We start from the raw sequence: 144179 nt of genomic DNA, 5'->3' as shown, positions 1-144179 counted from the left end.
ATTAATTAATCAAGAACAAGAGAATGTGAGCTCATAGCATAATATGTGTGTATTTCCCCTCAAATATATTCTGCTGACTGTATAAATCATTTCACAGCGATATAATAAAAGTTTTAAATAAAAATCCTAATAATTAAATGGAAATAAAACAATAAAGAAGCTGTATAATAAAGGTTTTAAAATAAAATTCTAATAATTAAATGTAAATAAAAACAATCAATAAAGAAGTTGTATAATAAAAGTTTTAAATAAAAATCCTTACAAATTAAATGGAAATAAAACAATAAAGAAGCTGTATAATAAAGGTTTTAAAATAAAATCCTAATAATTAAATGGAAATAAAACAACCAATAAAGAAACTGTATAATGAAGGTTTTAAATAAAACTCTAATAATAAGTTTCCTCTTAGTACTAGATTAATATTGCACAGTTGAAACCTCTAAAACATGCCCCTCTCTTTCACCCCTATCTTGGACTCTCTCTGTCTCTGTCCGTGTGTGTGTGTGTCTGTCTGTCTGTCTGTCTGTCTGTCTGTCTGTCTGTGTGTGTGTGTGTGTGTGTGTGTGGGTCTTAGACACAGCCGCTCATGTCAATTTGTGAGATTCAATACCCATTACACTATACCTTTGTGCTAAAAAAAAATCTGAGCACTCCATACGACGTGACCATTGGCATTTTCCCAGGGTATTGATCGGTGATTCATCAATATTATGGTCTCTCCTTTAAATCCTCTCTCACGCCGTAGACGCATCTATGGACCATGTGCTCGGGTATTCCGTTGCATTCATGTATCTCTTTTCATCCCCCCTCGCCCCCGTCTTAGTCTCAGTCTCTGTCTCTATGTGAGCGTGCGTGTACACATTCAATTTTCCCCAAGTCTTATTTTTTATTTTAAATGAAAATAAATAAATTATGGGATCACACACAATATAAAACAAAACATTAACAGTAGTTTTAGTCATCACTAAAAATATAAAAACCTTGTATATTTTACCAGGATCATGGAAAAAAAAAAAAAAATATATATATATATATATATATATGTATGTATATTAACAAGGTGAACGATAAGGCTCAATTCAATTCAATTCACATTATTTATTTTACTTTTGCACAAAACCAATTGTCACAACATCATATCACAGAAAATTTAAGTTTCTACATTATATTTGGAAACTTATTATTAAACATATTCATATTTACAGTATATGAATTATTTTTATACAGTATCATCCCCTAAACCTACATCACAGTAAACTTTCTAAATTTTTTATATTTCCATAAAGATCATGTAGTATAACTGATCATTTTAAAAAAAACTGTATAATTATTTATTTTTTATTGTACACCTCCCATCACACAATAAAATTCTGCACATGCTACCATTTTTAATTACATTTAGTTTTTAAGCGATCTGAATTATGACTACTCAAGAAATTTAATCATAAACCGCATTTACATTGTTATATCAGTGCAATATCCATGCCACCATACAAATTTGTATTCCGATAAATTATATAAACAAGCACGCACATGAACATATAAAGTTAAAAAGAGACTTAGCTCTATTTTAAAGAATATGAAAATAAATAAATAAAATATATAATTATATATGACAGCATGTTACTAAAGCATGCTCCCTCCCACCTACAACTCCTGCCAGCACCGAGACTCGAACCAGTAACCTTCTGGTAACTACTCCAACTCTCTAACCATTAGGCCAGAACTGCCCCTAAACTGAATTTCTGATGATAAATATAAAAAAATTATGCCTTACATTTGTTAGACTGGTAAGAGATAGACAGAGTTACGCTAAGTATGTCCAAACATGAATGAAATGTCCCCAAAATAAAATAATAATAATAATAAAAAAAAAAATTTTTTTAAGTTAAATCATAAACAAAATCTCACAGGTCCTTGTAGGGGTATTCTCCTGTATGTGAAACTGAGGGGCTACTTCACAGACCCCTCGCAGTGAGGGTGGAGTTCCAGACCGCATGATCTAAGTAAATGGGGTACATTATTTCGAAGCATGACATTAATGTAAAGTTTAAATAAACAGTAACCCTACTCCTCTGATGTCCGGTGATTCTTAAATTTCAACAAAATGATAATTTATATTACGTATAATATTTATATTTTATATAATATTATATAATATATATATTATGATTATATTATATTAGATGTATTACGCATTAAACACTTTAGATTCTTTAAAGTTCTTATTTTAAGCATGATCTTCAAAGTTTTAATACCATCCCTCTCTCTCTCTCTCTCTCTCCCTCTCTCTCTCTCTCACACACACACACACACACACACACACAAAATGAAACATGTTGCCAATGTCTTTCTGTATGTTTAAAAATAAAACTAAAAATATGTATTTTGCTTTAAACGTATGCGAAGGAGCTTGTTTGTTTGTCACAGCACAGACACGGCTGTGAAGTTTATGAAGTTAATGTATCTTTTAGAAAAATATTTTCAGGGAAAGACCCTCGATTGTATTCAGTCATTAAAGATGGTTCGGGCAGATGCCTCTGCGGACCCATGCATCTGTAAGGATCCACCCGCCAGCCCAAAAAGCGGAATCCAGCGGCCTGGCAGAAGGTTTATGCATATTCGGTCTTTTATTTGCGCTTCTGAATTTATCAGGATTTAGTTTGAATTTTAGTCGAGCTCCATGTTTAATCTGACTCCAATTTCACGTGATCATTACATTTAGGCAATATTTCTATCAAAAGCTGATCACAGATATCGATTATTTTATTAATTTAGATATTTGAGTATTCTGAAAATCCCATACTTTCAATTATTCGTTCACTGCAGACCCGGTATCGCTTTAGAAGTAACATTTCGGCCGATTGAATGCTCTTCCCGGACACAAACTCGTCAGTCTGATCTTAAACATTGGATGCAGGGTAAATATCTACCTTTAAGTCGGTCGCGCCCTGCTACCCGTACAAAAAGCATAGTTTTTATATATTTACGAAAACTGCAACTTATTTAAGACAGTGATAGTCAGAAATCGAAATGGACTCAATTGATGTGCACCGTGCTCCATCTATTAAACCTTTCGTATGAACAATCCTGAACACAGATTTGAGGTAATACCTTCACTTTAATCTACTAGTAATAATGAATTAAGAATAATGCAGAATAAATCAAATATAACAATTTATTATCAGTCAGGTAAAATTGTATCATGCCAATTACATAATGAAAATAATTAGAAGCCAATTTAGAAAGGATAGTGTAATTGTAAATCACATTGTAGTTGTGTTGCAACTTTGCTCCTGCACAAAGACACTGTAGCCATATTGGGAACGGCCAAGTGATCCATGCAGGAGGCACACAAATTTAACATAGTCACACATGTAACAGTTCTCCTAATTTAAGAAACATGGTCTAAAATGCATAGCAAAGCACTCAGGTGTTTTAGAGAATAAACTTAACTAGCCAATGTGCACATGTAGTAGCACAAACAACTATACAGTGTGCTCTGTAGGCACAATGTGTTTAACACAATTACATAATAGTATACCTGACTTCAGGAAGATACATATTATGGAGCATATGAAATACACTCCACACTACGGGCTTTCTGGCTACAGAAATCGCCCAGTAGTGTTTTGTCACTTCCCTTAAATACTCAGACCAGACAACAAACAATCTTCAAATCAGCTGTAAAAACATAAAAGACCTTTTGGTTTTTTTAGGTTTTCGTGGTCACATCAGGGTCACACCTGGCTGGAGATAAACATTCTCAAAGACCCCTAAAGGGGGACACACACCCTTCTCAGCAGAACACAATTCTACAAAAGTTTTCAATCTTTCTTATAATACAAGTGACTACTGTGAAACTGAGACCAATTTATCAATCGCACAAAGACCTTTAAAATGCTACCAAACATGACAAGTTTACAAGCATGAATCCTGAAGATATAGTAAATGTTTTATGTGAGCGTAACAACTTTTAGATACCTGGACCATGTGCCCTGGGGGGAAGGAGGGGTGAAGGTACCAAAGAAATGCAAAGGTCTTTCTTCCAGATCTTCCTATCTGTTTGTTTGGCTCCACGAGGAGATCAAAACCCATTGTTTTGGTGCATCTGCATTTGCATTGCGAGAGTTCCTGAAAATCTGGCTTCACAAATAATTCATTTTATAAGGAAATAATTTCACTCCTTACACATCCTAGAGATGTAATTCGAGAACTGTGCCTTGGCATTAGGATATGTTATGCTTCATTTAAAAAAAGTGTGTGTGAACACAAATGGTGTTTTCACATATAGAGCAAATCTAGCCGTGAAATAGTAATTATTTGACTTTGCTATGGTCGGAAACCTTACACATATCTATGCTATTTTCAGACACAGAACAGAAAAGACATTTTGCAGGGCCTCTTTTCAGCTGTTCCAAAATACCTCTATTTAAAAGCAAAAAAGTTTAAAATGACCACATTTACATCTAATGGCTGTAATTCTATTTTATATATTTTATGTTAAAAGTGTCTTTACTATTCATATCATCTATCATTTAAATATTTCAAAAACCATATTATATTCTTTATTTAAAACAATATATTTAACTGACAGTATACCCCAACATGTGTTTACCGTATATTCAGTTGTTTGGTCTTTTAACTTTTCTCTTCTAGTGCTTTTTACGTAGTGCTTTTCATTTACTGTAAGACTGCTTTACACTAGTGTAATGAAAGTAAACTTTTCTTAAAGTGTATTGCTGTATTTTACTGTATCTGCATCCTTCTATTTATATCGTATACTGTTATAGTCATTGACTAGCAAAAGGATTCCTATTTCCCAAAAGGAGGTTTTCGTAACAGTGTTTTGAATTGATCTCACAAGTATTTGGCAGGTTTGTGTATCATCTGCGAAAAAAGTTTGAGTCTGACAAAAGAGAATTTTGACTAAATGTATTTGACTAAACTGTTTGATTTTGACCTGGAAGTTTGAAGTTTGCACAAGTCGGTGTGTAGTTTTGAGGTTGTGTTTATTGTTGTGAGAAAATTGTGAATTGTGTGTTAGTAATCAATACAAACTTTAGTGCATTTTTTATGCCACAGAACATTGTAAAACTCACACATGCAAGTCAAAAAGCATACAACACCACACATTACATACACAGCACTCAAACACACACGCAAACAACACCTCAAACATTGTGTAAACAACATACAGTATTACGCTTTATACCACACACACACATACAACACCACAAATATAAAAAAGCATGTTGATACTTACTGTTCAGTAATCTGTATTTTACTGTATCTGTGTTGTCATTTTTAAAAATGTTTTAAGAGATTTTAAGTTGCATTTGTAAAAAATAAAGTCATTTAATATTCACCAGTTGTCTGTCATGTCTTCCACTCACTTGTAATATATAACTAATTTAAGTATTGAGCAGTACCTAGGTATTTTAAAATACAAAAACTTAAAATTATCAATCTAAATGAGTTTAAATTTTATAATGGTGTAAGCAAGACTTTTATTGTAGAAATAACTTAAATTTATTATTAAAATCTACTTAAAATATTGTGTTACACCAACTAATAAATTTGTTCATTGGGATACTCAAATATTTAAGTATTGTCGACTACAGATTTTAAGGTAACACTGCTTAAAATTCCATGTTAAATTTACTTAAGAAAAGGGATGCAAAAATGATGTACTATATTTTTAAGTAAATAGCATATTATTTTTTTCAGTGTGGGTTACTGTCGTGCTACCATAACTGGTGTGTGTATCTGAATGTTTCCTTGCCAAAATCCAACATTGACAATATCTTTTAGTCTGTAAATCAGTTTTCTGATGCGATTTGAAGGACGATCAGGATGGCTGTCACTGGTACTTTGATGACTGGAAGTCCAGCTAGCAGTGTTGCTGTGGGAGACGTTTGCTGTTAACCAACAAAACACCTGTTCTGGGCACACCGTGTCTCAACATTGCGTCCTTAAAGGGCCAATGACCATGTGGCTTTGGAGCGTTGGTCCTCTGTATGGAGGCACATCTCTGTGATCACTTTCCAGGTTCTGCTGTGACTGGAGAATCACTGGATGGTTCAGGAAGTGCAGAGCAGGCTCTTTTTGTCATCTGAATAGTTTGTGCTCTGGCGGGAGCAGTGTTTTGCTGAAGTGGGCACTACCTTTAGTTCTAGACCAACACCAAGGCAGTAGTTGGTGAATCCAGCTGTCAGATGAAACTCCTTGGGATGAGGGTAAATCAGGTATGGCAAAGAATGCAGATGCCACTTGAGTTTGAAGTTAGGTGGTTTTGAGTCAGTCCACATAGTTAGCTTTAGCTATGCATCATTGTCTCTTGTGAAGAGCAGCTTTAGCACTGGCAGTTGTCTCTTCAGAAAAGGGGGTGTTGCTCAAAGTGGGGCTGGGTTCCCTCCATTCCCTTGAAGGTGTGTGGTTGAGGGTTTGGCCACACTGTCTGTTGAGCTGAACAGCGACCCCTTTTTGTATATGCTGGGACTGCAGTCTTATATGTTCACAAGAGTAAATGTCTGGTAAGGTCTTGGCAGAAAGTTCTCGCACTTGACAGGGCTTCTCAAGGGGGTTGCGATGTCTGCAAGAAACAGGAAGTAGCAGGTTGATCTTCAGTTATTTAACTTCAGGTTAAAACGCAGGTGTCCTTGACAGTCACCATGTTTGACAACAAGACCTCATAGGGAAGCTCATGCACTTGCTTGTGAAGGCAGGTCTGGTGTGAGGCTCAAGGCCATATTCTCATGGCTGGCTGTGAGATTTTCTCGTGACCTTGGTGACCTGACAGTCTGTCTGGGTGAACTGACTGAAGTGGCAGGGGTTTTGCACTTCAGCCTTGAGTTTCGGCTGTCTCAAGTTCACCAAAGGGTCAATGTGATCCAGCAGCTCTTTATCAATGAGAAGGTGGTATACATGTATGACTGCATGTTCGATGCACACCTTTGGGGCATTAAAAGTTCAGTTCTGTTTCTGAGCTTCAACGTGGGGTCTATCAAAGAGTTAGAGGTGACCTAAAAGTTGGGTTTACTTCAGTGTCACCGGAGCTCCAAGTCTCACCTTGTTTTCCAACATTCTGTTTCCTGGTTGCCCCCCTTTTCAATGGGGTTTCCTCAGGAGTCTTGATACCAGGTTTGTGTGGTGACCGGTATGCTGACAGGTGTTGGATCATCCTGGATGTGCAGCCATCAGCTGAAGTGGCTGGGTGATGCCATTACTTGGTGATGGAATGGCTGGCCCTGTGGTCAGTGGCTGGTTAGCAAGGATCTGAGTCGTGGGCTGGTCTGAGACCAGCTGAGATGTCAAGGGTGATCTTTGTAACCTGGCAGTGCTCTTTAGACGAGTTGGGTGGCTGGAAAGGTGACATTCCCACACTTGAGCCCAATTCTATGAATGCTCCAAGTCCAGTTGTGTTGTGTACATGGGGTGTACAGTCTCATGGAGCTGATGGTCAGATGCAGTGGAGTTGGCCATGCGTGTATTTTGGCCTGTAGTGGGTGGTCAGCCATCTGCTGATGTGCTGTCTGGCTTTAGGATGGATGTGGCGAGAGACTGTTGGCTGAGACTTGGGCATTTCTCTTAGTAGGAGGGCATTCTGGTAGGTTGTTTGTTTCTCATGCCGCTCATAGTTAAAAGGACTGCTGGTCTGATCATGTTTGTCCTGCTGGTGAGGCCACTCTCAGGATCAGTTCCTTTAATGTGCTCAGGATCTTTTCATGCTGGCTCATGTGCTCTCCAGAGTCAGTACTGGTACTGTGCAGAGATAGGCAGGATATTAACAGTCTCTATGGAGGCAGCACTGTGTTCTCTGTAGGCCAACGTACTGCAGACTTCGGGTGGAGGTAAGGTTCTGGAGTTGAAACCTTCCTCCCTTGTTGCCTGTTCTGTCATCTGCCGTAGACTCGTTGTAGTAGACTCGTAGTTGTAGTTTTTGTAATACGCTTTGACAGTTTCAGTCTGCTGGTACAGGATGCTGTGTGCCTCGAGGCTGGGGGTGATCCTGAGCAGATAGTCTGTCTTGTGTGGTCACATTGGCAGAGTTCAAACATAAAAGTCCCCGTTTTGCAAGTAGGCAAGTGTTGTGGCCTTTTGCAGTATTTAGGTCGACAGTTGTAATGTCTCTGGCCAGCTTGTTGGGGTATGCGGGTCCACGTGGTGTGTGTGTCTGCAGTGATCCTCTGGAAGGGACCCTGCCCCACCCCCCCCCTGTGGTTGCTGGCTGGGGATGTGTGAAGTGTGAACAGTGGGCTCCCCCCCCCCTCGCAGGTTTGGACTCTTGGCTGGGGGGCCTGGGCCTGCTTTGTCAGGGAAAATTTTGTGTAGTGTTTTTCCCGTCTGTTCACCTTGTGGTCTGCAAGCATATTTCAGTTCATTCGTGACACTGAGGTCACCTTGGCTTTGTTTGACTTTACCCGATTGGTGATTGGGTTGTCTTGTTGCTGAGCCAAGGACTTGGGTTTCAGCTTGGGATGCTTGCAGGTGGCATTCACAGGCGTTGTTTCGATTCGCCTGGAGCTCATTACTTAAGAGAGCTTCAGCCTGTTGGAGCCTCTCTGGATTCTATCCCAGCTGCTTTCTATGCTCAGTGTCTGTGCAGGTTTTGTAAAGGCCTCTTGAAGCTTTCCACTTCCTCCTGTAGCTCCTTGTCCTCTTCATCCGCTGTCACTTGCTGATCCAGTTGGTCTGGCAGTTCTGCGCATGCTTCCAGTCCTCTGGCCTCCTTGTGGGCATTTTCCATTTTCTTTAACTGGATGAAGCGGCTGTGAGCAAAAGTTCAGGTTGTCGTCCAGCCGTTTCGCTCAGGTGCCACAGATCAGGAGCAGTCCCGGACCAGGGGTGGCATCCGTTGCAGCGCTCAGTCAGAGGTTGCTGGCTGATGAGGTGGGTGGCAGGGCTGGATGATCTGGACACAGGTGTAAGACAGGTGGAGCGGGAAAAACACAGAAAGCCAATGCAAGTATGCACAGATTTAGTGAGCTAAAATGTTTGGCTATGTGTTGCATGGTTAACTAGTGTTATCAGTTAGTGATGCACACTAAATGCGTAGATATCGTGGCTGATAAAACAGGAGCGGATGATTGGTCTGAGTGAGCACCTGAAAATTATGAGTAACACAGTTGATGGGTGAGAACCTAGGGGGTCATTTAATGACTTAGACCAGTGGTTCCCAAAGTCGGGGTCGCGGGACCCCGGCGCAGGGGTTGCAAGATGATTTCTATAAAAAAAGTGGAAAAAATATATAGGCCCTATATATTTATATATATAGGCCCTATAGCAATTAATTTAACCCTTTCGCACGTACGATCACAGGATTATTATTGCCTCGTCCTTTGACATCAGTGTGTATTTTACAAACTCTAAATGTATTGTTTTTTTTAGTACGTATATGTCTGAAACCTAAAATAAACATTATGTGGTTGAAAACACTGAAAAGTTCTGATGACAGCTCTGAGCGCGCCTGTCTCTGGCTCAGCGCCAGCCAACGCGCAAGAGCACATTTGAATTTCACGTCATACACTGACCGGTGTGATCGTACACTCCAGGGACCAGCCTAGACTGCGGTGACCGGTCAGTGTATGACGTGAAATTCAAATGTGCTCTCGCGCGTTGGCTGGCGCTGAGCCAGAGACAGGCGCGCTCAGAGCTGTCATCAGAACTTTTCAGTGTTTTCAACCACATAATGTTTATTTTAGGTTTCAGACATATACGTACTAAAAAAAAACAATACATTTAGAGTTTGTAAAATACACACTGATGTCAAAGGACGAGGCAATAATAATCCTTTCCATTATAATTAGACACGTTTTATGCATATCAGATACACATTGTGTAAGTAACTTTAAAGTTTACTCTATTATTCTCCCAGTTCACCATCCACTTACTTTTATGTATTTCGGGAGAAGTGGATGAATTCACGTGTTGTAAATCCAACAGATCCGATTCTCTGAACTGCGTCTGCGGCACAAACTAAGATGGCGGCGCCCATCGCGCATACAGCTCAACTAACGCGATCGTTATAAAGGTGTTTAAACAACAAAACACTTCCACTTGCATATATTTGAAAATCGGAATATCAGATATTTCATGCCATATCTAACAAATTTGTGAATATTTTGAATAAAAAAGGAAAAATGACATAAAAGCAGATCATCATTCATTCAGCTCTGTTGTTTCTGTGGTGTGTCACGTGACAAGCAATGACGCGTCACCATGGAAACCATAAAGTGACACATCTAAATAACGATCGCCTTGAAAAACTCACGCTGGGGGGTCAGCCAGAATATTTTAAACTTACGTGTGAAAGGGTTAATTCAATAATTGTTAAATGGTGTTTGCAGAAAAGTCTGATACAAATAAAAAATATATAATATATATATATATTTTAATTCAATTTGTAATTTTGTCCCAGACATTATGAGATTACATCAGCGTCAATCACAATCAAGTTACGTACGTACATCACGCGCAGCAACACAACGTATCCCGCTGTTTGCTAAAGTTAAAGGCTCCAAAAAAAGGGGTTGTTGAGGTGGTGGTGTTGGGGGGGCTGGTGGTGGTGGGGATGGGGACTGGGGGGGGGGTGCGGGGGTGTCACTGGGCAGCAGCGCATTTATCATGGGGGTCGCGGGCTTAAAAGTTTGGGAACCCCTGACTTAGACTATTCAGTTTATCAACATTATTCCCAGATATTCTCTGATGGTTCAGACAGGTTCAGTCACTATGAAGGTATCAACTAAACAAACTGAAATAAAATCAGGAAGAGACAGAGGGAGGGCTTTCCTTATTTAGTTTAGGAGATATGATTAAGCAGTTATCACTTGTTAAAGTAATGCAGCATGGTCATAAAACCTAGGGAGACTGTAAGCTGTGCTAGCAGGGACACATCAAACACCTCAAGGTAATAAACCGAAACAATAAGAAGTGTTTCTAGTCGACTCAGGGGCCTGGTGTAAGGAAGGTAATAGACAGGAAATTAGGCTACTAAAACCTGTACCACTCATTAAGAGGACAACAGTTGCTAGAACTGCTCTAACCTACAACGAGAGGGAAGATGGTGATGGTCAAATAACTAAAAATAAGGTAAAGTTAAAATTAAAATGAATTAAAATGTCCTAATAGCTCTAGGAGAATAAAAGATCAGATGTTGCTAAGAGACCGATGCAAGCTTACAACACTTGCAAGTGGAGCAGAACTTGCACTGTTGTAAATCTGCATGGGAAACTCACGCACCGTCAGTTATGACGTATCGCATATAACAATTCACAAATCAAAACAGCACATTCACTTCACAGACAATGGCAAGTTACTAGTTAGCTAGACTAGAATTAAACCATTTCTTTGCTATTCAATTGCATCACTTCAATGACTACAATGATATGCGATGGTTAAAGGAAAGCTTTAATTTAGGGAGATGAGGAACATCACTCAAATCACTAATAAAAGCAAATATACTGCAGCGAGATTTCTTCGTCGCCCAGTTTTAATATCACTGCCAGTGGGATTTCTTCGCCATCCAGTTCAATTCATGCAGCTAATCTGAGGTTTCTTCATCAGACTTAAGACTTATGCATTTAAAACTGAAAGTGGGGGTTTCTTCACCCAATATCAGATAAATTTAGTATAAAACTATTTATACATGCTGCCTCTGGGATTTCTTCGCCAGATAAATGGGACTTATGCAGTTGTTGCAACAATTCTGATTGAGATTTTAAGACTCCCCGTTATCATTAATCCAACACTGACCTGCAGTAATCTAAGATTAATTTTGCTCCGTGAACGGGCGAGAGGGCACACATTAGTTAGCTATGCTAATGGTTTAACCCACGGGAGTAATAGTCTAGTTGTATGGCATTAATCTAGCTATACATAACTTAAGGCCTTAATTTTTAAGATACGCAAGGAACATCGTTCACTATCTTCTTCACGCTAAAAGAGGGTTTCTTCGCTCAATTTAGGCGGTTAAAATTGCATTGAGACACACTATAAAAGGTTTAGCCGTTTTACAGGGTCAAATTTGATAAACTGCAGTTAACTTAAGTCATTAACAGTGGCTGGTTTCTCAGTGAGGAACTCAGGAACTGTTAAGGCTCGGAACGTGGGCGTGTATAGCCTACACATTCATTCACAAAAACACGCGTTTGGATAGTAGTCTTGTTTTGAATGAAAATGCATAAGAAACACACCACGGTTACTGAGTCTGCTCACAGAACTAGGTTTAAAACGTTGCCCTAAATTCTCCACCAATAATGTAACAAATTAGCTCAAACTGAGATGTACATAATTAATCATAACGGGTTATTATTAACTACATTCATCTTCAGGAATTACTTGCAGCATTATATCATTAATAGTACAATAAAATGATTTATTCGTCCGCAGTGTTAATCGTTTATTGACTCTAAGTAAAATAATTTCTCTGGCCACGAAAAATAATTTTACTACTAATACATTGCTCTCAGAGCATGTAACGAAACCGGAACGTTAAAGTGACCTCGTCCTGTGAGCACCAAACACAGACAACCAAGTTTGAATACATATGGATGTTTATTAAACTACACTACAGGGGAACATGCAACATCTGACTAGACACAAATTTACACACATTAAACATAGATGCCAACACAAGAAAGGCATGGATAGAGAGAGAGAGAGAGAGAGAGAGAGAGAGAGAGAGAGAGAGAGAGCGAGCGCTCACACGCAAGAGAGTGGAGAGTCATGGCAGTATTTACTCATAAACTAAATCACAACCTGTTAAGTCAAGTCAAGTCAACTCATATTTATTTATATAGCGCTTTAAACAAAAAAGATTGCGTCAAAGCAACTGAACATTAATTAGGAAAACAGTGTGTCAATAATGCAAAATGACAGTTAAAGGCAGTTCATCATTGAATTCAGTGATGTCATCATGCAGCTCAGTTCAGTTTAAATAGTATCTGTGCAATAATTTGCAATCAAGTCAACGATATCGCTGTAAATGAAGTGTCCCCAACTAAGCAAGCCAGAGGCGACAGCGGCAAGGAACCAAAACTCCATCAGTTAGAGAATGGAGAAAAAAACCTTGGGAGAAACCAGGCTCAGTTGGGGGGCCAGTTCTCCTCTGACCAGACGAAACCAGCAGTTCAATTCCAGGCTGCAGCAAAGTCAGATTGTGCAGAAGAATCATCTGTTTCCTGTGGTCTTGTCCCGGTGGTCGTTTGAGACAAGGTCTTTACAGGGGATCCGTCTCTGGGGCTCTAGTCCTGGTCTCCGCTGTCTTTCAGGGCTGTAGAGGTCCTTTCTAGGTGCTGATCCACCATCTGGGCTGGATACTTACTGGATCCGGGTGACTGCAGTGACCATCTGACTTGGATACAGACTGGATCTGGTGGGCACGGTGACCTCGGAATAAGAGAGAAACAGACTAATATGAGCGTAGATGCCATTCTTCTAACGATGTAGCAAGTACATCGGGTGTTATGGGAAGTGTTCCCGGTTCCGGTTTACCTAATTAATGCAGCCTAAAAATCCTTTAACGGATTTGGATATTAGAAGTGTATTAGTATGTTATGTGTAACCAGGTTAAAGAGATGGGTCTTTAATCTAGATTTAAACTGCAAGAGTGTGTCTGCCTCCCGAACAATGTTAGGTAGGTTATTCCAGAGTTTGGGCGCTAAATAGGAGAAGGATCTGCCGCCCACAGTTGACTTTGATATTCTAGGTATTATCAAATTGCCAGAGTTTTTGAGAACGGAGCGGACGTGGAGGACTATAATGTAACAAGAGCTCGTTCAAATACTGAGGTGCTAAACCATTCAGGGCTTTATAAGTAATAAGCAAGATTTTAAAATCTATACGATGTTTGATAGGGAGCCAGTGCAGTGTTGACAGGACCGGGCTAATATGAAGAACCATCAAAGAATCTCATCACCTTAATTAAAAGGGGTCAAAGCCTAGAAGCGCATCTAAATAGTTAACAAGCGGTTACTTGCATTGGTTCTGTAGTTGCTGAGTAAATTGTCCCGTTGCATGTATAATGCGTAGATTCCTGTTGAATCCTGTTAGGGGTGAAACCTTCGTCATTTCATCCATGGGTTGACTGCTCTGAAGTGAATCAACAAAGTTGCTGAAAACTGCCAGAAGATCTGACTCCCCGGAAGGGGAGTCACGAGGTGTCTAAGGTGAGGGGTGTCTCCAGGGAACCGCAAGTTAAGAAGAGTTAAGAGAGACGCCTTTTGGGTGTGGAAGAGGTTTTATCTGGTTTCCCAGTAACACCCCTTTTGGTTGGATTGACCAATAACAAGGCATGTCGTTTCAGCGGGAAAGTGATTCTCTGTCTCAATGACACCTGATTTGCATATTTTATTAATGGAGTGATTAACTGGTTATCTGGTAACTCAAACTATGGTACAAATAGTATGATGCATTTTAGGCTCACATAGTAGAGATATTTAGCTAAGGCAAACCGAGAGGTTTAATTAGGTACCAAGAAAGATATGCAAGACAGATAGAAACATAAAGATACATTCTTATGCTTGAATATAGGCACTATGAGGTCAACTAATATGACTAGAGAATCATAACTATGCTAATATGAGCTGGGAAACATACAAACACACAGGAATATATCGTACACATTTATAACTCCTTACATCCTGAGTTAAATGCAAGAAGGTTTGAGTGTGAATGTGTGTGTGTGTGTGAGAGAGAGATAGAGAGAGCTGGCTGCTCAGCCGGGCCCCAGGGCCCGAGGCAGGGGGGGGGGGGGGGGGGCTTAGAAGTCAGTTTTCTATACATACATATACATGCACTAACATTTGTATAGCATTTATGTACAAATAAAAAAATTCCTGTGCAAAACTAAACTTGTAGTTAGGCACTGGTTTGGTATAAAAAAAAAAAAAAGTAATTTTCATGCTGTGCAGGGCCCCACCACCCCTCTCGAATCAATGTAAATGGTACGACCCGCAGGTCAGGTGCTTCTGCTGCGGACCTGCGGTGAAATTGAATCAGTTAATGAGACAGGAGCTGGAGTCAGCCGTGATATGAACTAGGAAGACAGGGGAAGAGTCATGTCTTTCCTTAAGAAAGGAAAATCGGGGCTCAAAAACGAAAAGAAAAGAAGATTAAAGAGAGAAAGGCAAATGAGGGCAAGCAGTTGCTCACTCAGATTTTTGAAAAGAAAGGTGAGCTCCAAATGCATCATCGAGCATTGACATTGTTTTAACATAAATATCTACTCCAGGTAGAATAGCATACATTTATGTTCGTACTCTATTTGAATAATATACCAATAATTTATAGTATCACATCCTTCATAGCGAGCAAACAATATTTCTGGGTAAATAACAGGGAGTGAGAAGACGGAGGCGGAGCTGGGAGCTCAACACACTGCCACTCCAGGCAGCTGCGCAGCTGGTCTCCTCTTCTGCTGCAGTTCTCCCCAGAGTCAGAAGTTTACATGAAAACACTGTATATTTCCCTCCATTGTCAAAATCTAACACCCGCGAAAACACAGATCGTTAGCGCCTATTTTACCGCATTGTTATGCAAATAATTTCGCGCACGCTCTTACATTAAGTACAGGATTGTTCTCAGTTTAATGCACATCTTAATGATTGAAAATGACTTACAGTATTTTAAAACGTAATTCAAAGACTGAATGTCTAGATTGGCGGTTAGTGTACCCTGTGATTCTATAGTCTGCATTTATTTTAAACAGACAAATAATCAGCAATTAACTTGTACTTAGCCTACACTTTAAAAAAGGTATTGTGACAATAAAGGATATTTTAGCCACCATTTGAAGCCATATATTTCAGTTTCAGACCCTGCAGCAGCAGGCCCCTCATCATGGCCTGGTGAAAGCAGTGACAGTGAGACAAGGTGAGCTTAAATGTTAAGAGGAAATAAGGCAAAATAGGTACATTGTTATTGTACACATTTAAACTCTAAAGGGATAGTTCACCCAAAAATGAAAATTCTGTCATCATTTACTCTCCCTCAAGTTGTTCCAAACCTGTATGATTTTCCTTTCTTCTGCTAAACACAAAAGAAGATATTTTAAAGAAGGTTGGTAATTAAACAGTTGCATCAGTCGTTTGGTTACCGACTTTCTTCAAAATATCTTCTTTTGTGTTCAGCAGAAGAAAGAAAGTCATACAGGTTTGGAACAACTTGAGGGAGAGTAAATGATGACAGAATGATGACTATCCCTTTAAACTGTAATTACTAATTAGTTTAAATGTGTACAATAACAATGTACCCATTTTGCTTATTTCCTCTTGTAGCAGAGGCAGAAATAGAAGATGAGGTTGATATTCATATAAGTGATGAGAGGGAAAGTGAAGAATGTGATGAAGGTAGTCAGGAGCAGGAGGACAGAGCTGAAGAGGAAAGAGAAGAAAATGAGAGACTTAGGCCATTGGTATCACTATGGTATTTGGTACGGGGGCCCAGCAAGATGGTTTGTACCCAGGGCCCAAAATTTGGTGCTACGCCCCTGACAGCCACCTCACGCGCCATCACCCGGAGCTCTGTGAGAAAGCCGTGGTTGGTGCTGGCTCAAAGCCGACACACCCCGGCGTAAACACCCTTTTCCAGGCAAAGCTACCACCTTGTTCTGCTAGGGCAAAGTCAATCACTAATGGGGTCGCTGTTTACATAAAGGTGTAAAGGGCTCCGTCCGTACAGCGAGGTGGAGAACGAAGGGTTCTGCTTTTTAATGAATAACTTAGAGCCACGCTTTGATATTCCCTCTCGGAAATATTTTGCTGAAAAAATGATTCCTGCACTTTATGACCAGACCAGGGCTAAAGTTGAGTCGGCACTCGAGTCGGCAGAAAGAGTGGGGCTCACGTGTGACGGATGGACATCGAGAGCCACAGAGTCCTACATAACGGTCACTGTACATTTTATAAACGAAGACTGGGAAATTAAGTAATATGTCCTGCCAACCCGAGCAATGCACGAAACGCACACTGGGACACACATTGCCGATGTACTGAAAGACGCAGTGGGGGAGTGGAATCTTGACGCTAAGAAGCCAGTGGTTGTCACCGACAATGCATCAAACATGCGTGTAGCAATGGACGTAACAGGATACCAACATGTTAGAGGTTTTGCTCATGTTTTAAATCTTGCATCCCAATGTGTGCTGAAAATAGCTGCTGTTACCAAGGTACTTGTCAAAGTTAGGAGGATCTCAACATTCTTTCATCGAAGCACAACTGGAGCAGAAGCACTGAAAAGAAACCAGGAACTCCATGGCCTCCCCCTTCACAAGCTCATCACGGACATGCCTGTTCGTTGGAATAGTGCCTATGAGATGATCTGCAGGTTTCTTGAGCAACAGCCAGCTGTCTGTGCTGCCCTCTTATCACCAGAGGTAAGAAAAGTTTGCAATGTAGAAGTTGTAATCTATAGGTGTAATAAATGTAAATAATTTATCGTATACAATTAATAAGTTTGTAAATAAATACTAATTCATATGATATAAACTTGCTTGATACAATGAATAAACAATGAATAAATACTTTATACATATTAAAAAGGTATATACTGTATATATAAACTCCAAATAAAAACATTAGATTACATCATACAGTTCATGCTTTATTTGCTTTAAAATAAAGAACAATAATTATATACATTTTATTAATAAATTGTATTTTGCCTTTTTTCTTTTCTTTTTTTTTTCTTAAGGTGAGAAAGAATGTGACTGACTGTGCTCTGACAGAGAATGACATCTCAAGTGCTGAAGAGATGGTGGAAGCATTTAGACCAATGCTTGTGGCAACAAATATCATGTGTGAGGAAAAGAATCCCACCATTTCAGCGGTTGCTCCTCTTCATGCCCAACTGCTGCGAGACACAACCAGCACTGAAGAAGATTCCCCTCTGGTTCGAGAGATTAAGGGAGCCATCAATCAAGACCTTTCAAAGAGATATCAATCAGAGGTGGAAAAAGATCTCCTACGCATGTCCTCAGCCCTGGACCCTAGATTTAAATCCCTTTTATTTCTGTCACCTGAAGAAGTGCAAGACACTTATGCAAAACTACAGTCAAAAGCTGCAGCTTTAAAAGAGGATGATCCAGTGCCTTGTGGTGATGTTCAGGGGGATTTAGAGGAAGAGGAGACCTGCACAGAAAAGAAAAGAAAGTACTTGCACTTGTTGATCTTCTTGGTCAGACCTTCAAGAAGACCTCTTATGTCTCTACATCAGCAACCTCAATTGCAGAGAAGGAGATAAAACAATATCAAGATGCTCCTTCTCTGCCTCTCAATGAAGATCCACTGCTGTGGTAGAAATCTCAGCAACATGTGTTCCCTCTCCTTTCCAAGCTGGCCCATATGCATTTGTGTATTCCTGGGACCAGTGTAGCAGCTGAGAGGGTCTTTTCAACTGCAGGAGATATCATCAGTGCCCAAAGAAGTTCACTCACTCCTGAACATGCTGACCAACTCCTCTTTCTCAAGAAAAATATGAACATATAAAACACATCACATGAAGCTGTTTTCTATTTTGTTCTAAAAAATGTTTATTTTTGGATGCACTTTAAGTTAGGTACATTTTAGATGTACTTTATCCCTGATATATTTATTTTATTTTTTATTTGAAAGCAGTAGCCCAAAGGTTTATGTTTCTTGCACTTAATAGTGTCAATGTTTATGTTTATGAAGGACAATCATATAGTATTGTTTACACTGAATCTGTCCTCAGCCTTACAGCTATTTTGCACCCAAATGGTGTCACCGTTTGTCGAAGACATAGTATTACTACTGATTGCAGCAATGTTACACTAAAATAGTGTCTGTGACTGTTTTGTTGCAACTAAGTCACAAGTTGTTTTTGTTATTGTTTCATCCAAAAATAAATAAATGGAGACTCATTTTACTAATAAAAAAAAAAAAAACTTTTTATTTCTTAAAACATGATATATTGTGAGTTATTACTGATAATATATTGATTATCGCCATATTGTGATATTATCGTATCGTGAGCAATGTATCGTATCTTATCGTGAAGTACCCAGTGATTCCCAGCCCTATTCATTACATTAGTTCAAAACAGTACATTGCAAAGGTCATAAAAAGATCATACGAAATGTGTATACACACACACACACACACACAGTTGTTTGGAAACATTAAGGTTTTTTTTTATGTTTTTTGACAAATTTTTCTGCTTATCAAAGCTGCAGTAAAACAGTATTATTGTGAAATATTACCATAACTGTTTTCTATTTGAATACATGTTAAAAATGTAACTTATTCCTGTGATCAAAGCTGCATTTTCAGCATCATTACTCCAGTCTTCAATATCACATGATCACTAAGAAAGCATTCTAATATGCTGATTTGTTGCTCAAAAAATATTTATTATTGTCAATGTTGAAATTTTTTTTGGGGGGGATTCTTTGATGAATAGAAATTTATCTGGAGTAAAAACTGTTTATAACAGTATAAATGTCTTTACTGTCCTTTTTGATCAATTTAATGCATCCTTGCTGAATAAAAATATTATTTGATTTCTTTCCCCCCCCAAAAAAGTCTTACCTACCCCAAACATTTGAACAGTAGTGTATATTATTACAAATTCTTTCTATTTCAGATAAATGATGTTCATTTGAACTTTCTATTCATCAAACTGTTTTCAACATCAATAATAATGCTTGTTGATCAAAAAAAAAAGCATATTGTTGTATTGTGACACTTAAGACTGGAGTAATAATGCTGAAAATTTAGCTTTATTGTTTTTATATACATGTATATGATTTTATTTATTTATTTTTACAGTGAGGAGGATGTGATTCGTCATGCAGCAGCACAGATAAACACCACAAAGTGAATAATTAAGTAAATAAAAAAAAATAATAATTAAGTTGACTTGTCACTGAGTTTAAGATGTAAAGTTAGTTATCTTACCCAGTACACAACCTCGCTCGCTCTTCTGCAGACTGCAGCGCCAGTGCAGCGAATTCCGGGCAGTGTTGCCACATCTCGCGAGACAAATAAGCAACCAGGCCTGTGAAAACAAGCCTAAAACAAGCGACTTTTTCTACAGAGCCCCCCTAGGTTCCGGGAAGAGAAAAATAAATAAACTGTGTGCACGGTTTTACAATCCGTGGGGACGGATTTTAAACTGTGGGTACAGATTGTCAGTTTACATCCATGTGGACAGATTGGTAAACTGTGCACAGTTTTACAAAACTGCAGACACGGTACAGTTTATTTATTTTATCCCCCCGAGCTTCAGGACAATGACCACAAGAGGGAGTTAAACTACCTTTTAACATTATTTAACATTAGACAACTGATGGGATATCAAATATAGACTGATGTATCAAGTACATTATATACACAGTAAACATCTGATAATTAAAATTTGCACACACAAATAAATATAATCCTGAATTCACAAATTCTTTATTTATTATTGCAAGGATGTAAGCCTCATTGAGGAGAAGGGTGCTGCATTTTTTTTATGTTTCTCTGTGCATGTTGTACGAGGTCCGCATGGTGTGCACGTATTTCACACTTACATACTCTGCACAGTGCTTTTGAGTCGTCCCCCACGACGGGTTGAATCCATTCTTTTACTCCTTTTTCTTTCTCCCAGTCTTCGTTATATTTCTTCCCGTATTTCGCCCACTTTGTCCCAGGCATTTGTTCCTCCAAAAAACTCTCCTACAGTCCAGTCAGTCACCATCAGTCGCGCATTCATTTAAAATTTACGTCACTCACTGATGACGTTTTCCTAACCAGAAAAAAAAAAACAGATTGCCCTGCTCTGCCAATTGACTAGTACTCGTTGCCATCTGGGTCAGATCCAATTATTTTTATTTTTTTAATTGAATTAACGAAGCAAATACAAACAAATCAGGTACAATGTGAAAATCTTACTACGAATCTACAGTGCACATCTTAGAAAATAAATACATAAAAGAACAGAAGAACATGGGGCATGTTATAAATGACAAAGATGGCATTTACATAATCAAAAGAAAATGAATCAAAAGGGCAATTATTCAATAAGATTGTTTATAAAAGAAGCTAGTTTCACTGCATTCTTGTTATTAATCCATAATAAAGAGTTATAATAAAGTTTAAACTCATTCCTCCAATGAGTAATGTTAGGAATTGTCTTGATAAAACGACATTTCTGTATAAAATGTTTACTTAACAAAATTACATTGTTAATGCCAAAATCAATGTGATCATTTCGAAAAATACCAAATTTTATATCATTAATTGTTAGATTCATCATCTGAATTCCTTTGGAGATGAACAATTGTTGAAGGTCCAGCCAGAACCTTTGTACAACTTCACACAAACAGAAAAGACGATCCAAATCTTCGGGTTCATTTTCACAGAAGTTACAGTTTCCTACATCTATTTTAAATCTCTGTTTTAAGAAATCATTGGATAAATCCTATTTTTAATTTTAAACTGCATTTCTTTCGTCTTTGGCGGGACTGGGAATTTTAAGTAATTACCTCTAATCTTTTTTATTATCTCCTTACTAATGTCTTTGAGAATAAAAACTCTTTTGAGAGAGCTTGTTTGGCAGTTAAGTAAACAGTTCCTTATAAACTTGTTGTTACATTTGTAATTCTGCAAACTAATACCATTATTGTTAAGTTGTCTTATTATTATATATAATATATTATATCCTACTTAATTATAGCTACAAGTGATATTGGGAGAGCTTTCACAATCTGTTTAAACTTCTTTTGGGTACATCTAATTTGAAATTTGTCACAGAAATCAACATGTTGTAAAACATTTCCTTCCATATCCATGAAGTGGGCAATAGCCCAGACACCTTTAGAGAACCATTCTGGAATAAAAAGAGATTTTCTGTTTACCAATATATACCTATTATTCCAAATTGGTGTATTGTGTGGTGTGAAATTATGCTTGAATATTAGTTTCCAATACAGAAGGACCTGTTGGTGGAAATCTGAAAGTTTCATAGGAAGTTTCTCAAAATCACATTTTAGAAGAAAACTAATGCCGCCTACTTTTTCAAAAATCTGATTGGGAATATAATACCACAATGAATTTTGGTTTTGAATATAGTTTTCCAACCATCTAATTTTCAACATGCCATTCATACAATCAAAATCTATTGCATTACCACCTCCATCCTCATAAGTTCTAATTAAATCCTGCTTGGCTATATAATGACATTTATTCCACCATATTGTAAGGGAAACAGGTCAATTTAGCTCAAAGGGAATCATTTAAGATTTTAAAGGGAATTTGAACAGAATCACTGTTTCACGGCTGATCACTGAAACGGCCAGCGATTCACTGAACGAGCCGTTTAACATCAAATCTGCGCTGGATATTAATATCCAAAGTATAGTGAAAACACTATTAATTAGCACAGTAACAAGATCGGCAGTTTAAGACATTAACTTGTGAACACAAAACACAAGATACTTCTCTTTTCAATATAAATAAGGCTTTATTAGATAAATCTAAGACATATAAACTAATCTAACACATAAGCACACGCACTCACACATTCACACAAGTTGCAGGAGGATAGAACGTTAGGAAAGAGTGAGTTTAAGAGAATGAAAATGTGAAATCCCAAGTTTACAGCAATACGTGAAATTGCATAGACATTAACAACCATCAATCACTTATTTAACCCTCGCACTGAGTTCCTCAATGAGGTTAAAATTATATTAGATAACACCAGTACAGATGTGAGTCTGGAGGTTACTTGCGTTGCCTGTTTAACGGGGTTCCCTTTGTTGTCGCTGAAAAGGGGGTTTCCCGAGGTTGCTGATTGGCTGGAAGTTCAGTAGTCGTTGAAGTGACATCTTGGGAAGCCCATGGTTGGGCGTTGGCTGACGATGCAGAGTTGTGGGCTGGTTGAAGTTTCAGACGGGCACTCGAGGTCAGACTCAGAGACACGGCGTTACAAAACTTAACTCAGAACACGAAACTCTCAAACGGAAAAGAAAAGAAACCAAAGGAAAAGAACAGAAGTAAAGTTTGACGAGACTAGGTGGTGTTTCTTCTCATCGTGGCTAAGTAGCAGCAGGCGTGCAGGCCGAAGCACGCTGTAACGGCGCTCGAAGAACGCTAAAAGTGATGACAAAGCATGACTTAAAGCAGGCTAAAAGCCGGCATGACTGATAGCAAAAGCTAAACGCAAGCTCAAAGCTAAAAGCATGACTAAAAGCTTAAACTACAAGCAAAGCTAAAAGCAAAATTTGATGGTGTCCTGAGTATTTAAACTGCCCTTTTGGCCACACCTCAAATGTTGTCTTGACCAATTAGATATTGTCTTTTCTCAGGGTGTTCCGATGTTTGTCCCACCCATTCATAAATCATATGTTATCTTATCAAGCTCGTGGTCCGAATTTTCCCGCTCTTGCAGGGTATAATTTGGACATGATTCCTATAACAAAAATATGATACATTTGACAAATAACTGATGGTCAGAAACGTTTCAAGCAAGAATATTCGAACACACACATACTAAACATGAATATGATTCCTTAAGTTATTCAAGAGTTATTTAAAAAGACATACACAATAAGTGATTAGAAACATTATAATCAAATGTGGGGGTTACATGTATGATATGGAGTTGAGCAATGGACTGATATCCATTTAGAAGTCTTTTTTGAGTTCATTTTGGTGCATATATGCATTGGAAGGCATTCTCTGTGCCATTCTGGGGAGTAAGGATATGTCCTGTGGAGACCAGAGGGGTTAACAGGTCTCCTTAGGAATTTCAGTCTGGTTTTGCTAGGTGGGGGGAAGTCAATCCAACGATCTTGTTTAATCTCATGGCTTTACATGTGAGGCTCAGACTGTCCATCTCTTCGATTACTTGCCCCAAATTAGACAATCTATTCTTCGAATTGAAATTGTCAATAATTGTTCTAATGGTGTTAATGTTGAAAGCTGTTCTGTGAAAGAGTTGGTTACCAGACTGTGGTGCTGGGAGTTGATTTACAACATCCTGCCTTTCTGTGGAATTCGGCTCATGTTTCAACCAGGCTCCCGATCGAATCTTTAATTTGTCTGGTTCACGCTACAATATGAAATCAAAACTTAGTTTGTTGATAGTTTTAACTATATGGGGTGCTATTAAAAGGGAGTAAGCTGGGTATATTAATCTAAATAAACTGTCCATTTTAGTTAACAATATTCTGCCAAAAAATGGAAAGATCTCTTTGTAACCATCTATTTAGAACTGATTTGCAGTTATCAACATTTTCTTCTATGTTTTGTTTTTCAGAGATCGTTTTGTCTTTAGTCACCACAATACCCAAGTATTTGACTTCTTTTTTTTACCTTTATGTTATATAATGATTGCATGGATTGGTCTTTTAATGGCAATAATTCACATTTATTTTAGTTTAACTGAAGTCCAGAGGCTTTTAAGAAAATATTGATAGCTTGTAATGCTATGGGAATTTGGAATTAATTTTTAAGAAACAAAGTTGTATCGTCAGCCAACTGATTTATAATTATTTGTTTGCCCATCAAATTCAGACCTTCTATCATGCTGTTCTTAATTAAGAATAAAAATGTAATTAAATAAAAATTTCTGCAACCATTATAAACAACAAGGGAGAGCTTCCACATCCTTGCCTTATTCCTCTTCCAATATTAAATCTTTTACAAGACCCATGTCCCAAAGACACACAACTATTTATATCAGAATAAAGCATATGTATAATATCTTTGAATTTGTCGCCAAAACCAAAATAATGAAGTGTTTTTAAAATAAATTCAGACTGAGGATAACTTCACAACGACTAATGCACACTCTCTGTCCTCCTTCTCTCCACTCTCAGAGATGGACGTTTCCAAACTCATCCTGTCTAGTCATCCTACTACTTGTCCACTTGATCCGATCCCCACTCACCTCCTTCAAGCGATTTCTTCTTCAGTCATAACTTCACTTACTCACATTATCAACTCCTCTCTTCACTCTGGAACATTCCCATCAGCATTTAAGCAGGCTCGGGTAAGCCCATTGCTGAAGAAACCATCTCTAAATCCAGCACTTCTAGAAAACTACAGACCGGTATCCCTTCTTCCATTCATTGCAAAGACACTTGAACGAGCTGTGTTCAACCAGCTCTCTATGTTTCTTGTACAGAACAACCTCCTGGACAGCAACCAATCTGGCTTCAAAAGCTGTCACTCAACTGAGACTGCCCTGCGACTGGAAAGAGCAACTTCAAAATTCTCAGTACTCATTTTGCACACGCTGATGAAATTCAACTCTATTTCTCATTCCAACCAGATGACCCAACGGTAGTTGCTCGCATTTCAGCCTGTCTGAGTGACATTTCTATCTGGATAAATGACTATCACCTTCAGCTCAACCTTACTAAGACAGAACTGCTGGTGGTTCCAGCTTACCCATTGTTTCATCACAACTTCTCTATACAGCTGGGTTCGTCAACCATAACTCCTTCCAGGACAGTGAGAAACTAAGGAGTTGTGATGGATCATCAGTTAAGCTTCACAGACCATATTGCTACAATGACCCGTTCCTAAAGATTTGCCTTATAAAACATTAGGAAGATTAGACCCTTCCTGTCAGAGCAAGCCACCTTCTTGTCCAAGCTCTTGTTCTCTCCAGACTGGACTATTGTAATGCTCTCCTGGTGGGCCTTCCTGCATGTACTATCAAGCCTCTGCATCTGATCCAGAATGCAGCAGTGAGAGTTGTCTTCAATGAGTCAAAAACAGCTCACGTTACTCCTCTCCTCATCAGGTTACACTGGCTACCAGTAGCCGCTCGCATCAAATTCAAGGTACTGATGCTTGCCTACAAGACGACCACTGGCACGGCACCAACATACCTCATTAGTTCAATCTTATGAGCCCTCCAGAAGTTTCCGCTCTGCAAGTGAACGACGCCTTGTGGTGCCATCCCAAAGAGGTTCAAAATCACTCTCACTGACCTTTTCCTGGACTGTGCCCAGCTGGTGGAATGACCTCCCGATCTCAATTCGAACAGCTGAGTCTTTACTCATTTTCAAAAAACATCTAAAGACTCATCTTTTTCACCAGCACTTAACCAACTAATACTAGGTACTTACCTTTTCTTTTCTTGTCTATCATAATCTTAAAAAAAAAAAAAAAACCAGGCTAGTACGTGTTCTGTACTAGACTAACTGAGACTTGTCATGGCACTTGTATACCATCGTTGCTCTCTTGTTGATCTGATTGCTTCTATTGTTCTCATTTGTAAGTCGCTTTGGATAAAAGCGTCTGCTAAATGATTTAATATAAATTTAAATGTTATTATGTCTGCTATCCCTTTTTTAAGTCTAGTTGCAATGGATCCTGAAAATATTTTATAATCTGTGTTTAGTAGAGTAATTGGTCTTAACTTGTCTAATTGCTGTTTGTCTTTCCCCGGCTTTGGAATCAGAGTAATTACACCCTGTTTCATACTAGTCATCAATTCTTTCCTAACTATACATTCTTTTAGCGCTTCATATAATATGATTCTCAAATCTTCCCATAAATATTTATAGGAATTAACTGTGAAGCCATCTGATCCCGGGGATTTATTTGAAGCAATTTTCTTAAGAACTGCGTCCAGTTAATCTATTCTAAGTTCATATAATTTAGAATAAAACATGTAGACTTCATTTTCTATGATTTTAGAGTCTTTCCTTACCTCACCATTTACTAAAACACTAGAGATGCAATTTTTTTGTTGTCTGCTTTTTTCTAGATTGAAAAAATAAGAGGAATTCTTTTCACCTGATTCAATCCACCTTGCTCGCGATATCACGAAAGCTCCCTGTGCTTTATCAAGATAATGTTGATCTAACTTGTTCTGCAATTCGACTAGTCTGTTTTTTTCTTCAGAGGTTAAATTGGTGTTGTTTCAGCATATATGTATTTCTTGTAATAATTTGCTTTCCAACTCTTTATTATTTTTTCGGCCAATAACTTCACTAAAATTAATAATTACATCAATTATTCCTAATATTATAAAATAACATTCTTTACTATGACCAATAATTGCGTTATCATTTTGGATTTCAGTAATTATTCCTCGGATTTTACTAGAATATTCTTCATTTTGTAATAATTTACTATTAAATTTCCAAAAGCCTTTCCTATATTCAATTCAATTCAATTCAAGTTTATTTGTATAGTGCTTTTTACGATACAAATCATTGCAAACCAACTTTACAGAAAATTAAGTTTCTACAATATTTAGTAGTAGCTTATCAGTGGTGACTGTCAGTTCATGTGCATATGGCAGAAATGTTCCGAAAAATCAATAAAAGACGTAAACAAACAGACGATTAACACTGTTAACAGCAATTATGCAAACTTATAGCAAAATGTGGTAGTTCTGTATGTTGTCTCTGGGTTAGCATCATCTGAGGTCCTCTGAGGGGCTGGCATCATCTCTTCTCAGGTGTTCTGGATCCAGACTGGAGCTTGTGTAAATCCTAGTTACCACGGGATGTAAATCCCGCGGCAAAACAGAGAAACAAATAGAGACATAATTAGCGTAGCTGCTGTTCCAGCCAAGTAAAATTAATTAGTTTAACCCAAGCTAAAGAATAATAATGCGCATTTGATCAGATATAACTGCAGTCCAAAATTATGAGATGCATTATTTGAATGCTTGGCCAAAGAGGTGTGTTTTTAATCTAGATTTAAACAGAGGAAGTGTGTTTGAACCCCGAACATTATCAGGAAGGCTATTACATAATTTAGCATTGAAATGCGAAAAAGCTCTACCTCCTTTAGTGGACTTTGCTATCCTAGGTACTATCAAAAGTCCAGCGTTTTGTGACCTTAGGGAGCGTGATGGGTTGTAGCATTGGTAGAAGACTAGTTAGGTACACAGGAGCTAAGCCATTAAGGGCCCTATAAGTAAGTAATAATATTTTGTAACTGATACGGAACTTAATAGGTAGCCAGTGCAGAGACTGTAAAATTGGGGAAATATGATCATATTTTCTTGACCTGGTAAGGACTCTAGCCGCTGCATTTTGGACTACTTGTAGCTTGTTTATTGAGGATGCAAGACAACCACCTAGCAGTACATTACAATAGTCCAGTCTAGAGGTCATGAATGCATGAACTAGCTTTTCTGCATCAGGAACAGGTAACATGTTTCGTAGCTTGGCAATGTTTCTAAGATGGAAGAATGCAGTTTTTGTAACATGGGAAATATGATTTTCAAAAGACAAGTTACTGTCTAATATAACACCCAGATTTTTGACAGTAGAGGAAGTAACAGTACATCCGTTTAATTGCAAATTGTAATCTACAAGATTCTGTGTAATGTTTTCTGGTCCAATAAGTAATATCTCTGTCTTATCTGAATTTAACAGGAGAAAATTATTGGTCATCCAATCTTTTACATTTTTAACACACTCTGTTAGCTTAGATAATTTTGAAGTTTCACCTGGTCTTGTTGAGATATATAGTTGAGTATCATCAGCATAACAGTGGAAACTAATCCCTTATTTTCTAATGATATTACCAAGGGGCAACATTGTATATTGAAAATAGCAGAGGACCTAGGACAGATCCTTGTGGCACTCCATATTTTACTGGTGATAAATGAGATGACTCCCCATTTAGATAAACAAAGTGGTAGCGACCGGACAGGTAGGATCTAAACCATCTTAAAGCCTGCCCTTGGATACCTGTATAGTTTTGTAATCTATCTATGAGTATGTCGTGATCTATGGTGTCGAACGCAGCACTAAGATCAAGTAAAACTAGCAATGAGATGCAGCCTTGGTCTGACGCAAGAAGCAAGTAATTTGTAATTTTAACAAGTGTAGTTTCTGTGCTATGATGGGGCCTGAAACCTGACTATGAAATTCTTCATAGAGATCATTTTTTTGCAGGTAGGAGCACAATTGAGCAGACACAACTTTTTCTAAAATTTTAGACATATATGGAAGATTTAAAATGGGTCTGTAATTTGCCAGTTCACTAGGATCTAGTAGTGGTTTCTTAATAAGAGGCTTAATAACCGCCAGCTTGAATGGTTTTGGGACGTGACCTAAAGATAACGATGAGTTAATAATATTGAGAAGCGTTTTTTTTCTGCTACAGGTAACAACTCTTTCAGTAATTTAGTGGGTACAGGATCTAATAAACATGTTGTTGGGTTTAGATGCAGTGATAAGTTTATTTAGCTCTTCCTGTCCTATAGTTGTAAAGCACTGCAGTTTATCTTTGGGTGCGATGGATAAAACTAAAGTATTAGACGCTGCAGATTCTACATTTGTTATTGTATTTCTGATGTTATCTATTTTATCAGTGAAGAAATTCATAAAGTCATTACTATTTAACTGTGAGGGAATATTTAGATTGGGTGGCGTCTGGTTATTTGTTAATCTAGCCACTGTGCTAAATGTTGATTTATTTGTAGGTTCTAAGACTAGTTCTATGAAACAGTGATCTGATAAAGGTGCATTTGACATAGTTATCTTTGTAACATGACTCATTATATTGTCAGTACCCAACCAAATGCTACATGTTAGAGCTCTAGGGCATAGGGCCCCCTGAAAAAGTCTCGTTTCCCCGCCTTTCTTACTTGTTCAACCAACGGCCACAAACGCTCTCGTGCCTCCAAATCCTCTTTGGGTAACATCTCCGCAAAGCTAATACCTTCCATACTGCATATTGGCGAGTCTTTGGTTTTCAGCCATACTTCATGCTTCACATGTCTCAGTGCGAACAAGATAATGACTTGCCTGGTGCGGTTATCCTCTCGTTTGCCAAGTCTATGAACAACATCCACCGCGCGCTCCATGTCTCCCGCATATTCTGGGGCAATTTTCTTCAGTATGGGGATGATGGTCGCTCTGAGGTTTTCATCTTTCTTCTCCTTTAGTCCCCTCACTCGGAGACACGGCCTCATGCTATATTGTTTCTGTTCCATCACTTTCTTCTTCAATTCTTTGTTTTCCTCCAGTAAATGGTCATTAGCCCTCTCCAATTCCAACACTTTCTTTTTAATCTCATTTTCCTCTTCCGAGTTGAACTGCACAGTCTTGGTTAAACTAGCAATCATGGCGGTGTTCTGGCGGTTTTGCTCTTTAATGTCTTCTAACTGCGACTCAATTCCAGTCACACGTTTTCCCAACTCCAATATTGCTTCCAAAATATTGTTATTTGAAGCTTCGGGATGACCATTCTCAATGTTTGGCTTAGCTTTCTTTTCTTTTAAAGTCTTACATAGAGTTGGCGGCATCGAGTTTGGCCACTTTTAATTATTGGGGGGAGGGGGGGGACTTGTCCCCCTCAATGTCTATCGTAGTTACGGCCCTGATATCATATATAATAACAGTCCCATGAACAGTCTATATTTATGTAGAATGATGAAATTAAAATTACAAATATAAAAAAAACATTATAAATGACTTCTGTTTCGAGAAAAAATAAAGCCTATATTTAATTTTCTTTCTATAACTGATACTCAGGTTTTGTATGTGGACAGGCTGTAATCTGCAGCAGTATTTAGGGATTGGGGCTATTGTGAATATTTTTAGGTCATGTTCGTGACTGTGACATATGTGGTAGTTTTAATATGTCTATGATTTATTTTTCAATAGGATCAAAAAATATTGAAATGACCTGAAAGTTGAGTCCGACTCCATCCGTTAGTAAGCGCCTGCTCACTTTTGCCCAGCCCCACCCAAAAATAAAATTCTAGCTTTTTTTTTTTTGCTTCTGTTAATTGTATAATAAAGCCCCAAATTAAAAATGAAAACAAATAGAATACAAAAGATTAGAGAAGCTAGTGTTAAAGCTGTTAGCTGTTAGTAAATAAATAGAGTGCAAGTCTAAAAGGGGCATGTTGATTTTAAAGAATAGAATTAGAAAAGAGAGTGCTAGAGTTAGAGGGTCAACTAAAGATTGAGTTGGGCAAGTCATTCCACCAGCAGAAAACATTTAATTTAAAAGTCTGTGAAAGTGATTTTGTGCCTCTTTGGGATGGCACAATAAAGTGACGTTCACTTGCACAAGCTTCTATAGGGCTTATAAAATCTGTAGCAATGAATGTAGGTAAAGGGGTGCAGAGCCAGTGGTGGTTTTTGTAGGCAAACATTAATGCCTTGAATTTTATGCAAGCAGCTATTGGTAGCCAGTGCAAATTGATAAACAGAGGCGTGACGTGAATTCTTGTCAACACGTTAAAAATTAATCTTGCTGCTGCGTTCTGGATTAATTGTAAAGGTTTAATAGAACTGGCTGGAAGACATGCCAAGAGAGCATTGCAGTAGTCCAGCCTGGACAGAACAAGAGCTTGAACAAGGAGTTTCCAAAAGAAAGGGCCTGATCTTCTTGATGTTGAATAAGGCAAATCTGCAGGACCAGGCAGTTTTAGCAATGTGGTCTGAGAAAGTCAACTGATCATTAATCATAACTCCAAGGTTTCTGGCTGTTTTTGAAGGAGTTATGGTTGATGTGCCTAACTGGATGGTGAAATTGTGATGAAACGATGGGTTTGATGGAACCAAAAGCAGTTCTGTCTTGGCATATAAACACACACACACACACACACAGACACACACAAGACAATAGGACAAGCGCAATGTCAAAATGCAGAGAAAGCTTAAAACAGATTTATTAACGGGTTACACAGTTTGATTATACACAAAGCATAAAGAAAAGTAAAGGTGAAAATGCATTTCCTTTGTAAAGCAGTATCAAGAAACAAAAGAGCTGCAAGTAACGATGAACTTCAAGAAGACAGAAAAAGGTACACCAGTTACACCAGAAATACTGTAGCATGGCTTCCTTGCTCATATCAAAAACCACTGCTCACATCATTATTGCTTATGAGCAGTTGACCACCTTCTGATTGGTCCATAAAAATTATGCATTGCCATGCCATTGGTCCAGGTGTTAGCCAAATTGAGGTCTCTCTCCCATATTTACACACAAACGCAGGTCTTCCGAGATGTGATGTGAAGCTTGACGAATCTAAAGACAAGGAGGGGCAGGCGTCAGTCAATACAGCATTCTACTTTTCAAATGAGACTTATTTTTTGTTTTGTTTTCCCCATAACTAGGCACACATGGTTGAGAGAAGCATACGTCTTAGCATTTATTACATCTTCATTCTCTGATAGGACAATTCCAATGGTTCCAAGTTTTACAGGTCATTCTCTTGTATTGAGAGATTTATCTAAAAAAATAGATCAGTGACCAAAATTACTATAGATCTTCATCTGCATATAATATTCATGCACACAATCATCAGAATCCTCATAGTAATCAATTTATCAGTACAAGAAGAGAAATGCAGGCACAGACCATGTCATTTTCTTAAATCAAATTAGTAAAAATATTTCAGTATTTTTGTTGGAAGGTAAACTTTCAAAGTACTATATATTCTAAAACAAATACTGTTTCCTTTGCACCCTATTTATAATATTGAAAATTCAGCAGTATTTAAGCTTTTCCTCTGTATAAATGCACTGCACAGTGTTGCGCAGAGCTGCATATGCTACTGCAAAACAGCACATCTGTGGGGCTATACAGTGTCATCTGACCAATCCAGACAGCCATCAGCAGACGTTTCTAAAGATCACTGGTCTGTTTGACTCCCAAATATGCCTGTAAGTGTTTATCATTTATTCTTGCAAAGCTATCAAACGTTAATCAGTTTAAAAGTGCAACGGAGACTGATGTGATGAAAATCGTTTCTTTGCCATTTAGAACTGTTTAAGAAGATTTCATCCAAGAAAACCAAAATCATGCTTCCCTGTAGAATACCAGTAAAAAGTAATTTATCCATTAGAAATCTTTCCGTTTTGTAGCTTATATCGTAAAGACTTTTCAAATATTTAGATAAAATTAAAATGTAGACTATGCAAAATGTGGAGCATTAAATTAAAAGTGGAATACTGAATCATTCTCTTACGCTTACGCTCTTTTCGCTTACATATCATTAAGAGAGTCGATACACACAAATCAGAGTGTGTGCAGTTAGTGCACAAGTGGCGAGTTATTTTTAATCCCGATATTTGTATGGGAAATGTTTTGTGTAGTTTTTAAAGCCTATTTTGTGCACACAACGATTATAAATCAGGCACCAAAAGTTTCAAGAATTGTGTATTCTTCAGTGAAACAACAATTGAGGGGATAGTAAGAGATACTGTATGTAAATGCACATGCGATACATTTTATATTTCTAGCATTTTCTTTTCTTTTTTTACTATAACTCATTTTAAATCATGCAAGTTAACTTATGGCTCAACTGGAAGTTTGCTGAGGACCCCTAGCGGCTCAGGCCTTCTGGATGAGAACGAACAAAATAGACTAAATTATGAAACAGAGTATAAATAAACGGAAGAATATTACTATAGCACTTCAAAACACAATATTAATTGTTCGCGAATAGTTAGTTATGCTGACTTTTCATAACATGGCTTTGATTTATATAACTGCTTTCCAATAATAATGAAAAATCACCATTATAGTCAATCAATACATACTCCACTCTAATCCTGAACATTTACAAATCAAACTGAAGTAGATGAACCTCATTTCTATATAGCATTTTAGAAAAGATACGTTTCTTCGGAATTCATCCCTGTGAGCTAAGAGCAACTTCTTGATCCATCATGTGATACCAAAGAAGGACTCAGAAAGCAACACAACTGCACAGAAAGGAAAGTCAGCGCAAGTCAAGAAGCACAACTGCCCCTGCCCGGTGAAAGACACCTTCTCCATGGTAATGGATATCCCGCTCTCACCATTTCTTGTTCCGAGGCTTCAGTTCCTCAGCTGCATTCCTCAAGAAGATGTAATTCTTTTTCTGGGGATTGTAATATTCATGTCCCTGTGACACAAACAGAAGTAATAAAAGTGAGAAGAGATCAAAATGATTGTCAGTTCACGAAAAATAAAGTTACAATAAGGATGAAAACATTAGAACTTCAGTCAGTTCTAATTAACCAAAAAAAAGCAAAACATTCCAATTTTAATGACAGTAACAAGATCACCGATTCACTTTCAGAAGGATTTTTTTTCCAGCTGAATAATAAAAATCATTGACAACCAATGAGAGTGTGCCAAGTCCAACTTGAACCAACACTGTTCAAGACCACTGGATTCAGTTTAATTGTGCTGCACTGTTTGGCTATTTTTGAACACAAGAACACATTTTATGTAAGCTCTCCCTAGGAAAGCGTCCGACTTGTTTCTGCTGGACCTGAATCCAGTATAATAAACAGGCCTTCTGTCATAATTAGTCAAGTAGTCAATCATGCAACCCATAGACTAGTGTGTTTTGAATGTACACTCAAAAGTTTGCTACCAGTAAGATTTTTTATATTTTTTACTGAAGTTTCTTGTGCTCTTCAAGGCTGTATTTATTTGACCAAAAATACATTAAAAAAAACTGTTATTCTGTGAAGCTGAAATTTCAGCATCATTACTCTAGTCTTCAGTGTCACATGATCCTTCAGAAATCATTCTAATATGCTGATTTATTATCAATGTTGGAAACAATTGTGCTGCTTCATGTTTTTTGGAACCTGTGATACTTTTTTAGGATTCTTTTAAGAGAAAAAAAATAAGCATTTATTCAAAATGGAAATCTTGTGTTAAAATATACACTACCGTTCAAAAGTTTGGAGTCAGTAAATTTTTTTTTTTTTTTTTTTTTTGAAAAAGTAATGAATACTTTGATTCCACAAGGATGTGTTAAATGGATAAAAAGTGATAGTAAAGACTCATATTATTAGAAAAGATTTTATTAAATTTTAAATAAATGCTGTTTTTTTTTTAACTTTTTATTCATAAAAGAATCCAGAAAAAAGTATGTTTACCAAAAAATTATATATATAGTGTAGTGCAGTGTAGTTATTCACATCCCTAAAATCTATTTTTAAATGCATCTTCAAAAGCGTAAGTATCATTTAAATGTATATTTTCATATTTTAAATATACTTATATAAAATTGGCCATAGGAGCTTAAGTGAAGCTTAATCTATGAAATATCCTAACTGACTATAATATATACTATACCATAACCAACACACAAAACTAAAATCTAATCTATATAGACAACTGTTGGAACATAGAAATGATCAGCAAGTGAATTTATTTTCTTGGACAGTCAAAAAAATTGAAATTTGTTAAGTTAACAATGACAATTCATCAAATGATACAGGTGTATTGAGACTGTACCTTAGACCAGTCATAGCTGGAAGCATAGGCAAAAATGTTTCCATTGTTATTGAAGCAACAAGCTGTTATTGGTTGATCTAATTGTTCAGAGGTCTTCAGCTTAGTGCGGGCATCTTTATCCCAGAAACTAAAGCGCCCATCAGAGCCTACTGTCGCCAGAGTGCCATGGACAGGGTGAAAGGAGATAGCATTCACCTACAACAGATAAACAGTTTCTGTTTATTTTACAAGTACTATTTATTACTGAATATTGTCTTTAATAACCTCAGACTAGACTAATTGCCCAAGCAATCCACATCATTTCAAAAATACACAAAACCTAGAACACTCACAGCATAAATATCTTGGGGTGTGGCAGTATTGGTTCCGTTGGACCTGTGGCACTTAAAGGTGAAATTGTCCTTGGCTCTGGGTTAAAAGATAGAAAGATACATATTCAAAAAAATTGTGGCTTGTTCAAGTTCCTTGTTACAATGAGTTGAAGTAATTTTGGAAAATTTGTCAACTTAAATTTATAATGTTTATAACGTACTTAATTTTGTAACATTTAGGTTTATGATGTTTTGTTGGGACTACATTAATCATTTCTGTTGAAATACCTGGGCAGTAGATCTGTGGTTACTGGCATACTTTAAATGGAACTGCATCAGAAGAGTAAACTGAAATGTAATTTTATGTTTTTCAGAGACTCCCTTTACTGAATGTGATTGATTTTAACATGCTAACATGCTATTCTTAGTAGTTATCTAACACAATAACTTTGATTCCTAAACTAAATCTAAACTAACTGGTGTGGAAAATTTTCCTTAAAGGTGCAGTAGGAGATCTCGGAAAACGCTAACTTTAGCCTGATAGCACTAAAAGCAAACGTCCCACCCTCCCGGCAAATCACACTAGACGGTCAGACACAACATTACTACAATACATTGTATGTTATTCACCGGTGAGAAAACTATATATAAACACATTAGTAAAAGTATTACAACACCAGGATGGAAGATAAGATTGTGGATGTTTGCCTATCATTCTCGCTCTGTCTGCACAGTGTATGTGAACGCAATGATGACGTATCGTGTCTGTGCGAACAGGGTGTGCAGAGGTATGCAAATACATATTTGAAAGGCAGGTAGGAAAGCAAATTAAAATGCTCGGACCGAACATTTCTTGGTCCTATGCCTTCCACAGAATATATAAATACATTTAGACCACTTAACTTAATGATTGCTATCGGGATGTGAAGAGACTTTCAACCAGCATAACAAAAAATGTTTCTGAAGACAATCACCTACTGAACCTCTAATTTAAGTTGATTAAACTTTTTTTTTTTTTTTTTTTTTTTTTTTTTTAAGTATACTGGATAAGCTGTTAAATTTCTAAACCAGCAATGAATTATTTGTGGATTGGAAAGGAAATCAGATACAGACTCACGGGTTAGGTGGGTTTATGTAATGAATGGCAACTCGTCCCTCGATGCTGCCCAGCGCAAAACCAGTAGGTTTACTCTGCTTGTCCTTAAAGATAGCCACACAACGGTGCTAAGATAAAAATAAACAAATTATGAAAATAATCAACAAATCAACAAAAAACATCAACAAAAAACAGGGTTGAGAAATTACACAGGGCAATTATGGAGATGTTAGTGATCTAAAGGTTCAGTGTAGGGGAGTAATGAGTCACTCTTTTTCAATGAGAAAATCACTTAAAATTCCTGCCTGATTCATAAATAACTAATAAAGTGATATTTTCATGAGTTTGTGTGGCCTAATAATCTATTCAGAATGGTAAATATTGAACTAATTGCAATTTGTTAATGTATGTATAATAGCCCAAAGCAAAAATATAAATTTTAAATTTGCCATTGCTTAAAGAGTTTCTGGTTTTCCAAAAATCAATGGTGAAATGAGCTCCTCCATCAAAAAAAAAAAAAAAAAAAAAAAAAAAAAAGATTACTATAGTTTGACTACAAAAAGAACTGGATTACTAAATTATATGATTTGCACAATTTCACATACATAGCAAGTTCTTCTATTTGCATTGAGCTTAATAATAAATATATTATAAATATATACTATAGTCACTGGTAAAATTCCCACACTTGTCATGAGTAAACCACTTTTGACAATACTTGTGTATTTGATTCATAATTCAAGTACCGTATTTTCCGGACTATAAGTCGCACTTTTTTTCATAGTTTGGCTGGTCCTGCGACTTATAGTCAGGTGCGACTTATCAAAATTAATTTGACATGAACCAAGACAAAACATTACCGTCTACAGCCGCGAGAGGGTGCTCTATGCTGCTCAGTGCTCCTGTAGCATACCCCTGAAAACATTAAACTGAAAACTGTTTACTGAAATATTAACTTAAATACAACTGAGAAAGACTGAATGCAAACAAAATGCCCAAAAAGAACAAAAAGAAAATCCTATTCTGCAGATTAAAAACTGCAGGTAGTAAAATATGCAGCACATCATAAAGAGGAAGATGTGACAAAGAAGACCTAAGACAGTTGAGCAACTAGAAGCCTGCATTAGACAAGAATGGGACAACATTCCTAAACTTGAGCAACTTGTTACCTCAGTCCCCAGACGTTTGCAGACTGTTATAAAAAGAAGAGGGGATGCCACACAGTGGTAAACATGGCCTTGTCCCAACTTTTGTGAGATGTGTTGATGCCATGAAATTTAAAATCAACTTATTATTATATAATACATGTTCTCATTTTAAACATTTGATATGTCATCTATGTTGTATTCTGAATAAAATATTGAAATTTGAAACTTCGACATAATTGCATTCTTTTTTTATTCACAATTTGTACAGTGTCCCAACTTTTTTGGAATCGGGTTTGTACTATATATACAAATACCCTGACATCTACAACTATTTGTGTCCTTAAACTCATCTTTGGAGTTGACAGCTTATAAAAACATTTTTTATATAGTTGTATAGTTTTGGGTTTTTTAGCTTGTTTATTGTACACCTTGTCACACAGCAGCTTTTAGGCATTGTTCTGTTTTTTGTTACGAAGTCAGAAATGACAAGGGGACAGCTTCCTGCAATACAAAGTCAATGGAGAGTAGGGGTGGAACTGTTCAACTTACTCCCGGTCGGTTTGTATCACGGTTAGAGAGTCATGGTTTCGTTATGTGCTATGTTTAAGGAAAAACTATACTGTCAAATAAGAATAAAGAAAATAAGAATAATCCAACTACAAGCAACAGCACAATTAAATACAATAAAGTAAAGATACAAATAAAATAAACTGTGATTTTCAGTTTTTTTTAGGTAGGTCTAACTAGTTTTTAGGTACAGAAATTGAATAAAGTAATGAAATGTAAAACAGCATTACATATTTGACTGTATAAATTAAAGATTAATCTTTTTTAAAGTTACAAAAGCTATTCAATCAAGAGCGATTTATTTGTTGTTGCTGTTTGATTAATATTAAGAAAGTTCTGTCACATTAATAGAATGCACTGATTCAGTGCACTGATACAGTACGTTCAGCCGGCTATGTCTGCTATAGGATACTTACCAAGACGGACATTTTGACATAATTTTGTGTGAATTTGTCCATTTAAACAAAACTTCAGAGAGAGCTTAATATATGTGCGCGTTCCGAGGAGGGGGTTTGCGTGCTTTGGATGAGCGCACACACAAATCTTTTCACTGCATGCGAGTTTGTGTCCTCTGGCTTTTATATGTTTAAACTGGCAAAGCTTACATGAGTTTAGTCTAAACAGATATCAACGTGTGCTGTTCAGGTCTCACCTGTGCACGTGAGCTATCAGCATAAATGACTCCTCATATTCCAGCACACGGCATATTCGCATTGGACAAGAGTGAATGGTTTGTCCAAGTTTTTTTTTTTCCCCCATCGCTGTGAAAAGCCAGAATTCTCATCCATCAACAGAAACATACATTAGCCTATCCCTGTTTGTTTTACGTGTTATTTATATTAAACCATTTTACAGATGCTGTAGCATATCAGACCCGAACAAGACAAATTAAAGATTTGATCGTGAGCATGGTTGAAACATGAGGAGCCGAATTCCACAGAAAGGCAACAGGATGTTGTAAATCAACTCCTAGCACCACAGTCTGAAGCAAGATAACCAACCAACTCTTTCAGAGAACAGCTTTCAACATTAACACCATTAGAACAATTATTGACAATTTCAATTCAGAGAAAAGATTGTCAAATTTGGGGAGAGGGATCAAGATTGCTGGCCAAAGAGATGCACAGCCTGACCATCACATGTAAACTCATGAGAGTAAACAAGATTGTTGGATTGACTTCCCCCACCTAGCAGAACCAGACTGAAATTCCTAAGGGGACCTTTTAACCTCTGGTCTCCAAACACGAACATCATTATGTCAGAGAATGGCACAGGAAGTGTCTCTTATAGATGTAGTTGCACCAGGATGAACTCAAAAAGACTTATAAATGAATATCAGTCCATTGCTTAACTCCATATTCATTTATGTGTAACCCACACATTTGACTATCATGTTTCTAATCACTTATTGTGTATGTCTTTTTAATAACTATTGATTAGATAAGGACTCATATTCATGTTTAGTATGTGTGTGTTCGAATCTTCTTGCTTGAAACATTTCTGACCATCAGTTATTTGTCAAATGTGTCATATTCTTATCATAGGAATCATGTCCAAAATTATACTCTGCAAGAGCGGGGAAATTCGGACCACGTGATTGATAAGATAACATATGATTTATGAATGGGTAGGACAAACATCGCAACACCCCGAGCAAAGACAATATCTAATTGGTCAAGACAACATTTGAGGTGTGGCCGAAAGGCCAGTTTAAATACTCAGGACACCATCAAATTTTGCTTTTAGCTTTGGCTTTTCAGCTGCTGCTTTTAGTCATCACTTTTAGCATTCTTTGAGCGCTGTTCCAGCGTGCTTCGGCCTGCACGCCTGCTGCTGCTTAGCCACGATGAGAAGAAACACCACCTAGTCTCGTCAAACTTAACTTCTATTCTTTTACTTTAGTTTCTTTTCCGTTTGAGAGTTTCGTGTTCTGAGTTAAGTTTTGTAACGCTGTGTCTCCGAGTCTGACCATGAGTGCCCGTTCAACTTCAACCAGCCCACAACTCTGCATCGTCAGCCAACGCCCAACCATTGGCTTCCCAAGACATTACTTCAACGACTACTGAAAGTCCAGCCAATCAGCAACCTCGGGAAACCCCCTTTTCAACGACAACAAAGGGAACCCCCGTTACACAGGCAACGCAAGTAACGTACCTCCAGACTCTGATCTGTACTGCTATATCTAATATAATTTTAACCTCATTGAGGAACTCAATGCAAGGGTTAATTAAGTGACTGATGGTTGTTCATGTCTATGCAATTTCACGTATTGCTGTAAACTTGGGATTTCACATTTTCATTCTCTTAAACTCATTCTTTCCTAACTTTCTATCCTCCTGCAACTTGTGTGAATGTGTGTTAGATTAGTGTATATGTCTTAGATTTATCTAATAAAGGCTCATTCATATTGAAAAGAGAAGTATCTTGTGTTTTATGCTTACAAGCTACTGTCTTAAACTGCCGATCTTGTTACTGTGCTAATTAATAGTGTTTTCACTATATTTTGGATATTAATATCCAGTGCAGATTTGATGTTATACGGCTCGTTCAACGAATCGCTGGCCGCTTCAGTGATCAGCCGTGAAACAGTGATTCTGTTCAAATGCCCTTTAAAATCTTAAATGATTCCCTTTAAGCTAAATTGACCCGTTTCCCTTACAATGCGTTGTCAGATTTAAGTTGAACCACGGTCCTCCAACATGCAAAACTCCGCCCAGACACCCTACCTAAGCCCCACCTCTACCATGCCCCGCCCCCGCCGAGACAACATTGCTGACAAGCACCATAAACACACACCATGTTCAGTTTAATCTTGATTATTGCCACATTAAAGTTCAGTTTTACTTTTCTTAGTTTGTGCTTAATCTAACAGAAAACATTAGCTTTGCTGTTATATTGGTGTTGCTAATAATTTTCACTCCGTTCTTATCAAATTTGTGTTTGAAATTAATTTTGTTTTGTTAGGAGAACTGTTGAGGAAAAATAACAGAACCCAATTTTAAGGTAATCATGGTGATTGTAAGAATGGTAAATGCATGTTGATGTCATATAATAATGTCTTGAATAAAATATGCCTATTTTCTGATGTTTCTCTTTCTTTTTGGCATTATCGCGTGTGTAGACATTTCATGATGGTAAGTTCAATTTCCTTGATTATAACAATTGTAGCATTGTTTTTAAACTTGTAGTCAAGCTATAACGTAGGCTATTTGATAATTATACATGACTAAAATCATGCAGGGATTAAAAACTAATTCGGAGCAAAAATGTTAAGGTTTTTTTTCCTTTCTGGTAGCCTATACTAGTTCAGAGGTCTCTTTTGGCTCATTCTTAACAAAATAAAAATAACTGCTTTATTTATTTAGAAGTTGTATTGTAATTTTTATTTTATGATTCCGTTTGCAACAAAATGTTATAGTTTTGTTGCAAATGAATTAAGAATTTATAGTGCTATATCTCAGCTTGATTAAACAATTACATTGTATATACGATTGAAAAAAAATCTGTAAAAAAATATTGCACTGAAATGTGCGCTGAAGGAATTTGCGTATTTTAATTATACCTGTCATGTTTGTTGTTTTTCATCATTATACATTCTGTTTAAATTAATATTCAGAAACACATGGAGTGCTACTTTTTTCATCTTTTTCTGTTTAACTTTTATTAAGCTGCAGATCAAAACTGAATAGGCCTATACCCTAAATAGGGATAAATTATATTGGAACACATCTACAAAATAATCACATTCACAGATGCACGTTGCCATTACAGTAGTCAGTGCCGAACAACGGGCAAATAAAATATAAACTGAGGTTACAAAAGTGATTCACTAAAGATCAGCAAGGGATTTTGTTTTCTTTTGTTCTTTGATTAACATTAATGACTGGCCACAGCGGCTGCTGTCAATGCACAGATCCAATACACCCTTGTTTTCTTTCTCAGCACTTTGCGTTCACTTAAGACATAACCGATTGTATTTATGGGATATTTTGATATGATTCTGTGTGTATTTGTCCATTAGAATGTGTAAGAAATAAGAATGCGAGAAAGAGAGCTCAGTCCAGTGTTCGCATATATAAGAGGCGGCTTTTATGTGTGCGCTTTGTGTGTGCTTGTTCCGCAGCACAGAAAACAGCGCGTGAGTGCAGAAGTGAGTTTTATTTCGTCTTCTTGCAGTTTAATCTTTTGAAATTACAATAAATGCACATACAGGAATCAAGAAGCAGAATAGAAATTCTATTTTATAACAAGTAATTCGATTCCTGACCTTATGCATCTGATCTGATTTCCAAAATAGGAATAGCTTTTCGATTCCCAGCTCTCCCTCTAAATTGTTTCATTCTTGCATGCAAAAAGACCTGTATGGTGACTATGGATTTATGTAAAATATTTTTTTGCAACTTACTAGGTTTATCATTTGTAATTTTTATCTGATAATAGTCTGTTACCTGACTGTTGACATCGACATCGCGATACTTAAGAGACATCGTCGATATACAATAATATTGTCATATCACCCAGCCCTAGTGTGATGTGCTAGAACAGACCTCACTGGTTCTCGCATGTCACGCGTGCACATTTCTTTTTTTTAATTTTTTTTTATGGGTTTTAAATTTTAAAAAATCAATCACTAAAAAATTCATCAATCAATATTTCATTAATCATAATTTCATAAATCTTGGCAAATCTACTGGAAGATGAATCCCACCACCTACTGCACGTCACCAGCATGACGGCTGACATAAAATAAGGATCGGGCTTCGGGAGCCAAATACTTATCAGTTGAGATCAGCTCAGGACATCCCTAGCTGCTTTAGAAGTGTTTTTCCAATATTAGTTTATGTTAACTAATGTAGTTAACTAATGTTAACACCTTGTTAAACCTTACTGTAAAGTGTTACCACATAAATATTGTGACAATACACAATTAAATAAAAAACACTATTCTTCTAAGTTGTATGCTACAGTAATAATACCATATTTTATATAAAATGCTAATTTATAGCCAATATTTATTATCCCCCTAAACCAATTTATTATTTGATTAAGTCTTTAAATTGCCATTTAATTACTTATAAAATTGAGTATTTGACCAACACTGACCTGATGCTTCAGAGGTGACTCTATACGTCGAAACTCTGAAGGCTGATTTTCCAGCTGGTAAACAATAAGACCACGTTCTGCAGTGGCTACAACGGCCATAGGATATACCTATAAAAGAACAAGAAGATATCCATAAATGCTTTCAGAATATAAGTTGTACTACACTTAGAAAATGTCAGAGCTCAGACGTTCACTTTGCTAATCTGCACACACACACACAATCAAAACCAGTGATCAGCTACACTGCAAGAGTGAGGCGTATAAGAGCTGCCCAAACTGATACTACAACAAATTCAGCTTACTTCAAATCACACCCCCTTACCACATCTGCACAGTAACACCTCTCTGGCATCTGCAGGGACATCATGGGGTTGGGGGAACGTGTATCCCAAAACTGTCAAAAATAAGAGGCAGAGAAACAGTTGTTAATCTACTCAAGGCTGCAATATATGGTCATATAAAATATTTTGTTAATTCTTGAATAATTATTTTATCAAATACTGCAGAATGAACTGTGACATAATATTAAAGACTAATAAACATGAATACTAGGCCATATCAGGATTTATATTTTAGTTCCACTGTGCTGCCCTAAGTATGGTAAAGATGGGTTCCAGTACCTTCAGTGTTTTGTCCCAGCTGCCAGTCATAACACAGCTGTAGTTTGGTGCTTTAATCCAGTGAATTGTCCTGATTGGGCCTTCATGCTGGTCAAAGGAAAAGATTGTAGGACCTGTTAATCATACTGTAAACCAACACAACACAACACAATGCATATACTAAAAGTAGGAGCATAAGAATATATTAGGAACAAAAATTAACCACTTACTTGTGCTATCTGAATGGTCTGATTGCTGTTCAGATCCCACATCTTGGCAGTTTTGTCACAGGAGGCTGTAAAGACTTTACTGCCATCCTGTCAACAAAAGAAGCAAAATCAGGTAAGAGGATGCCTCATGTCAGGAAGCAGTAGTCATTCAAAAAGAATACAGTACACAGAGATATTTGGTTCTACTACTGTGTGTGTAGAACAAAAATTCTGACCAGAATACCCACGTGCAACCATGCAAAAAAAATAAAAATAAATAATTATATATATATATATATATATATATATATATATATATATATATATATATATATATATATATATATATATATATATATATATATATATTTGAAATAGTGGGACGTAGGAAGAGGAAGGCAGAGAGAGCAGAGTTGTTGCCATTGTGTGTGTTGCGAATTAAGTCTCGTTGTTATATAGCGTGGAAACTTTTTCTTTGTGTTGAAAATGTTGTTGTGTATATCCCCGATTACTTAGACCTTTATTACTTTAACATTTGTTTTTTTGTTTAAGCCATTTAGTTAATTTTCTTTTCTTTTTATTCCCATTAAGTTAAGTACCTGGCGAGTGTGGCGATATTCTTTTGTATTCTACTGTAAATATTATGAATTGAGCGTCTCCCCACCATGAAGGCTGTAGGGGTTGGATGCCGGTTGTCTTTATTGTAAATATGGTTTTCTCCTGTTTTTTGTTTTAGATAGAAAGTCAGAGAAGAATGCTGTCATTTGTTTCTTTTTCTTTTACATAGGCTATTTAGACTCCCTGGGTATATATAGCATTTATAAAATCACAACCGTTACAATAAATCTCATGTATCTCTCATGATTTTCAGCAACAGTGAAGAGCTGGGGTCCTCAAAGAGCAGACCAGCTTGGTTCCAGCTGGACCCTGAGACATAAATCACAATGATAGCACCATTTTACTGTTTAAAGTGAGCAGAACGTAACAGAACAGTACATACTAAACTCTCAGGGTTGTTTATTGTAATGACCCTTTGATGCTATATTCTTTAATATTTGTATCTAGAGCCAAACACGCTTCAAGCCCTCCATGCACGTCGCTTCTCTCCCAAATTGATAGATTTCCCAAGCCGTACCACACGGATATGCAGTTTTTGTTTAAATCAAAGCGTAAATAAACATAGAAAACGTATCCGTGTGGTGCGGCTGATGGAGAACAGCATACGCAGTTTGTGTTCAGTGGATGCTCTCCAAAATGGCACTACGGTGATGCGGAGGAGACAAGTTGTTGAATAAAGTCGTTATTTTTTTTTCTCTGCATTCAAAAAGTATTCTCGTCGCTTCATAAAATTCAGATTGAACCACTGATGGCAGATGAACTATTTTGATGATTTCTTTCATACTTTTCTGTGCCTTGACAGTGTAATTTATTGGCAGTCAATGGAACAGTCACAAGCCTCCTGGTTTTCATCCAAAATAGCTTAAATTTTGTTCTGAAGATGAACGAAGCTTTTACGGGTTTGGAACAACATGGGGGTAAGTGATTAATGACAAGATTTTCATTTTGGGGTGGAGTAACCCTTTAAAATAAACCTACCACAAAAATTATTTATTTCTTTGTAAGTGGGCAAACTTACAAAATCAGCAGGGGGTCAAAAAAACATTTTTCTACTGTAGGTATCTAAACATAAAAATAATAATAGCCTGATAAAAAAATCTGATGTTAACTCTTTACATTCATATCCAATTGGGCTCAACTAAAATTTTTTTTTTTTGTTAGAAAAATTCTCAGACACCACTGCTTTGGCCCTTTGGGCCCAATATCCTCATCTTTAATGAGCAGTTTGACTGTTTAGGATTTTTTTTTTTTTTTTTACAAAGTACTATCGCTGCCCAGATGTAAATTATAACTATTCCAAAAAACTGTTGTCTATAGACCTCCACTGGGAAGGAAATATAGAAACCGGACCTCTTGGATCTTTAGTGCTAAATCCTTCGTAAATATTTATTATAAAAAGCATTCTAAAACACGTCAACTCTGACACAACAACAGTAATAAACAAGCAAAAATAGGCATAACAGCCTAGGATCAGAGGCAGTACTAATGCTTTTATTCTGTGACAGTGAGTTTATCCTGTGTTCTGTGGTTATGCATAAGAACAATTTAAAGATTTCCTAAATTGTTCCGAGTGATTGCAATTCTTAGACAAATACATATATTTTCATTAAAATGTTGCAGAATGTTGGTTGGCTGACGTCTTTTAATAGACAACTAAAATGTATAATGTGTAAATGATCTTACATCACTCCAGCACACATCCAGCACTGGGCCTGTGTGCATCTGCTGGGCTTTAGGGACAGTCTGACCATTATCTTGAACCTCCCAGCACCGTACCTGAATATATATAAATTTATCAGTTACATTACAAAATGACTGAAAGGTTCTTTTGACACAAATATTTCATCAACTATACATGATACAATAACACATTTCTAAGTGAAATTTACAGTCAAGGTTGTATAAATATAGAAATAGTGACAGAAACGCAAGTGAAAAATTATATTTATGATAAGAGAAATAGCAATGTCAAAGGCTTACGTCATTGGCCCACGAGCCTCCGATGAGAAAGTTCCCAGGCATCGTAGGGGGACTGAACGCCAAGCAGCTTATGCTGTCATCGGGTGGCGAGGTTACTTCAACATCCTGTTATCAACGACGCCTCAAATGAATTAACAGGCACAAAGGCTTACTCGTAAGTATATTATATATCTGCATATACCTTCATTGGATTATGACTGTCTGTGGTGGTGCTGCCAAATACACCTGTTCCCCCAGACCCAAAGCCCGTGTTCGTCCCGAATAAACTCATTTCAATCTGTTAAGAGCTGATCATAACAAGAATGAATCAGATCATATCAACGTCACACGCAAAATAACATTAACACGTGACAACTACAATACCTTCACTAATTTAAATGATTTTAATGTTAGTATAAACAAATCGCTACTATTCTTAAAGTGTCCTAAATTAATATGGTAGTCAGATTATGATGTGAAATATTAAATTCTACTTTACGTTTACATGCATACAACCACAAACAGTAAAATCGGGTTTTAGCAGCCTGAAGCAAATACAATTAAATTATAGGCCCTGGCAGCCTCTACTTTAAATACAATGAGCTATCAAAATATCGTAATCAACTAAACTTACCAACTGCCGTAAAGATATTTGATTATTCCCATAAAACCGATTCCCGCTTCTGAAACGACACACACACTCACTGCTAAAGGCACTTCCGTCGCTCAGTTATTGAGGGCGTGCTTTGATGACGTCGTCGATTGGTTTCTAAATACGAATTTTTTATTTCAGTTTATGAACATTACAAAATTTCTGTCGAGAACAAAGAACATACAAAACGTATAGCTATATTGATATTGGGATATTCTATGAAAGTCAAAAAAGATAACATAAAAAAAAATACATAAATAATGGGCCCAGTCCCATTTCTGCATTTCTGTAACAAATGCGTCTTTAGAGTGCAGCCTAAAATTACAAAAAATGTTTCAAAAGGTGTGCTGTTGCATCCACTGTGATACTGTCTGGGTTGCTGTTATGGATTAGCCTAAAATATCTCACCATAGGGTAGTCCTTATTCTATTTTCTAATGTCATTTCCATGCTCTGAGACCCTGTCCTTCAAGCACTGCTTTGTTCTACCGATCTAAAAGCCACCAAACCAACATGATAGGTGATACACCACATATTGCGTGTTACAATTAATAAGACTTAATATGTGCAAGAGCACATTTATGATTGCCTTTTAAAGGCTGGTAAAGCCAGGTGGTTTCCTTCTTGCTCGACAGGTTACTTTGTGCTAATTTATAGTTTAGGGACATGTTCTTATAAAATAAATTTTATGTTGCAACCCCACTATAACATTTTGCTACTACTGATTAATAAACATTAACCATTTCCCCATTAACCTAGAATTAGTCGGCATTATTGTAACGAGGAGGCTGAGGCAGTAATAGAATCCATTTGCAGAAGTTTATTAGGGAAAAATCTTACAGACAGAGTGGTTAAACCAGGCAGAGAGTCAGTACTGTAATGGCAGCCCGATCTTTCAACATGCACAAGGGGAAACCAAAAGGCAGAGACGAGTAGGCAGGCGAATAGGTCAAACACAAACATCAGTCCAATCAGGCAGTAAATCCGATGGGGCAAACCAAGAAGCAAGAACGTGAAAACAGGCAGAATCATACACAAACAGGCAGTCAGAATAATCAATGGGAAAATGCTTGGTAAGGCAGGTAAACTGGCAATACTTCGCAAAGTATGAACACGCTGACTCGTGTTAAATTGTCCCAAACAGGAAATGATTGTAGAAGCAGAGGAAGTGGTGAACAGTCAGTACTCAGGTGAAGGCTCCCTCTGTTGGCGTGGCGTTACAGAATCCCCCCCCCCGCCCCCGCCGCCATGAGTGCCTCCTGGCACTCGACGCTGAAGTCCCCGTGGTCGTGGCACTGGTCGATCGGGTCTGGCTCAATGAAATTCCTCCATGAGAGAGGGATCCAGAATGTCGCTGGCGGCTACCCATGACCTCTCCTCAGGTCCATAGCCCTCCCACTCCACCAAATATTGGACCTGACCCCCTCTCCTTCTAGAGTCAAGCAGTTCATTGACCTTGTAGGCTGGCGCTCCATAGACGTCCAGCGGCGGTGGCGGTTCCTGAGTCTCATGATTAGGGTCAGCATCCGGGTGGACTGGTTTAAGCAGCGAAACATGGAAGAAGGGAGAGATACGGTAGTAAGCAGGAAGCTCTAATTGGTATGTGACCTCATTTATTCTTCGTGGAATCTTGAAAGGACCAAACTACCTTGGGATGAACTTCCTGCTTGGTAGCCACAACTTGAGGTCCCTTGTGGAGAGACAGACCCGCTGTCCTGGTTGGTAGGGAGGGTGTGGCCAACGTCGCTTGTTGGCCTGGAGTTCCTGTACTCGTACAGCTCGTTGAAGGCGGACATGTGCACTGTCCCACACCCTCTCACTACGTTGAATCTAGTCATCCACAGCGGGGACCGATGATGGTTCACCAGACCATGGGAACATAGGGGGATAATATCCAAAGACACACTGGAAAGGAGTCAGACCTGTTGATGAGTGAGTCAGCGAATTCTGTGCATTTTCTGCCCATGGGAGGAATTCCGACCATTGATGTTGTTCTCTGCTGCAATAGGATCATAAGTATCTGCCTAGTCTTTGATTTAATTGTTCCACTTGACCGTTAGCTTGTGCGTGATAACCTGATGTGAGACTGACATCAATATCGAGTTGCTTGCAAAATGCTCTCCAGACTTGGGACATGAACTGGGTGCCTCTGTCACTGACAATATCTTCCGGGATGCCATAGTGGGGCTGTGGGGAGTCCTTTCAAGGGGATCAACCAGCATGACTTGGAGAATCGATCTGTGATAACTAGGATTGCAGTGAAACCATTGGACAGAGGTAAGTCAGTAACAAAGTCTATGGAGAGATGAGATCTGGGACGTTGGGGAATGGGCAGTGGTTGGAAAAGTCCAGATGGTAGCTTCTTGGGGGTCTTGGATTGGGCACAGACCTGACAGGCTTTTATGTAAGTAGTGACATCTTTGGAGATTGAAGGCCACCAGTACGAGTTGCGTAGCAGGTGCAGAGTGCGGGAGATTCCAGGGTGGCCAGAGCTGACAGAGGTGTGGACCCATTGAATTACCCTGTGATGTAGTCTTTGTGGAACGTAATGTGTGTTAGGTGGGCAGTTGGCAGTTGGCAGAAGCTGGTTCTTGGAGCTGTTCTTGCTGTCTCTCCTCCATGATATCCCAGGGAATTGGGGCAATGATTACAGATGGGGGAAGAATGCATTCTGGGGTATGATTGTTGATGGGAAGATCATACTGCCTGGAGAGAGCATCTGCCTTACTGTTTTTACTCCCTGGACGATAGGTCACTGTGAATTGGAATCGGGTGAAGAAGAGGAACCGGCGAGCTTGGTGTGAGTTGAGTCGTTTTGCACCTTTAATGTATTCTAAGTTCTTATGGTCAGTAATTACCTGGAACGGGTGGACTGCTCCCTCGAGCCAGTGTCTCCATTGTTCTATGGCTGCTTTCATAGACAGGAGTTGCTTATTTCCGACATAATAGTTTAATTCAGCTGCTGTTAACTTTCTTGAGAAGAATGCACAGGCATACAGTTTACCAGTTTTACCATGGCATTGGGAGAGCACAGCTCCGATTCCCGAGTCAGAAGCATCTACTTCCACAATGAATGGCAGATTGGGGTCAGGGTGTTTGAGGATTGGGGCTGTGGTAAACTTAACCTTTAAAGTGTTGAATGAGTGAGTGGCCTCCTCACTCCACTTGAGTTTTGATGGCTTGCCCTTGACGAGTGATGTCAGAGGTGATGCAACCATGCTGTAGTTTCTAATAAATCGCCTGTAGAAATTAGCAAACCCCAGAAATCTTTGAAGTTCTTTAACAGTAGATGGTTGTGGCCATTCTGTCACTGCCTTGACCTTGGCTTCATCCATCTTGACACCCTGATGACTAATGTGATAACCGAGGAATGATGTCTGCCTGACGTGAAACTCACATTTCTCTGCCTTGACGTACAGTTGATTCTTCAGGAGCCGAGTGAGGAAGGTCTTGATGTGGTTAATGTGTTCTGCTTCTGAATTGGAGTATATAAGAATGTCATTAATGTAGGCAATTACATACTGATTCGGTAAGTCTCGGAAGATCTCATTAACAAAGGACTGGAAGACAGCTGGTGCGTTGGCAAGTCCATACGGCATGACCTGATACTCATAGTGCCCCCAAGTGGTGAGGAAGGCAGTTTTCCATTCGTTGCCATCCTTATTCCAGTTCCAATTGCAGTGTCATTGATGGCTTTAATCTTGATGGGTGGGTTACATGGTTGAATGAGTATGTTGTATTTCCTGATGATATCCTCAAGAATGAGATTTAATGCGGCTCCAGAGTCAATCATTGCTGTTAAAGACACGGACAGTTCTTCAGTTTTTAAGGTAAGGGGAGGTTTGAAGAACTGATTACTGGGCATAGAGAAGTGTTCCATATTTACCATAATGGGGTTTTGGGCCTTGTGTGGGCATCCCTGACAGCGATGGCCTGGTTCACCGCAGTAGAAACAGAGTCGAAGTTGGCGTCGACTTGCTCTTTCACCCTCGGAGAGTTTGGCAAAACCCACTTGCATTGGTTCCTCAATGAACTTGGCGGTATATGTAGGTATGGCTTGAGTAACACTTGAGGTAACAGACGGTATCTCTCTCATATGCCTTCTTCGCGGGGTTTGTCTCATTAGATTATCAATCTTGATCGTGAGCGTGACAAAGTCAGTAAATTATAAAATTTGCTCCTTTACATACCAATTCTGCCCGTAGGTCAACGTTGAGGCTTTTCTGGAACACAGCTTTGAGAGAAACATCATTCCATCCACTAGTTTAGTAGCAAGTGTACGAAACAAAATGGCGTAGTCAGCGGCTGTTCTGTTATCTTGGGACATTTGCAGAAGCTGGGTTGATATATCCTTGCCCCCTGCGGGATATTCAAACACTTCTTGCAGTTGTTGAATGAAGTAGTCAAACGATTGTCTAAATCGCATGTCAGTGTCCCAAACGGCTGCAGCCCAGTCGATCACCTTTCCAGACAATAGTGACATCATGACGGCACATTTAAAATAAATAAAATAAATTTTAACTTGTCGAACAAAGCTTCTACATCGATTAGCAGAACCATCAAACTTATCTGGTAGTGCGAAACAGCGCTCTAGGCATGGTTGTTGGGAGAGACTGGATGTAGTTCGTCAACTGCTCGTTGACCGCTTGAAGTTTACCCAATTGATCTTGGTACCCCTTTAATACTTCACTTTGATAAGCAAATGCTGCTTGCATGTTTGTTACTTCTGCTGGATTCATTTGAGGCGAAGTATTCTGTAACGAGGAGGCTGAGGCAGTATTAGAATCCATTTGCAGAAGTTTATTAGGGAAAGATCTTACAGACAGTGTCATTAAACCAGGCAGAGAGTCAGTACTGTAATGGCAGTCCGATCTTTCAACATGCACAAGGGGAAACCAAAAGGCAGAGACGAGTAGGCAGGCGAATAGGTCAAACACAAACATCAGTCCAATCAGGCAGGCAGTAAATCCAATGGGGCAGTCCAAGAAACAAGAATTTGAAAACAGGCAGAATCATACACAAACAGGCAGTCAGAATAATCAATAGGGAAACTGCTTGGTAAGGCAGGTAAACTGGCAATACTTCGCAAAGTATGAACATGCTGACTTGTGTTAAATTGTCCCAAACCGGAAATGATTGTAGAAGCAGAGGGAGCAGTGAACAGTCAGTACTCAGGTGAAGGCTCCCTCTGCTGGCGTGGCATTACAATTATTTGGGGTCTTCCATTAATTTTCCATGCAGTTAATTGTATAATAAATTCCACAGGAGAATGCACTTCCAAACATCTACTATTCAACAAGTTAATTTAGAATATGACTACTGTTATAGAGAATTGTTAAAGGGGTCCTATTATGCTCTTTTAAAAAGTCTTGATTTTGTTTTGGGTGTGTACTAGAACAGGCTCTCACACTAGGTTGTTCAAAAAACAAATTATTTTTCACATATTTTACATTTTTACAACACCTCTGTCTGGCATGAATGGCTCGAGTAGTTCCTGTATCAAATGAAGGCCTGCCTTCTGAAATACGAGATGTGCTGTGATTGGTTAGCTGGGCCAGTGTGTGTTGTGACTGACAGCACTCTGCACCTTGTTGGGAAATATCATGCCCCTTACCATAGCCGCCTCCCAGCTTCAGTGTAAATATTCAGTGTCAAAATCAAATCAATTTTAAACCCAGATTATTATAACCACTCTAAGATTTTCTGCCTTGGGTGAGCTAGCGTGTCTTCGACATAGTGATAACACTCCTTGCCTTCTCTAGTGCAGCTCAACCAGGTCTCGTCCCATTCGTTGATCTTTGTGATATCACAAATCCCGGAAAATATGCGTTGTAGTTCAAATGAGTCATTCCTTGTAGTTTTTAAAAGGGGTTTCTGTTAAATAAAAAATCTCCTTTTGAAGTGGACTTTGAGCTTTGTAACATTGCAGATCTTTTTTATGCACAAACAGCAACATTACAGACTAACTAAAGTTGAAAAAGTGAAAAAGCATAGGACCCCTTTAAACCCCGCAAAGAGACCAATATGCTCATGGAAATCCAGGAGTCAAATTTGAAGTTCAATCAGTTGACAGAGAATTTACTGAATACATAGTTCTCCACAGTTCAAAAGTCTGTAGAAAATAAGAGGATCCAGTCTAAAACCAATTTAGAATGCAGAAACACTAGTACTTGTAGTCATGTAAGAACTATATACATACAATTTCCCCTCTATTGATGCTCCATGGACTGCTCCTGAGGGCCAAAAACCACAATGTTTTCACCGGCCTCATTCAAGCAAAGCAAGACCAGGTATTCCTAGTAAACCAGGTATTCAAGACAACCACTGCAACATCAGAAGTCCAAAATCTCTGCATATACTGGCCTATCATCCAGGAGCAGCAAACTTCTACAAGGGAGCTGAAGCCGGATGTGAAGAGCCAAATCGTCTACAGGGGCAGGGTGTTTGGGTTGGAGGATCTCCAGGCAGGGGCGTGACTCTTTTGGAGACAAACTTGTGACACTGTCACATAAGATACACGTTTTAAGCTGCTCAATATATTATAATGATTTTATGTATATTACAGTTTCAATAGGTTACAGTTTCATGTGTATGTCTTTAAATGAGCCTGGGTCTGCCTGTGATGTGAGTGTTCGCATAAGAGGAAACAGGAAGTAAAGGAGCATAAAGGAGGCAACATGGCAAACAAAATGGCTGTCACAAACTGACGATCACCAACAGTGGAGTTACTTTTAAGGAGTTACCTTTCCAACAAGTCTCATCACTTTATTGGACTATCACTTCTGTGGACTTTGTGTATACACTGGTGGACAAATTCACATTGGGACTTTCAACATGCTAGGACTTTTAAGGACTGTGTTATGGTATGAAACCAATTGACTTTATGCTATTAACAGCCTAAGTTTTCTAGTTTTATCCAATGGTCTAGCCAATGATCAACAGCGAGAATCTCTGATGGTTCTCCTGACCAGGGGAAAAGGAAAGGCTGGAACAGACGAGGCCCCCAGGCGAGAGCCAGTCATGATTTTGTTTGCACTATGAATAAAATATAAAAATGAAAGATTTCATATTTTCTCATTTAATTTGTACTGTCTTATTATTTTAGTAGATAGAATAAGTACGTTTTGGGCTAAATTAATTTCAATTATATTTCAGCCCCATACTCTCGCGACTCATGATTCTCAACTTGTCGCAATACTGCTTTAGCAAGTTAGTTGAAAAATGGATATATATATATATATATATATATATATATATATATTATTATTATTATTATTATACACAAATACTTTATTTTTTAATAAAACCACTAATAAAAATGTAGTGGACTGAGTCACTGCTGGCTGAATTGGACAGGTGATTTTCACCTGAAGTGATGGCCTTGAGTGTAGCATGTGGTGCAGTAGTTATTCAATTGTGAATAACGGCATCGGCATCCCATCGCTAATCACTCATGAGAAACTTAAAGATGAAGTATGAAATTACAAATATCCAAACTTTTTTATACTACTGCATCTTGCACACACGCTGCCAATTGGTTCGGCTATATCATAAATAAGTTTCTCAGTTATGATGAGAATAAGAAACTGTCTCCGATCTTCATTGTCACAGGACAGATTCTTGGATCTTTCTCTACTGCAGTGCACATAGAGAATGATTTGACTGAAAATTGAACAGAAGAGATAGTAAAAGAAAGATAGTGGTCATACACAACTCAGAAAAACTTTTTTACTCTTTGTATAGCAGTCATTGTTAATTATGTATTTTTAAATGTAGAATATATGTTGCATAAACATATGAAATGTAAAATATAAAAAAAGGCTTGTGGCTCCTCTGCCAGTGGGTATTCAAAACACCCCACAAACTCTTGTTCACACTCTGAGTTGACAGAGAACATTTATATCGAGCTTTGTGGGCCCAGTTATCCTGATTTAACCAGGTTGGATTTGTTTGGTTTTGTCAACTCTAAGCCTATACTCTGAAACTCTTGACTTTTTTTCCGCTAGCTTCATGCAACAGGCCACTGGTCACACCCAGAAGTCTCTGTGTTAGTCTCCTCAGACACAGTGATAAGCAAAAAGCCTCAATTTGAATGCGTTCCACTCCCAGCACTGCAGCGCTCTCCCAGTAAGCAGGGAGATAATGAGATCTTGGAGCATTCTGTACTGCGACTGCATCCCTAATGCAGGTGAGTATCATAGAAGGAAGCTGCTGCAGTCCTCCACTGAACCAGAGTAGAGTGCTGAGTTGACCATGGGACTGGCTGTGTAAACAGGTGGTGTGGAAAACCTCAGTGATTGAACCCAAACTCTGGAATGGTTTTCTTAGCATTGTACAAGAGGTAGACACACTGTAATGGTGGAGGCATGACAATGGAGTTGAGGATCCAAATGCTAGGCTTTATTAAATGCGTTGTCAGACAGGTGTGGTCAAACAACAGTAAAAACAAAATGATATCCAAGGCAAAGCAAAAGAGTAATCCAACAAAAGGCAATGGTCAGGGCAGGCAGCAAACAATCGAAAACCAGATAGACAGTCCAAGGCAAATCACGGGCAAGATAAAATAAGGAACCAGGGAAACAAGGGAAAAACATGGAAAAAATTAGTAGGATAAAGACAAGGTATTCATACGCCACACCTCAACAGCTAAAGTTTGCACTGGACCCGACAAAACTACCGTTGAAAATCATTTGAAATTTGTGTCAATACATAATAAATAGAATGCGACAGCAGTTTACTGTCGGGGATTTGTCATGTCTAGCCGCGCCGCATCCAGCGTAGACAGCATCACTGATTATAATGAGTTCTATAGTATATGGAAATACTCTACAAACATACACCATCTTTGTTTCTGCATCTGTGTGTTGCTCGGAAACAACTTTGTTGCAACCACAACTATTTCTGAGGAACTACATTGTCTGGCAGAAGAATATTTTTATTAATATAATTTAATTTTATTTGCTTTGTTTTATTTTGTTAAACCTTGCTACGTATATTGAATAACCATTTTAATGACAATAAACCCTGTGAAGCCGTGGTTTACAGTGAATTTATAACAGCTAAGGGGGTTTTAGGCACTCCACATCGTGCCTAACAACGCTCATTAGCTGTTATAAATTCACTGTAAACCATGGCTTTGGAGCGTATTGCTTTATTATATTTGACCTTTGACCTTTCTGTATCCAGACCAAATGGTGGACCTGCACCCACAACAAAATCCTTTTATGTCAATGACTAGACAAGTCCTCAGCAAAGATCCCTATGGCCAGTTATGAATATGTCATGCCAAGACAGGCTGAGCCTACAGTACAGTCAGGAACATCCTTTGGGCTGTGCGACTGGTGCGGAACGGACAAAGGGGGGCACCCCACCTCCCCAGAATATGACTGCTAACGGACTGAGGGTGCCCCACTACCTACCTTTCACCGGACCCCACATCAGCTAAGAACAGCCCTGAATACAGTTTAACAAGATTTTCATTGGGCTTAAAGCCATTGATAACCAGTCATCTAATATTGGCTATACAGTAGCTCTACCTTGTTTTGGACAGACCTGTTGGACAGACACAATACATTATAAAAAAGTTTTTTTGTATATTATATATTAATATTATTTTTTTAAATAATTAATTTTCTATGTATGATGAGTATATTTAAAAGTGTATGAATGGTTTCAATTGTACTGTTTTTTTTTAACAGAGAAAGTATGTTAAAGCATATTCATGGTGTCCCAAAATAGCAGTTGAGTACACTTAGATGTTCTAAAGATTATCTTAAGAAGTACTAAAGAATCATTTTATAGTATATTAAGTACAAAATTAGTGCACAAAAATATAGCACTTTATGTACATTATTGAAGTGTACGGTGTACTGAAATAAAGTGTATTTTACTGCACTTTTTTTTCAGCTGGGTAAAAAATAAATAGCCTATACTAAAATGAATTTTAAATACATTTATTTCATGCTAGTATACTATAAAATATAGCCTATTTACATATGTGTGTACTTAAAAAATACCCTGCAATTGTACTTTTAGTATACTAAACTGGTAACACTTTACTAAAATCGTACTTAAATTGGAACAGCTAATTTTTGTACTTAATGCACTTTAATTGTGCAGAAGTAGTGCTGAAGTACAATTGAAGATATAGACTAGTGAGATATATTTTGCTGAAGTATGTTAATATGTTAATATGCATAAAAAAATATGCATGGTGCACAAGTAGTACTCCAAATAAAGTTTAATCATAATTTTTATTCTAGTAAGCCTCGAGCGATATGTCAGTAAATATGTTAATAGATTTTAACTATACTTAGTATTAAATAAATGTATTTTATATAATAAACTTTTATAGGGAAGAGAAGTCATTATTAAAATTAATGAATTTAAATGAATTTACAAAGCAGGAACAGACAGTTTGAGAAAGTTTGAGAAGGCAGCAGAAAGAAAATATTTGACTATGCAAAAAATTAACTGAATTAAATTATTTCTATAGTTTCACAAAGAGCTCAAAAGAAAATGTAAGTTAAGTCATTTTAAAAGCTTTATATATTTACTTATTTATAGGCTATATATCTATTTAAATTAATCTAAATGCAAAATTTAACATTAATTGCCAGTTCATGTAATAATTATTTGAATATATGACTTATAAAATATTACAATTCACATAATATGAATATAATAAGTAATTAGCAGCAAAAGATGGGCAATTTTGTCTCTAAAATTCTTTCACATGTCACTTTGCTCACAGCTTATTGGTCCGGTTTGGGTTTGCAATCTCTTACCCAGAATAAAACCTGCTCCAGAGCAGTGTAGCCATGTAGCACAAGTTACCATGACACAAGTTACCTGTTCAAAACTAACCCATCTCCTTGACCCAAAAACTCAGAGTTGGCTCAAGCTAAATGCAAACTTACATGGGTAAGAACCGAAACCAGCAACTGGCCAGATGACCTAAATGAACTGAGGACATTATACACACAAGATGAACTCAAATATGCTGGTTTAAAAGTATCCACCAATTTCTAATAGTTAAAAATAATTAGAGCCAGCTTAATAGAATTAGTCAAAATGTAGCCCCCACTTGATTATATTCTACTCAGCTTACACACAAATACACATGTTGGGTTTCTATGTTTTATGGAGACATTACATAGACGTAATGGTTTTTATACTGTACAAACTGTATTGCCTATCCCCTAACCCTACCCCTCGCACAAAACTTTCTGCTGGTTTAGATTTTCTAAAATGTTCATTCTGTATGATTTATAAACCTCTTTCCTCATGGGGACCAACCAATTTCCCCATGAGGTCAAAATGTATAACTATACTTGTGGGGACATTTGGTACCAATAAGGTAGGTAATACAAGACTACAAACTAGATAGGAACACTTAGGAGGACTCCAAATCAAATTGTTCACAAAAATTATTTTTGAGTAACAGATTGAAACAACAGAACATTTATTTCATGACTGTAAATTTGCTTGTGCTTTTTGGGATAATTTGAATTTTGCATGGGTTATTTCATAAATCTCTCTCTCTAAAAAAAAAAATCAAAAAAAAGGAAAACATGATCTTGGTATATGAAAGACAAAACATGATTTCACAATTAACATTATTATTCTTGGAAAATTATTTTTACATAGGAATGGATTCCTTTCTACACTACTTTTATACCTTCCTACACATGTCAAAAGGAACTGTGTCATTATTTCTTGTGGAAATGAATGAAGAACAAGAACACCTTGAATTTCTGTAATTTAATAGAGGAGCTTAAAGAGAAGAAAAAAACTTTCTTTCTTTTTCCTTATAAAAAAAGTTTCCACATACAAAACTTTCAGGCATAATGAAACCTACTCAGTCAAGTAGCCTACTACTAGGCCTACACTTGTACAAGTTTAGTTAGATGTTTCATTATATGAAAATAAAAATGCAGAAGTACTTTTGTGGTTAGAGAAGTCACGTGTTTCATCGCGAGATTTGAGTCTTGTGATCTCGGGTGAAGATGGCGGCTCCGCCTGACGAGCAGAGCTTAGAGTCCCGCATCAGTAAGTCAAACACATTTAAACGACGAATTTATTACATTCTAATGTGACAGTGCGAATAACAAGGAGATGCATACGCCTAAGATGGTGCCTTGACGCAAGCGCTTTAGTGAACGCAGATGCGGAGTGTCATTGTGTTGTTGGCAGTTGAGTTATTAGCATGCTGCTAACGCCGATATAGTTGAGCTTTTGACACACTTTTGTTTTAGTATGTTTTTACATCTATTTTTACTGTTGTGGGAGTGTGTGTTCTGAGCTGGACAGGTAAGTAAGCGAAGAGTTGTAAAATTGCAAGCTATCTGTCCGTGAGTCAAAAGGGAGGAGTCTCTGTAAGCAGAATCACGATAATTAAACTATTGAATGAATACATTCAATAACAAAATATTTGTTACGCTTCTATTGTGTGAAGTTCCTATTTACACCATAGTTCCGTACAACCATCCAACATGTCAGTCAAGAAAAGATGATTCATTCGCCTGTTTCCTTAAAGGGGCCATATCCGACCTACTCTTTTGTCAGTTTTATGTTGTCCATTTGTAATGCTAAAGTCACAGTCATCACTTAGTTTGGCGAACCGTTTCTACCCTGTCTCCAACCATTTGAATAGTGTCTTTAAAAAGAATTGTGGACTCAAAACCAATAACATTACTGATTACAGGTATATGTTTCTTAATTGAAACGTTGTGCACAAAGAAATATTTATGAAATATTTTCTATAGTCAATATCAAATTAAAATTGACATATATTTTCTTTAATTATGTCACTGGGTTATTGTGATCATTTTTTTTCCATGCATTTAATTTTGTATACATTTTTATTGACCTCCTAATCTTTAGTCTCCTTTAGATCTGCCTCCTCTCCATTATACAATGGCCACTTTTCACAATGCATAATTATATAATATAACAATATAATAATAATATAATAATGGGCTACAGTGAATCTACAATGAACAATGAATATTGTGTACATGATATAAATGCTTTAAAACAATTTCTTGTTGATATATATCAGCTTCTAGGTTCAGATGTTTGTTTTTAATAACTGTTCTTGGTTATTGTTGTTTTAAAACTCTCTATTCTAATTCTATTCTTAAAAAAACTCTAGCTTCTCTATTCTTTTTGTATTCTATCTGTTTGTTGTCTTTTTATTTATTATACAATTAACAAAAAGCAAAAAAAAAAAAGGCCTGTAACATTACCTTGCTCTATTCTTTTTCTATTTTATTTGTTTCCTTGTTATTTGTTATATAATTAAAACAACAACAACAAAAAAACCTTACTATGTATACTGCATTAGGCTAACTGAGGCTTGTTATAGCACTTGCATATCATTGCTCTTTTGTTGATTTTGATTGCTTCCATTCTCCTCATTTGTAAGTAGCTTTGGATGATAGTGTTTGCTAAATGACTAAATGTAAAATACTTTGAAAGGATTTATTATTCTTTGCTTTCACATATTAATGTTGAATTACAGATGTTGTGATCTTTATGCAAAATTGCTGATGAAATATGCTTGTTGTTGGTTTTTGTAGTCTTTCTAACTGTTTTTGCTTTTTGATGTGTTGCCTGTAGACAAAGCGACCAACCCTTTAAATCGAGAAACTGACTGGGAGAGTATTCAACTGTTCTGTGACCAACTCAGCAATGAACCTGAAGGGTGCGTCCACATTTCCGTCATTTTTAAACTTAAATGTTTCTCCTCAAATATGCACACCAAGGGACTGTTCACACTAAATGCTGATGTCTCAGTAGTCTGTTACCTCTATTTTAAGCCTCAAACAGTAGCTCAATACCTTGGTGAGAAATTGGTCTTACTGACTACAAATTAACTTATCTCCTGTTAGGGGCAGTTGAGCAAACTCGCATTACAGTGACCACTGATCTTCTGAAGAATTGAAAAGCAATTGACGTACTTGTATTTGAGTTTTTCTTAAGCTTTTTCTGGGGTTTATTGAATGTGATTATTTTTTTTTTGTCATTGTGGCCTTGCATGTTCATATAACATTCCCAAAGGGAGAAACACGATTAAAGGGTAAAGTTTCCTGTCCTTATTTAGGTGAGCTTCATGTAACTGGGAAATGCAGAGAAAGTCAACTCTTAATTAGGAGTCAATGTAAAAATATATTGCTCAAATATCTTTTGCTTTTGTTAGTGTGAATGTTCCTGATTTACGGATTATTCTTTTTATTGTGCTAAATAGCGTTGTGTCTTTAGTCCACAGTTGGCCACCAGGCTTCTTGGTCACAAGATTCAGTCACCTCAGGAGTGGGAGGCCATGCAGGCGCTCACGGTAAGATGAACATTCTGGGTTTTTCTCAGGGGTATGGATGAATCTCTGTAGTCAAAAACTGATTTGGGTCCCAGCACTATGCAGGAACTCTATTGCAGTGGTTTCCAAACCTGTCCTGGAGGCACCCCTGCCCTGATCATTTTGCATGTCTCCCTTATTAGACACACCCAAATCAGGTCTTGCAGTCTCTACTAATGCGCTGGTGATTTGAATCAGGTGTGTTAGATGAGGGAAACATGTTCTAAGGATGAACACAAAATTTTGTCTGCCTATAAGCAGTACTACAAATATAAACAAATTCAATTTGATGTTTATCTTTTTCAAGGCAAGTGGTGATCAAACCATAAAAATAATCATACAAATCAACAAAAATGGCTGCCATCAGCCAGTCAAATTTCCGCAGTTAATAACTTGAATGAAGCTGTGTATTCAATTTACGGAGAATCGTCCACAAGGTGGCACTATAATAAGCTAATGTTCATTTTTGCTAGTAAATGCCCCAATATGCTTCAAATGAAATTGAAGAACAAACAGATATGATGTCATTTCGAACAAATCAGTCCGAAACAAAGTTCTGGGGGAGTTCGTTTTGGATCCTAAACACCTTTGAGCTTCCATTGGTCCGGTTATGCAGTCAGTGGGTGTGTTCTAAAACTCCACCTTCTTTGACATGCAATTTTTTTCTCATTCCACGGAGGTCCAGCAGGAGAACAACATCTCCTAGTCACTAGCAACATGAACACACTGTAGTGTCGAATACCTCAGCTGCCGCAAATATATCTGCCCCTGTACAATTGCTCGCGGAGAGATTTTAAAGATTCAGAGAAAGCACTAAATTCCTAGAATAACAAACTGACTCCAATATTTTTTTCCACATCATACTAAAGTTTTCAGACTATGAGCCATTCACACTTCCCATATAGGACTGATTATGGAAATGGAATGGTTCTTTTGTATTGCAAACATGGTACTTGTCTCTGAACTGCTGCTAATTATTATTCTTTTGTCTATTATATTCTGAGCACTGGGGCCTGTCTCACACCTAGATTGCCTACACTTCTTCATTTTATTGTTGTTTTGTTTAGAGGATACGCGCAAGCGTGGCAACACGTTTACATTAATCTACACCATGCGTCCAGCAGCACAGGGGTGTTGGAAAGTTTGGAAACAGTATACTGTCACTCAGCCTTTTCGAACTTCTTTTTGCCCCCAAACGAAAACGAAAAGTATATCGGGGCCTTAACTTTAGAACCTTGATGGCTAGAACAAAATGTAATAATTTCTCTTAATCCTTGACAAATGTTTAATTTAATCGCTCTAGAATGTCATGTAATGTAACCAAGTAAAAAAAAGTATCCGCTTGCACAGAAAAGAGCCCAGTCTCTTGCCCTGTCTTGCACACGCACTGCTCTGCAACTCTTGTTAACAGCACCAGTCACTGTTGTATCCGAAGAAAAGAGTTTCTCATACCCGAGGCTGATAAAACATACCAGTTAGTAAGTGCTTGAAGTGGGCAGTAGACCTGTGCACCATTTTCTTATTTTCTCTTATAGAGGGTCTGCAGGGTTCTATTTATATACCTGTTTTGTTTTTTCTTCATGTTGGTTGGCCCATATGAAGAAATTGTGGAAAAAAAAAAACGTTTTTGTTTTCTAAGAAATATAATTATTGTATTGGGAATAAATGTTCTGTATGAATCATACAGCTAATATTAAGAAATGATTTACCTACATTATTCTTTCTGTTAGGGAAAGCATAACTCTTTGGCACTGTCTGTTTTTGTCCTAAGTTCTGGAGACCTGTGTGAAGAACTGTGGGAAAAGATTCCATAATGAGGTGGGGAAGTTCCGTTTCCTGAATGAGCTCATCAAAGTGGTTTCCCCTAAGGTATGTTTTTGTCTGTGTAAATCAGCACTGTCCCTTTGTTAGAATCCACACCATGAATGTTACTGTAATCACAAAATATCATAATTCATAACATTGAAGGAATTTGTAGTTATTTCTTTAAAAGGAATAAATGAATAATGTGAACTTAAATATCTTAAATTGTTTAAAAAAAGTCCTAAATGTAAGGCCATATGCCTTAATGTAATTATAGCTTCAGAAGGCTATGATTTATATAAATAAATGTGAGCTTTGCACATTCAAATTAAAAAACGGTGGTGCTGTTGCACATTCTAAAGGTTTGCGGTTTCAGAGCAGTTCACAGTCAATGAATAGTACACATTTATGCCTGAGCGACTGCATATTGATCTGCTGTTGATGAATTATGATTTTTGTTATTGACTTTATGGTGTTTATGTTGTAATATGTTGTAGATTTTTGTAAGAGTGCATATTTTATCTCCATCTCTTTGCTCTAAGGAAAGACAGTTCACCAAAACAAAAAATATCTGTCATCATTTACTCACCCTCAAGTTGTTCTAAACCTGTATATGTTTATTTATACTTCTTTTTCACACAAAAGAAGATATTTTGAAGAATGTGGCTAACAGTAGTTTCAGGTCCCCATTGACTTCCATTATACCAATTTCAGTACATACTGAATGAAGTATTTTGAGTATTTTAAACTTGGAGTTAGCCTGTTTTGCTGATAAGCAGTATTAAGTCCTTGCTAATGTGTGCCCCAGTCTGTTTAATTAAAACTAAAAGATTTTAAGATTGCATTGGTTTGTTTTGAATGGACAAACAGTGCTAATTTTATTTTATTCATTAAAAACCTGGATAAAATTGATTACTAATATTTTACAACTTGTACGCAGAAGGATACGCAGTGGTAGAGAATAACGTAACTTCTGCTTTAACATAGAGTGAATGAACTGAGCAGGGGCCTGTACGACCAACCAAGCACAAACATATGACTTTATTACACATCCTTATTTGTGCAAACCTGAATATACTGCATGAAGAACTCAAAGAACAGGAAAAACATAGAACCCAAAGAGAGGGTGAAGCACTAAAGCAAGACAAAGAAATTGGTGCCGGAAAGAGGCTATCTAGTAAATGTAGACACTGTGCAGTTATGCACCTTATACTGAGGAGAATGTCTTTTGCTGCTTAGAATGGGGATGTTAGTAGTCAATATCTTTAATGTGTCTAAATATTTTCTTTAACTTAAATTCAGTAACTGTCCCTGTACTCTATTTTTGTTACAGTATCTTGGTTCTCGAGCCCCAGAACCAGTGAAGAAAAAAGTTTTAGAAATGATGTATAGCTGGACTGTGAGTTTACCAGAAGAGACAAAGATTTCTGATGCTTATCAGATGCTTAAGAAACAAGGTAACCTGACATGCAGAGTCCTGATTTGTCATAACTATTATAACTATATCTCAGAGCTGGTACATGTGTGGTCAATTGCTATTCTGACATTGGTACTTTCGTGAGTGCTTTTAAAAGTTATGGTAAACAAACACAGTGTGCTTATGTGTAAAATGATAAAGCTCTCTCATGGGACTCGCTGTTTGTCCTATGTTGGTGTTGTGGAGTGTTTGTTTGGTAATACATGAGCTACATTGTTTATGCTCTGCATCTCCTTTTAGGTATCATTAAACAGGACCCAGACCTTCCTGATGACAAGCCCTGCCCTCCTCCACCACCCAGGCCCAAAAATGCCATCTTTGAGGATGAGGAGAAATCAAAGGTTGTTGAGATGCAGTTCAGGATGATGATGTTTTGTTTATTTTCCTTAGTCTTTACTCTGTGTACTGTGATTGAAACTCAAGAAAGATTTTGAAGTAAGGATGGTCAATTTGACTTGTTGGACAGACACAAAACTATGTTACTATATGTTTGTAAACTATGAGTTAATGAAGCATTTACGATGAGTTCAGGTATATAAAAGAGAAATAATTATGACATCACTTACATTTGTGCACTCTCTCTTACCGTTTTTTTCTGTCTTTCCTTTTTTCTTTGATTCAATAGATGTTGTCTCGCCTTCTGAATAGCTCTCACCCTGAGGACCTGCGGGCGGCAAACAAACTCATTAAAGAAATGGTTCAGGAGGTGTGTGTGTGTGTTAGGTGGTGTGAATTGCCACTGGTTTCACTATTCAATTCGATTACGATTATGTCAATTATTCAATTTAATTCGATATCACGATGCATCACGATTATATAAAATTTATTTTGTGCATTTTTATTAAATTATATAAGCAGGCTACTTTTTAAAATAATTATGTTAAATAATTAATATAGTAATAATTATTGTTAAGAATTAAACACAGTAAATATAGTTTTAAAACATACAAGCAAATATAAAGTAATGAAAGAGGGAAAAGACCATTACAAGTGATAAACAAAAAGCATTTTCAGTATCTAAGAGTACTTCAAGCATACAAAAGTTTACAGACCAACAGTTATGGGTTTTTCTGTTTTCCTCAGCATTATTACTGTTTCATTATTACTGATGAGTTACAGTGGCAGCTTTAATAGGCTGCATTCTCACTAATGCACAGACCTGTTTCCACATATCAGATGTTTTGTCCTGTTCTAAAAACATAACTGACTGTTTACATAAATTTCATATCATAAAAGTAGATGCAAGTGCATTTAATCACAGCCGTGATTGAGCTTCAGGACAAACAAACACAAAGCACATGTAAAAGTCTGTCAGTATGTGAGATTTGTGCATCTAATACATACTGCATTCCAAACGGCAGAAATGAAAGCATATCTAAAGTAAAAGACTAAAATGTGCAATGAAGCCAGCTGCGATTCTCTAGTGCGCACACGTGCCATATGCGGGGAAAAGGCCAAGCTCAGATTTAAAAATAGTGAGTGCATTTTTTAATACTCACATGAATAGAGCGTATGCGAATGATGTCAATAGGCTATAATCGATTATGGTCTATTACAGCATTGATGCAGAATCGTCCACGTCCGCATTGCGATGCAGCGAAATATTGGATTAACTCTTAGTGGGTTCTTAGTGTCTTTGAAAGGACAAAAATGGTCTGTTTACACCAAAAGTAAAAAGTATCTGTCTGAAAAAAAAATGACAGGGGTACAATAGATGCCACATCACACAGTTCACCTTTTAGCTGCTCCTTTTTTATCCAGCTGTCAGAAGAACAGAACCAGGAAATACAAGTTTTACATTCTTGACATTTAACAGGTTTAACGTCTTTTGAGGGGTTTTTGGGAATGGTGAAATTTAAAGCAGCAAAAATGTATACATTAAGTGAGAATAAGTCAATGAGTTGTACTTTTTAATGCGTGAGCTCTGACGATCTGCTGTGTGTAATTCATATACTGTGTTTTCAGGATCAGAAGCGTATGGAGAAGGTGTCAAAAAGAGTGAATGCTATTCAGGAAGTAAAGGAGAGTGTTGGGCTTCTCACACAGTTACTGGGAGATTACAGCAAAGAGAGCGGCTCACATAGCAATGAGGAGCTAATTAAGGTCTCTAACACATGTTTGCACTACAGCCTGTCACACTCCTGACATTTTTCACATAATGCAAGTTGAGTATTTAATTTGTTAAATAATTCTGTATGGTCTTTGTTGTATCATTGTAGGATCTGTACCAGCGCTGTGAGAAAATGAGACCTACTCTGTTCAGACTAGCCAGTGATACTGAGGACAATGATGAAGCTCTCGGTAAGGCATACAGGCTGAAGGGCAAAACCTGTATTTCCACAAACGTTGTAAAATTCACATTTTGCAACATCGACACTTGTATTGACCTGAATTGAATCAATATTGAATTGACTGAATAATTACATTGTTGCCTTTTGTAGACATGGTTATAGCTGAATTTAACTAATTTTCTAATTGAGTTTACACTTTATTGGTCTGAACTGAAACGACACTGAATTGACTTGAGCTAAATAAAGTCATTGTTGTCTTTTAGAGCTGTTTTACAGCAGTATCTCAATTTCCTTTATAGTTAAGTTTCCATAATTGATCTCTGGAAGCATCTTTGACAGCCTTTATTGTATAAAGCACTTTAGAAATAAAGGTGACTTGACTCCAAACTGAATTAGTCAGTTTCTGATGCTTTCTTTGTGTTTGTCTTCAGCTGAGATCTTACAGGCGAATGACAGCCTAACACAGGTGATAAATCTGTACAGACAGCTGGTGAAAGGTGAGGAGGTGAATGGAGACACCAGCAGCAATACCAGGCTCCCAGGTACAGCACTGATGCCATCATTGAGCTCAGTGAAGTCTAAAGATATTAAAATATGAAGTGTCTCAGTTTGATGTAAAATTTATTCTGTGGTTTTTGGCTCGTGGGAATTTCTTGTGTAATAGAGTTCCCACTAATGTCTGTTACTTCTGATTGGATACTCTTGGTGTTCATAGGCCGCAGTACCGCTCTCTTGGATCTGACAGGGCTGGATACCTCTCCTTCGGCTCAGAATTTCTCTGAACTTCCCTCTAAGACACCGTCTTCACAAGAGATGGGCATCAGCCTTTTGGATGATGAGCTCATGTCCCTGGGTAAGAAATCTGTGATGACACTTTGCCATGTTATTCTCTTGGTATTATAAGAATTGTAAATTGGGGTATGTGAAGGGATACATAAAACCCTAGAATGTGTGACCCAAAAATACTAAATGCATGCAAAAAGGAGGTAAAAATGAGCCATCTTGGTTTTAATGATTTTTCTTTTAAGAAAAAGCCTCTTATTTTATAATGTTATAATTTTTTGTCAGTGTAATGAAATCATTTAAGAAACAGAGACACTAATGCTCTACAATTTATAAATAATCACAATTGCAGCTGCATTTGATAACCTAATCTTGAAAAATGTCCATTAAAGCATTATATTTATGTATACTTCCACTGCATCCAAGGTCACTACTTACAATGTGTAGCATTGTAGCTAAACACATTCATGTCTGTTGCGCACATGAATGCAGTCAGGGGCAGGTTCATAAATCCCTGAAGAGAAGAAATTAATTTAAAACCATCTTTATTCAGCACAAGCTTACTGGCCTAGTTCTAAACTAGGAGGCTTTTATTTATGCTTTTAAATACTTCAGTTAAGTGCAAATGCAAAGCCCTAAATGTGGACTTTTCTTCATTTCTAAGATAATAAGACTCTGATTGGCTCGGTTATGCTGACTGGACTGGACTGGTGAACTCTACACCGTGTGCATAGTTATTAGGCATGTTTTTTATTTTTTATTTCCAAGCTCATTTTACCAATTCCAAACCACATCAATCTTAATAACTAGCCTACTATTAATTTTGTACTTGATCATTTATAAGTGATATATAATTGTCAATGAAGGCTGGAAGTAAAAAAACTCCTTATATTCAGGTGTGCAGAATTATTAGGCATGTTTTCTTTTACAGATAAAATGAGCCAAAAAAGAAAACTAACTCACAACAAAAAATAAAAAAAAATTAAATACCCATGAGAAATATTCAAAACTAATTCCATGTAATGTTCAAACCATTAAAGGGGTCCTATTATGCTCTTTTACAAAGTCTTGATTTTGTTCTGGGTATGTACTAGAACAAGCTCTAATACTAGGTTGTTCGAAAAACACATTATTTTTCTCATATTTTACATTATTACAACGCTTCTCTCCCCATTCTGCTATGAATGGCTTGAGTAGTTCCTGTATCAAATGAAGGCCCGCCTTCTGAAATACGAAATGTGCTGTGATTGGTTAGCTGGGCCAGTGTGTGTTCTGATTGACAGCACTCGGCGCCTTGTCGGGAAATGTCATGCTCATTTTTATACAGTCTATGGTCACGCCCCTTACCATAGCCGCCTGCTAGCTTCAGTGTAAATATTGTGTCAAAATCAAATCAATTTGAGCTTGATTTAAACCCAGATGATTGTAACCACTGTAAGCTTATCTGCCTTGGGAAAACTAGCCCATCTCTGACAAAGTGATAACACTCGTTGCCTTCTCTAGTGCAGCTCAACCAGGTCTCATCCCATTCGTCGATGTTTGTGATATTTCAAATCCCGGAAAATATGCGTTATAGTCCAAACGAGTCATTCATTGTAGTTTTTGAAAAGGGATTTCTGTTAAATAAAATATCTCCTTTTGAAGTGGACTTTGAGCTTTGTAACATTGCAGATCTTTTTTATGCTCAAACAGCAACATTACAGACTAACTTGAAAAAGCGTAATAGCAGCCCCTTAAATTTATTTTTATATAGTATGTAATTATCAACAAATGCATAAAGACATCTGACTATTTTCTTGATGGCACTGGCTGAGGAAGACATATAAGTTAGGAGATTTATATATATTATATAGCATATTTAAAAAAACGTTAAATATAAAATGTATGTTTATTTGCAACAGTTATGCTAACAACAATAAAAAGACATTTATGACAGTAAAACAGCTAACTCACACCATGCACACATGCCACGTTAACACCCCAGCAAACAAAATAGCTCCTTTTGCCAAGTGCATTCCTAACAACTACATAATGGCACGCATGTTCCCCGCTCACTCCAGAGTCCCCACTCCAAGGGGATTGGGATGATCACTTCCATTTAGAATTTGCCCTTGAACCGTTTGGTACTGATACTCTTCCCAGCACACCCCTACTCTGTAGGAACTTTTCAGACTCTTTAAGTGTTGTGACCACATACATGTGTGACTTAATATTATCATGTTTGTTTGTAACTCTGTTTCAGGCTTGACTGAAGTCAATTCTAATCTGGCAACTTCTCATTCTGGAGATGCCATGACATGGAATACTTTTCAGGTGAACACGATAATAATCAGTTACATTTATTTGTGTTGTAATCATGGGATGAAGACCGTGTTTTAGGGACGTACCAGGATGGTTGACTAGTCATCCACCAAGCAGCTATTTGACTAATTCATCTAGATTTGATTTTTTTAATTTAATTAACAGTATTTATTGTAGCATGCAGGTCTCATAACATACTAACATTTACTTTTTCTTTTATTAAAAAATAAGGATGGGCATTTTTTAGTAATATTGGATTCTAATGTTTTATAAAAAAAATATTCAGTTATTCGTTTATTTAAATTAAGTTAATGAGAGAGAATTTTTTGTGCATTTTATGCCTTTTATTTAAATAGGATAGTAGGCTGACAGGAAGCAAAGTTGTTGAGAGAGAGAGGGGTGGGATCGGGAAGGTCCACAAGCCGGGACTCAGGATGCCCAAAGCGCAACATTGCTACATGAGAGAAATTTTAAAATAATTAAGCCATTTCTGTTAGTAGTAAGGCCAGCTGCAGAAAAAAATTAATACAATTCTAGTAGTATTTTTACTTCAAATAATAATTGCAGATCAGACATTCAACTAGTCATGCAAACCCCTAGTTAAAAACGTAAAAATGCATCTTAAGACTGTGTTTTTAAGAGAATGGGAAAGGTAGGTTTTGAACAGGGTGTAACGGTGTGAACACCCCATTAGAAATACAAATGTGGCGAACATGACGTGAAATACATGTCTTTCTTAAGACTTACTAGTCGAACACCCACTGACGATTCGATTATGAAAATGTGTAGATTTTCACATCCCTAGCCTGTTAATGACTTGATTATATCGATCCCTGCTTACCATAACTCTTGACCGGTTTTGTTAGTCATCAGAGTCTGTGGATACAGCTGTTACGCCAGCCCCTGCAGTGCTGTTGCCAGTGGCGAGTGCTACCAAGACTCCTATTACTGTGCCTGTGACATCCACTAAATCCCTAGATGAGTTAGACCTGTTGGGTAAGACTCTGCTTCAACAGTCTCTACCCCCAGAAAATCTTCAAGTCAAATGGTAAATTTAAATTTTTTTTTTTTTTGTTAATTAGTTTAGCAAAGCATATCAAACATATTTTTTCTTAAAGTGCCCCTATTATGGGTAATGAAAGGTTCATATTTTGATTTTGGAACTGTCTAACAACAGGTTGACATGCATGCAAGGTCAGAAAACCCTATTATTGTCTTATATGCATTTATTTTTACCTTATTTTCTCAACGACTCCCAAATGATTCACTCAATGATTCATTTTTCCAAACCCCTCCTTTGCGTGACGCTAATCTGCAGTGATTGGTCCGATTGGTCTCATTTCCATTACATCATGCCTGTAATGCCTGATGAAGCAGCATTTGTGGCAGTGCTGCTTTGTGTACAGCGTTACCAGGGAAACAGCTATTTTTATGCTCCAAAAAAGCGGCACCTAGTGGCAAAGAATGAATTTGCATTGTCATTCAGACCAAAGTGGAAAGACCAACAAGTGGCCGGGCAATATGCTAATGTTTTATGATGTCAACATGAAACGGCTTCGTTTTCAAAAACGACTCGTTTCAATGATTCAGACTCTACTTTCTTTTGAGAGACAATAACTTTATACAAAGTGCACTTTCAGATTTAAAGCTTTGCAAGATGTTTTCATTCGCTTTTCCACTGCGTGGTATGACTCTGTTCGGGACGGCTCAGTATGGCAAGGCAGGGCTCGGTTTGCGTTTCCACTGCAGTTTAGTAACGCTTTTGAGTGGGTGGTAGGGCTGCATGATTATGACAAAAATCATAATTGTCAACTATTCCCTTGAAATTGTAATTGCGATTTATTAAATACGATTATCACAGTTTACATTGAATGATGTTTATACCATTGTTTCTTGCAACTGCATGCCTTATTTTTATATAAAAATAAACAAGCTGAAAATACTCAGAATTTATCAGCCTCAAATGTCAAATATACATCGCACTGGTTTCTTGAGTAAAAAACATGTAAAATATGAATGGTTATATTTATTTATTTAATTATAATGTTATACTAAAACTAAAACAATGGAAAACTGACACTAGTGGCTGCAGTCTTTAGCCTCCTTGTTAGTGTGTCCGCCTCACAAGCTGGAGAGTTGGGTTCGAGACCCACTCGGAACAAGAACGAGTTGTGGCAGTGAGGACCTGGGAGAGATGGCTTACATAAGTGTGCAGAATAACATAAGTGGACTTTAAATGATTAATTGCCGTTTTGAACGATTATGTAATTGTGGCATCCATTTTTGTAATAACGATTAGAAATTCAGTTAATTGTGCAATGCCCTAGTGGGTGGGATTATTCACATGTCATTATAGTTGCGCCGCCTCTACTGCTGAGACTCCTTAAAAACTTCTTCATTCCACGTCGCCCCCCATCAAGCTCTCGCTGGATCTGCTTCTCTGCTGTCAATAAGAGGAACGTGTGTACTTCCTCAACAGACCACGAAACAGCCATTTTTTTTTTTTTATTTAAATCTAGCGGTTCTGTTGTAGTGACGATTCTCTCTGGCCAATCAGTGATCAGCAGAGTTTACACATCACGTTTTGGTAATGGTATGGTTCACTTGGAACCTCAACCGAGGTGGTACTAAAAAAAAAAAGTACCTGGTACTGTACCCAGTTGAAAACCCCCCAGAAGTGGACCATACCAAACCGTACAGTGCCGTACCACCCAGTGGAAAAGCGCCATTAGAGCTGTTACACTGCATGAAAGGTAATTTTCAAAAATCCATAATAGGGGCACTTTAAGGCCTTTGGAATGTATAATTGGAAAATGGTTGCTTGTTAATGTTTGCATGCAAATGTTTATTGTGAAAATACATGCTAAATAAATGCAAGATTATGGAAAAGTGTGATTAATATTCATGCTTTAAAAATATATATGGCATCGACACTTCTTCAACAGGGACAAACTTCAGTCTCAGTCCAAGCCCACACTACGAGACCTACAGATTAAGTCTGGAACCAACACTGCTACAAACCCCAGTCCTGTGTTGGCCTTCTCCTCTGAGCCAGGCACTCTCCTGAATTCACAGCTCCCAGCATGCATCACTCCAGCTTCTACCCTGCAGGATGATGTATCATTGGCGAATGTGACTGTGCCCCTGGAGTCTATCAAACCTAGTAAGACTTTGAGCAAACTTTAAATTGAGCTGGTCATGCTTTTCTATGCAATTACAATAAAAAGTCTTTCAAAAGTATCAAGATGTCTTGAATTTAGTTTCAGAATTTAAGGCTGGAGAAAATGTTATATCTTTATAGTTTGCAAATATCTCACATTTAGGAACAGACAGGATACAGTTCACAGTTAAAGGTGCAGAATATGTAGTGTAGCGAGTCATTTCCCCTGCTGCTTGAAATGTAATGTCATTTATTTTAATCTTTTTCTCTAGGTAAAGCCTGCTTTTATTAAAGGGGTCATGAAATGAGAAACCAAATTTGCCTTGATCTTTTGGAATATAAGAGGTCTTTGTACCATTAAAACATCCTGCAAGTTTCATAGCTTAAGACGTCATCCCCATTATAAACGAGCCATTTAATTAATCAAGCTCTAAATACAGCTTGTTGTGGATCCATGGTAAGAAGTGACGTCACGGCGCGAAGTGACGTTCCAACCATTTGCATATGACCGCCTCCAGCACAAGACAACTACGCTCATTTCGTATCGTTGTCGCGCCGCGCCCCTCACAAGTGTTCAGTCGACGGACAGCGAGTGGCTCTGTGTACAGGAAAATTACAATGCCACGCAGATGTGCTCAAACATATAAGGTTTTATCATTGGAAGAGCCATCGCTTCGAATGCATCACCCGCTACTAAACAGTTACGCTCAATCGCAAATGTTTTGGCTGGGGGTGTTAATAATTGATCCATAGGTACTGTCGTTAGCCAATCATAACAGTGGGCGTTAACACTGATCTCTTAAAGGGGAAACAACCCAAAAACAGACTGTTTGAATCAAAGGATGAGAAACAGGGTGGGAAAATGTCATAATTCACTACATTTTAAAAGTTTTTTTTTTTTAAAAACTATAGTAATACTATAATTGCACCTAGGGGACCATAATAATAAAATTAAAAAAACCCATGTCAAAAATGCAACGCTTAATATGGCCGCTCAATCACAGGAAGCCCCGCCTTCTGAATGAAAGAGCCAAACGCTAATCAGTAAAGTCATCACGTCACTGCAGCTGACGTTAGAAGTCCCGGTTGCTATAGAAACAGTCAGCATTCTGAGACGCGCTCTTAGGACTGCGCACATTGTATCGTTCACTCAATCTTGTTGCAGCAGTTATCAGCTTAAAATAGAGCAATATTATCAATAAAGTTTGTTCCTCATAAAGCTATCATATTACTTTTGAAGTCTTGGAAGATGGCATTCTAGATATGGATCTATTAAGTTGTCTATACTCTGTAAATTGTGATGTTAATGCTGCTTTGTTGTTTGTTTTAATGTGAGGATGTGTTGTTGACCAAGTTGTTTTTTCCTATCTGTGACAGGTAGCTTGTTACCTTTGACAGTCTTTGATCAACACAGCCTTCGAGTTCTGTTCCATTTTGCAAGAGACTCTCCACCAGCCCGGCCAGATGTTTTAGTGGTGATAATCTCAATGTTGTCATCTGCCCCTGTGCCCATCACAAATGTAAGATTCCAGGCGGCCGTTCCTAAGGTAACTCTATTTCTCACCCATCGTTAATGAACCTGTATAGAATTCTGTATTGAATCTGTATTGTATGTATGTGCAGACTATGAGAGTAAAGCTGCAGCCACCATCGGGATCAGATTTACCTGCCTTCAATCCTTTATTGCCCCCTGCCGCCATTACACAGGTCCTGCTTTTAGCCAACCCTCACAAGGTAAATAAACAGACGTATTCAGGGAATATTATGTAGTAGTTGAGCTGCAGTGGTACATATAGTATATTAGATGCAGATATAGGGCTTTCGGTGCGGTCCTTAAAATGGCAAGAGTAATCCAAATGGGGGAAAAATAAAATACTTTTCAGAGCAAAAACTAACAAGCCCAAATATACTAGAAATAAGACCCCCCCCCCCCCCCCCCCCCCCCAAAAAAAAACGGTCCATATTTATAAGGTACTGTATGAAAAATGAAAAGCCAAAGCCAGTCATGTTACATTATCAAACTAATTATTATTCACTGTTTCTATGTGCACATACAACAAAAATTTGTCTGAGGAAAAAAAAGATTTATATCTCAGATTTAGCGGTGAAAGACTTGTAACTGTGCCACTGTGTTTTTGAATAATTTCAAGACTGATAATTTTTCACTCTACTGTACCACACTGTGACTCCAATATGGAGGTATGTACTGAAACATGAATTTTGTGTACTGTTGCAGCCCTATGCAAAAATGTAGGGCTGGTCCATTTTTTGAGTTTCGAAGCTTCGGTAGTAATCAACACTGAATATTTGAAGCTTCGGAGGGAGAGGGCTGAACATATTCTTCTCTCTAATAAAGTCAGGTATCTGTGTGTCTGTCTATTTGCATTTTTATGATGTCAAGAACCGTTCATCCAATCAACTTCATGAGTGGCAGGTGTGTTGCTGTGGACCCAAGGGAGTGCAGTGTTGCATTTTGGTGCAATATGGACACGCGACACGTTCAGAATGAATAAACTTTTAAAAAACTACAGAACAGCGCACCTCACGCGGGCAGGGCTTATATGCTCCGAGAACGGACACTGTGACTGCACTAGTGATACAAAACACACAGGTCTGTTAAGAGCAATACTTTTAATGTAGACTAATTGTAGACAAGTATTTTCCAAGCAAATTAAGTGCACATTTTTATCAAGTGTAAAATTACTGATTAACATGACAGATAAAATCAGCTTGTTTTTTTTTTTGTTTTTTTTTATACACCAATATACTATTAGGCGTACTACTTACAGAACTCAGGTGATTTTTCAGACTTGATGTGCTGTTGTGGTAGGCTAGTTTCAAATCGCATATTTGGCACACTGCCTTTGTCTGGTCCTCACTCAATTTAAAGTGCTCCCACACAGCTGAGGTCTTCGCCATTTTTGTCTTCTCTTTCAAAAGAACTGAATCATGATGTTCACTCATGGGCGATTCATATTCAAGCCCGAATGAGAACAGTTTCACAGGGGATGCCAGGTGTTCAAAAAAAGAATATTAGAATTTCAAAATTGAAAATCATATGACAACCCACCAAACGAATATTTGAATAATCAAATATTCTGGTCCAACCCTACAAATATGGGGTTAGAATTTGTCAGTAAAGCTTACTGTGATGGTTATGGTCTGTGGCTTATGTCAGACATGTGTGGCTGTCTTTGTTGCTGATATGCAGAGATTATCTGATTACACTGCATTTATTCATAAAGTTCATACTTTCATACAAGTTTTCTTTCTTTTTAAAGGAGAAGGTGCGGTTGAGATACAAACTGACATTTGATTTAGGACAAGAATCACACGATGAGAGCGGAGATGTAGAGCAGTTCCCTCCACCCGAGTCCTGGGGAAACCTTTAAAGAACAGACTGATTTCCTGCTAGTGGCCCTTCTGCTTCCTTGTGGCAGTTCATATCCAGACTGTGTCAATGGCTCGGCCTTTGGTCCACATCCTTCTATATTCTCCTTAATGTCTGAATGAGTACTGGGAGGAGGCCTTTAAATGAACTCATTTAATTCCATTTGTTCACTTTTTTCAGCTTTGTTTTGTTTTCTGGTATGTCAGGCCCTTTTTGTATGAAGCTTTAAATGTTTGAAAGTTAGAGACTTGAGTTTTGTGGTCATTTATGACATTATTACCATGTGTGAATTGAGATACTGGAGTCTCAGTCAGCAGTAATGGCATAGAGCAGGTTCAGTTTCTGCACTTAGTTTCATTTTCAGTGTTGATTAATAGGTTTTGTTCACTTGCACACATTCTTGATCTTATTTGTGTGTGTGTGATTGTATTGTCAGGCTGCATGTGGTTTTAATGGCAACTAAAAAAAATCAATTTCTTAGCAAGAAATTCTTCAAATTCAAATGGTCTATATATTACAAATCATACAGCCCCGTTTGCTGTTCATTGTAATTTTTTTCATCTTAATTTATGATTGTCCTAAAATTGCCCCATGTTTACTGTACTGCTCTTGAACATCACGCTGATGTCTTCTTTATATTTACCGTACGTGCCTAATCTTTTTTTTTTCCCCATGTGCTACTGCTAATGTGAATATAGACATTTTGTTTTTAATTGGCAGTGTAACAGTTTACCCCTTTTGTTTGTTGAGATTGTCTTTTGTTTTTGTGATTCCCTGATGGTTCCACATGTGATCTGGGCTCTCTCAGAAGTTGAATGAATACTGTCACCTTTACCATTCCTATATGAGATAATTGAAGAATTCTGTACTCAAGATAACATAGGTCATTTAAATAACGGTACTTCGGTTATATTTAAGTGGAATCAGGAATGCTCCTGCATCGGAATTTCTGTAGACAGGAATTGAAATCACTGTGTTACAAAATTAAACAATTCTAGTTTGTGTCAGTCCTTACAGTTAAAGGTCTGTGGTGAAGTCAGTTGCATTCTAATCATTAATGTCCTTCCAACATGATGAAGTGTAAATAATATCGGTATTGCTATTATGTACATTTGCCAAAAATTAATACAGAGACTAAACATATGGAGAAGTGAATGTAGTGCAAATATGTATTTAAGGGAAATAAAGTTATTCTTTTTCTCTGGGGTCTAAAATGTGTTTTTTTTCCATTAATCTTTGATTCAGCAACAGCTGAATGAGGTAATAAAGCCATTAATGACAGTGATCTGGTTTGAACCCTTTTATTAAAATCTGTAAAACAGTGATTATACAAAAATAATTGAGAATTATTTCCAGGTCCTTTCAAATCAGAGAGGAGGTGGTGTTAACAAATTTGATTCCACTGAGTCTAAGGATCCCAAGGGGTAGCTGTAGCATACTAATAAGTGCCTAATGGTAGGCCAAGGTAAGATGCAGAAAAGTTAGCTTTCTGTAAGTTACCTACAAGAAGGAAAAAAAAAAATCTCCTATGAATCATTCTTCAAGTCTGAGACTGATGACACTGGAGGGTGGAAATCAATTAAGTACTTAAAACATCAATAATCATTAATAAGCACTGACTAACTGTAATCAGAAGATTAACTTTTATTTGGGAAAATACACAAAAAAAAAAAAGTCAAGATATCTAAAGATTGTTCCCTTACTGGTTTCACTTTAGGGTCAACCACAGAACTAAAAAGCACTGTATTGGAAGAGAAGCCCTTCACTCAAGACCCTGGAACTCTGGCTTGATTAAATGCAAAGCAATCCTTTTCTACGACAACACAATGGAAAATAAAGAGAGTACACCATGTATCTCACAGCTATATTCAAAAGTTCAGACTGGAAACTGCAGGTTATTATTACAACAAGAAAAAAAAAAAATAATTGAAAAGGCAGCAAAGCCTCTGGATGCTACTTTCTAGGAGGAGGAGGAGGAGGAAGAGGTGGTGGTGGTGAGGCAAATGGGTATGGCCCAGGACCCATGAACCCCATGATAGGTTGTGGTGGAGGAGGGAACTGCTGTGCCATGAGTGGTTGTGGACCTGGCCCAGGCTGAGGAGGAGTTGGTGGAGTTGCTCCAAACAGACCTTGGGGAGGTCCAGCCTGATCTTGCCCTCCTGCACCCCCACTACCAACTGGAAGTGAGACTCCCCCTCTGGAGCCATACTGCCCCCCTCCTCCGCCCCCACAGCTCTGATATTGGTCATCTCCTCCACTGTTGTAGGAGGGTCCTGAGTTGTAGTTGTTTCGTCCATCCCTGCTGCGGTCTCTGTAAGAAGAGGACATACGGTCATCACGGCTGCTCCCACCTGATCTTGCATCACGGCTCATGTTGTTGCTGCGGCTGCCCTTGTTACTTCCAGTTACAGAGCGCATACGGCGATCGCATTCATCCTGGTACATCAGGTTGGGGTTATTTGAGCCTGAGTTGTTGCCACGATAGCGCATCCTTCCACCTACGGAAGTAACCAGTGAGAGTTTGGGGCTTAGGCTTGTTATAAGAAATTTTGAAATGTACAAAAAAAAAAAAAAAAAAAAAAACGTACCTCCAATAGATGTCCAACTAGCCTGGAAATGTAGTTTTTCACTCATAATACATAATGCAAATACAAACTGAAATAAGAATGGCCAAAACTCTCACCTCCACCTCCCCCGCGTCCTGTGTCCACCAGCTGCAGAAGTTTGGGATTGATGGCCTGTCTAGCCTCCTCAAGAACCCGGACCAAATCACGAGCCTGCCGAAGGTTCCCAGGGGTGAAGAAAGTATAGGCTGTTCCTTTGTTGGTGCTGCGGGCTGTCCGCCCAATGCGATGAACATAATCCTCCGAAGAGTTTGGATAGTCATAGTTGATGACAAATTTAACATCCTCCACATCTCATGGTTAAGAAATTTAGGGAGGAAGAAAAAAAAATGAAAATTAGAAAGTGTGGAAGTAGACCGAAGGAATGGACCATTGCCTAGTTCACTGCAACATTATTCAGAATTATTCAGTCATCTGGGTTTTAGATCTCTTTGGGAGCTCTGAATAGTATTTTAGCTCTAAAGTTATCCAATGACATGAATACACTTTAAAATGTCTGAAAGACTATTTTTGTATGCTGTCTCATCAGCAGTCAGAAATATACAGGTCTTAATTGTATAATAAATAGTGATGCACCAAAATATATTTTTTTTTTCTAAAAAAGTTTTCATTTAGCCAAACACCAAATAGTGTTTAATAATCAATTAATTAATCAAACTGCTTTAATAAGCTAGACTCAAAAACTTAATTGTATGTAAACACTCAAATGGGGGAAGTCGTGGCCTAGTGGTTAGGGAGTTTGACTTCTAATCCTAAGGTTGTGGGTTTGAGTCTCGGGCCGGCAATACCACGACTGAGGTGCCCTTGAGCAATGCACCAAAACCCCAACTGCTCCCCGGGCGCCGCAGCATAAATGGCTGCCTACTGCTCTGGGTGTGTGTGTGTGTTCACTGCTGTGTGTGTGCATTTTGGATGGGTTAAATGCAGAGCACAAATTCTGAGTATGGGTCACCATACTTGGCTCTATGTCACGTCACTTTTCACTTTCAAATTGCACTTAAGTTACCCTTTTTTCAGACGAGGTAAATGTTAGATTCTTTGTAACGGTCAATCCAGAATTTGAGGTAAATATAGAAATGTAAGCTAGATGAAACTGAATAATCAATTACATAAAACATGATACATTTCAGTAAGTTGAACTGCTTCTTTTAACATAACTTCTGATGGTCTAATTTATTCTGTGCTATAACTAGTAGTAAACAGGAAGAGATGGTTGGTTCACAGACACTGTGCTGCTACTTGAACTGAGATGGCTACAGCAGTCAGTCACGACATTTATTATCTGAATTTCATTACAAAATTGACAAAATCTGAAAGCTCTGTCCTTGTTTTCGTATCAAAAGTAACAAAGCACGAAGCTTATTGTGAATATTGGATAACAGGCACATTACAAATAATGTTTAAGTAAAATTTTATTGCATTAACTCTTAGTTAATCTTAAGTTAAGACTGATTATAAAAAATAAAAAATCCACACAGCTCACGTGTATATGTTGTAACTTATCTATGTTGTACACACAGTAGACACTGACAGTCAAAATGCAGCATTGAAGTGGCACTACTTAAATGTCACTGTTTTGGTCAATGGTTTCGGGCCTCCATAAATATTTTTGTTTGCTAAAATATTGGTGCATCACTATATTAATCATTCAGAAAAAGGTTTGCCTTGAGGTCAACTTAAGGACAGTGTCTCACTGGCCGATTTTTCAGTCAATTTCCAAAGGAGATACTCTCTATGATGAAGCATTAAGTCCTTGCTGCGACTTGATGACTAGAAGTCAACTTTAGTCTTGTTTAAAATTATCTTTCAGGTGGTGTTTGGAGATGCTTGTGGACATAGTAGTGAGTTTCTGAAGTGCAGTCCTGCTAGGATCTGATCCCAACTTTTTCCTCAACAGCCGCAGCTGTTTAATCATGCTGCTTATTTAAGGCTACACAGGAGAATCACTCTCCTCACTTTTTTCTGTTTTTTTTTTAATCTTTGTAAGGTTCCAAAGAATGTGGGATTCCTTTTCTACATTTATCACTCTGTTTGCAGGAAAGTGATCCCTGACACAATTTGACAAACCATACGATTTAGGACTGTTTTCATCAGCAATTCACATTAACTATTTCCTGAGTTTGGAAAATACCATTCACATCATCCAAATGCAACAACAACCTAACAGGAGAGACCAAAATCCATTTTCAGTTGACTAGTGAGACTCCGCCTTAAGCAGACAGACACTATAGAGTAAATAAATGACACAACAGACTTTGTCGACTTGCTACTTACCTATTCCATAGATAAACAGCTTATTTAATCTCAAGTATTACATTAACTATCAATACATTACCAATATGATTCATTTTATATCAAAACAAATTGTGTCAAGCAACACTTGAGGTGGTATTAAAGATGTCAGGAGTTTGTTAAACAAAGGTGATTTTTCTTTTTTCTGGACACAACATCTTAAAAGTCTGTTTCTCATTACAGTTCAAAAGGGGCTCTAACAACACTGCTATTGACCCTAAAAGAAAACAGTCTCCTTTTAGTAAGTGATGATGATAGATAATACTATTTTAGATATCTAAATAAAAATGCATTGTGCTAAATACAGTCATATACAGTACAATAATGGTCTAATAAACCATGGCACTTACCACACACACACACGTTTAAACATACTTAAAGGACATTTGCCACACTATGGAAACAGTTCTCATGAACAGGGCAGTGACTAGGGCATGATCAGGTACTTACCCTAGGTTAGGTTACTCTTGGCTGGGATCAGTCCTGGGTCCCGTGGAGCGGCCCAAGAGGAAGAGGTTAATGTGGGCTCACGCGCTGAGCTGCCCCCCCTTCACCCTCGGCCCTGTCCCAGCAACGCCAGGCGGGAGCAGAACCGGCTCTGCCCCAGTTCTCTCTCTCTCGCTGGGTTGCAGGGCCTCCACAAACTGGACCGGACTGTATCCAGCACTCTTAACTTTCTCTCTCCCTCTCTCTCAATCACTCCGTGGCCATTCGGCCCCAGATCTATCTTAGGGGCAGACTTTCCTGGAATCTAACAGAGCTCTGATGAGCCATAGTATCCTTTGAGACTTTTTTAACGGCCAATCAACAGTTTGAGATAAAAATGTTAAAGTAAGCTTGTTGATGCCACTAGCACTTAAGACTGAGCCGCTGAGGAAGTCTATCTATATCTAGACCTGTGCTAGTAACTGATAGAGCTCTGGTTACATGGTAGAGGGAGGCCACTGTGTCAAATTAGCACAGCATGCCTGGGCTGCCAGTTAGGAAGTCAAAAATCCTGAAGGGGAAAAAGAACAATAATAGTGTAAGACCCTCTGGCATAACCCAAACAAAACAAAATAGCAATATCTAATATCTGGGTTAACAATGTTCTCATAAAAATACGCATGATTTAAAAAAAAAAAAAAAAAAGTGCACAAATTAAACAAAATATTTCTGAGGGGGAAAAAAAAAATTAAGAAAAATTCTGGCCAACTGTATTATGACCATGACTATTAATTAACATCTTGCTAAATAACTGGACACACTTGTTCAGGAAGGAGACTGGCATTAGGACCCAGGGAAGAGGAGGGAAGGATAGCAGCTTCCCCTAGATCCGTGCTAGGGTCAACAGCGAGCCAGTGAGCCCCACGTGCGTGAGGGTTTTTTACATCAGTAACAAGAAACAGACAGCACACCTTTAACATCTTTGGAACAGCTTGTAGACGCGGAAACTGACAAACCATCCCTCCAGTCAGTCACCATCAGTCCAGAGTCATTTCTTATAATTAAAAGTGAACCGGACAGTTAATAAATAAATATATATATTGCACAAAACAAGAGAAGGCATGGAAGAAAAGCTAAGAGAGGAAAGAATATGGTGAAGTCAAGACAGTGAAAAAAAAAAACAATTAAAAAGAAGTTGCCGAAGGTAAATATTATCCAACCAAATGATTATAGAATGTACTGTATGTGATGTTTTTTCAACTGTAAGTGAAAGAAAGCATTAAAGTCCATACTAAGAGAATGCAAAACAACGGCAAGTAAAATTCAGGTGATTATTTTAAATTTAAGCACCATGCATTAAAAACTTCAGATCCTAATGTCTATCATCTAAACAAAGACTAACTAAAGTCTGACAAATCTTAAGCCCAAAGTATACTTCACTTGTCCACATTTTGCACCATATTGTGTACAGTCTATGTGACATTATTTTTGTCCTCAACACAGCCCACTGATGTCTGTGCATACTGCCTGCGTCTGTGCAGACATCTGCGCAGACAACGGCCAATGTACCAGTTATTTGAGTGATTAAAACGAAAGATTCACTAGTGGAAGGCTTGAACGCTCAACTGTGAATGAGGTGAGGTAGAATGTGGAAAATGAAGAATACCAGAGCATTTAAGAACATGCAGTACAGTGTTCTTCTCACTCTGTTCATCAAGCTGGAGCTAAACAAAAGTAAAAGGGGTATTCAAACTGATAGTGATTAAATCACAGGATGTGCGCTGTCTCTGAGTCTATGGGCTGTTGGTTGCTAGTGAGTGTTCCTACTTGTCTAATGACTATCCAACTGTATCAGGTGGTGGATCAAAGCTCATTTTTATGAAGTCAACTCTGTTGCATCACCAAAGATCACATTGATGGAAACTACCAACTTTGAAAATGTCTAAGTGTTCTCTTACTGAGGCAAAGACCATGTTTCATTGATACATTACTGATACATTGTTATTCATATATGACGTTAGGGTGCTTAATTGCACTGTCAATATTTATCATAGTACTTCAGTGATCATTTAGGTGTCTGTGACTTAAAAACACTGTTTGATTAGTTGATTGCAGGGATGCAAACACATAAGTTGTCAAATAGGTGAGACAATTACATATCAGTTTCATCTGAAATGTTTGTGAAAGAAAAAGTTTCAAACACATTTGAATCAGTTTTTATGATTTTGTGATTCTATGGTTAAAGCTATGAAAGTCAAACCTTATAGCACACATCACAAAAGTGACCAATTTTGATCGGAAAACAACAAACTTATCCAAAAAGATGAGCAGTTTGCATCCCTGTGTTTGTGGAAATGGCATCTGCTTTACCAGTGTGTCTCTCTGTTGGCACAAAAAATGGTGACATCGTCAACTAAAATTTTAAAACTAAAAATATGTGACTATGTATCAATGTTATAGTTGAAGGTGTGTTCTCTATATACTGTCTGGATTATTTAGTGGATATCAAAACATTCGGTTCTGTACTCAAAAAGAAACAAAAAAAACAAAAACAAACCGCGAATGGTTCTGATTAAGTATGAAGTATCAGAACATACCCAAACCCCGTGAGGCAACATCAGTAGCAATCAAAATTGGAGCTTTTCCACTGCGGAACTCTGAAAACACAAGGTGCAACAAAATGAGAACAGGTAGGCCAAATTGTGACAGCCTTCTTTAATAAAATATGAAGCTTAAAAACTTTACCTGATAGTACCCAGTCCCTCTCTGGTTGGCTCTTGTCACCATGAATACACATTGCAGGCCATCTGGATAAAAACACAACATACATTACATCAGGATTTTATCTGATTTTTATAAAAACTTTTTTTTTTTTTTTTTATGAGAGGGATTATAAAGATCTGTCTCACCCATCTCTTCGCATCCTCCGAGTAAGTTCATCACAACGTTTCTTTGTCTCGACAAAGATGATGGTTTTGTTCTCCTTTTCAGCCATGATTTCCTCCATCAGCTGAATCAGCTTAAAGCACAAATCATTTCTTTGAAATATTTTCAACTTGATTTGTACATGCAAACAGGAAAGTAACCAATACAAATCACAATAAATTAATACAAGCTCAAAATGCCATATCCAATACTTTATTAGAGACATTACTGGTAAATCAGCTTACTTGTTGTCTTTCTCATTCTCCATGCAGACGTCCACTATCTGCAGGATGTTGTGGTTTGCGCTCAATTCTAGAGCTCCTATATTGATTTGGACATAGTCATGGAGAAAATCTTCAGCCAGCTGACGAACTTCTTTAGGCCAGGTAGCACTCCACATGAGAGTCTGTCTGTCAGGCTGAAGGAAAGGAATAGCAGAAAACTAAACGCAAAATGTGTGTTTACATAATATATGTGTGTCCACTGTGTATATTTTTGTGTGTGTGTGTATATATTCACACATGATAATGGGCAGCAAAGTGTGCATTTAATTTTAACATTTGTGAACTGTCAAATACTGTACTGTACTTACTCTAATTTGGTCAACAATTTTGCGAATTTGGGGTTCAAATCCCATGTCCAACATACGATCAGCCTCATCCAGCACTAAGTAGGTGCAACGGCGCAGGTTTGTTTTTCCTGCCTCCAGGAAATCGATTAGACGGCCAGGTGTGGCAATGCAGATTTCTACACCTTTAGGAAGTCAAACTATGTTTATTTAAAGAAAAGCTCTTAAGTATTGCTGGTCAATTAATCCGAAAATGATCACAGTTACTATTACGCTTGTTCAGGAAGAGGGTTGAGAACCACAGATCTATCCACCTTTTTCCTACATCCCATGACACTTTGCACGACTTATGCAAAGGGACAATAAAGTGTATTGATTTGAAGAATTGAATTAGGGAAGTAACTTCCATTGAAATGTTGACAATAAGCAAATGCCAATGAACTTTTTTTATGAATCTAATAACAGACTTAGAATTTCCAAAATATAATTTTCTAAAACAGGGTACAATGAGGTGATGTTATTCTCCTCACCCTTCTATTATTAAACATAAAAACAAAAAACAGACCAAGACTAACCCCAGAAGCTCAGATTAGTCTTTCTACAGCAACATTATAGATATCTAAAATATTATTGTAGTAATATATTTAAGTTTATATTTAGTGCATTCCAGTAAATTATTCATGGGATATCATTTATTAAATTGGGAGAGCATACAAAGCAGTGCTTTATTTTCTAGAAGGATAAAAAAAAGGAAAATTACAGAAAATGTACAGCTCCAGTTCCAATACCTCTTTCTAAATCTCTTATCTGTGGACCCTTAGGGGCTCCTCCATACACACAGGTACTCTTGATCCGAGATGATTTGCCATAGTCATATGCCACTTGCTGCACCTGCTGGGCTAATTCACGCGTTGGTGCCAACACAAGACACTAAACAGAGCAGAGAGCAGTAAAAAATACCATAATTGAAGAATGTACAGTGTTCCTGTGGCTCAGTGGTAGAGCATTGCGTTAGCAGCGCAAAAGGTTGTGGGTTCGATTCCCAGGGAACACATGTTAGGTAAAAAGTGCTATCCAAAAAACACTCTAATAAACTCATAAAAAAAAAATCCCTAACAAAACAATACACATTCACTATGGACAGTAAATCAAAAAATAATTGTACATTGTTAAATGTACATCTTAAATAGTGTCTAATTCCAGCAACTTACAATGGGCCCATCCCCTCTCTCCAGGTAGGGCTGATGGTTAATATGCACTATGGCAGGCAGCAGATACTGTTGAGGATATCGAAATGAGTAAAAATGAGACATGAGGCTTGGGATGCATACTTGAGTATGTGAATTTTCTATGGCTGTAGGTTGTAGATGTGGGTCTCTTACAGCCAGTGTTTTTCCGGAGCCGGTCTGAGCGATGCCCACCATGTCCCTGCCACTGAGAGCTAAAGGAAAACCTTGAGACTGGATAGCAGTGGGCTCCTTAAAGTTCTGCTCCAGCAGCACATCCATCACATATTCAAACACAGAAACATCAATTCAGTATTCTTATAGGTGTTCACTGTTCTACAAGACCAGATTATTTCTTATAGATATTTTTAACATCAACTTTGGCCTATGACAGAACATAATTACAAAGTAATTTAGTTGTGGGAATAAAGGACCACAAGTAATGGGGGAAACAAAAGAGTAGTTATAGTTCAGGAAGTACTTTATTTCATGCTCAAACAAATATTTATATGGTGCATTAGAAATAAAGTGTATTGAAGTGTGGTGTATTTACAAGACTAGTGTAACCATCTTTTTCCCTGACTAAGTTCCTTCCTCTCTTTTCCTTTTACCAAAGGATAAAAATATGAAATATGACACTAGTGGACTGTTAATGAAAATTAGCTGTAGGTGGCAATATGACTTTTACTGGCAGAAAATACAAGGAGATGACAACATTTTACTGAGTGTGTTTTCATTACCAGACAAAAAACAAAAAAAAACACACTCACTGAAAAGAAAAAAAAACGGGCATGCAAACGTTTGTCTGATGTGTGTATGGATATTGTTGAACAGATTCCCTTCAAAAAAAAAAAAAAAAAAAACCTGATTCACATGTGAATTAAACTTACGAGGAAACTGAGCTTGATGGAAGTTGGTGACAGGCTTTGGACAGCCGGAGCCTCTGACAGTGATCTCTCTCTTCCGCCGATATTCGTCTACTTCATACTATCAATATACAAGTATAAATAAAAATCAAGGCAAAACTGTAGAAAGTTCTCTAAAATGATTTACCAAAACAACAGTGTTATTGCTTTTTAAGCCATTACAAGCATTATATACATGTACACACATACTGAGATATACACACACACACACACACACACACACACAGCCAAAAATATTGGCACCCTTGGTAAATATGATCAAAGGCGGCGGTGAAAATTAATCTGCATTGTTAATCCTTTTGATCTTTTATTTTAAAAATCTCAGAAGTATATTCCCATTCATATTCACAATTTTGAGCACTCCGGGGTGATTATGAACATTAAATTATCCATCCAAAGCTTCCTGTTTCACAGAAACATAAATATGAGGGAAAACAAAGCCCAAATTCCCTTAATCATCAATCTTAATGAGAAAAACCAAAGAATATATTTCTGATGTGCAGCAAAAGATAATTGAGCTTCACAAATTAGTGAAGTGGCTTTAAGAAAAGAGCAAAGAAAATTCCCATTTCCACCATAAGGGCAATAATTAAAAATTTCCAATCAACAGAAAATGTTATAAATCTGTGTGGAAGAGGGCGTGTCTCTATATCGTCCTAATGCACAGTGAGAAGGAGAGTTTGAGTGGCTAAAGACTCTCCAGGACCACAGCTGGAGAATTGCAGAAAAACGTTGAGTCTCGGGGTCAGAAAACCTTAAAAAAATAATTGTCAAACAGCACCTACATCACCACGTGTTATTTGGGAGGGTTTCAAGAAAAATTATCCTAGCTCATCCAAAAACAAACTCCAGAATATTCAGTTATCAGACACAACTGGAACTTCAAATGGGACTGGCTTCTATGGTCAGATGAAACTAAAAAATGAGCTTTTTAACAGCAAACACTCAAGATGGGTTTGGTGAACACAGGGATAAAAAGTACCCCATGTGTACAATGAAATATACTGCTGTATTTTAGATGTCGTGGGCCTATATTTCTCACTGGGCACAAAGGCAAATTTCTGCTATGGCCATTCCAGTCCTCTGACCTGAACCCTATAGAAAATGAGTGTGGTAAACTGAAGAGAAGAAGCACCAACATGGAGCTGGGAATCTAAAGGGTCTGAAGTAATTCTGGATGAAGGAATGGTCTCTGATCTCTTGTCAGGTGTTCTCTAACCTCATCAGGCATTATAGGAGAACATTTAGAGCTGTTAAACTGGCAAATGGGGGTTTCAAAAAGTATTGAATAAAAGGGTGACGTTAATTGTGGCCAATGTGTATTAGAGAAAAATATTTATTTCATAATGATATTTCCCCCCATTTTAAATTCTTATTATTCAATGAAAGGTTAGATTATTGTGATTTTTTTTTTAAATATGTATATAATATACTGTATATTTACCAATATATAGAACGCTAAGATTTATATTCTAAATTACGATTTAGTGCTAAATTACACATTGCATCTATAAAAAGTATGTGTGTGTGTATATATATATATATATATATATATATATATATATATATATATATATATATATATATATATAAATAATATGTATGTGTGTGTGTGTGTGTGTGTGTGTGTGTGTGTGTATATATATATATATATATAATATATATATATATATATATATATATATATATATATATATATATATATATATACATATATACATATAAACAAACAAAAACACTATTTAGAAAAAAAAAACACACAAAATAAAGTCAACATTTGAAGTGGAAAAAAACCTTTCATCAAAGTGGTCCTAAAATCTAAAACCAAAATGCGTTCTTGTCTTAGGACAACTTTGATATAATTATGCTATTTATTACCTGACTGATGTGATGAATCTCTGGGTGTTCACTGTAGAAGTTCTTCTCAAACTTAGGCAGCTGGTCCAGGTCCCATTTCTTCTTCCTCAGCCGATCTCCTGGATTCCCAAACTTTTTGGGTGGAGGTTGGGCAACTCGACTGGATCCAAAGCGAGGCCTGTTAAAGATTCATATCCTTACTTTGAATCCTGCCAGTGTTAAAAATAGTTTGCCAGGAGTGTATGGACAAGTAGCTAAATATGTTACTGTGACCAATAGCCTAATGAATTGCCTAATATCTCATCTTCATATAAACTGATATGCACATAAATAAACAAACATCAATTAACATAAATATAATGGCCCACCCTCTGTCTCGTCCTCGATCTCTGTCTCGGTCTCCATATGAGGAACTCCCTCTCATCTCCTTTACCTTACTGCAAAGTAAAACTTCGGCAGAATAATGACTGTTTTCTCCAGAACAAAACGGAGTAACGCTGGTCCTACCTGGTTTGTGGAAATGTGTATTTGTGGAATCGGAGAAGAAGTATGGTCAATGAGAATGTTTTAGACAAAGTTGGCCTGTAGTTTCTGCATGCAGATCCTTACAACATGACTTCTACAAACATACTCGCGAAAAATACGCCAGCTTTGTGTTAGAAAATCAACACATTCGTGCGTTCTCGGTTTTGTAAAATGTCGTCCACAACCAGCCAATTGGGCCCGCCCCGTTTAATGACGTAGCATTTTCTACGTAGGAATCTATTGAGAGTACAGAAAAAACGCAACGAAAACCGCGTAGTGTGGTGATGAATTCACTTGAAGTCGTATAAACCGGAGGTTGAACTCAAAAACATTGATGAACCTAACGGATTGTAACCTCGCAGTGAGCCTCTGTTAAAACTAACTGCGTAATAGATGACAGGACGAGTCTGTGCATAACAACGTTGTAGTTTAAATGCATATATAACAATTGCAAAACTGTTTTATAGCATTCACTGCAAAAGATAAGACCTTGCTAGAATCTTTCTTATCATTTAACCACAAATGATTGTTATTGGTGATCAGTCAACAGCGCAGAAAAAAGTAACAGTTACCAGATGAGAGCGACGTTACGTTTATGTATCGCAAACAACGTTCGTCCGGTCACGTGCTACAAAGAGGCACAACATATTTCTACCTAAATTATTGACATAGACTGTATTAGATTAATCTAGTTTTAATCAACGAAATTAAAACACAAATGAAACAAAACTATGCAATGTTATTTGTTCCTACAAGAGAAAAGTGATGGGAGAAAACGAACCTTTTCAAAGCTCCGAATCTATTGAACCAATTGCTTCGCAAAATGATTCACTGTTTAGAAGCGCTCGAAACACCACACGCTGGTGACGCCTGCTGGTCAAAACTGTGTAAATGCAACAAAAACGTGCATAAAAACTGCTTTTTAAACCCAATGCAAATGCTTTATTGAAAGTATAATATATTAAATGCAATCAAAATAATGAAATACCATTAAATATGAAGTGTCTGTATAATAATTGTTTTTTTTTAAATAATTAGTAATTTGCAGGGCTTGTTTTGTTTGTTTTATGGACAGCTTAAACATGCCACTAAGAGACTACAACTAATCATTTTAATTACACAAATGTCTCGTTAAAAATGTCTACAAATTGATAATTGATCCGAGATCAGAGACGACCAATGATTCACGGACCAGCAAGGGTTCAGGTTCAGATAAAAAAAATCGGCAGCTGCCAGCAGGAAGTGGAGACCCGAGCTGCACTGTGGCCAAAGATAAAAGAAGCTAGAGATGCGGGGAAGCGTGCGTACTTCAGAGGAGGTGTTGGATATATAAATGGACAAAGAGTTACTTAGGAACACATAAGGTATATGAAAAAATGCTTTAGAATTTAAAGCTTGAAATAACCTATTGATTTAATTTGCTTGGAGGGTCATTTTACATTGAATGTAGTTTGAAGGGACAGTGCCTGTTTGGGCTTTCGTTTCTATATTTTTTCCAAAGTATAATGACTAATATTTGTTGGTAGTTGCCAATTTTGTTTATGAATAATTTAGTTTTTTCTTGTATTTCACTTAATGTTAGGGGCTTAAGAGAGAACACTAAGAGAAAGTCATTATTTTTGTTTTGCAAGGGCGAAAAAGCACAATTTATTTTGTTGCAAGAAACTCACTCCAAACGAGAGGATGAAAGATTTTGGATAAATCAATGGGGAGACAAAATCCTTTTTGATCATGGGTCCACTAGATCAGCAGGTGTGGCTGTTTTGTTTTGTAACCCACCTGGTAAATTCGTGACATCTAGATTCAGCAATAATGGGCACTGGTTAATCTGTGTCTTGAATATGGATGGCCATTATTTCATTATAGTCAATGTTTATGGTTTCAATAATGTAATACACAAAACAGACAGTTGATTTCCGATGTTTCCAGTGTCATTGTAAACCTTAAACTAAATTATCCAACTGCTAATATAATTATGGGTGGTGATTTTAACATGGTCAGTGATGAATGCCTTGATAGATATCCCTCCAGATGTAGCCTTAGTTCTTATAACCCTGTTCTAACTCAATTTTGTCGTACTCACAATTTGCTGGATCCTTGGTGCTTTAAATATCCTAACATGAAACAATATTCTTGGTTTAAGCCAAATAATGTAGTAAAGTCAAGAATAGATTTTTGGTTAATTTCAGTTTCTATTATTAATTTTGTCAGTGATTGTTGTATGTCAGCAGCTCCTCTTACAGATCATTCTGTTATTAAATTGATTTTTAAACCTCCTGGTGTTAGCCGACAAAATAAAGGATATTGGAAATTCAATTCTAATTTATTAAAATGCCAGTCATTTAATGAGGGTATTAGGGCCATTGTCTCTAATGTCATGTCTGATGAATTAATAATGTCATATATCTCCAAATGGGAATATCTTAAATTTAAAATTATGGAATACTCAATTAATTTTGGTAAAACACTAAATCGAAGTAACAAATTATCTGAATTTAATATTATTAAAGAAATAAATGTATTTTATAATAAAACATCACCTACTAATAATGAGAAACGAAAACTACAAAGTCTTCAAAACAAACTCGATGAAATCTATCTTTGTAAAGCAGAAGGAGCTTTTATCAGGTCTAGGGCTAAATGGATTGAGGAGGGGGAAAGGAGTACTTCCTATTTCTGTCGGTTAGAAAAAAGAAGGCAAGAGAGACTTTCAGTTAAAGCCTTATTGATCCAGGGCCAAGTAATTACTGATGAAGCTTCAATCACTAAGGAAGTTGTTTCTTTTTAACAGTAACCTATATTCCTCAACCTTTTCTCTGGACGATACAACATCCTTTTTTGACCTTATTAAAGACTTTATTCCCCATATAGATGATGATTGTGTAGCAATGTGTGATGCAGATATTACATCTGATGAATTGGATAAAGCAGTAGGTAGTTTATCTCTAGACAAATCTCCAGGCTGTGACGGCCTCACTGCAAACTTTTATAAGCACTTTTGGAGCATACTTAAAGAACCTTTTATGCTTATGTTAAAAGAAGCAACAGAAAATATGATATTTCCATCCACCATGAAACCATCCCCAAGCCTGATAAAGACACTAAAATGTTAGATAACTTTAGACCAATTACATTATTAAACACAGATTATAAAATTGTAACCCTTATATATGCTAATAGATTAAAATCATTTACACAAAATTATAAGCGAATCTCAATCTGGCTTTATGAAGGGAAGATCTATACATAATAATATTCAGTTAGTGTTTGATATTCTAGATTACAGACATCTAATAGAAGACAATGGTTTTATTCTCTTCATTGACTTTTATAAGGCATTTGACTCAATCGAACATCCTTTTATTTTTGATTGTTTAAGATTGTTTGGTTTTGGAGAAAAATTTCGAAACATTATAAAATCTTTGTATGAAAATTCCAATAGTTCTGTTTCCTTGCCAGGAGGTACATCACCAAGATTTTCCATCAGTCGTGGTATAAAGCAGGGTTGTCCTATTTCCCCATTTCTTTTTATTATAACAACAGAAATGCTTTACATCTTTATCAAGAACTCAACGATAGCTCCACTAAAGGTACTTGTTCAGACACTAATCATCAGTCAATTTGCAGATGATACTGCCTTTTTTATAAAGCAATTATCAGAAGTCCCCAAAATACTACAATCTATTCAAATTTTTTCAAAAGCTTCTGGTTTAAAAATAAATTTGAACAAGTGTGAATTAATGCCAATCCATCAATGTCAATTAACTGAGGCTTATAACATCCCTATAAAATCTAAAGTTAAATATTTAGGTATGCTTATTTAAAAAGACTCCCCTGAAAATGAACTTATGAATGTGTGGAATACAATAGATAAATGTCAAATTTAAACTCAACTCTTGGTTATTGAGAGATATAAGTTTATTAGGTAGAGTATTTTGACTAAGATGGAAAGTATTTCAAGATTAATCTGTCCAGCATACACAATTGCTATTTCAAATAGAGCTATTAAAAAAATCAATCAAATTAACTTTGGCTACATCTGGAAAAAGAAGACCCATTATATGAAGAAAGTAGAGATGATAAAACAATATAAAGAGGGAGGTTTACAAGCTATTGATTTTGACTCTATAAATGGGACCCTTAAAATTAATTGGTTGAAATCTCTTTTAAATAATAACAGTTTTTGGTTTCATATTCCCAGAGAGTTATTCAAGAAATTAGGAGGAATAGATTTTCTATTAAGATGCGATTTCACTGCTCAACGTCTCCCAGTCAAACTATCCCAGTTTCACCAACAGGTTTTGTTATATTGGAAGATTTTATATAACCATAATTTCACACCACATAATACACCATTATGGAATAATAGATACATTACAGTTAGAAACAAAATCATTGTATGACAAGGATTGGATGGAAAAAGGTATTTGGTCAGTGTCCCATTTAATTGAGAATAGTGCTGTTATATCATATGTGAATTTCTGTGTTAAATATTTAAGTTGCAGTCGAGCTAAATTTGAATCTATTGTTAAAGCTATTCCTAACTCTATTATTTGTTTGATCAAAGAAACTCTTCTTTATTCGAACCCTACAACCCTGTGTTTACCTCCACTGTTAATTGAAGGCTGTGAATTTAAAGGAGGTAAACTTTCCAACAAAATTATTAGAAATATGTTTAATAACATTTCTTATCCTATCGCAGTATACAGAAATTCAATTTCTTATAATTTCCAAAAAGATACCATTCATATTCTAAGAACTAAATACATAAAATGTCCTTTATCTCCCAAGATTAAAGAAATTCATTTTAAAATTTTAAATGGGATATATCAATCCAGTGAGTAATTAAGACTTAGATTTGGATTTGATTCTAATAAATGTATATTTTGTGATGACATCGAAACTACGAATCACCTGTTCTTTCATTGCAAGTATGTGGATGCTTTATGGTCTGATATTCATGACTGGCTTTACCCAAAGATACGTTACCTGGTCAACTTCACCCTAAAAGACATTGTCTATGGACTTGTAATGAACAATAACAAAGATGATTTTCTGGGTCAATAGCATCCTTATGCTGGGAAAATTTTATATTCATAAATCTAGATTCTTGAAAGTTAAACCAGCCTTTTATGCATTTCATAATGAGTTTATTTTGTTTTAAAAAAGCCCTTAAAATGATGAAAAAGAAAAATGCAATACTTATGTTTACTACTATTATGGAGTATGATTTACAAGAAAAACCCTAGCCCCGCTCCAAGATTATTTTCTATCTTAATTTTTTTTCCCTTTTGTTCTCTCTTTCTGTTGTATGTAGATGCACCTATTCTATTCTGTACACTGTAATGTGAAGATGTATTGATATGGCCAAGTTGTTTGTACATTAATGTTTGTTCAAATAAAAAAAATAAAAAAATACATTCGGAAATAGGCTCTGGCATCCATATAAACCTTGGGAGGATCCTCTGAAAAGAGGAAACAGACCCGCCATTGACCTCCATTCATTCTGCACTCGTCCTGTGAAATTGGTGATCGGAGTAATTTAATTTTTTGCATTGTAAGTTTGATTTTAATTGTTATCTTAGTGAACGACAGTGTAACTTTGCCTACTTTAGTTTAATTGTTCAATGTAATCTAATTAGTGGTAGAAATGTAGTTTGTGTACAGTTACATCATGTATAATTGTTGCTGTTAGTATGTTAGGGGGCTACCATTAACTTCAAATATTACGTTTAACGTACCATTAAATATTAACGTTTGTTAACGTGTTAACAGAGTCTATTGAATAATAAAAACAAATGTTGTTTGACTGGAATTATAGAAGATACACATGCAAAACTAACCATATATTTTTGTGAGTTTAGTCTTTCAGGAGATCATCTGATATCCATTAACTTATTGATTCTTCTTTTAAGAACTGTATCTATGTTCAGGTTTACATACTGTATAATTCTGTTTCATGGGGGAAAAAAAAAACTGTTCTGTGTTCCAGCTGAAGTCCTAATCATGTGAATACAAAACACTTGGTTGTCCCTTTTTTTTTTTTTTTTAAATCTATACAAAATATAATGGAATTCCTTATAACTTTTAGGTCTGGTTTCACAGACAAGGGCTTGAATTAAGCCAGGATTAGGCTGTAGTTAAAATAGAACATTGAAGTAGTTTTTATAAGCATGCCTTATATTTTTTGTTTTGTTTATGATGCCCAGTAGTTGCCAGATGCTGTCCTGTCGGACATTATTCTTCACGTGGTCCTGGAGGAGGGTGATGCTGCATTATTAAATCTGTCTTTGGTTTGTTCCAAATTCAGAAGTCTGGTGTATACAGACTCAATTTGAAAGAGGGCACACTTCTGCTGACTTGACAGTATGTATTTTCTTTTACATATTTGATTAGAGGTTTAAAATGGTGCTATACCATTCAATTTCCCAGTTGCCATGTCTGAATGTTTATCTTTGTAATTATGCTTTGTTTTGTATTGTTTTTATGCTCCTCATCTCAATATACAGGTGTAACAAAATGGAGAACAAGTCTGAGCCATGCCAAGAATTCTTAAAAATGTACACACTGCAGCCCTGCGATGAGGTTTACAAGAACTGCTTACCAGGTGTGCAAATTATGCATGAAAATGCGATCACTGCTAGATACATGATGACAAAATGCAATGGGAACAATCATTAATATGGCTGTGCATGCATGTCTACTGTTAATAAAGCAATTTAGGTATTAATGTCACCGTTTTCTTATGAATAATAAAATGCAGCAGCTAGAGTTCTTACTAGAACCAGAAAGTATGACCATATTATCCCAGTTCTGTCAACACTGCACTGGCTACCTATTAAACATCATATAGATATTAAAATTTTAAATTATATTAGTCTGTTTCTCTCTTATTCCGAGGTCACCGTAGCCACCAGATCCAGTCTGTATGCAGATCAGAGGGTCACTGCAGTCACCCGGATCCAGTATGTATCCAGCCCAGATGGTGGATCAGCACCTAGAGAGGACCTCTACAGCCCTGAAAGACAGCGGAGACAAGGACAACTAGAGCCCCAGAGAAAGATCCCCTGTAAAGACCTTGTCTTAGACGACCACCGGGACAAGACCACAGGAAACAGATGATTCTTCTGCACAATCTGACTTTGCTGCAGCCTGGAATTGAACTGCATTTACGGTTTCGTCTGGTCAGAGGAGAACTGGCCCCCCGACTGAGCCTGGTTTCTCCCAAGGTTTTCTCTCCATTCTGTCACCGATGGAGTTTTGGTTCCTCTGGTTTGCTTAGTTGGGGATACTTCATTTACAGCGATATCATTGACTTGATTGCAAATGATTGCACAGATACGAATTAAACAGAACTGAGCTGGATGATGACATCACTGAGTTCAATGATGAACTGCCTTTAACTAAAAATTTTGTTTACTATTGTCCTTCTGCATTATTGACACACACTATGCTCCTATTTAATACTGTAAAGTTGCTTTGACACAATCTGTATTATTAAAAGCACTACATAAATAAAGGAGACTTGACTTGACTATGTTGGAAGAGGAAAGCGAGGAGAGATGCACACCCATCCAGGGTTTTGCAGTGATTGGTGCAAGGTGCTGGAGGAGTAACTCTGTATAACTCATCAGTTCTGATCTGAGATTCTTGTAAATACCTCAGGATTGTTGTTAGTGATTCTGATTGATATTTTCGTCTGCTTGCTTACTGGATGTATTTTATACTGTTTACATTGTATAGTACTGACTTTGACAACATACCAAGACTGTTACAAATTTAACAGCTACGTTATATATACATATATATAATTATTTCTTGAAATACTACAATTGTAAAAAATATAACAGCAAAATATGATTGTAAATAAAGGTAATTGATGAGACCTCTCTTTTTGATCATTTAGGCAGGTGTGTATATCCTTTTATAATAAATATACAACATACACCTAGTACGTGCCTCTCATAAATATATATACAAATGTGTTTGTGTACATATCTTTCATTATTTCACACGAACATTGATGTACACGCATGCATTCATACATAAACATTCAGCTGGAAATTAACGTTTAGCCAAATATATTTTTTCTTTGTTTATATTTGAAAACCTTTTCAATCAAATAATATACAATACTGACCTTTATACATATTTAAATAAGTATCAAAAATAATTATAAATTTATATTATTATTTATTTGTCTTGCTGCCGCTGGCAGCCTCCTCCGATTTCACAGCTGCCAATACATCACCTAACCCCATCTAGAGAAAACCACAACCTGACCTAATCTATCCATTATTACACACAAAACAAATAATTACTGAGTCATGACAATTTACTTGAAGGCTAAACTGAAATGGTCCTTAGCTGCCACTTTAGAGCATTAAAATGCAATCATGTTATGCTGTGCACTATATGTCCAGTATTTTATTATTTTATTAGTATTCAACAGTGACACATTTAGTCTTTAGATACTCATTCAGAGCTTCTTGTCCTGTTGGGGAGAAATACACCCAGTTAAAACAATATACAAAAAGTATTTATTATAAGATAAATGATTACTGAAATATTGGATATGTGTTCATTTAAATTAATTTATCATGCATCAAAATAATTATATCATTCACACAATTGTATTTTTGTCTTACCCAAATCTTTGCCAAAGCCAGACTGTTTGAAGCCACCAAAAGGAGCAGCCACATCGGTCTTGTTGTAAGTATTGATGAACACAGTGCCGGCCTGAAGTTTTTCACTCACGTACAGAGCCTTACTGAGGTCACGTGTAAACACACCTGATGCTAAACCATATTCTGTAGCATTAGCCCTCTGCAGCACATTGTCAACATCTCTGAATGAGGGAGATTTAGGAAAAGGCCGTTTACAATGTTGCTTTTGGTCATGGTGTTACAACTCTGAACAATTTGTACAATGTATAGTTAAATCTATTATAAATCATTTAAACTTACTGGAAGCTGAGTTTATATAGATTGACTGGTGTGAAACAATCAACAGTTTAGAGATAAAAGTAGCTTATTTCTAGTTTCTACCAACCCATTACTGAATTTGGAGATGATCATGACTGGCCCAAAGGACTCCTCAACAGCAATATACATGTGATGCTGACACACTCCTCTAACCTGGACGGTTCACTTGTTTCCCTCCACATACTAATTTTGCTCCTTCTTTGACCCCCTTTTCACAGTATTCCACCAGTTTGTCCAGATGAGCTTTGTGGTTCTGGGGGCCGTGGTCTGTGGAATGGTCCAGTGGATCACCAATCTTCATCTTCTTTATTTCACTCACCTACATAGATGTAGCTATATATGCTATGAGCTTTACAAATAAATTATAAAAATCATGAATTATTAACTCATCTAGGCTATCACAGTATGCCTTTTACACTTGAGTTAAAATCAAATGGTCTTACATTTACATTTAGTCATTTAGCAGACGCTTTTATCCAAAGCGACTTACAAATTAGGACAATGGAAGCAATCAAAATCAACAAAAAAGTGAAAGTCGTGACATTTGCCAAGTATGGTAACCCATACTCGGAACTGGTGCTCTGCATTTAACCCATCCAAGTGCACACACACAGCAGTAAGCAGTGAACACACAGTGAACACACCCGGAGCAGTGGGCAGCTATATCCAGCAACTTGGGGTTCAGTGCCTTGCTCAAGGGCACTTCAGCCATGGGTATTGTGGCTGGAAGTGAGCGCTGTTCATTCACTCCCTCCCACCTACAACTCCTGCCAGTACCGAGACTCGAACCTGCAACCTTTGGGTTACAAGTCCAACTCTCTAACCATTAGGCCACAGCTGCCCCAATGATATACAAAAGAGCAATGATATACAAGTGCTATAACAAGTCTCAGTTAGCTTAACGAAGTACACATAGCAAAGGCTTTTTAAATAATATAATAAATAAAAAGAAAACAGATAGAATAGAAAAAAAATAGAGCAAGCTAGTGTTAGAATCTTAGTCAAATTATTTTAAGAGGTTAGTATGACTAAATTTTTAGAAGCTGCAAATTGCTTCCAAAAGCTTGAGCTGATATACGGCCATAACTCACAAGACTGCGTCATGACCATGTTTCAGAATAGCTGGGATTCAGCCACAGTTAAATCAAAAGGAATACAGTATATGTAAAAATAGAGATGAAGCTATTAAACCATATATATTGTTCTTTACCACTCTCTCCACAAAAGTGTCATGGATAGATTCCTCAATGAAAAGTCTCCCTGCTGCAATGCAGTTCTCTCCCTTATTGAAGAACACAGAGCTAATACCCTGCAGACAAGAAGAGTGTGGAGGGTATAAAATATGACTGAGATTATAACATGTATAATTGTGTGATGGTACTGAGGTAAACAAACCATTCTGACAGCCTTGTCCAGATCACAGTCATTAAAAATGATGAGAGGAGACTTTCCTCCTAGCTCAAGAGAAATCTTCTTCACGTTGCTGACTGCACAGCTACAAGATACACAAGCATTTTGATGATTATGTAATTTACTACAAAAGTTGAAATCTGAAAACTTTAAATTAAAGAGATACTCAAACCCCAGCATTCTTTAGATTTAAAACCGATGCTCATTCACCTTTTCATGATATGTTTGCCAATCTCAGTGGAGCCGGTGAAGCCAAGTTTTCGAACGTCAGGGTGGTCAGATAACCGCTGACCAACCAGAGACCCTGGAATTTACATATGTAACAAATATTCAATGAATCTACAAGCAGATAGCTTTAAGGATTAATAATCAGATGTACTAAAAAATAAAGTGTGCAAAGAATTTACAATATTGATATTGAATTGTGTACAGAAAACAGTTAGAGTATATCAGTTAATTTTCATTGACAGGTTTGTGTATGTTTTGTTTTATATGTACCTGATCCTGGTAGTATGTTCACCACGCCTGTCGGAAACTTTGCCAATGCAGTTAATTCAGCGAACTTGAGAGCAGTCAAAGGTGTGACCTAGAATTGAATGCAGAAACAGAGTCCTTAAGTTCTGTGTGTATATTGTTCGGATTAAATATGCCATGACCGTGTGCATTTTTGTTTTAATATAAACTTCAGTTCTTTACCTGTGCAGGTTTGAGCACCACAGTGTTTCCAGCTGCTAGACAGGCTGCAGTCTTCCATGCCAGCATCATTAGTGGATAATTCCACGGAATGACAATTGCACACACACTGAACATGAACAAACAAGAGCAAAATATTCCCAAAACTCTATCCAGATTAACTAAATGCACAGTAATTGAGGTGATTTTTTCATGGTGAGACTGGACAAAAACAGTTGATTTTACCCAATTGGTTCTTTCTTGGTGAAGGTAAGGTTTCGATTAGGTCGAGCCTGGTTGATAGGAATAGTGCAGCCCTGTGGAGAACAATTGCATATATTTCAGACACAAACAAGGATGTGTTCATTTTTTTATATTACTAAAACTGTAGTTTCTAATACAATGCGGTCAAACTAGCTTTAAAATAATCTTCTGGGTTCAGTTCAAGTTAAGCTCAATCAACAGCATTCATTGCATTTTAATTATCACAAAATTTAATTTGTCCCTTCTTTTATTCTGAACTAATTATTTCAAAAATGTTTAAATAAGGTGAATAGAGCTTGAAAAAAAACATAGAATGTACACTTTAATGACAGAATATCCTAAATATGACACTGTGGCATACATCACAAATGATGGCTGATAAATAAAAATTCTGATAAATAACAAACAAACCTGAATCTTGTCACACCAGCCAGCGAAATATCTGAATGTTTGAATAGACATGCCAATGTGTGTTTTGAGGGCAAGAGTGTAGACTGCTCCTGAGTCTATGCTCTCAATAGTGGCCAGCTCTTCCTGATGCTGCTCCATCAGATCAGCGAGTCTGAAAAAAAGACACACTCGCTATTACAATTATGAAACTTTACTAATATGTTTATCACTGCAGAGACTGTGTTACAAATAATCATCGTCCATCACATATAGTTGTATATTTCCTTTCTGTAGTCATCCTTGTCGAATTCATTCGTACTTAATGAGAGAACAGTTTGGTCAATCAAAAAGCTCATTTTCATAACTTTTTTGCCAGTATGGTCTGAGCAAAGATAATTTGGTAAGTATGTTTTTCAAACAATTACCAGTTCAATGCAGAAACATAAGAAAGAAAGAAACCTGTGTGTAACTGCAGTGTTTAAATATAAAATGCATGTACTTGTAGAGTAGTTTGCCTCTGTCTCTGGGGTTCATCTTGCCCCACTCTCCCTCCTCAAATGCTTCTTTAGCTGCAGCCACTGCTTTTTCCACATCCGAGATCTGAGCTAAGGACACATCACAGATTGCCTACACAAACAAAAGTTGAAATGTGAATGTGAAAAAGAAGAAAATAGATCATGCAGTAAGACAGAGTGAAAAAGGAAACTGTGTCCCCTGTGTACCTGTCCATCAGTGGGGTTAATGGTCTTATAGGTCTTTCCCCCTTCAGCATCTACAAACTCCCCATTTATGAAAAGCTGGTGTGGGATTTGGATTGTCATGTTGTTCAGTTTCTTTACTACCTACAACAGAAATGCAGATACATAATCATAAAATACAAAATTACAAATACATACACAACAACAACAAAAAATCTGTATAAAAGCTAATTTACCTAATCAACTTTGTTTCTTCATAAACAGTAATTCTAAGTTCGATACCTGTGATGTTTACCACTGTATTTGAAGTCTAGATCTATAGTATCTCAAATTAAAAACCTGAAAATCTTACTCTTTATAGAAGTAATGTTAACATTTCCACTTAAACATGCAACAATTACTATCACAAGTACATGAAGTACATCATTCTTTGTTCCCAACTTTTTTGGAATGTACTGCAGGCATCAAACTTATGAGTGTATATTTGGACTTCTAAAGTTCTGGATATCATTTGTAATATTCTGTAAAATGCAGAAATAGTGTCTATTTCAGCATTGCATTTTTGTATATAAATTATATATGTACTGTGTATATATTTTATTATATATATATATTTCAAGACAATATATATATATATATATATATATATATATATATATATCTATATATATATATTTCAAGACAAAATATGTTATATTATAAGCTACTACCCATTTAACAGATGCAATACTAACATAGTCAACGGTGAACTCTTCTTCATCGTCCTCTCCTCTCAGCTTCCTCACACACATTTGAATGAACTCTTCAAAGCTTGTTGCCATGTAAACATCCTCATTCTGCAACTGTAGCTGTGCCCCCCTCAACTTTACCTCTTCCACCAGTCTATAGTACAAAAAGAAGAAAAAATCTTTTGGATTATATAAACAGAAAAATTAGCAAAATAATGTGTGTACATGTATGTACAGTATGATGAGAGTTATACATTCACACATTACCTGACTACATCCATCGAAGCAGCCCCAGATTTAAAGAAGTCAGTACCGTCTTCAATCTTCTCTACATTAGTCAAAATACTTTTCCACACCACCTGGACGAAAAAAACAATAAATACTCTATCATTCTGCCTTCAACACACATTATCTTTCAGAATGTAGAAAAGTAGTGTTTGATACTAACAGGTTCGTAGCATACAGACAAAGAATATCAATAACACAAAGAATATCAAGGTGACTAGTAACGAAACGAGTGATATATTTTCACCCTCATCTGCTCAGCAAATTGTTTTTCATCCTCAGAGAGATCCACAGTGGAACTGACAGCAGGTTTAAAATACTGGGATGCAGCAATCATCTTCCCATCCTCAAACTGCAGATTCTTCACAAGTAACTACACACAAGTACAAACAAACTTGTACTTAAATACACAGACACACGCTCATCTACAGTCTTGCATTGCACATTTCAAAAGGAAATGTATAGCTTAAATTTCTATACATTTTACACTTTTTCTAAGGAATACACAGGCTGTTTGTTTGGTTCACACAAAACTTGCTACAGATCATATAGAGACCCTCATGACAAAAACATTTTGATTCAGTAGATTTCTAAGATGTGATCTAATTGATTTTTACAGCCATGGCTCATTCTGACACACTAAAACAGTAAGACTTCTGTTTAGCATGTCTTCACTGAAAATGCTTCTGTTGCTAGGGGCTATAACATAAGAAAAAACTGATTGTGCTATCTGAAGACTGAAGAAATTGACATTTGACTCCAAAGCAATTGCATCCACAGCATCAGCAGGATCTATTCTTTCGAATTTGTCTATTTTGACCATGGTCTCTTCACATGTGCTTGGACCATGATGTTTGCAGCTTGCACTTAAAAGGACAGTTCACCCAAAAATGAAAATTGTGTCATCATTTACTCACCCTTGTGTCATTTCAAAAGGCCATGACTTTCATGACCTATTTTTTTGACCATACAAATCATCAAGTTTTTCAGTTACCAACATTCTTCTTTTGTTATCAGCAGAAGAAATAAATAACACATACAGGTTTGAGGAACATTTTGGTTGAACTATCCCTTTAAATTTGGTTGGCAAAGTCACAAATCCCCTCAACTACTCAGGCTAGCACAAATTAATCCTGCCTAAAATAGGTGGTACTATATTAACTATGTTTTGTGCCTACATCAAGTTTTATCTTTATCAAGTTTATCAGTTTTAATAGCATAAATTATAAATATTTCTGCATGTCCTTACCGACTTGCCATCTTTCCCAAAAAGAACAAGGCCATTTTTGGTAACCAGACCTGGTCGACTTGCTCCAGGAATTTCCAGAGGTTGACAATTACTTGAAGAATGATCATTTTCCAACAGTGTTGATCCATAAAATGAAACATTCTACCAAATTAATTAAAACAATACTGTTGCAACAAGAGAAGTTTTTGCACATAATTTAATGCATTTGACTAAGAGTCTCTGCATGTTTCCTGTACTTTTGTTTGTGTTAATTAAAACACTCACTTTGCCATCAATCTCTGCCCAGGCTCCAGGTACTCTGTCATTTCCTCTGATCCAGTTATGAATAGCTTCTGCTGGCTGGTTCCAGTCAATCTATTCAACCAACCATAGATAGTTATTGTTTAAATGTTGTGTACAACAATGAGGTTGAAGCTATACATCTAAATATCGGCTGTTGTGCTTTGCTAGAGAACTCCACCTTTGAATTTTCTTTCTTCTGAATACACTCATATGTGGCTCCTTCCTCTGGTTGCTTTATTCTCGGAGCTGTACCTGCTGCAATTAACGTGACTGCCTCCACCTAAAACAAAAAAAACACACAAGAATCCAAGGGTGGTGCTCTCATTAAAACAGTGAATGGAATTCTGTTTTAAATTTAATGCATAGTATACTATAGTTTTCAATATGATGTAGTTTCTGCATTGATCCACACCATGCCTTTGACTCCCTCTGGGAACAGGAAGCGTTTGTAGATGCTGTTTACATTGTCGTTTAGCTTCACATCACACTCTCTTTGTAAAAGAATTGGTCCTGTGTCAAATCCATCATCTGCCCAGAATATAGTAAACCCACCCTTCTTATCACCATGAATCAGAGTCCTTAGAGAACACAGAATAGCAAAACATAAATTATGTTAAAACAATGCAATATTACATAATTTACACACTCGAGAATTGTGTTATCATTTGCTCATCCTCATGCTGTTTCTGTCAGTGAATAAAATATTGTGCCAAGCCCCAAAAAATAAAATATGATACACGTATGATACTTAATAACATTTGCAGGTAATGATACAAACACAAAATTTAATTTTGTGTGCTGGGAAAAACAGGTCTCAGATGCATTAAAGAGAACATGTATCCATCAAAGCACCTGATAGAAAGCTAAATATAAAGCACTTTCGTGTTTACAATAACACTGTTCCTGCACTTTTTCCCCACAGCAGTTCACTCTGCATCCTTTTCTGTTTTTCATATATGTGTTTTGGCCATAGAAAATTGTTGTTGATTATTTTCTTCATTGAGATTATTGATTAGCTGTTGCCTCCCCAGACCTACTTCTGGTTTACAGCTCAAATCAATACATCCTACATCCACTGGTTTTCTGTCTACAGTATCAACATTGACACCAAATACTGATCCACCACTTCTGTGATGGCCTTTCCCTTAAGCCTCCAGCGGGGAAACTTGAACACTAGCACGCCATCCTTCTCTGCCTCAGTCGCTGTAGAAAGTTTAAAGTTTTATTTCAATTTGTGTAACATTTGTGTTTTTTGTTTTTTTTTCAGATTCATATTCAAAAAAGGGCACACCTGGCATGGAAAAGCTTTCTGCAAATAACATGCAATTTTATATTTCAAAAGACAGAGGTTGGCCAATGTTCCATAGTGCAGCTAATTCATAATTCGTTACATTTTGGGGAATCCCACAACAAGACAATTAACGACCTGAATTAATTTGTCTTGCTGTTTAACGACCTTAACTAATCTTGTCTTGTCATATTTTATATTTCAAGAGACTTGTTGACCTTAACACAGTCTTGAGTTTTCTTCTGCATGTTTGCAAAATGTTGGGTGCATCACGTTACTTATATTTAATGGATAGTACATGTATATTTTAAATTATTTACATTTTATATAAATATTAAAATTTTAATGAATTTAAAGACTTTTTTTTTTTAAGTTATGAACAATTCAGCAATAAAGAGAACAGTTGTATCACCACAATATTTTAATACAGTATATAAAACATATTCACCGTAGAAGAACTGTATTCAAATCATTTTATGTAAGAACTTCATTTATGTATGAATTCCATTTTTTATGTATTTTTGAAAAAAGGACAGATTCAGACCAAGATGAATGTTTGGTGCAAGAGCAGAGCTGCTGCTGTTACATAAGAGTTACTGTTACTGTCAGAGAGTGAATTTGCATTTCATTCGGCCTGCCTGCCATATTTTGGCACTGGTCTGGACAAATCACATGTAAAACTGGACAAAATTTTCACTCCAAACATTTGTGCAAAAATCTAAATTCTGTTATCATTTACTGACTCTTTTGTTTTCCCAGATATATGACTTCCTTTCTTCAGAAGAACACAAATTAAGATTTTTTTGAAAAATAATCCATCTCTTGAGACCATATAATGTGTATCTGTCCCTCAAACTTGATGATGTTCCCAATGATCGTTTATAAATGATATTCAAATATGAGCAAAAAATTTTTTCACTTCAGAAGACTCAATTGGGGTCATATAGAATACCATTGTATCTGTTTGTGTGTTCGTTTAAACTTCAAAGGACTCCACACATTAAATGGACCCAAAGAGCTGGCATACATTTAAAAAAATCTGTTTATGTATAAACCTGGGATAGCATGGGTAAATTTTGAGAGAGTTATCTCTTTAGGAGTAACATCAATGATCCTAACAGAAAAAAGAGATTTACCAAGTGGGTCCACTTTTCCATCTTTGTCAGGGATGGTGAATACACCAACAATCATGTGACCATCCTTCTTCAGTTCTTTGTACACTTCCTGTCCAAAGACACTCTGGCCAATCACAGCAATCTTCATCTGAAATGAAACACATACAGGTTAAAAAACCTATTATTGACTACACACACAACTACTACTATTACTATACGTGCTAGCATATTAGTTCTAAAATTAAGTATAAAATTGTTTGATGACATCTTTTACAAGCACTGTAAACATATGCACTTCCTATAACAATTAAAATATATATATATTGTATCTCTTTCTGCATTTCCCTCCTCTAGCTTGTTTACCTCTCTGTCTTAAAAAGTACATTTTGGAATTCTGTACTGCAGATATTGTTGGTTCTTATGATAAATTGCTTGTCAAGTTGCTTTGTAATGAATTCATGTTCAAGGGAAATTCAGGTAGTCTGGCCTACCACTGGAGAAGAACCCTCCAAAACTGTTGCTAAGTGAATCAGTGTTTGTACTGGTAAGCATATGCAAAGTGTGAATAGTGAATTCACTTAGCAACCTCTATCGTGATTGTGCCCTTGAGAAGTACACTTAACTTTAACAGGGCTCAATAATAAAGATGGACTGGAAAACGAGGCCAATGTGAGCATTTCAAGCCAGAATTGTCAACTACCCTTTTTTGTAAGTTCTTACAACTCCGTGATCTTATATTGATTGATTATGTGCATCTGTTTTACATCTTGGAATTAATCGCACCACAGCTTTGGTTAGAAATTCTTTTTGGTGGCACACATTATCTGCAGATGTCAGTAATTATGTAAGTGCTTGTCAGATCTGCTCAGTCACGAACACCTCGACAATTGCCTGCAGGACTTCTAGAACCGCTACCAATTCCCCAATGGCCCTGGTCACACCTGTCTATTGACTTTGTCACTGATCTGCCTAACTCTCAAGGATTCACCACCATTATGGTCTCCATTGACCGCTTCTCTAAGTCTTGTCGTCTCATTCCATTGAAAGGAATCCCCACTGCCATGGAAACTGCCCAAGTTTTGTTCAATCAAGTATTTAGGTTTTACGGACTACCAGATGATATTGTGACTGATCGAGGGCCACAGTTCATATCCCGTGTTTGGAGAGCTTTTCGCAAACATTTAAACATCAATGTCAGTCTCACATCTGGCTATCATCCTCAAGCTAATGGTCAAGTAGAGCGTCTTAATCAGGAGATTGGTAGATACTTGAGATCATACTGTAGCCAGGAACAGGAAAAATGGAGCATATTCCTCCCATGGGCAGAGTATGCCCAAAATTCCCTCACTCACTCTTCAACTGGGCTTAAACCCTTCCAATGTGTCCTTGGATATCAGCCTCCTCTGTTTCCCTGGTCTGGGGAGCCATCTGAGGTGCCTGCTGTGGATGATTGGATTAGAAGAAGTGAACAGTTCTGGGACAAAGCTCATGTCCGTCTCCAGCGGGCTATTCGATCTCAAAAGACCCAAGATGATCGACACAGATGTCCACATCCTGAGTATCAGCCAGGTCAAATGGTGTGGCTTTCCACTCGTGACCTATGCCTGAAACTCCCGTGCAAGAAATTAAGTCCAAGGTACGTTGGTCCTTTTAAGATTATACGTCAAGTTAATCCTGTTACGTACCGTTTAGAGTTGCCTGCTAATTACAGCATCTCTCCTTCCTTTCATGTGTCCCTCCTGAAACCGGCCCACGGCCCATTGAGCCCCGAAGCCACTGACGAATAACCGCCTCCACCGCTTGAGATCGAGGGAGCTCCTGCCTACCTAGTTCGGGAGATCCTAGATTCTCGCAGGAGGAGGGGTCAGATGCATTATCTCATTGACTGGGAGGGATACGGCCCGGAGGAGAGATCGTGGGTAACAACTAAGGACATCTTGGTTTCCTCACTTATCAGAGACTTTCACCAAACTCACCCAGATCGTCCGGCACCCAGACCAAGGGGTTGTCCTAGAAGAACACCTAGAGGTGTTCCTAGGGAGAGGGAATCTGTAACGTTTGATCAGGCTCCAGTCCACCAGAGGGAGCCTTCACCTGAATATTGAACTCTGCCACTTCCTGTTCCTGCCACATCAGTTCCTGTCTTGTCATTTCCTGTCACCCTGTATTTAAGTCATGTGTTTGTACTGCCACTTTGTGAAGTATTGCCAGTTCACTGCCTTACTAAGTGTTCTTTCATTGTTCCATTGTTGATATTTGTTATGACCTTTGCTTTTGCTCTTTTGACTCACATTTTTGGATTACTGTTTTGGATTTGTCTGCCTGTGGATTGTTTTGCCTGTGTTTTGACCCAAGCCTGTGACCTGACCACGAGTTGTGACTATTGTTTGGATTTTATGCTCAGATCCTATATAATAAATACCCGCTTATAGAATCCACTCGGCCTAAATCCTCCTTACATTGACAGTGTAATTTACTTGGCAGTCAATGGGACAGTCACAAGCCACCCCGTTTTCATCCAAAATATCTTAAATTGTGTTCCGAAGACAAACTAAGCTTTTGCAGGTTTAGACCAACAATGGGGGTAAGTGATTAAAGAGGGGGTCACAATGGTGTTTCATGTATTCAGAGTTGTTCACAGTGTTAAAGAGATGGATTCTCATCCTAAACATGGCCAAAGTTTTAAAAAATAATTTGGACGAATGAGGGAGAATTTCTGTGCCGAAAATCTTACTTCCGGGTTGGTACAAGTTTCGGCTGTTTTTTTTTATATTGTGGATCTAATGACGTCGTAGACAATGGTGGAACTCCTTATATGAGCATTTCTCTCGGAAAAGCGTGCCCATGCACACATCGACCAGAGGAGAGCGAGACCGCGCTCATCAACGCACTTCATCGGGAAATCCTCGGCAGCACTGCATAGGATTTGTTCGAGAACGTCTCCAAATAAGTGTGTTTTTGGATGTGAGGGAAAGTTTACCATGTTCAGCTTCCCAAAGAACCAGCGTTACATGAACAGTGAATGCAGTTTGTTTTTCCGGGGCAGCAACGGAGTGTAGCAAGTGCGTTTGTGTTTTCTCGTCATTTCAGTGACGATTGTTTTATAAACAAGGCCTAGGTCGACGCTGGATTTGCACATCATTTGCTATTAAAACATGGAGCAGTCCCAGTGATAAAAGACCCAATTCATGTAAGTAAAACTGCATCAGATTTCTGTCTTTTGTTGGAAATCTGCACATAAGTGAATATATGTTAATGGAAACAACACGAAACATCAGTATTATAGCTCCTCCCACGGCACGCCTCCAGGAGCTCTGCTTTTTCCGGAGAGAATCGGAAAGCTGTATTTTTCTTTTATAAATATGATAAAACTAAAGACTTTTTGGAGATATGAATGATGCAGTACTACTCTAAAGGTACTCAAGATTAACATGAGATTAGGTGAAACTGTGTATGTTATGTACCCTTTAATGACAAAATTTTCATTTTGGGTTGGAGTAACCCTTTAACTGCCTTTTTAATTTATGTTACTTGTAATGGTATTTAAAGTGGTTATAATGGTTCTTTACGTACTCAGCATGCTAGATTAGCCTATGTTAGCATGCTAGCTGTATAGTTATTAAATCTTTAATACATCTTTAATAATTTGTTAAGAACATGCAAATATCAAAACAGGAAACAATTAACATATGTATTTAAGATGTTGTATTACTACATTTAAATTTAAAATGTATTTATTTATGATGTAACATCATGTCAGCAGCAGCTATATTCATGGCAAGAGGAAACATTTAAATTTCACAATTCAGTCATATATCATGTCAAAACAATTATATAACAATTTTGCTTGAAAATTATATAAATAAATAAATAAATAAATAAATAATGCATACATATGTACAAATATACAAAAACATACATATAATAAAAATAATATTACATTTAAAATAAAATATATTTAATAAGATCACCTTAAGTATGATACAACAGGCTACAGTAGTGCTAAGGCACTGTAAAAGAACTAATACAAGCTACGGTTTCAAACAGGAGTCCCATTTGTGCAGGGGCCCCATTTTGAAGTGTATCACCGCATCACTGCGACATCGAGAACCGCATGTTTGGAAATCCGAATCGCAAAAAAGTGTTTACAGAAGTAGACATGGCCTAGTTCTAGGACAATAGCTACTTTCGGACTTCGGCTGATTTTGTGTCGGAATGTCGGACACGTTCTCGGAGTTATTAACAGCGTTTGGAACAAACACGAGCTGTCCTAATCGACGTTCGATTAGGCGAACCGGTTCAAATGGTTTACTGAAAAGAACCGGTTCAAAAGAACGATTCGGTTCGTTCACGAACCAAATATCAGATTCCAAGCCGGACAACAGAAAAGTTTTTAGAATGAGTCTACAAAAATAAATGAATATCAAAAAGCAGTGAAACCAAAGGTTTGTAGGCAGCAAAGAAAAGGCTCATCATTGAAGGATAGTTGGTCAATCAGAGTGAACTGCAAGGTCACACAAAGTTCGATCAACGAGATACGCCCACAACAAAATAATTAACCTGATATTTACTGCAAATAAAATGGAACGATTTAATCTAGCATGTCACAGAGTTTAGGCTACTATAATGAAAAGAAGCCAATACATTAGTCAAATCTGACATGAACTAGGCGACATTCTTTTATGCACGTTTGTTTACTTTTTAAAAACGTTTTCGTTAACACAAGAATAATTTACGAATGTACGACACTAAACAAGCATGTGTCCTTTGTCAAAAGGAATCCGTCATTGCACACAGGCTATGTGACTATTTGCTATTACGCTTGGATTTTTAAACAATCTTGCAGCCTGTGTAGGTATTACATTTATCATACCTTTGCACGTCGAGATTGGAGTTGTTCCTCAGGAAAGAAGGATTCAGCAGACGGGCCAGCGATCAGACAGCGTTATTATAAACGCAAGGGGTGGAACCGAAAGTTTCCGTTTCCACAGTTTTAGAAGTAACGTTATGTGGAAATCGTAGTGTAAAAACGTGACAAATGTGTAGGGCTGTATAATGTGGCGCGTTATTGTTACCACTGAGTTTTTATAAGAGTAAGCTAGAAGATTATAATCAATATAATACTATGAATTTAAGGTCCAAAATAAAATTAAACTTGTAGGCTATTGTTTAAAGTCTATTGACCTTTTTTATTTTTATTATTTTTTTAATATATTCGTGATATTGACTTGAAATTGTGTTAACAAGTAGGCCTACAGAACAACAAAAAATAAGGCATGTATCATAAAAAATATATAAATAGACAAAACCAAAAGCCCAAACGTGACAAATGTGAAAAAACGCCCAAACATGAAAAAAAGGGCCAAACATTTGTGAATGAAAAAAATTGCCAAATTTTAGAAAATTGGGGCATCGTCTGTGAATTGGGACTTTTTTTATTCTTTATCTTGAATTCTATTACTTTTGAAATTTTGTTGTTGTCCCAGATATAAGTTTAACAAAATGAGTTCCTCTTACATAAAATGTTTTCACTGCATTGATAATTGATCAAATCAAAGAAACATAATACAGTAAAAATGAAATTATGGCTAACAGTATTGAAGGCTTTTTGGAAGTCTAAAAATGTAGGATTCAAAGCCAAATCATAATCAGTCAACCATGCAGTGGCAACCATTCACAAACCCTGACTGGCACTCATCAATCAAACCATTAAGGCCAGATTTAGGTCATTTTACCAGAATAGATGACACAATTTTATAGTTGTTATTTAACTATGTGATTGGCTTGCAAGTTATTGATCAAAAGAGTATCTAGTGCAGAGGTGGCGAACTCCAGTCCTGGAGAGCTGCAGCCCTGCAGAGTTCAGCTCCAACCCTAATTAAAACTCACCTGCCTGTAGCTTTCTAGTAACCCTTCAGACCTTGATTAGCTTGTTCAGGTGTGTTTGATTAGAGTTGAAGCAAAACTCTGCAGGGCTGTGGCTTTCCAGGACCGACGTTAGCCACCCCTGATCTAGTGTATTGACCTGGCTGTGTTTGTCTCTGCAGTAATTTAGACATGCCAATCAAACAAGCCTTGGCTAAGGGAATTTTTGATTCTGTTGTATTTTAGTAAAATATTGCATAATACGTGATAACGTGATTTCCTAGAAGTATTTTTTTTTGCATTCATTATTTCTGAATATAAAATGGAGATGTTAACAGTTGACATGGTGGATGTGTATCTATTGGCCCCGTAGTGGGGATGGTTTGAGTGCCCAAACAATCTCCTAGAATCACAGCTGCAATCTGTTATTAGTAGAATCTTGCATCTGAAAGTCTCTAAAATTGTGGTCAGGTGACACATAAGCATGACTTTCCTGTTATAAAAAGTGCTTACAGCTTGCCAAACATTACCAGACATTTCACTGGGACTAGGTTGTTTGGTCGGAAGAATAAAGCTTTTTTGGAAAAAAAACAAATCCCTATTAGCGCAGTGGTGGATCTTAGATGTTGTGGGGCAGTTCACTTTCATATATGAAATTAAATCAACACCTGGCTGCCTCTTACATGAAGTTTAAAGTATGTAGCGGTTGAATCTTCCAATAGGACAATGATCCAAAGTAAATATCAAAATCAACACAAAAATGGTACACTGACCACAGAATCAAGGCTTTGCCTTGGCCATTCCAGTCCCTCAGTCTTTGTCTTTGTCAGTCTCCTGACCTAGACTCCATAGAAAACCAGTTGGGTGAGCTGAAGAGGAAAGTACACAAGCTTGGACCACAGAATATGAAGCTGAAAAGTTCTGCATATGGAAATGGTCTCAGATCAGTAGGAGAAGAGCTGTAATTTTAACAAAATGAGGCAAAAAATGAAAGGATGACAATAATCAAAGAAAATCTATTTTATGATCATAACTTATTGCAGTTGTTTTACTTTTAATTAAAGTTCAGATTTTTAAGAGTATATTTTGAATGAAAGACCCAACAGAAAAAGGATTTTTCCACAGACTTTTTTGCTCATATTTACCTAGTGTGCCATAATAAGTGGAGGGCACTCCTCAGGGGCTTTGTCGGATAAAAAAAAGTGTTTGGGCAAGAATAGCTAAATGTGGGACAAAATTTAGCTATTGGGGCTAATCAATCACCAATGAGTAACTGTGGAAAAACACCAGTGCTGTGTTCAAAATCCCCAGTATACCTGTATAATGCTCACATTGGACGGTTTAGAAAATGTACATTACATTTAGGAGATGCTTTTACCCAAAGTGACTTACAGTGCATTCAGGCTAACAATTTTTACCTAACATGTGTTCCCTGGGAATTGAACCCACAAACTTTTACACTGCTAACACAATGCTCTACCACTGAGCCGCAGGAACACAGAAAATGGATGTATAAATGGATCACTTGCCTGCAGGCGTCATCTTCAGGCAAGATACAGGAATTTATTCAGCATGATGACCCTCACAGTGTAGTTTGGGTATTCTATATCTGTTGAGTGTACATCAGTTAGGTGCATTATGAGATTGAATGAGTGCTTTTGATAAGGCCCATGATTCCTTTGATAAGGCCCACGATTCCTTTGATTAAGGTCTTTGATTATTGTCATCCTTTCATAATGCACCTAACTGATGTATGGTTTCAGAAACCACTACAAATGTCTAGTGCCCTATTTACAATTTAATATAGCCACAATGTAAGCGGGTATTTGAAATGCAGTATATTAATTCAGTAATATGAAATATGTATATTAAATACAGGAATATGATTTAATCCACTAGAAAGTTCTGCACTATCAAGAGATTTTGAAACACTTATGAAAGATATCTCAGCCTTCACTTCACCCAGCAATCTTGATATCACTGAGCCAATACTTTTGCTTCACTCATTCCAGCACACAGACTTTCTTCACATTCACATATGTAGATAATTCAAATTGTTTACAAACTCCAACAGTATTATACACAAACTAAAATGTGGACATTACTTTTATTGAAATACTTGCTGTTTTGTAGAACTGCAATGCACAAACAGCAATGGCCAAACAGCAATGCCAACATAACATGACAAAAATAACAGCCTAATATTAAGAATACAAAATACCATTAAAAATCTATTTTATTGCTATTCATACTGCATATTTTGCACAATAAAATAAAAAATTTAAAATTAAGATTATACTGTGAAAATGAATAAAATGTGTTTTTTTTTGTTCCTGCAATCTAGTTTTCACTGGACCTCAGTCAGCCTAGAATCATTATCATACTAGAGTTAATGATTGACGTCTGAGGTGTATATTGACCCTTATTCTGGAGAAGTGAATGATTTAGCAAAAACTAAATTTTCCTAATCCACATAGCAGATTCAATTCATTACCAAGTGAAGTAAAATGAGATTAAAATATCTGCACTATTGTATTAGACCATTCATCAGTAAACCTTTTAATTAAACAACAATCAGTACAGTGTAGCAGCAAATGATTAAAAAAAAGTTTACCTTTTTCTTGATCGGTTATTTGTGATCTACCATTTAATTAATGGTTCTGCATATGGATCACATCACATACATTAGCCTTGGTGATATTTTTCATCCCAAAATAAAAATTCTGTAAAGTTGTTCCAAACTTATGAGTTTCTTTCTTCTGTTGAACACAAAAGAAGATATTTAAAGAATGTGTGTAACTAGACATTTGCTGGTAGCCATTGACATATAGTATAAACAAAATATTATGGAAGTCTGTGGGGACCAGCGATGATTTTGTCCTTCTTCTTTGAGAGATATTATTATATATATCTTTTCTAAGATGAAATCATCTGCTTGTTGCATAGAATTTTTTTTTTTTTTTAACTCTAACGTTCCCCCTCACAGTAAATCCCTTCACAGCACTGAAACAGCAATGGTAAAAGTTTTTAATGATCTGTTACAAGCTACTGACTCGGACAACTATGCTGTTCTCACTATACTGTACACATAACATCTTGATTTCTGATTATTGCATTGTGTTGGCATTAAATGTATTGTTTTGGAGTGGTTTCGATCTTATATGTGTGAGACATAAGTTTATCAGTCTGCCATAAGGATTTTGTATCCTCGTCACCATCTCTCTTGTGTGGAGTCCCTCAAGGATTCATTCTTGGACCTATCCTGTTCTCTTATATATGCTTCCCTTATTTGCCGGAAGTATGGCATCTCGTTTCACTGTTAGGCAGATGATACACAACTTTGTCTGCCTTTGAAACAGAAAGATGTAAATTCTATAGCACCATAGATGGACTTTCTTAAGGATATTAAATCCTGGATGGCATTAATCTAGATGTTCTCTTATCTAGATCTAGGTGGTATAAAACCATAAACCTGTGTTATTATAGACACTGACTTTAACCTAAGACCTCTGACATCAACAAGGCATTTTCGTCCACACAACTGCCACTCACTGGATATTTTCTCTTTTTGGGACCACTCTCTGTAAACCCTAGAGTTGGTTGTGTGTAAAAATCCCAGTAGATCAGCAGTTTTTGGGCCCATTAATTCCAATTGAGCATTGTTTAAATGCCACAGCCTACCTGAGTATTGTTGCTGACCATGTCCATCCCTTTATGACTATAGTGTACCCATCTTCTGATGGCTAATTCCAGCAGGATAATGCACCATGTCACAAAGCTCAAATCATCTCAGACTGGTTTCTTGAACATGAAAATGAGTTCACTTTACTCAAATGGCCTCCAAAGTCACCAGATCTCAATCCAATAGAGCACCTTTGGTATGTGGTGGAATGGGAGATTCGTATCATGGATGTCCAACCAACAAATCTGCAGCAACTGCATGATGCTATCATGTCAATATGGACCAAAATCTTTGAGGAAAGTTTCCAACACCTTGTTGAATCTATGCCACGATGAATTAAGGCAGTTCTGAAGGCAAAAGGGGGTCCAACCCGGTACTAGCAAGGTGTACCTAACAAAGTGGCCAGTGTGTGTGTGTATATATACATATATATATATATATATATATATATATATATATATATATATATATATATAAATTCGCTCTGTGTAAAAACTGTTATGTCACTGAAATGGAAATGTCCTTGTGATGGGGTATGCATGTGTGTGTGTGTGTGTGTATGTGTTTGTCTGATTTAGAAGGCAGTGATGATGTGAACCCATTCAAAATCCCTGAACACAACAATCTTTTCCAGATGAGGAACAAAGAAAAATCTCAGAGGAAGCTGGTTTATATTATTTAATACATTGATACAATACATTTAAGATGTGCAATCTGTAATAAGGGATGTATCATATACATTTAGAATAGCGAACGAAAATAGGTAATTCAATGATATCTGGTCACCACAATCTTGACTAATGGGTTACATAATTTTATCTAACGCACTTAACTAGAGTCTGGAGATGTGCTATTAAAAACTATTAAAAGCACAAGCTAGAGTACACTTGCTCAACCATACAGACATAATTTCTCCGACAGGAAATAAAAATATATATATAATCATAATAATAAAACAGATGCAAACATGAAATTCTGCACTCTGTTAATTTCTGTCCATGAGAAAATGAAATTTGCAGCTAGAATAAGGGCAGGACAAACCAGATTGAAGAAGGAACTGAAAGAGGAGAGTAACATACCAGTCACACATAATCATGCACAGCTCCAAATTACACCTGCACGGAGGGTATCTATGAAAGGTTAGCCACACCATACCACATCTTGTCTGCATTAAACATGGGTCATTCCATGTCGAGTCAACCAAATTTCAGAAACCAGCTCAAATTTTTGATTTAGTTAATTATTATTATTATTATTTTAAATTTGTGAAGAAAGACAAACATTGGGATGAATATTAAATCTCATGGATGTATATTTACTGAGTAATCCACTGTTTTGGAGAAGGGGTCAAAATGACAATTTTCACATAAGACATGGAGCCAGATTACATGCATTCTTATTTTCTTTTTTACTTTTCTTTTTCATTTTTAGGTCAGTATTATAAAGGCATGTTTGAAATAAGTTTCATGCCTCCTAGGGAAGTATGGTTGTTCTCCCCACACACTGTATTCCCATCAGTAAACCAAGATTTGCTTCACCTGGATAGTTTAAGAATTAGAATGTCCTCTTGAGATTCAGAATCAGAAAAAGAACATTTCGTCACTCAGAGAGGTATGTTTTGTTCTATTCTATTATGATAGAAGGGAAAATTTAAATTTTTTACTTTCAATATTTTTTTCAGACATTTTTCTTTAAATACACTGTCACGGTAGGAAATCCATTGTTTCCTCCGTGTCATGTTTTGGTGTTTGTTTTTGTACTCACGTAGTTTCCATGTGCTCGTTTGGTTGATTGTTGTCACCTGTGTGTTGATTGTCTCGCTCCAGCTGATCCTCATCTCCACTCAGCTACATATACTCACTCATCTCTCTGTCTGTTGTCAGATCCTCATTCATGTCTCCACTTCCTAGTTGGATTACCGTCTTCCGTGTTCGTGTTCGTGTTCGTGTGCTGGATTGTGTTCGTGTTGTCGTCTTCGTGTCAGTGTTCCGGTCTGTTCCTGGTTTCATCCATTGACCGTCTTCACCTTCACCATCGACTTCACCATCCAGCTCTTCTCACGCCACCGTAGACCTTCGTTTCCATTGCCTACAGTCTGGACTCTGATATCAATAAACTTCTTCTGATTGCCTGCAATTGCTTCCTCCTCTTTTACAAGCCGTCACAGTAGGATCTGACCATCATGGAAGCAGCAGGCGATCGCTCCCCATCTCATCTGGAGGAGTTTCTGCAGAGAGCCGTTGGTCGTATGGATCGCCAAGACAAGGCGATAGATGAGATGGGTCGAGCTTTCCAAGCAATGGTGACGAAGGTGTCCGAGCTCGCTCTCCAGGCTCAACAACAACAACAACCGCCACCCGCTGCGCCTCCCACGCCACCCACACCGCCGATCGTCTCCGGGGGGATTTCCCAGTCCGAACCACGCCTCCCCATCCCTGAGAAATATGCGGGTGAGCCAAAGTTTTGTCGATCATTTCTGTCTCATTGTTCTCTGCACTTCGCCCTGCAGCCCCGCACGTTTAACACCGAGGAAATGAAAGTGGCATTCGTCTTGTCACTTCTGACGGGGAGGGCTGCCCTCTGGGGGACGGCGGTGTGGGAGAACCAAGACAGCTGCTGTGCCTCGTTCCACGCCCTTTCGGAGGAGATGAGATGGGTCTTCGACCGCTCCGTCGCCGGGAGGGAGGCGGCTAGACTTCTCACGGACCTACGTCAGGAAGACAGGTCCGTATCCGACTATTCCATTGAGTTCCGCACCCTGGCAGCGGAGTGTAAGTGGAACGAAGAGGCGCAGTGGGATCACTTCCTGCATGGGTTGGCTGACCGCATCCAACAGGAGATCCGCGCCGTCGAGCTCCCCACTTCTCTCAATGGCTTGATCGACCTCACCATCAGAGTAGACAACCGACTCGACCAAGCCGCCAGACGGAGGGGGAGAGCAGTTCTCGTGACCAGACCGGAGGCTCAGCGTCAGCGCTCAGAGGTTGCGGTCAGCCCACCTGGAGATCTTGAACCCATGCAGGTGGGGCGAGCTCGGCTCTCCCGGGAGGAGAGGATCAGGCGGAGATCCCTGGGACTATGTTTATACTGCGGCAGCCAAGAACATCACATCCAGCGCTGTCCGGTAAAGGACCAAGCCCGATAGTAAAACGGAGGCTACTATCGGGTGGGATCTCTGCCAGGAAGACCTCATCTACATCGACACTCCTTCCGGTGAGTCTACGGTGGTCCACCCCACGCACTCGATCATCACGCTTTGTTGGATTCTGGGGCCGAGGGTAGTTTCATGGACTTTAAGTTTGCGACTAAACTCAACATTCCTCTCACCTCCCTCAAACACCCCATTGCACCTTTTGCACTCAACGGACACAGACTGCCAGTCATCACACAGACCACTTTACCTGTTTCTCTAATCACATCTGGCAACCATACGGAGGAGATTTCATTTTACATCACGGACTCACCTCAATCCCCCATTGTTCTCGGTCACACCTGGCTGCCAGAAACACAACCCCAGGATCGATTGGCGCCTCGGATCTGTGGTTAGCTCGAGCGAGGAGTGTCATTTGTCTTGTCTTTTGTCTGCTGGTGTTAATGTTTCTGAGTCTGTGTTTCAGGGGGAAGCAGTGGATTTGGCTAACGTGCCCGCGGAGTACCACGACCTGACGGAGGTGTTCAGTAAGTCTCGTGCTGATTCTCTTCCTCCTCATCGTCCCTATGACTGTGCGATAGAGTTATTGCCAGGAACTTCTCCGCCTAAGGGCAAGTTATATTCTTTGTCTATTCCAGAGACGGCGGCCATGGAGAAATATATATCCAGTTCTCTAGCAACGGGGTTCATCCGCCCTTCTTCTTCTCCAGCGGGGGCGGGGTTCTTTTTTGTGGGAAAGAAGGACGGATCCTTGCGACCTTGCATTGACTACCGAGGGCTGAACAACATAACGGTAAAGAATACCTATCCTTTGCCGCTTATGTCTTCAGCTTTTGAGAGGTTGCAGGGAGCGTCCGTTTTCACTAAATTGGACTTACGTAATGCTTATCATTTGGTCCGCATCAGGGAGGGGGATGAGTGGAAGACTGCCTTTAACACCCCTAGAGGCCATTTTGAGTACTGCATGATGCCTTTCGGGCTAACGAACTCGCCGGCAGTCTTCCAAGCACTCGTTAATGACGTGTTGCGAGACATGGTCGATCTGTTCATATATGTTTACCTGGATGACATATTGATTTTTTTTCTTCGTCTCTCCAGGAACACGTGCAACACGTACGACGAGTGCTTCTGCGGTTGCTAGAGAATGGATTGTTTTGTCAAGAAACAGACTGTGCATGAAAAAAATGCGTTCTTCATGCACAGTCTGTTTCTTTTCTAGGACACATCATTTCGACTGAGGGTGTTCGCATGGATCCTGAGAAGGTTAAGGCTGTGGTAAATTGGCCATCCCCAGAGTCTCGCAAGGCCCTGCAGAGATTTCTGGGGTTCGCCAATTTTTACCGGGCGTTTCATTCGCAATTTCAGCCAACTAGCCGCTCCTCTGACCGCCTTGACCTCCCCTAGTTTGACGTTCAGGTGGTCAAACGCAGCCGAGGCTGCGTTTGCCAAACTGAAAAGCTGCTTTGTTTCAGCTCCCATTCTCGTCACCCCTGATCGCTCACGTCAACTCATAGTGGAGGTCGACGCGTCAGAGCTGGGGGTAGGAGCAGTGTTGTCCCAACGCGCATCCTCAGACGGAAAGGTGCAGTCCTTGCGCGTATTATTCTCACCGTTTATCTCCTGCGGAAGTTAATTATGACATTGGCAATCGAGAGTTGTTGGCAGTCAAACTTGCACTGGAAGAATGGCGTCACTGGCTTGAAGGGTCGGGTGTACCTTTCATTGTATGGACGGACCATAAGAATCTCGAATACATTAGAACCGCCAAAAGACTTAACTCCAGGCAGGCTCGGTGGGCATTGTTTTTCGGTCGTTTCGATTTTACACTTTCTTACCGGCCGGGTTCCAAAAACATCAAACCCGATGCTTTATCCCGTCTTTTTGAGCGTTCCGATCGTACTGCTACTCCCGAGCCATTTTACCGGGGACCATCATTATCTCCGCGCTCAGATGGGAGGTCGAATCGAAGGTGTTGACTGCCTTAGAAGGGGTAACGCCCCCGGCTCGTTGCCCACCGAACCGATTGTTTGTGCCGGAGGGGTTACGGTCAGACGTTCTCCAGTGGGGTCATTATTCCAGTGTTGCTTGTCACCCAGGGGTTAGTAGAACTAGGTTTCTAGTTAAGCAACGATTTTGGTGGCCTGGTATGGCTCGTGACGTCCACGACTTCGTCTTGGCTTGTTCAGTTTGCGCTATTGGTAAGACTTCCAATCGACCTCCAGATGGGTTACTCTTACCGCTGTCTGTCCCTTCGAGACCCTGGTCCCACATTTCGCTAGATTTCATTACCGCCCTCCCGCCCCTCTAAGGGCAATACGGTGATTTTAACCGTAGTGGACCGGTTCTCGAAGGCGACTCATTTTATTCCCTTGCCCAAATTACCATCAGCCAAGGAAACAGCGGTAGCTGTCATTGACCACGTCTTCCGTATACATGGCCTTCCGACAGACGTGGTTTCTGACAGGGGTCCCCAATTTGTGTCCAAATTTTGGCGAGAATTTTGTAAATTGTTAGGAGCGACTGTTAGTCTTTCTTCCGGGTTCCATCCCCAGAGCAATGGTCAAAACCGAGCGAGCCAATCAGGATGTCGAAAGGGTTTTGCGATGTTTGGCTTCCAATAATCCTTCGTCCTGGTGTCAGCAACTCTCAATTGTGGAGTACGCACACAATTCTTTACCAGTGTCATCTACGGGCATGTCTCCATTTAAGTGTAGTTTAGGGTACCAACCACCTAATTTTGTCAGTACGGAATCCGAGGTTTCGGTCCCCTCCGCACACGCACTAGTCCAGAGGTGTCACCGCACCTGGACCAGAGCTCGCAGAGCTCTGCTCCAGGCTAGGTCGCGCACCAAGCCTAAGGCCGATCGCCACCGGTCGAAGCCTCCCCGTTACGTCGTCGGTCAAAGAGTGTGGCTTTCTACCCAGAATATTCCTATGCATTCCGTTTCGAATAAGCTTGCTCCCAAATTTATTGGCCCGTTTTCTGTTACCAAAATCATTAATCCGGTAACAGTGCGTCTTAGCCTTCCTCCGGCGTACAGGAGGGTTCATCCCGTGTTCCATGTGTCCAAAATTAAACCGGTGATTTTTTTCCCCGTCTTAACCCGCCTGCCCCGGTTCCCCCCCCCCGCCTCGTATCGTTAATGGGGAAACCACATATTTGGTTAATCGTATTCTGGACTCTAGACGGAGGGGACGCGGATTTCAGTACTTGGTGGATTGGGAAGGTTACGGTCCGGAGGAGAGAAGGTAGGTTCCTGCTCGGGACATACTGGATCACCGCCTTATTGATGATTACAATCTACAGGTAAAGCAGGCTGGGAACGTCAGGTGACGTCCTAGGGGAGGGGGTACTGTCACGGTAGGAAATCCATTGTTTCCTCCGTGTCATGTTTTGGTGTTTGTTTTTGTACTCACGTAGCCTCCATGTGCTCGTTTGGTTGATTGTTGTCACCTGTTTGTTGATTGTCTCGCTCCAGCTGATCCTCATCTCCACTCAGCTACATATACTCACTCATCTCTCTGTCTGTTGTCAGATCCTCATTCATGTCTCCACTTCCTAGTTGGATTACCGTCTTCCGTGTTCGTGTGCTGGATTGTGTTCGTGTTGTCGTCTTCGTGTCAGTGTTCCGGTCTGTTCCTGGTTTCATCCATTGACCGTCTTCACCTTCACCATCGACTTCACCATCCAGCTCTTCTCACGCCACCGCAGACCTTCGTTTCCATTGCCTACAGTCTGGACTCTGATATCAATAAACTTCTTCTGATTGCCTGCAATTGCTTCCTCCTCTTTTACAAGCCGTCACATACACTAGGTAAACAGCTGTATGCAAAGTGACCCACATCTGGTTTTCAGCCACTGAAAATGGGTAAAATTTAACAATTTGGGCACCTAGTCACATTGAGATCTCCATATCTTTGGGACTAAACCATATAGTACTTTAAAAATTAGGATTATTAAAGAAAAGTTAACCAGACCGAGAATCTAAAAAGATATTAAGAAATCTTTAATAATTCTTGATTGAAATCCCTGCAGCTTTGGGCAAAAATACACAAAAACCACAAAAATGAAGATACCTATAGAACACTTTGTTAAAAACTAAAATCTAAAAGGATATTGAGATATGTTTAATACTTCCTGAGTTGCAGGCATGTAAAACGTAAGGAAATAAAATGCTTTTCACCTTATTTGAACTGTTACCATTGACATATAATGCAACAAAGATTGCTAATTGACGTATAATGCAACAAAGATTGCTAAATTCAACAGATGGTTGTAACAATGACTTGTTGTAAAACATGTGGTTGGTTGACATGGAATGTCCCACATGTAAACCCACAGAAAGTAAATTTTTGCCTAAAAATATTATTTTTTATTCTGATTTTCTTAGACCCTAATGTTGATAAGGGAGGCATGAATGAATATATCACTAAGAAACGTGAGCTCTTCTTACTTGAGGTAAGATGCTATTTTGTTTTTCTAGTTCTCAGCTAGTAGCCAGTCGGAAAATTTGCTGAATTTCTTCTTTTGTGGATTTGACTGATTTTTCTTTACTAATTTTGTCCTCTATTCTTCTGTGCATGATTGTTTTTGTACACAATCTCTCTTAAATTTTTAGTGTTCTCTGGCAGTAAAGAAAGGGAAGATTCAGCTCCTGGAGCAAATGGCTACAGAAGAAGAGGTGAAATTGACAAGAGCTGAGAATTCTTGGAAAATGACGCCATCTTGTTTGAAGAATTCCTAAATGAAAATGACAATAATTTGGTGGAGGCTATCAAAATGTACCAGTTGTACAAACTTCACTTAAATAACAATATAAAAAAATAAAAGTCCTGTCATTACAATTGTGTTGCTACCTTAAAGTACAATGCTTGAGATAATGTTTAAAAGATTTTTTTTAAATGAACAAAAAAAGTAAATAACAAAGCATAAAAATTGAAATATAATAAAAAATAATAAAACCATCAAACCATAATATTAAATGCATAGCTTTGCATGTTCAGTGACTTATTAATAATGCTTTGTTTTCACTTTAGATCTGCACCTGGGACTGACAGCTCAGATTGTGAGGTTAATATCCACTAACATTGTGTTGAATGAAGTAGCCAGTTTATTATTCATTTATATTTTTCCAATGATTACATTTAGATGTATAGTTGTAAAGTGTAACACATTTATATTTAATGCCTGGACCTACTAACCTGAAAAATAAAGCAGTCAAAAATGCTATTTGTTTGTGTGTTTACAGGGAGTCGAGAGAAAAAGAGCGAGCAGCAGAGCTAGAAATGAAAGCCAAACTGTTCAGCTTTGAACAGCACAAACCAGAGGACCAGGTAAGATATTTGTCTTTTGTTGTCCTACTTTGTCAAGTTCTTTGTAACTTGTATTGACAACAAAACCCCTGTTGATTTAAACAATTCATCATGTTTTCTGTGTTGACATGATCGTGAATTTTGAATTCTGAAAATTTCGTAATATACTGAATATCTTGCCTTCCAAATGTAATGCATTCAGTTTCTGAATAATAAACATATTTTTCCACTAGCTTGCAGAAGTCCACTGTCGGATTTTTATTAACAGTGTGATTCACTCACTGACATTTCATCTTGGTAGAACTTTTATTTATAAATATGCCTGTAAGAAGTCTTTAAGAAAAGCATTTTTTTTCATCTTAAAAGATTTAAAGCATTCTGATAAAAATGTAGGAAGGTTCTAGAAACTTCTAAAACATGGCATACATCCAACTATGTGTCGGCAGTAACTATGTAAAAGCATTTTAATTTTAAAGTTAATTGATACTTACAATATATTCATAACATTATTTTTAAATGGATCCTCAATTTACAACATTTTTACACGTGCCTAAAACTTTTCACAGTACTGTAGCATTGTAGGTTTCTTGAAGCATCTTGGAGATGTTGCCATACTCCCTTCTGGATTTAGTATGTGTTTGTTTTTTTTGTTTTGTTTTTTATTCACCCAGACAGACTTGATGATAATGAGATCAGATCTCTGTGTGGAGCACTGGCTGTTGTCAGAGTCCTTATGCGCACAAAATCTTACTAGATTATTACAAATAATGGCAAAAGGAATGTTTGGAAATGTAAACTGATATTTCCTACTGACACACTACAGCAAAAGATAGAAATAACTGGCCATTTAAAAAAATAAAAATTGTTGGTGAAAATACTAGTGATTTTAGACTGTTGCACCGTAGTGTACATCTACATTAAATCAGCAACAGTATCATCTGTATCTAGTATGTTCTTCAACTTCTTTTTACTGTTTAGGCTGCATGATGAGAAGATATATTTGCAGATGAAACAACAGGAGGAAAGACAGAAAAAAGCCCTGGAAAGATCTCAGGCTCAGATTAAGAAAACGGAAAAAAAAAAGTATGTTTTACCACAACATAAGATGTCTAATTTACCTTTTTCTAAATGTTCATCACTATTAAAAGGGTCATATTTGTCGGCGCCAATAGCCTCGTGTTTAGTGGCAGGAACCTTTGCCGGTTCTGCTCTCCCTTTTCACCCAATGCTTTCCTCTCAATAAAGGCATAAAAAAGCCCATACATATAACTTAAAAAAGGGTTTGAGTTTATTTTTCTACAACTTTATGGCCTGTTTAGTTGCAAGTTTAAAAGTCATGTACAAATTTGTAACCCCTTTTCTTCAGTTCCTCTTTAGCTATATGTTTCCATCCACCTATTTTAATGTTTAATTTTGTGATAATGCATTAAAAAATGCTGGATGGAAACAACTATGATGTGCATAAATTCTAAAAACTGTTTGTGCTTAATTGAGGCAGATACATTTTTTTCATCCAATAACAAAATGTGCATAAACTACAATGTAAACACATTTACAGAATAAATTCCTTGTCGCGCAACAAAAAAGTTAAATGAATTTGCATGATGGGATTGTGTAACTGGACTAACTAGTGGACCGTTCTCATTGAGCAGCATCTGAAATGTTTTTTGGTCATTCTGAAATGCCTGAGCCAGTCTGTGAGACACAAGTGATTTATTATATATGAAATAGACCCACAGTGGCTTCTCCTACTAAAGCAAATTATATTTTTCTTATGATTTTATTCTTTTTTTGTGCAAATTCTTTGTGCAAAATTTTCTTTTCTTTTTTTTGTGCAAAAGTTAATTTACAACATTTGATGGAAACAACTTTTCTAAAGCCTCCATTACATTGTGACAATCACAATACAACCTAAAATTTTGTTTGGCGTTTAGGAATAATAGTATCGATACTGCATTCTCTTTATTACCTCACTGGGACAGTGTGGTCCAATGTTCTGATCAATCAAGGCTTTAAGTTTAATAAAAAGCTAACCATTAAACGATAAAATAAAAATGAAAATAAAACTTTTTATTTTTACTATTTAATAATTACTTGCATGTCATGTGACCATTAACCAGCTTCAGATAACTATGAACATGCAAATGTGTTTCCTAATTATCAACTTGCTTTCTTTTAGTCTGTCAAGAAGCTGATGCCACACTCTCAGCCTCCAGTTCGCAAACATCAGACAAACAAAAACACTGAAGCCACAAAATGGGAAAATGAAGAGTTCCTGTATTTCTTCTGTTAAATTGAGCATGTTGATACTTGCTTGAATAGGAATACAAATGTATTTCTGTAGATAGTAGGTGACATCAAGTATATTTTCAATCCTTGTTTTTGCAAGGTTTAAATGTTTTTAAAGGGATATTAATGTTAATGAATGTATGAATAAAGAACATGTGAAATCTTATAAAACTCATAAAATAAATATTTGCAGACACAAATCAAGTCAGAAGTTTAATTTAAATGTAAAATTTTATTAACCTGTTCTGAAGTAAACCAAACCTGATAAATACATTTTAACTACATTGGTTTATAAAAAAGTAGAACTTTTTTTTTTTTTTTTTCACAGACATGAAACAACTATATCTGCACTTTACAAAGCCATACAAAAATAGGCATCAAAACAACTTTTGTTTTATAGTGGTGAATCAGGCAAATAAATTAAGGTCAAATCAGACTTAATACAAACAGTTCATGACAATCATGACAAACAGTTAATTTTTCATAGATCAATAGTATTTATTCTGGTTAAGAGGCAGATCAGTGATGTTCACTGCCATTTATCGTTTATGTGCTCACAAATCATACTGAACTTTTGAAAAATCAAGCATGTCACATGATCAAAATTAAAATGTGCGTTGTTTTTGGTCATATTAGCTATCTGTATGGAACACAGTATTATTCTGACTTCATGTATTAAACATGAAAGCAATGATTTCCTTAAATTAGTTAATGATAAAAACCAGTGGAGGCACTGAGAAAAGGTACAAGATCATCTGAGAAAGAGAATGAGAGAGACAAAGGGGACACAGCCTGACACAGAAGGTCTTTTAGAAGCACCTTGTGTTTCCACCATCACTCCAAGTCTTGTAAGTTGATGGTGCTCCCTGTGAATTGGGAGTTATCAGATCCATTTTCATCTTCAGCCATGACTGCAGGTTCCTACAAGAGATAATATTTTGGTTAGTTTGTAGGATACTGTGTAACAGAGTAACAATAATAGTAATTAATAGTAATTGTGCAGTTAATTTTCATATTGTACTTTCAGAAAGTTTTGGAATATTTGTCCTCTATCCAAATTTGACACTACCAAAACACAGTAATAAGTTAATTAGAAGGGTTTTATTGACCTATTAAGATTCTACTTACATCTATTTTCTAAAAACATTTTTTTCTATTTTATAAAATCTTTCCAGAGGTAAATCAATAGAAATTAAATTTTTACCAATATTTCACATTTAATTTATGAGATTTGTTGTATTTTGAATCCAATTTTTCTTTGTAAAAGGCAAAAAGTTGATCATACTGATTTCAGAGTTAAGTATTTGTTAGTTTTAAAATACTTTGAACCCAAAACTGTCATAACATCTTAGCTGATAATTCAGTATACTTTATTATTGACAAAACACCCCATGTTTAGGTAGTGACTGCACATTTTCGGTAGTGACAGTAATGCTTTGGTAAAGACCACATCACATAACAGAATTTTAACTTGCATACTAAAATACATAAGAATTGCGTAACTGTAATAAAACTTTGCTTATTTCCCCCAAATATGAGGATTATATGTTCCCTTTTGTCACTACCGAAACAATTATGACATGTTTCAGTTGTGACAATTTTATATTAAAAATAACTCCACAATGGACAAAAAGGACAAAAAACAGTGCAATGATTATGAGGCTAGTAGTTGTATGAACCTGTAGGATGTTGACAGGCAGATCCACAGTGAGCTGAGAGTGTGAACACGAGGTCTGTGAACTCAACTGGAAAGCCAGGTCTCCATCAGTTGCAGGGTCATCCTACAACAAACACACTCAAATCAATATACAGAACGAAGTGAATGCTAACAATTTTTTTTCCCCATCATCTCACCTGCAACAGCTGAATCTGTACAAATTGTGCACCTGCCACTGGATCCCGGATGGGTAGCTCACTATTTCCTGTAGCAGCTACTTCTCCAAAATGAGCACCTGAATTAGTTGGTGGAGCAGAGCTGGTGCCCTTTGATCCTTTAGTCTTTCTTTGGCCAGTCTCTGAGGAACATGTTGAAGAGCCTGGACCTTTCGGTTTTCTCTTCTTGGCGAGCTGAATGGCCCTGTAGTCTGTGCGTGCTGATCCACTGCTCTCCTAATGGATTAACAACAGAATGCATTTATACTTCTGGGTTACCTTGTTTTAAAATGACTGAAGAACGAATATTTAACCAAATAAAAAAAAAAAATAATTAAAGGGATAGTTCACCCAAAAAATGAAATTTCTGTCATTAATTACTCACCCTCATGTCGTTTCAAACCCATAAGACCTTTGTTCATCTTTGGAACACAAATTAAGATATTTCTGATATTTCTCAGACCCTCCCATAGACAGCAAGGATCCTTACACGATCAAGGACCAGAACCTAGCAAGTATATCGGCAAAATAATCCATGTGACATCAGGGGTTCAACCTTAATTTTACAAAGCTATGTGAATACTTCTTGTGCGAACCCCCCCCCACTTTATTCAACAATTTGTCTCCTCCTAAAGTCGTTATTTTTTTTTTTTTTTTTTTTTCACACAAAAAGTATTCTCGTAGCTTTGTAAACTTATGGATGAACCCCTGTTGTCCCCTGGTAGGGTCAGAGAGCTCACGGGATGCATCAAAAATACTTTAATTTGAGTTCCGAAGATGAACGGTGGTCTAACAGATTTGGAATGACACAAGGGCGAGTAATTAATGACAAAATTGTCATTTTTGGGTGAACTAACCATTCTATTTTCAGAAAGTTCAAGATCAACTCTTTAATACTAACCATAACCGGGCACGTGACCGAAGGCAACTCTGTTATATTCTGTCCACTGTAGGATCCACTGTGGCTGGGGAACACAAACTGACACATCCCCTTACTGCCATCTGACTGAGCCATGACCTCCACCCTGCTTAACAAGGGCCCGATGGCTGTCTCACTGCCTGGCAGGTCAGCCTTTGCCTGCGGAGAGAGTAATTCAGGTACAGCGGTTGCTGCCAGAGCCATGGAGGAGAGCGGGGTGGGGAGAGAAGTAACAAGAGAGGAACTGAGTGCTGGAGGAAGAGCCGATGTCAGTGAGGAAAGAGACTGAGTGAGCGATGAAGAAAGAGTTGGCGTGAGAGTAGATGGTGATTCTACAGTCAAGGGATTGCAGGAATTCAGAGTGTGGAGTTGTTCTGAAGATGCAGTACTTTGAATAGTTTGAGCAGTCAGAGTTCTCAGCTCTTCTGGGTTGAATGTTTGCACATCATCCAAATGCAATCTGGCATGGGGCAAAATCCCTCCACTTCCTCCAGTGCCCAATCCTGTGTCTAATACATGTACACCCATATCTTGCCCAGCAGCTAAAATGAGAGGATCCACAGTTTTTGCCCCATTAAGGGCTGAGCAAACTGATGCAGGATCTATTGTGAGGATTCCAGTGTTAACCAGAGGCATGTCCATGGAGAAGGATCCTGCCCCAGTACTACCTTCACTGCCTACAGCGGTGGTCCCAGAACATGCAGGGATGCTGGAGAAGAGAGAAGACAAGTCCAGACTGCTGAGTTCAGCTCCTGCAGGTCCTGGTGGGGCACTGACAGCCTGTGAAGTGCTTGTCAGCTCACTGCTGGGGGTGAGAGTGGTTGTGTCATCCAACTGACCTAACACATCTGCAGAAAGAGGAACAGAACATAGTCAGAATGACAGGACCCATAGCAAGTGTGCTGATAAATACATATATTAGGGGTGTAACGGTACACGTATTCGCACTGAAAATTTCCGGCACGCATGTGTACTGAACAAATCATTAATTTTTTTTTTTCTGAAAATTCAGACAATAAATGCCATTTTGGCACTCCTTGAGGCGTAACAGATCGCTGTATAAATGCCTTAGTTCTGACGGGAGCATGGAGCGCGTTCATCCATTCATCTTTACTTCTAGTTTTAATGCGAAATAAACATGAATTAGCATCTCATGCCTCATGTAATTGCACAATCAGTGTTTTTTTCTCGTGGAAAGATAAAAAAAATTGATAAACAAAAATGATACACAAAATATCACATAGCATTTCATTTACCTCAGGCAACTCAATAGTGTCACAGTTCGTCTGTTCACCAGAGAACTGAAGTCTATTGAAAAGCATTTCACAAAATATTAGACTGTATACTCATATTTTACTTTACCTGTTGGTGATGTCTTAATCATTTATTTTATATTTATGGATTATTTATAATTTAGAAGTTCATTTAAAAACACTGAGTGCAATTTACATGTTTGCATACAATTTTTTAATTTGAATGTTGATTATAGTTAAAAATAAGTAATAATAAAATTTAAGTTTAGGCTCTTGTTAATTGTAACGAAAAAGGGATCCCTATAGTTTAGAGCACAAGCTGAGGTAGAATCTTATAGTTCATTTTATTTTATAATGTAGATTTGAAGAAAATTAATTAGAATTGAATTTATTTAAAGAAAGAGAAATTTGTTCAGTAAATCAGTTTAATAAAAAAAAAAATATATATGTTTAGTATTTTTCACTCCTGCTGTACTGAAACCATACCGAACCATGACATCAAAACTGAGGTACAATACGTACCGAACTGTCATGTTTGCGTACCGTTACACCCCTAACATATAAATGAAACTAAAGGGGTCATATGATGTTGCTAAAAAGAACATTAGTTTGTGTATTTGGTGTAATGAAATGTGTTTATGCGGTTTAAGGTTCAAAAAACACATTTTCCACATACTGTACATTATTGTTTTTCCTCTATGCCCCGCCTTTCTGAAACGCGTAAATTTTTACAAAGCTCAACGGTCTGAAAAGCGAGGTGTGCTCTGATTGGCCAGCTATCCAGTGTGTTGTGATTGGCTGAATACCTCAAACGTGTGATGGAAATGTTACACCCCTTGCCATATAGTGATAGTGTGGCCTGGTCAGAAAACAATAAAACCCATTACAAACCAGCCATTTGTAGCATCCAGTGGGGACATAATTACGGATTATAATTACTTATATTGTCTTTTTATGCGTTGCATCGCGGTGCGTAAAGATAAAACCATGTCTACATTTATGATCGGAGAAACAACAAATGATACTCTACACTGCTCAAAACTTGCGTTTGAATCATCAGTGGCAAATCCTTTATTTATGTAAATGTACTTACAGACTGTGAGTCTGAACAGCCAGCATTGTAGTCTAACGTACTCTCCCAGGATAAGGAAACAGCCCTCCATAAAATGCGTTGGACACATCTGAATATTTGAACTGTTCTGGAACAGTGTTGTGAATACAACTTTACCACTGATTTCTAGTTATGTCCTCTTTTGGAAGACCAAAGTATTTTCGCGTCTCCACAACATGGCGGCAGCAGCAACAATACTACAGCGAGAATCAAAGTTATGCCTTCTTTCTTTGCGTGAACAAAGATCTGACTTTTCCCAGTAAGCTAAATACTAACTTCCCCCCTCAAAAATGAAGACATACTAGCCTGATTTTCTTCTACAAAACACAAAAAAGAGGTTCTGCAATACCCATTCTGCTCATTACTATACAATATAAGTTTGCAGTAATTTTTGCTTTGTTCTATATGAATGAGCAGCATGGCTAATCTTATGTTTCAAAGAACATTGTGTTTTGAAGGACAAGAGAGTAAGGGGTCACAATGTACTAAAGCCTAATGTGTTGCTACATAACATGCATCTCGGAAGTTGTGTATATGGGTGTACCTGGGCTGAGGTTGTGGTGTTTAAGCATGTGTGTCTTGAGACTGCTGCGTGATGAGAAGTGTTTGGTGCAACCGGCAACAGGACAGCGACTCCTCAGACTGACTCCATCCTGCTTGTGCTTCTTAGAATGAATGTAGAGACTACTCCGAGCTGAAAACTTTGCATTACAACCTGAATATTTACATACAAAATGATAACAATTACAAAATCCAATCTATAGCAGCACTGTGATAAATACATTAACGGTAGTCAACAAGAAAAATGTGAGACATTTCATATGGAAAGTAATAGAGAATCTTAAAGGGATACTCCATCCCAAAATGAAAATTTTGTCATTATTCACTTACCCTCATGTTGCTCAAAACCCGTAAAAGCTTAGTTCATCTTTGGAACACAATTTAAGCTATTTTGGATGAAAACCGGTAAGCTTGAGACTGTCCCATAGACTAAGTAAGACTGTCGTCACTATCGTCAGAATGGTCCATCTGCCATCGGTGATTCAACCGTAACGTTATGAAGTGACGAGAATACTTTTTGTACACAAAGAAAACAAAAATAATAACTTTATTCAACAATTCCTCTCCTCTGTGTCTCTCCAAATCAGTGTAGAGCCATTTTGGCAAATCTGAGCTGTATGCAGGCGGCGTACGCTCTTCTGTGTGGCGCAGCTGACACAGAAGAGCATACGCCACCTGCATACTGCTCAGCATTGCCAAAATGGCGCTACGCTGGTTTGGAGAGACAAAAAGGAGACAAATTGTTGAATAAAGTCATTATTTTTGTTTTCTTCATGTACAAAGAGTATTCTCGTTTCTTCATAACATTACGGTTGAATCACCAATGGCAGATGGACTATTCTGATGATGCTTTTCATACTTTCCTGGACCTTGACAGTGTTTGTTACTTGGCAGTTTATGGGACAGTCTCAAGCCTACCGGTTTTCATCCAAAATATCTTAAATTGTGTTCCGAAGATGAACAAAGCTTTTACGGGTTTGGAACGACATGGGGGTAAGTGATTAATGTCAAAATTTTCATTTTGCGGTGGAGTAACCCTTTAAAAACACAACATCCATGACTCAACCACACTGTACAATAAAAACAACATTTTAAGCTGATTAAATACAGCTAAACTGGCCTGTAGCTGTTAAGGCTCTTTTGCACCAAAGCATGAATATGCAGCACAAACCAATAAAAAAAAAAAAAAAATTCACAGGTTTTTTTTCCTTCTTCAGCTGTCAATGAAAATGTGACCCAAACGCCGGTTTCACCGGCAGCGAAAAAAATATACGCTGTTTACGCATGTAGTGCGAAATCGGCATAAGCCTAGATCTTTTTAGACATTAATTAAAAAACTAACATGTGGCTAAACTAACAATGGCACATGCCACTGACCACAATCAGATTCAGAAGAGGAATTGAAGATGCAAGTGAAACTCTAAAAGACAGTGTTTTTAATTTTTGGGCTTTGAATCTTTATTCTCATCAATATGATTTTTGTCTCTATTCTATTATTAACAAGCATATGCTAGTTCTTGAACATTTTAAATACTGACCTTCTACAGGGCATTCAAATGGCTTGGTACCCAGGTGTGTGATACTGTGCCCCTTCAGGTGCTCGGCCCGTGTAAAGGATTTTCCGCAGCCTTCTTCTGGACATGCAAACCGTCTGTCATCATCGTGCTTCCTGTGAATAAAGATCAACACCTAATAAATCACTTTCAGCAGCATGTTGAACAACATGTACTGTATTTTGAAATAACGTTAGAATTTTAGGCTTATTTGCCTTTATTTTGTGAGAACAGCAGAGAGAGAGGATATGTGAATGTTGCATGCATGTATGGTATAAGAGTGACCCTTACGCTCCTCACCGTTTGTGCCTGAGCAATTTGGACATGCTTGTGAAAGTCCAACCACAGGAGTCAGAATCACAAACAAATGGTCTTTCACCTGGGAAGGAAAAGTGAGAGAGGGATGTTAGAAAACTGAAGCAATATTACTTTAATCCAAGTATCTGCTTATTAGTTCACCAGTGTGACTGCGGAGGTGTATTTTGAGCCGACAAGCTTTGTCATATCGCTTGTCACAGCCAGGATAGGTACAAGTGAATTGAGCCATTTCTCTGAAGTGTGTCCTGTTGTGGGAGAACAGGGCACTGAAAGTGATGAAGGTCTTCTCACATCCTGAGGCGGCACAGAAACACCAAAATCAAGTTGGTATTACTACCTGTAATATTGCTTGTCAACTTTGGCCTAGAAATTGGTTAAGATATCAATTCAACTCACCTGGGAACTCACACTTATGTGGTCTCTCTGGTTCGAAGTGTGTTCTCTGATGATTAGTGAGTCTCGTGGCAGTGCGAAACCTCTCACTGCATACTTCACAGATAAATGCATTTTCCTGATCATGTGCTTTAACATGAGCTTTTAGATTGTAAACTGTGGTGAAGCGACGACCACAATTTTCCCATTCACATTTATAAGGACGCACTTTGTCATGAGACTGCATGTGGCGTTTCAGCTTGTATGATGTCGTGAAGGACCAATCACAACCCTCCACTGAGCACTTGAAGGGACGCTGGTCCTCTGTGTGTAGAACCAAGTGGATTTTGAGATTTTGCCTGGTATCAAAGGTGCTGGAACAGCCCGGCTGGGAACATCTATACTTTACTACAGAACCTTTTTTGGTCAAACCTGACACAGTTAATAAGTTTATTGGCTGTAGTTCTTCACAAGTAATTGGTTTGTTTTTTGAATTTTGGCAAATACTACTATCATCTTCTATAGCACTAACGGTTCCTTCTTCTTGCTTAATTGATGAGCAAGAGTCCAGAGTAACACCCATTTCTGATAGAGAACAGTCATCAGCTAGAGTCAACTCTGAATCACTGCTGGCGAATCTGGCTTTAGGCTCATCTTGTAGACTTGAGTTAACATTGCTAATTTTCCCAATGGACTTACTTCCCCCATCATAATTGAGCAGCACAAGATCTTCATTTTCTTTCATTCCCAAATGTTCTTTTAAGCTTATCATACCATCCTCCTTGTAAGCGTAGCCCTCTGGTGGGGTGGCTAGGGTCAAGATTCCATTTTCAATAGTTACAATAATACTCTGATTGTTAATCATGATGGTCCCAGAGAACGTTTCATGCACAGGTATTGGAGTCCCATCAGGACCACAGTCCCCATTACTGCTGGACTCTTGATTTGCATAATCCATGATATTCATGTCAGCTGCAACCCTGTTCTCCGGAACAAACGCAGAGCTATTATTTTTAGTGATGCACTGCATCAGTTCTTCTGTTGAATTTTCAACTAAATTATTGGTGAGCATTTCTACAGTAGAGACCTTTGGCATTTGACAGCCCCCAGCATAGCCTTCTGACAATATTGGATCTCTATTCTCAGCCAAAAGACAGATCTCATGTCTAACATTTTGGTCTGCTGTCTCAGATCTGGAATGAAAATTACTGTGGTTTGACAAATGTCCCGATTTCGATGTTCTGTTGAAGTTTTCATCTGAATATACTGGGGAACTGAGAGTCTTTGACTTGGGTGATGATGATCCATTCTCTTCAGCTTTGTGTTGAAAGCTCATTTGTCGATCCTTACTGTCATCTTCTTTGTGCACTATGTTAAAAACCACGTATAACTCCTCCGGACTCTTGTTTGAAGAGATAGAGGAGTTGCTGAGAATCATCTCTGTCGTGAGTCTTTGTTCACAGCTGTCGGTGTCCAAAAGGGGAAGCGCCATTTGCAGATTGTTGTCATCGTGTTCAACTGCCCTCTCAAACTCAGAAGGCAGCAAGTCTAATTCATTAAACACCTTTTGTTTGTACGCATTCACGTCACAGAGTTCTGCATCTGCTGACTGAACATCATATTTCTTACCATGGTTGTTTTGAAGAGACTGAGCGCTGCCGCTGCCATTTTCCGCAACTCGAAGCGGTGAGGATCTGGGCCGGTTGTTGTTGGCGTCACTTTCTAAGCCCAGCGATCCCGAAAGTCCTGAGATTGCATTTTCAGTCAGACGTGTTCTTGCATGAATCGCAGAAGCTGTTGTCTGTTGAGAGAATGTCGTGTGGAGCGAGACGCCATGTTGGTACTGAATGTTTTTGGTGTCAGTAAGCCCCTGGATTTCCATCTTGGTGTCCCTGTAGCAGCAGCTCATGAAAGCTCCGCCCTTCACATGTGAGAGCCCGATCCTGATAGGCCGGTACAGGTATTGCGTCATACCAACGCAGTAGGCTCGTTTCCATTACAGATTTGTGCAAAATTTTGGCGATATTTTATAAATGTCGATTAAAATGTATTGCGAAATGACGGCGTTTACATTAACCAATGGTATGCGACTAAAATGTCATATTTTGCCTCTCGCGATAAGTCATGTCAACGGATTTTGGCTATATTCATTCAAAGGAGGCGTGGTATGCGTGTATCTTACGGAAGCAGCACAGAGAGCCGCTTCAGAAACGTGCGTGTCGCGGCTGGATTTAAACAGAAGCATTGACTACTAGAGTGGCCGCAATCCGCTTCAGAGCAATAGTGTGTGCAGTGTAATTTGTGCTGCCAACTTTAGCGATTTTGTCGCTAGATTTCAAGACTCCTAGATTTAGCGATCCCCCCCCCAAAAAAAAGCGACTAGCGACACATCTAGCGACTTCTTTGACAAACCTTAACAAGACTCTTTGACTGGTAACGTACTGCTGCACGAGCGCGAGATCTTGCTTTCACGGCGCGCGCACCTCTCTCTCTCTGGCAACTTATTTTCTTGTGTTGATGAGGTGTTAATAATGACTGTTTATTTTTGGTTTTACATATTGTAAAAAAGAGGAAAGACCGGTTGTTGAACTTTATTTCAGGACAAGCAAAATTGGCTATATATATATATATATATATATATATATATATATATATATATATATATATATATATATATTAGCAGAAGATACAAGATCCTTTACTACTCAAATTGTTTTTTAAAGGGCTCATAAAAGCAAAAATAAAGCATGACTTTACTTTTTATCTATCTATGAAGAAGTTGGAAAATTTTGAGGATATTTGGAGTGTAGAAATATTGTGTTGGGCTGTGATGATGTGAGATTATGGTATAATGTAATGAGGTGGTCTGTAATTTTTTTTTTGTTTAATTTTTTTTTCTCTCTCTCCGTCTGCTGTCCAGCAATCGGCAGCACTTTCAGTTAAAATAGATATGATGTTGCTTCTCTAATCTTACATGCAAATATAGCCGAAAACACAGCACAAAAATGGTCTTTGCTTATCTTATGTGTATTTGATTTCATCAGACGACGGCTCGATTATAAATCAGGATTTTTGTGCAGATTAACATATTGGAAGGGATAGCTGGTTATGTAGTCTTAAAGGGCCACATTTCAGTCACTATTTCATATTTATCCCGTTGACTGACAACAGAAACCGTAAATTATATAAATGAAAACAGTTTTATTGAGAATTTGAGAATATTAAAATACAGGCACATAGAGGCAAACAAATATAAAATGCGATCGGACGCGTTGACGTCAGGAATATGCTAATTAACGTATGACGTCATTTAGCGACTTTTCAAACTGGCTTTAGCAACTTTCCATTGAAAGATGGTAACACTGATTTCAAGATCCTCAAAGAAAAATTAATCTCATTGACATTAACTGAAAACAGCATTACATGTTAGTGTGTTTTGAGCAAGATGAAAAAAGGGGATGTGTTAGTGTTTGATGTTTTATTGAGTTTTAGAATTTAGAAGAGTTTCTGTTTGGGATTTAAATAAGACTTGTGCTAAGACTAAAGAGGAGTAGGTGAAGATCCCTACTAGCCTAAAACTGGTTTGCTGGCTTAATCTGGTCTTCTGGCCTGACCAGGCTGGAATACCAACTGAGACAAGCAGCTAAGACTGGTTGAAGTTTTTTTTTCCCCTTTACTCCAAAAACAGTTGTTGAAGCTAACAGTGAAGTGATCAATACATCATATGTTCCACACTGTCTAGTAATTAAAGTTAACATAATTAACATGTTAATGTGCATTACTGTTAGCTATTTTGTTGCAAGACATTCATTTAGAAAAAGCATGAAATCCTGCATGCATGTAAAACAAGAAAGCTAGATGAAGAGCTTTTTCTCAGCAAAGAGAAAAAAGCAAGGTGAATGCAATAATAGGTTTAAAACTGATAAATAATACCAGTTACATATGAATGTTTTACATGTGCTATGTACATTACATATTCTGCAAAACCTTACAGGGTTAGTTCACCCAAAAATGGAAATTAAACTGTGTTTTACTCACCCCCATGGCGTCCTAGGTGTATATGAGTTTCTTCTTTCAGATGAATCCAGTCGGAGATATATTAAAAATAGTCTTTGATCTTTGAAGCTGTTTAATGCCACTCAGTGGGTGTTGCATGCATCAGTCCAAAAGAAGTTAAATAAAAAGCACCCACCCAAAAAAGAAAAGTGTCTCACACGGCTCCAGTGTGTGAACACAATCCTCCTGTGGCGAATCGATGCATTTTTGTAAGAAATATATCCATATTCAAAATGTAATAATCACTTTAATCTAGCTTGCGCTCACTGTTGTACATGGAAGCAGTTCCGGGTGGATGATTTTTGAGTTCAGCTTTGCGCATGCGCCGCTCAGAAGTGATGCATGTGGAAACGCAGTGGAGAGATCAAAACAAAACAACGGTCACTAATTAGAAGTACAAAACGAGGATTTGTAAAGAAGAATGTCAGAGGACTTCGAAATAAGCCAAGAGGAGACTGGTTTTCCTTTGTTAAAGTAAAGAAACTTTGCTTCCTTTGATCCTGTAAACAAATGTTGGTTTTCACGAAACTCACTGGCGCATATGCAATGCCAACCTCATACGTCATCAGCCCGGAACTGCTTCCATATTGGCAACTGTTGGTGCAAGCTAGATTGAAGTGATTAATGACACAATCTGTATTGTTAAAAGTGCTATATAAATAAAGGTGACAACTTATTACGGTTGGAATATGGATATTGCCACAGGAGGCCTTTGTTCATATACACCTAGGATGCCTCTGGGGTGAGTCAAACACAGCCTAATTTTCATTTTTTGGTGAACTAACTCTTTAAACAAGTTTAGGCAGTTAGATTGTTTGCAAATCTCATACACATTTTTCATCATTTTTTTTTTTTACAAAACACTAAACATTCTCAGTCACTAAAACACAATTTGCACTGTGATGTACTTGTGATGCAAAACCATAAACACAAAGCAGAAGGTAAGCACAATTGCAACACAGCTGTCATCATTTACACACAATGATTCAAAATGATTAACACTTGTTTCTAAATATGTGATCAGAATGTACAGAATATAAGCCAGTTCAAAGTGCACAGATGGCATGGGTGCATCCATCAACAATGGATAACAATTTCAGAGGCAGAGAAAGTGAAAGTGACATACAGCCAAGTATGGTGACCCATACTCAGAATTCATGCTCTGCATTTAACCCATCCAAGTGCACACACACAGTAGTGAACACACACGCAGTGGGCAGCCATTCACGCTGCAGCGCCCAGGGAGCAGTTGGGGGTTCGGTGCCTTGCTCAAGGGCACCTCAGTCGTGGTATTGCCAGCCCGAGACTCGAACCCACAACCTTAGGGTTAGGAGTCAAACTCTCTAACCCCTTTGCCACAACTTCCCAGCATGAAGTATATGAGGTGTTGGAAGAGGAGGACAAGGAACTGAAAGACCAAGAGCAGTCATTTCAGATGAAATTAGAGCTATCCTGATAGACCATGTCCTTGTGCATGGAATGACAATGAGTGAGGCAGGACAAAGAGTTCAACATAATTTGAGCAAATTCTGTGGCTACCATACCAGGACATTCAGAGAATTTTTAACACTGTATTTTGGTCATTTCTATATTTTTGTGTGGAACTGCAATACTACCACATTAGGGTGGAAGAACTGGCCTGTGGTAACGTATAGATGTGCGGTCTTGTCAAGGCTGGATCTGCAACACCAGAGGGTCTTTAGCATGTTTCTTGGCAAAGGACAAAATTGCCTGTGAGGAAGATGAAGTCCTCTAGACAGACCCAGCTCTTAGACATGATCCTGAGGCAGAACAAACATTCCTTTTTGAGAGAAACATGTTTTTTGGTATATTTACCAAACTTAGGTGTGATTTTTTTTTAATTGCAAATTTTTTTACTATATACAATTAATTTTTTTTTTTATAACTACATGCCCTGGACACGGTGTTCTCCATTTTTTGATATATTGTCAGACTGAATAATCTGTAGTGCATGTATTTTTGACTAATGTGTATATGATTTGAAAGCTTTGTTTGAGTACAGGCGAAATGGTTTTGAAACGATTGTTTGATTTTGCCAGAAGAGTTAGGGGGTTCTGTGAATTTAGTTTGAAGATTTAGATTTGTGTTTAAAGTTGAGAAAATGAGTTTTAACAATTCAGAAAAACTGTCTTTATGGTTCTATTGCTTGGACTTATGTCATATATATACATACTGTATATAATCTAAAACATCACTTTGCATTAGAGCAATAAAGACAAATATGGCAGGTCCAATGCAGGGGAAAAAAAAATATTTGCAGTTGTACTTCGTAACTGTTTTCACAAAGAAATAAATCACACCTTGAATTGAATGCAAACATTAACATTTTATTATCTTGTAATCAGGATAGATTATGTCTTGAGTGAACTAATCAAAAAAGACAGAAAAGAAACTTTGGCATATTAACCTTAAAAAAAAAAAGAGGAGGAACACAATGGCGGTTGCTAATTTGTCTGTCAAGCTTCTCACAGACTACCATCCTTCATACTCTCTTTTTGTGATCCTGTTGCTGTATGAGGCTCCATTACATCTTCAGGAGTGGTGCCAAAAACTACTGCCGTTCTTTTGAGAACAAAAACACCAGCATGTAGTCCTCCCACATTCACCCAAACAGTGTGCAATTTCCGCCACAGCCCCTCCATCTGCGACAATGCCTGCAAAAGATGGTTAAAATATTATGAAGGCCATTATATGGAGAAATGGACTTTGTTCATTACACATGACAAGAACCTAGATAGGATTCATATATATTGAATATAAAAGAAAAAAATATCCAGGTCCCATGAAAACCCATTAATAATCATTGCATTTTCACTCCAAAATGCTTTTAATGAACCACATTATGATCTATGAAAAGGATCTCATAGTAGCCATACCTTCAAAAAACATTTTTTATCCTGGGTCAACAGTACAGCTTTTCCTGTACCAGGTTTACAAACTCGAGCCATTTCTCGAAGACATAAAGGGTATAATTCCCAGTTCTTCTTCTTGGATCCCATTCTTTAACACACACACACACACACACCCCACAAACAGTTTAAAATACAATTAAAAATTTATATAATGATACTGTAGTTTATTGCAATAAACTGGAATAATTCTAAAATTGCATAACTCCAGATGTCATTCAGTACCTTTTTCCAAAAGGCATGTCAGTAATGATGATATCCACTGAACTGCTTCTCATGGGTAGATTGCATAAGTCCCACTGGACTATGTCTAAGGGCAAGCCTGAAAAACTACAAATACAACATGAAGCACGGTGAATATGGACAGGGAGCAATAATACAAAATGGTGTGTGTGTGTGTGAGTGTGAGTGAGTGAAAATACGGTTATTTGAAATTATTTAAGAAATAAAAGATACTTTAAATGTGAAATTAAATCCGCCAGCAGGTTGCAGCAAGTCAGTGTTATTAAGTCAGTCATTGCGTTTGAACCGAATCATTTAAACAGTTAATTCATTCAGGAACGAAACCCTGCCATGTTTCTCAGGGACACAAAACAGTGCTGTGGCTGTGTTTGGAATTGTAAACAAAACAAAACAAAACAATTAAATTACTAAAATAAAATGCAAGTCTCTTAACTTGTTTTCTGAACTGTGGTAAAAAAATTAATTCTAAATTACATTTGTAATCAACTGTAATTTTTTGAAAAAAAAAAAAAAAAAAAAAAAAAGGCACTCATTGTGTGATATGGATTAACTACATGAAATTAGGCCTGTCACGATAACACCTTTTTGTTCCACGATATTGCCCCAGAAATAATTGCGATAAAGCAATTTTATGCCACTGAATATATAATCATAATGTAACAGCATAATGCAAGAAGGCCTGCCCTACACACTTCCAAAATGACAACTTTAAATTTTTAAGAATATTTAGATCATGGAAATCAAGTATCAAAATGTAAGATACCTTAACTTGAATAAATAGTAAATAGACATTTTCTAACAAAAACTGCAAAGTCACAAGTAGGAGAAAAAAAAAAAAAAAAAAAAAAAAAAAAAAAAAAAAAAAAAAAAAAAAAAAAGTGCAGTGAAGAAGTCTCCAGAACGTCCCAGAGGTCCAGCAGGTACCAGGACCATCTCCTCCAGAGG

The 144179-nt window shown here is 37.6% G+C and overlaps 5 protein-coding genes, 1 long non-coding RNA gene and 1 pseudogene across 14 annotated transcripts in view; 2 read left to right on the top strand and 5 right to left on the bottom strand.

Moving 5' to 3' along the window:
* Positions 1 to 31587: 31587 nt before the first annotated feature.
* Positions 31588 to 47561, bottom strand: LOC109105778 (mRNA export factor). Of its 2 annotated transcripts, XM_042725779.1 has the most exons (13): positions 47431 to 47561; positions 46999 to 47104; positions 46818 to 46922; positions 46521 to 46613; positions 44241 to 44327; positions 44032 to 44118; positions 43734 to 43805; positions 43412 to 43519; positions 36615 to 36721; positions 35519 to 35594; positions 35187 to 35381; positions 33749 to 33834; positions 31588 to 31970 (listed from the first exon to the last, which is right to left on the bottom strand). In XM_042725779.1, coding segments are annotated over exons 2-13 (1107 nt in total). In that variant the 5' UTR covers positions 47089 to 47104; positions 47431 to 47561; the 3' UTR covers positions 31588 to 31969. The 2 variants fall into 2 exon arrangements, with proteins under 2 accessions (XP_042581713.1, XP_018974594.1); XM_019119049.2 differs by lacking the exon at positions 31588 to 31970 and having other exon boundaries at positions 33745 to 33834.
* An 11805-nt stretch (positions 47562 to 59366) lies between these two features.
* LOC109105760 (ADP-ribosylation factor-binding protein GGA1-like) lies at positions 59367 to 78673 on the top strand. 2 transcript variants are annotated; one of them, XM_042725777.1, is made up of 17 exons: positions 59367 to 59498; positions 61071 to 61155; positions 61713 to 61788; positions 63577 to 63675; positions 64943 to 65066; positions 65327 to 65427; positions 65712 to 65792; positions 67052 to 67189; positions 67306 to 67387; positions 67809 to 67919; positions 68093 to 68230; positions 70403 to 70473; positions 71328 to 71509; positions 73407 to 73624; positions 74999 to 75168; positions 75245 to 75355; positions 76903 to 78673. In XM_042725777.1, the coding sequence occupies exons 1-17, from the start codon at positions 59456 to 59458 to the stop codon at positions 77011 to 77013; spliced, it is 1941 nt and encodes a 646-aa protein (XP_042581711.1). In that variant the 5' UTR covers positions 59367 to 59455; the 3' UTR covers positions 77014 to 78673. The 2 variants fall into 2 exon arrangements, with proteins under 2 accessions (XP_042581711.1, XP_042581712.1); XM_042725778.1 differs by lacking the exon at positions 59367 to 59498 and adding an exon at positions 59547 to 59759.
* LOC109106419 (probable ATP-dependent RNA helicase DDX17) lies at positions 78298 to 90614 on the bottom strand. Of its 2 annotated transcripts, XM_042725776.1 has the most exons (14): positions 90364 to 90614; positions 90225 to 90293; positions 89878 to 90034; positions 87964 to 88060; positions 87230 to 87363; positions 87059 to 87124; positions 86636 to 86777; positions 85872 to 86032; positions 85525 to 85697; positions 85264 to 85374; positions 85100 to 85161; positions 84952 to 85011; positions 79696 to 79929; positions 78298 to 79510 (listed from the first exon to the last, which is right to left on the bottom strand). In XM_042725776.1, the coding sequence occupies exons 2-14, from the start codon at positions 90278 to 90280 to the stop codon at positions 78966 to 78968; spliced, it is 1998 nt and encodes a 665-aa protein (XP_042581710.1). In that variant the 5' UTR covers positions 90281 to 90293; positions 90364 to 90614; the 3' UTR covers positions 78298 to 78965. The 2 variants fall into 2 exon arrangements, with proteins under 2 accessions (XP_042581710.1, XP_042581709.1); XM_042725775.1 differs by having other exon boundaries at positions 90225 to 90613.
* Positions 90615 to 91533: 919 nt separating this feature from the next.
* Positions 91534 to 97350, top strand: LOC122137664. 2 transcript variants are annotated; one of them, XR_006155011.1, is made up of 4 exons: positions 91534 to 91745; positions 96591 to 96747; positions 96891 to 96988; positions 97292 to 97350. It is a non-coding gene; the product is annotated as an uncharacterized LOC122137664 (long non-coding RNA). The 2 variants fall into 2 exon arrangements; XR_006155010.1 differs by having other exon boundaries at positions 91535 to 91745; positions 97282 to 97339.
* Positions 97351 to 98671: 1321 nt separating this feature from the next.
* LOC109107717 lies at positions 98672 to 112852 on the bottom strand (annotated as a pseudogene).
* A 15406-nt stretch (positions 112853 to 128258) lies between these two features.
* LOC109059746 (zinc finger protein ZXDC-like) lies at positions 128259 to 138112 on the bottom strand. Of its 2 annotated transcripts, XM_042725772.1 has the most exons (9): positions 136030 to 138112; positions 135775 to 135927; positions 135616 to 135694; positions 135301 to 135431; positions 133746 to 133916; positions 130820 to 131685; positions 129901 to 130155; positions 129726 to 129827; positions 128259 to 128967 (listed from the first exon to the last, which is right to left on the bottom strand). In XM_042725772.1, the coding sequence occupies exons 1-9, from the start codon at positions 137975 to 137977 to the stop codon at positions 128881 to 128883; spliced, it is 3792 nt and encodes a 1263-aa protein (XP_042581706.1). In that variant the 5' UTR covers positions 137978 to 138112; the 3' UTR covers positions 128259 to 128880. The 2 variants fall into 2 exon arrangements, with proteins under 2 accessions (XP_042581706.1, XP_042581707.1); XM_042725773.1 differs by lacking the exon at positions 135775 to 135927 and having other exon boundaries at positions 137635 to 138106.
* Positions 138113 to 142388: 4276 nt separating this feature from the next.
* Positions 142389 to 144179, bottom strand: part of LOC109059747 (THUMP domain-containing protein 3-like) — an 11659-nt gene continuing 9868 nt past the window's right edge. For all 4 annotated transcript variants that reach the window (XM_042725769.1, XM_042725768.1, XM_042725771.1 and 1 more), the window contains 3 exons: positions 143217 to 143321; positions 142959 to 143082; positions 142389 to 142736 (listed from right to left, as the gene is read on the bottom strand). In XM_042725769.1, coding sequence (XP_042581703.1) covers positions 142548 to 142736; positions 142959 to 143082; positions 143217 to 143321 — 418 coding nt within the window. In that variant the 3' untranslated portion in view covers positions 142389 to 142547. The remainder of the gene's footprint in view (positions 142737 to 142958; positions 143083 to 143216; positions 143322 to 144179) is intronic.

This window comes from Cyprinus carpio, chromosome B6 (genome assembly GCF_018340385.1).
Source record: "Cyprinus carpio isolate SPL01 chromosome B6, ASM1834038v1, whole genome shotgun sequence".
NCBI lineage: Eukaryota > Metazoa > Chordata > Actinopteri > Cypriniformes > Cyprinidae > Cyprinus > Cyprinus carpio.
This window is presented reverse-complemented; position numbering and strand designations above follow the sequence as displayed.

Excerpts from the sequence above, each read along its gene's own strand:
- LOC109105760 (XM_042725777.1), top strand. The coding sequence starts at position 59,456 with ATGGCGGCTCCGCCTGACGAGCAGAGCTTAGAGTCCCGCATCA. Across the intron at positions 67,190-67,305 it reads GCAATGAGGAGCTAATTAAG|GATCTGTACCAGCGCTGTGA; the intron begins GTCTCTAACACA and ends GTATCATTGTAG. Across the intron at positions 70,474-71,327 it reads TGACATGGAATACTTTTCAG|TCATCAGAGTCTGTGGATAC; the intron begins GTGAACACGATA and ends CGGTTTTGTTAG.
- LOC109105778 (XM_019119049.2), bottom strand. The coding sequence starts at position 47,088 with ATGAGTTTATTCGGGACGAACACGGGCTTTGGGTCTGGGGGAACAGGT. Across the intron at positions 44,328-46,520 it reads TGGATGTGTGCTGGAGTGAT|GATGGCAGTAAAGTCTTTAC; the intron begins GTAAGATCATTT and ends TTTTGTTGACAG. Across the intron at positions 33,835-35,186 it reads CCAGCTATGACTGGTCTAAG|GGACATGAATATTACAATCC; the intron begins GTACAGTCTCAA and ends TTTGTGTCACAG.
- LOC109059746 (XM_042725772.1), bottom strand. The coding sequence starts at position 137,977 with ATGACGCAATACCTGTACCGGCCTATCAGGATCGGGCTCTCACATGTG. Across the intron at positions 131,686-133,745 it reads ACACCACAACCTCAGCCCAG|ATGTGTTAGGTCAGTTGGAT; the intron begins GTACACCCATAT and ends CTCTTTCTGCAG. Across the intron at positions 129,828-129,900 it reads TACAGATTCAGCTGTTGCAG|GATGACCCTGCAACTGATGG; the intron begins GTGAGATGATGG and ends TGTTTGTTGTAG.
- LOC109106419 (XM_042725776.1), bottom strand. The coding sequence starts at position 90,280 with ATGAGAGGGAGTTCCTCATATGGAGACCGAGACAGAGATCGAGGACGA. Across the intron at positions 87,125-87,229 it reads GCTCCGGAAAAACACTGGCT|TATCTGCTGCCTGCCATAGT; the intron begins GTAAGAGACCCA and ends TATCCTCAACAG. Across the intron at positions 79,511-79,695 it reads AGGACGCGGGGGAGGTGGAG|GTGGAAGGATGCGCTATCGT; the intron begins GTGAGAGTTTTG and ends TTACTTCCGTAG.